The sequence below is a fragment of the Leguminivora glycinivorella genome, unplaced genomic scaffold (genome assembly GCF_023078275.1).
Source record: "Leguminivora glycinivorella isolate SPB_JAAS2020 unplaced genomic scaffold, LegGlyc_1.1 Scaffold6, whole genome shotgun sequence".
In the NCBI taxonomy this organism is placed as follows: domain Eukaryota; kingdom Metazoa; phylum Arthropoda; class Insecta; order Lepidoptera; family Tortricidae; genus Leguminivora; species Leguminivora glycinivorella.
The window spans coordinates 1,605,774-1,749,952 of NW_025952831.1; the positions used below are offsets into that span (position 1 = coordinate 1,605,774).

The 144,179-nt window shown below is 37.2% G+C and overlaps 1 protein-coding gene and 1 long non-coding RNA gene across 2 annotated transcripts; both read right to left on the minus strand.

The window, feature by feature from the left end:
• Nucleotides 1-8,964: 8,964 nt before the first annotated feature.
• On the minus strand, nucleotides 8,965-77,817 carry LOC125242075 (orexin/Hypocretin receptor type 1-like). The gene is made up of 7 exons (XM_048150778.1): nucleotides 77,091-77,817; nucleotides 55,706-55,853; nucleotides 47,271-47,421; nucleotides 45,013-45,137; nucleotides 43,974-44,130; nucleotides 41,170-41,282; nucleotides 8,965-9,544 (listed from the first exon to the last, which is right to left on the minus strand). The coding sequence occupies exons 1-7, from the start codon at nucleotides 77,769-77,771 to the stop codon at nucleotides 9,216-9,218; spliced, it is 1,704 nt and encodes a 567-aa protein (XP_048006735.1). The 5' UTR covers nucleotides 77,772-77,817; the 3' UTR covers nucleotides 8,965-9,215.
• On the minus strand, nucleotides 28,363-28,831 carry LOC125242076. Its single transcript, XR_007178819.1, has 3 exons — nucleotides 28,761-28,831; nucleotides 28,543-28,623; nucleotides 28,363-28,413 (listed from the first exon to the last, which is right to left on the minus strand). It is a non-coding gene; the product is annotated as an uncharacterized LOC125242076 (long non-coding RNA).
• Nucleotides 77,818-144,179: the final 66,362 nt, after the last annotated feature.

Genomic DNA, 144,179 nt, shown 5'->3' on the forward strand with positions numbered 1-144,179 from the left:
GTGTAGTACGAAATATTTTCCTTCATTTTTCTCGGAATGTGTCAGGTTATTTCTGCAGTCAGTCTCAGACCAATAAGTACTAACGTTGACTTTCCGTTACTGTGAGTTTTCGTGAAATCACGAAGGAAAACCATTTAGCACTGCACTGCTTCTGTACCACGGTACTGATTAAAGATCAAGTTAAATAGCTATATCAGTCTCCTTCAGTATATAGTATGCTTCATGAGAGTGTACCGGATGACATAAGGTTATTTAATTTTAATTACATAAGGTTAATTAAAATATAGTTGTAAAACTACTCTTAGGATATAGTAACTAACAACCTAGATATTAAGTCTATATTAACAATAACTATGGATTTTTAATTGGTCCGAAATAAACAATTTTTATTTTATTTTTATTTTATTTAAATCCTATTAAACCTTCCGTCTATATTTTTTCTATGTCAATGTTTTGCACCCAAGCTCTGAAAACGCTTCGCATTGAAACTTTGGCGATAGATAACGCCGCGTCAAACTTGCGATATCGCACCGCCTGTTCGCAGTTATAACAGTCTACGGTGTATTGATAAAACGCGGCAGTTTTAATTTAGTAATTATATTAAATATTAGTGTGATGAGAACACACACTCACACACACTCACACACACACACACACCCACCCACACACACAGACACACATATACACACACACCACATACACACGCTCGCGCGCGCAAGCACACACACACACGAAATTAGTCGATAAGTATTTCTGTAAAACAAATTGCAAAACCTGTAAATCGCACTCGCAGACTACCAAGACACAGGCGCAGCCTAGTTTGGAGTCTGATAGACATGTATCGCAAATCTAGTAATAAGTGTTTGTTAAATAAACTATTTTGTTTTTTTTTTTTATTGGCTTGCACTGAGACAAGAATCTTGAATGATTCACGGTATGTTTCATTATCCTTATTGTTAGTACCTGGGCGTTCGAGCTTCGATCGGATTTCTATTTTATTTTAAAAAACGCATGAAAACTTGAGAATTTGTGTTTCTCGGGGCCTAAGCTAGATCCATTTTTTACCCCCGAAAGGTCCCACAAAACAAATTTCAGCGAAATCATTAGAGCTGTTACCGAGATCGCCGGTATATAAATAAATAAATATAATTGAATTGCTCGTTTAAGGGTATTAGATATAATTCCCTGAATTACATACATAATTATGTTCACTGTATTAACTTTTTAAAGTTTATTTTCTGAAAATCATTGTATCGATAAAATATTTTTAAAATAATTGCCCAGTAACAAAGAAGAGATGAAAGTTACTACTAAATTATTATCGGTATGTATTAAAATAGATTTTTCAGTACAGATGGTGCTTTTTTTACGCACTAGTGCGAGAAGTGGTTCGTTATATGCCAGGTCAAAACTTCGGAGGGCTATCTGTACTGAAAAACGTCGTACGATACACGTGCGAAAAGGGACACCCACTCCACTCCCTTCGGTCTTGTTTTAATTTATCGCCACTCGTTTCGAACTTCCTTTTTTACGCACTTGTATCGTAATGTAGGTACTCCTACTACTATTACAGTAAAAGGGAGTGTACCAGTTTCTAATGGGTTGGCAACGCGCATGTGACACTCCTTGAATTGCAGGCGTCCATAGGTTACGGTGACCGCTTTCCATCAGGCGGACCGTATGCTTGTTTGCCACCGACGTAGTATAAAACTATTAAAGGTTATATAAAAGTGAATAGTCTGTTCGTTCCTGCAAATGTTGTCAATTATTTTTTTGTTGAAAAAGTTACCCCTTTCTAAATTTCTCTTGTAATTTGGACGCTATTAATTTAAGATAATGTTGTTGTTGTTGTTGTATGTCCTAAGGCACCCCATAGGTGCATAGGGCCTCCACAAGATCCTTCCACGCCTTTCTATCTTGAGCCACCGCCTTGGCCTCGTTCCAGCTCAGTCCATATTCCCTCAGCTCGTTCTCAACGCTCCGCCTCCAGGTGTGTACGGGTGTGTAATTTAAGATAATAACTTGTCTTTATTGTATAAAATATTACTTTATTATTCATTTATGCAATATTAGCAATAACCTAACCACAAAATTAAAATTAAAAAAAAAAACCCCGACTGCGACATAGTGGACCGAATTTCATGAAACATGGCTAAGAACACTCCCCACTAACTCAGCTTTCAAACAAAAAAAAACTAAATCTAAATCGGTTCATCCCTTCGGGAGCTACGATGCCATAGACAGACAGATAGACAAACAGACAGACAGACTCGTCAAACTTATAACACCCCATCGTTTTTGCGTCGGGGGTTAAAAAGGAATGGTAATAAAAATAGCGTAATTTCAATTCTTTAATTTATTCAATAATTAATATTATTCTGTACATAGCTGTAACACAAATTTTAAATTAAATTTCTTAATATTATTTCCACACATACTATGTAAATATATAAAATGATGTAATAAGTGTACAAGGTACCTACTTAAAAAACTTAAATAGGTATAAAAGCACAATTAGTGTAATACGAAATAAAGCTCTTGAAACTTATGAATTCTTAGCATTACTTAAGTAGAAAATATTTGTAGTTTTACACAGAAAGAATGGAAAAAATCTTATTTTTTAAATTTATAAACTCATATAAAAGTTTTCAACTAAGCAATGAGTACCCAGTAGTTATACGATACCGACAGAGATTGTACCTAATGATGTGTACTATTCATCACAGGTCTTTGCGTCTATTGCAGACGATTTACACATTGCTGCTTCGACAACGGGTTTGGTGGACCTTCCTCATTTTCTCAAGGATGAAACTTTGGGACAATTGTAGAGTTCGTATCGACGTTTAATGTCTGCATATTATCTAGTTCAGCCAGTTGGCCATTTAGAAGTTAATCGTCGATACCAACTCTACATTATCCCAAAAGTTTCATCCTTGAAAAAATGAGGAAGGTCTGGCGGCTCCAGACTCTTACGGCTCAGCCACGATGTGCAAGTTACCAAACCAAGTTAAACTTAAAAAAAAAAATCTTAAATTTCTTGACAAATTCACGAAACTTTCACGAAAAATAAAGAGAATTTAAAATGAAATGGAAAGTTTCCATCCATACAATTGTCCATAGAAAGTTTCCGAATTTATCCTATGTGAAAATTTCAGAATTTTGGAAACTTTCCGTCGGCACATCAGTAGCCACGACATTGGTCTAAGCGCGACAGCGGTGACCGGCGGCCATACATTGGAGCGAGACACAGCGATGGGACTTTTCATTCGCACGTAGGGCTGCCGCTCACCGCTGTCGCGCTTAGACCAATGTGGTGGCTGGGCCGTTAGTCCAGTGACTGGCCAGTGACCGGCACGACCTACCACATTTTTGGCAGAGAAAACTCATACCACCTCAGCAGTCTCGGTTTGCTTTTTGTTTGTGTATTAATTCTGATATGAATAATAATTATGTTTTACGAAAGTTTAATGTTTATTTAAGACTTACATAAAAATAGTGAATCTCTTAACTTTTATGACTAGGTTATAATTTTTAAAATATTCAACACTTATTTGTGGTCATATTTACAATGTTTTGTATTATATTAACAGGAATCGTTTCAATTTATACTACTTTAATATTAAAAAAATATATACAGAGAGAAACATATTATAATACAAGTTGTGATTCGTATAACCGGCAATATTTAAGGTGATAATATAGTTAGAATCCAAAATAATAAACACTACTGTTGTAGACTGTTGACATGCTGATACAAAAACTATACAACTTTAACATCCACCCGCCTTCGTCAGTTTTCCGTGATCATGATGCATGCAACTGCGTCGAAATATCGGGAGCTCGACAAAAATCAAAAAGGTAATCACGGTCTATATCCCGGTCAATATAAGTCTGATTAAAATAACCGTGAATCATTCAAAACTCTTATGCTGATACAAGTTGTTCTTGATTGCACAGAAACATGTAAGAAAAATTTGCACATTGTATGAGACTCGTATTTCGGTTCAACCACAGCAATGTAGATAATTTATTTCTTCCATTTTCTGTAAGATATCATCATTGGTACTTTGTCATACAACTTTGTTACGTTGCTAGTTGAATTTTATCGCTGTTTTCTATGTACGGTTACATTTATATTATTTATATTTTGTAATTAATACAAAACATAATACCTTCATTTCACTAAATATTTTCCTAACTTTCTATAAAACAATTTTTAACCCAAAAACAACGTAAAACACAATAAAACACGCTTTATTTTGTAGGACATATTGAAAAAGGTGCCAACGCTGAAGATGGCAATTAAACTTGTATTATTTTCTCGTCCCCTCTGTCTAAATTTGAGTGAGAAACTGTTCAATTTGCCCGAGAAATTTACAAGGAAGTGTCAATGTCAGGCTTGTCAACCCTTATTACTCTTGTAAGAATTGTCTTGGAATATTTAAGGTAAATACAATTTATTTAACCGTTTCTTTTATGAGGACCGCTTTCATGACAATTTTCGTTGAAAATGAACGGAATGTTGTTCGAACATTTATTTATACTTCAATAACGGGATGATTATTAATTACTACATATTTTTTGGGGTTTTATTTATTTATCGTATGGCAATTAAGACTACAATACACTGTATATATACACTATAACTAGTTCATAATCTAAATTTACATTCCTCCAAGTAGGTAATGCGCTCGCTGCGTTTTTAAAACCTTCTACTGGGCCATGGCACTTTGTCAGTGGGCGCTCAAGGACAATATGCCGAGCAGTTTGCTTTGGGCATCCGCATTCGCAGCACTCCCGATCGCTCCATCCCCATTGATCCATTACCCATGTTAAGTGAAGTTGAACGTTTTGATTGAAATAGACTGTGAAAAACAAAAAAAGTAATGTGACAGACGGATAGGCGGACAGAGCGTCACCAGAGGGTTCCTCTGTACTTTTGAGGGGTTTGTACCTTTTTGGTAGCTGTCCGCATTATATCTTCCGTTCCACCTCGTACTCCGGCTCAAAACCTATTCAAAAAGAACAATATTCTCACACTGCCTTCTCAGTATATTTACGACGTGGCAAAGCACGTCAATGAAAATTTGGACTCTTACCCGTTCAAAAAAATCACTCGCACCAGACAGGGCTCGAAAAATCAACTCCAAACTCATACTACCAAACTGACTAAGTCGTCTAAAATCATGTCTCACATAGGACCTAGAGTCTTCAACAAACTACCAGCAGAAATAAAAAATGCAGGCAGTACCCACCAATTTCTAAAAAAGTTAAGAAGGTGGCTCTTAGAATACTCCTTCTATGACATAAAAGATTTCTTTGACCTACCAAATAACTTATATTAGAATAAAATAATAATTATGTATAAAATCAAATTAACAAATCTAAATGACATATCATATGTAATATAATCAATGAATGCATCTTTCAATTAAATATTCAAAATTATAACTAGACTGAAATTGTAATAATCTTAATTTAATTGCTGTTAAATAATTTTATTGATGAACGTGTAATATTTATAATATTATTAATAAAATGTCTATGTCTATGTCTGGTACGGAACCCTAAAATATATTACTTCGTAAGAAACCCCCCGTTCGTGCCCCGTTCGTTGTCCGAGTGGTGACGGGTTAAAAATTTCACTACCCCCTTTCTTCCGTTCGATTGTAGTTTTGATTGACGCCAAGCCAGCTTAGTCCTGTCGCCACTTGCACAATAGAAAACCTTCAACAATATCTAATCTATAAAAATAAATATAGTTGCTCTGAAACGAATAGATTTAACATAACGAATGAATTTAACATATCCGAATACAAATAAATTGGTGTCATTTATACGGTATATCATTATAATACGAGTAGGTCCTTGAAGTCCAATTGGAAATACCTAATGGAATATATCGTTTATCAAAAGAAAGTATACGTAAAAATAAATTTAAAGGTTTAAGTAGAAGGTTCCCGGCTTCGCCACCAGTGGGATTGATCGTTTTTTTCTTTAGTATATGATATCTATTTCAGTTTAAGAACTTCTAGTGTAAAGTCAAGCAACACAGAAATATTATGCTCGAAACGATCTAAAAACTGAAAATGTCTTATCACAATCTAAGTTCCTGAAATTATGACAACGTTGACACTTTTCAAATCATATAGTTTTGTATACTTTGCGCTAATATATTTTATTAAATTTAAATAAATAATAGTCTAGGTAGGTATTTAAATCATAATGGATTTTTTAAATATTTATTCCTTAACAGGTATATGGATTAAACATCATAAAATGTATTATTACACATATGAAATTCGAAAACTTAACTAACAAAGAATACTTTGTTCTGACACAGTAATAAATTGTAGGTACTTATCAAAATATACATCCATGATGCTTATAATTATCTCACTCACACATAACTTACAAAATAGTACACTTTAAAATCTTAGCATCAGGTTCAAAATGTTTTACAGCATTTAAATTGTATGCTATTTACACGATATTAAAAAAAAAATATTAATAATTATGTTTTCTTCCACAGTATAGATGTGTGTTTTTGAAATTTGTGAAAATAATAAATTTAAATTCCTACAGCTTTTATAGTACAAAAACATATACAGGGTGGAATTTTTATAACCGTTAAACTATGGACACACAAAGCGCGGCATTACAGTATAAATTCGCCCGAATTGTTTGTGCAACTCGCCCTGTACTTGACGTCAACGATGTGCGGCGGAGTGTGTGCGCACGTTGGAGAGAATGGAGATTTTATGGTACAAAACGAAAGGGGTAAAAAAAATATACATAAAACTAAATTGTTTATATAGCCAACCCATCATAATTATCCAGAAACGATTTTCGGTTATAATCATTACATTCTGCATATTTAATATTCCAATTTAAGTTTCAAATTGAAATTTACTTTTGGGTACGTAATTGGTCTCCCAATAATGCAGCAAGGAACACGATTAATCACTTTCTTTTTTTTTTGTGAAATTCTTGTATATTGGTACGGTTTGGATTAAAATATAAATTGTTCACACCCTTTTTTGTTATAATACGAGCCCCAATGCAAATGATATCGTCTAGTATGAAAAAAATATTATGTCCTAACTTCGACCTCAAAATTCAGGATGAATTAGATGATTAGTAGAACATGTAACATAAAAACAAGAGAGCTTATAATGCATATTTTATTTATTCAAAACATAAATTAACAATTTTCCTCACTAGTAAACAGAAAAACATAATTTCACCAAATGTAACACTCGCAAAAATGTTCGTCTTCAGCGTAGCCGATGCAGAAAAGAACAACTACCACTTGGTGGCGTCACCTTTTGCATCTAAAACGGCCTTAATTCTGAGCGGCATTGTATCTACCAACTGTCTATACTCCTCAGGGATTATTCCATTCCAGACACCCACAAGTTTCTCCTTAAAATCAGCTTTGGATTTAGAAGGATCTTTTCGCAACTTTTTCTTCATTTACCACTACAAAGTTTTTATGGGAGACAAGTCTGGACTGCTGGATGGCCATGATATGGTAGGAATTTGTTTTTGTTTCAGCCACTCCATCGTTGTCTTGCCAGTATGACATAAGGCACCATCTTGTTGAAAAGTAAATCCATTTATATACTTAAACTTTCTTATAGACGGTAGTGAACTCTATTCCAAGATGCTTTTGTATTTCTCTGCATTGACGGTTCTATCTATAAATTGCAGACATCCCACACCCTGTGCCGACATACAGCCCCAAATCATTTAAAGATGCTGGAAACTACACCTTGCGTTCAAGACAGTCTTTGTGAAATGCATCTCCTTTTTCTTGAATGACTTTACTTCGTTCATCGCCAACTATGACCTCAAATTTGGATTTGTCGCTCCATATTATTTTTCGCCACTGATCGGCAGTCCAGTTTCTGTACTTTTGTGCAAATTTCAACCTGTTAGTTTTCTGCTTTTGAGTAAGTAATGGTTTCTGTTTAGCGGTGTGAAAACCGAAGCCCATTATTTTCATTATTGTCTTTCAGGTATCGACTGAAATGTTTATTTTGATCGCGTCATGCCATAGTTAGATAAGTTCTCCTGCTCTTGCATGACGATTTTTCCTGATGATGCTCCTCAAAATCCTGTTTTCTCTTTGGCAGTTATTCTTCGACGGCCAGATTTATTTAAACAGGAGACGGTTCCGTGTTTTAGTTGATGCTGGATGATTGTATGCGCCGTAGATCTTGGCAAAAAAAGGTCTTTGGGTATTTTGGAACGTAGATTTGCCGCTATTGTTACTGGAAATTATAATTTTCCTCACTGATTCAGGCACCGACTTACCTCTTGCTATTTTGGTATAAAAATGTTGTAGAATAATTATATTTTTTACAGAATTTACCTTTTTATGTAGCCGTATATCATATCAGACGACTTATAATATTATTACTTCAATTTAAAATATTATTGTATAATATAAATCTTACTAAACTATTTTTATTTAAAATAGACGACCTATTATGCCTCAAATATGAACTAGGCGTATTTTTTTGCTTTAGATATGTTATTTTTATGATATGATTATATTAAAACATATAACATTAGGGCATTTTGTACGGCGCAAGATTAAACTAGTTTTAATGGCTTAGTGTGTCGTGTATTCCATTTATCATCAAAGTCAATCTGGGTTTAAACACCAGTTTCGGAAATAAATATCGCACGTTGAAGTGTGACTAGACGATATCATTTGTATTGGGGCTCGTAAAATGAGGTGAAGCAAATTATAATTGTAATATTTGTAATAAAAATAAGTAAAACTGTTAATTTAATCAAGAATGGAATCACCTGTTATGTTATTTTGTGACTGGATTACTTATTTACGTTGTGAATATATAATATGTACAGAACGCTACAGAGATCTCGATAAACACTAGTATTTAAAAGCTAGAAAACTGACTTTAACATACCGTGTTGATTTTCCTCTTATTCTTAATCTGACAGCTATTAAGACTACGGTTAAATTTAAAGGTAAACCCGTTTTTGGTATCTTTAACAGTGAAAAGTTCCTTCCACTCATTATCATCTTCGCGATAATCAGTATATGTATCGCTATGCCTCTCCTCACTGAGGTAACATTTCTTATCTTTGAAACAATCGTAGTACGGCTTGCAATCGATGCTGTTGGTGCTCCTAGCGATGTAGGTTTCTATTCCATCCTCCTTGCAGAATAGATTCGGTCGTCAATCTCTGCAAGCGTCTGTGGTTAGTGTAAATCTGGTGGCTTCGCTGATGGAGTCATCTCTTAGCTTCGGTCTTCTGCCGTTGATTTGTTCTATGAAGGAGGTGGTGTTTCTTAAGTCCCTGTTGATGCTGTTGTGGTTGGAAGGGGAGAGGTGTGTGAGGCGGTAGGACGCGCATGAGTCGTTTCGACGGACGACAGTGCGGGTTGTGCCAGCACGGGAGCTACCGATGGGGGCGAAGGATGTTCCGTTTCGGTCTGGGGAGAGCGGGGCGTGACAGCAGCAGAAGCATTTGAAGTACGACCGGTGGAACTCGCGACGGAACTTGCCTGCAACAAGGGAGATACATATCAATGTCTGGGAGACCACGATTTGAATGAGGCAGTTGAATATTATGCGTTTTCCTGAAGATAAGACGTCTTTGACCTTGGAATTTATATCGGATTAATTAGAACGATTTCCGAGATCCGAAAAAATTCCACCGAAATTCAACGGGGGAATTTTGCGTGTTAGGTAATAACTCATGGGACCTTATTTGATAACTAGGGTTGATATTATATGGTTTAATGATATTACTGTTTGATATAAATATGGTTTAATTTACTCTTTATATTTATTAATTGTTACTGGATTATTATATGCAATGGTGTATTTTTTTACGTAATCCCATCATGTCCATAAAATATGGCCCGTTATAAAAATTACAGTCTGTATTGTTACAGTAGCTAGTTTTTTTTTGACATCCTAATTATTCATTGAGCCAAGAGTGTTAGTTATTGATACGTGAAATGTATATTCCTCAATGATAATTAAATAAATAAATCGTAAGTTTAGTGTGTGTTAGAATAGGTACCTTTTTAGATAACCTGGCTCGTTTGTATTCTGAGCTTTTACACCCGTTAATATCTTTAGAAAAGTTATGAGATATATTTTTGTTATTACGTAATTTGTTTTGCACCATCTGTTATAACTAATAACAGATAACAGGGGATAACAGGGTGGTTATGTAATATAACTTGGCACATGAAACGTACAAAGCATAAAGTAATAAAAAAGCAAGTTGTAAACAGTTAAGAAAACTAGTAGCTTTTATTTTAGAATAATAAAATAACATATATATTATGCTTATATAAATATTATGGATGTAACAAAAAAATGTTGATTTGTGAAATCCTCGTACAAAGTTCACGACATATGAGATATTATTAATTTAAAAGTTTTTTTTAATAAAAAACACTATTATTACAATTTCACTTAGATATTATAATTTCAAATGACATAAATATTTCATAAAATACAGGATGCAATAAAAAGGACCGTCCAAACCTTGCATGGTGACTTTTGATTTCATAATCATCATAATCATCATCATATCAGGCGAAAGACGTCCACTGCTGGACATAGGCCTCCCCCAAAGATTGCCACAATGACCTGTCCTGCGCCACCCGCATCCAGCGGACTCCTGCGACCTTCACCAGGTCATCAGTCCACCTTGTTGGGGGCCTACCCACGCTAATGAATAACGGATTTCATAATGAACAACTTTTTATATAGGACTAATGCTGAAATAGCGAAAAAAATTTGGCTGTTCTATAAAAATGAGCGGCATTACGATAGTCGAAGTGTATGAAACAGCCATTTTTTGTGATTTCAGCATTGGTCCCATAATAAAAGTTGTTCATTATGACCTCTGCACTCACAAAAGTCAAAGTCACTATGCAAAGTTTAAACGGCCCTTTTTTCATTGTGTTATATTGCTTACAGTGACTAAACACTGATTTTTCGCCGTAAATTTGTAATAAAATCGTGTCTTCAAATAATTAAGAGAAAAAAATATTTTTTTATTCGTCTTCCTCATTAAAAGATTAGGTGAAAGACATGATTACGTACTTAAAAGTTTGTTTTATAACTTTTCTGTAACAATTTGGATCATCCAATTCAGAGTTTGGATCCCTTAAAGCCGGTCATCCACTTCATAATGCAATACTGCTAAAAATCAAAATTTTGAAAAAAAAAAACCGACATAGTAGACAGATTTTCATGAAACTTGGCTAAGAACACTCCGGAATAATTTTGCTTTCAAACAAAAAAAAAAACTAAATCTAAATCGGTTCATCCGTTCGGTAGCTACGATGCCACAGACAGGCACACACGCAAACAGACAGACACGTCAAACATATAACACCCCGTCGTTTTTGCGTCGGGGGTGATCCACGACGCTGTCTGAACATAACTCGTCTTGCTTTAACACGTTCGACACCAAGAACCCGCCTAGTGGGCACTCGTGAAAGTTCAGTCAGATGCCGGTGAACCCGCCGGGCGGGTTCTCGTCATACAAGCGGGCGGTTATAAATAACGACCGATTTACGACGTAGTGCGCCATTTTTTGTCTGTTAGTTGGGACTGTAGTTAGTCTAGTAATGTGAACGAATTAAAAACACTAACTTTAGGTGACCGAAGACACTAAATAGGCTACCTAGACTCTTATCGAATTTGGCACAAGAAATGATTGTTTCCTGTAGTATTTGACATAAGAAACCAACTTTTATAGATTTTGGGTATTAAAAGTGTATGGTGGCTACGTATTTTCGATAAAAAATGTGTGTTATATTTATTTCAACTTTGGCAACCGAAACCGCTGTCAGACGTGTAGTGACGTCATAGAACCTAACTTAACTTCATGCCGAGTCAATCACTGACATGATGAACTTTATGCCTCATAACTTAAATGTCAGAAAATTTTATGCTCAATTCGATTTGCGTCATGCGCAGACAATCTATAGATTAACATGACTAATGATGTTTTTTGCCTAATTAAGTTAAAGTAAACTTAATAAATGTTTTTTGTGGTTTTCAAGTCGTAATAAAATATGGTAGTATTTTTTTTGGTTCATTGGATAGTAATAAATAATTTATAATAGACTTCAAAAAAAGGGTCAAGTAGCCTATTATGAACCATTTAATAATAAAAATTAGTGATTTGACATATCGCTTTATAAAAAGAAATATAGCTCTTTAGCGATAAGACCGCCTGTTGTCTGCCTCTATTTATAATCATTTGTTTTGTCTCCGCTGTATCTTTTTTCTGTATCTCTTGCTGAGGTGTGCCAATAAAGAGTATTCTATCTATCTATCTATAGCATAAGAATAAATTTACAATAGTTAAGAGATTAATTCAACTGAAAATAATTTTTAATCGCATTTTCCCTACGCACGCTTTACAGTTCTAATTTGTAACAATAAAAATTAGGACAAAAGGACCCAAAGCGCTTAGAACATTTCTCACTAAGCTCTTTACAGATTAGCTCTGGACACTTCCATTCTTTAAATCTTTTTGCAGTTTTTATGACGCCTTTAATCTGTAATTTTATTCGGCACGCGACGAAAAGATATTGCGTATTGTAATAAAATAAGCTTAAAATGAAATATTATTATTGCATTTACAAAATCATTGTAAAAATAATTCTATTTCGGAATAGCATTTCTTCCGCAACTTCAATTCTATACCTGTATAAAAAATCTACTTGTTTTACTAGCTTTTGACGCGCGCCTTCGTCTTATTATGTTACTAATTATAGAGTAACATAATAAGCGCCTGATGAAAAATAAAAGGCAATAATAATTAGGTTTGACAGAATGCTTTCATCAATTACCAGGCGTTGCCTCAATTATCTCTTTTTCGAGGAGGAAGTGAGTTTTGACGCGCGCCTTCGTCTTATTATGTTACTAATTCTAGAGTAACATAATAAGCGCCTGATGAAAAATAAAAGGCAATAATAATTAGGTTTGACAGAATGCTTTCATCAATTACCAGGCGTTGCCTCAATTATCTCTTTTTCGAGGAGGAAGTGAGATAATTATTATTACCGTCTTAAGGGATGATATCTTGAATAAAAATATCCTACACCTCATTTTGAAATTTTTGTAATATCTGGTTAGCGGTTTAAGCAAATCTATAGACAGACAGACTTATGCTTTTATAAGTAGTGCTGTATGTAAAAATATTGAAAACCAATGAGTTTTTCGGAATTTATGTGCGAAATGTCATTTGATATTTGCCAGTCGCTTTTCGGTGAAGGAAAACATCGTGAGGAAACCGGACTAATTCCAATAAGGTCTAGTTTACCCTTCGGGTTGGAAGGTCAGATGGCAGTCGCTTTCGTAAAAACTAGTGCCTATGCCAAATCTTGGGATTAGTTGTCAAAGCGGACCCCAGGCTCCCATGAGCCGTGGCAAAATGCCGGGAGAACGCAAGGAGGATGATGATGTATGTAAAAATATTATGTGTTTAACTTGTGCGTATGTTTAATGGAAAGTATGTACATTAAAATACGAACTTTTCAAGATTACAAACATAAAAGAAATAAACGTTTTCAAATAAAAAGTGTCTCACGAAATCAGAAAAAGAATCTTCGTGCGTTCAAAGCACAATGAAATTGAAACAAGGTTGTTGTTTATACACAAACAAAGCTGCTCTAGGGAGAACATGGTCCATAGACTACACAGACACCGTATTTACATAGAGCCCGTGGTTACCAGATAGATATTAGTAAGGGCATTTAGTTGTGTGATGAGCACAGATACAATTTTTTTTATGTACAATTTTACTGGAAAAATACTAGAATTTTACACCATTACATAGTACCTAAGTATATTGACATCCCAGCACGGCTAAGATGGACGGTTGTCTATCATTTGTCATCATATCTGTCACGTTCTAATAATTATGTAAGTGCGAAAGTGACGCATGCTGTAATAAGTGATAAAAACACGATCATGATAGGCACTGTACTGGTTCAACCCTAAAACTTACTTCTTATACCTACCTAAATATTCCTTATATATAAATATTAATATTATACCAAAATTACAGGAGTGCGAAGTATAATTAAATACACGGTGTAAATAAAAAGACCGTTCAAACCTTGCATAGTAGCTTTTGAGGTCATAATGGACAACTTTCATTATGGGACCATTGCCGAAATCGGAAAAAAAATTTGGCCGTTCCATACATGCCAAATTTTTTTTGCGATCTCAGCATTGGTCCCATAATGAAAGTTGTCCATTATGACCTTAAGGGCCCAGTTAGATGGTACGAGAACTCACATACGAGTTTTATTACATTGCGGTATTTGATGGCTGTGCAAAATTGTATGTCAACCTCAACAGCCCGCAATGTAACTGAAATCGCATGCGAGTTCGCACGCCGTCTAAATCAGGCGGATCAGGCCTAAAAGTCACTATGCAAAGTTTGAATTGGTCCTTTTTATTTCACCCTGTATATGCATGTTGGCCTGAATGCTCCGTCTAGTAGTTGAGGTGGTCTGTGGCATGCTCTCGAACCAGGAATGTTAAATTACAAAGCGTGCAGAGCCTTTGAGCTAATATAATGGAATATTTATACTTGTCTTCGTTTTATTTTTATATTTAGTTGCAACCTCAGCCATGCCTTCAAAATAATATAGATTTTTGGGCAGATTTTACTCGGAATCGTTTGTTTTTTTTTTATCTTGATGACAGGTTGCACTTCAGGGAGTGTGCTCAAGAGCTCCACGAGCTTATTCCACCACCCCATTCTACCATCAGCCTCTTAGACGCACGGCCGGTTTCCATCCTTACTTGGTAGATATTCCGCGAATTCGCACGAAGCGCTTTGCTTCTTCTTTTCTTATGCGCACTGCCAAGAAGTGGAATTCCTTGCCGGCGGCTATATTTCCGAGCTGATATAACCCGGCAACCTTCAAATCAAGAGTGAACAGGTATCTTCTGGGCGAGTTCACTCCATCGTAAGCCACGTCTTTTTGCTTTCGGCTAGTCAAGAGTAAGCCCATTTATAATATTAATAAAAAAAAGCATAATAATTATGTATCCTGTCCAGTGCCACGTTCATGTAAGTAAAATACTGCCATACAAAAAAAGATGATTTGGAAAAAAAATTGGGACCTACTTTAACATGTTTAATGGTTTGACGTAAAAATATATTGTATTATAAATGCTGTATACTGTCAGGGGCGGCTCACTCCGCGATTTTATCGCCGCGCTACAAGTACATGCTGGCGGCCGCGAGTTCGCGGCCTAATCAGGGATGGCGCGCGTTCTCATAGAACGCACGTTCGCACTTTCTATTGTTACTTTACGTCGCGAGTTTTTTTAAAGTTTTATATGCGATGTCCACGTGTGAATGGCTAATAATACTTAGTTAAATAGACATCATGAATAAAATAGGACAATCTTAAACAGATTTACTATTGATTTAGTCCCACGGAAAAGTTCAATAAGGCTTGTGATGTTGGGACTTACACAAAAATATATAAATACTGTATATATACTCAGAAAGTACCCAAGACTGGAATATAATAGTATAACAGTAGTATATATTTGGGAAGTTTAAACCACTTTCATTTCGTTCGAGCGATTCTCGCTCAAACTCATTCCAGTGGTCTAAACTCCCAAATACATCCTAACCCTCAAATATCTGGGCAAGAATTGTATCATCATCGTTAGGAAGTTTAAACCACATCGATATCCTTTCGCGATAATAGTTGTGTTTAAAATCACTTCATACCGTTCGAGCGTTTCGCGGCCAAAGCAGGCATATTAATCGAGTTGACAATGTAAGTCATCATTATGGATTAACATTTCATTATAACAAGACGTTGCTAACTAACGAGTATTTACTATGAAGTTTGTTAAGCAACCTCAAACCCTTCGGTTTGACATACTAGCTTCAAACTGTTCAAAACAGAATTCTTATCATGGAAAACTTTTACCGAATTCAATCCGTTGCGTCATTTGTGGACCATCTAATTGTGGAAAGACCAATCTAATGATAGGTCTTCTTTTACATGAACAAGGAATTCGTTTTCAAAATGTGTATGTGTATTCAAAAACTCTTTATCAACCTTTATACAACTATCTAGAAAAAGTGTTGTCATTGGTTCCCTCAGTAAATTATTTCAAATATCGCGAAAATGATGAAGTCGTGAGTCCTCAGGATGCAGCTAATGACTCTGTATTCATATTTGATGACGTTGCATGTGAAAATCAAAATAATATAAGGGATTACTTTGCGATGGGACGACACAAAAACATTAATAGTTTTTACTTGAATCAAACCTACAGCAAAATACCTAAACAGTTAATAAGAGATAATGCAAATCTGATTATTTTGTTTAAACAAGACGAAATTAATTTACGACATATTTATGATGAACACGTTGGAACTGATATGCGATGGAACCAGTTTAGAGATATGTGTGCCACTGTATGGAACCAACCGCACAACTACTTAGTAATAAATAAGGATTGTGCGAAGAATTCAGGATGCTATAGATCGGGTTTTGATACATTTATTATTTTAGATGAATGTCGCAATTACATTACACCGCCATTTCTTCATATAATTCCAACGAGGTTGCATCGTAATGAACGAAGAGAAGAATTTAAAAGAGAAGCTGCTTCAGTCAGCTGAGGCTGTAAAGAGAAAAGTTAAGGTAATTCGTAACATCAAAACGGCCAATGAAATGACATTAGAGTCAGTTTTAAAACCAATAACAGAACCTCTCAATGAGATGGTTAAAAGTAATAAAAAAAGTAACTTTAATAATGAAAATAATTACCTTAGCGACGAATTTAAGACTGATGATACAGACTGGAAAAACTCAATTAAGCGATTGAAATTCAGCCCTGAGGCCAGTGATAAGGAAAGTACTACTCACACCGTTGGTGTGAATTCTACGATCTCTAAAAGTAGAGACGTTTATGATGGAAGCAACGCCTCTTTAGATGACAGTATTAATAGCGAGGAATCAGCTGATGAGTTCTCTTTTAAGACTTCTGATTCGATAGATTCTCCCGGAGATGATAATAGTGATGGTAACATTTCGTATAATTTGGAGAATATCCCTTTTGGCGTACACAAAGAACGTGGTAAAATTATGCTCGGATCGCATGTGGTAGCGCTTGATAATAACAGTATAGTAATTAGCGGAAAAACTTACAATTTAACCCCGGGTTTGAAGGAATTATTATTTACAAAAGTGCCTGAACTTGAAGTTATAACTGAAGAAGATAAACTTAATTATAAGTTACTGCTATTAGAAACGAATGCACACAGGCGTGACTTTAATCCAAATAAACCTATAAAAAGCAACAAAGGTAGAAAATATTTACAAATCATAAGGCCTATGTTTAAATATACTAAAGAACGTTTAAAAAGTAATGGGAGTAATGTCCAGGGACAAGGGCTCCCAACTATGAAAAAGGTAACCAATAATATTTCATACGTTTATTGGGATGATCCAAATGAGTTAGTTGAAAGATTAAAGCTACTTATTGCATCCCGGGATGCTGGTAATACAGGGTTAGATAACGAAATAATATCTATAATTGAAGAATTGAAAGAATCAGATATATTGAAAGATATATAATGACCTAACGATACTTTAGATCCGCAGTCAATCTTAATCTTTTAATAAAGCATGATACATAGCAAAATGAACATTGATAAATTTGGACACCATGTACATAAACGCTTACGAGTATTCGAATTTTCGGAATTTGGCGAAAGGGCACTAATTCGCGCTGATAATGGCGATTTTGATTTACAATCGTCTCGACTGAAAGGTGTTAATACACCTGTGCTGTCTACTGATGGTGTAAACAAACAATATGTTGATCAACTCTTTAGTGGCACTTACAAAAAAAGTGAATTGGATTCTTTGCTTGAAACTATAAATTCACAAATTCATAGCTTGCAGCGCCAGTTGAACTTGAACTTTTATACAAAAAAGGAAACTGAGGGTATTTTGAGCAGACTCAGTAATGGAAAAGAACCAAATAGTAAATGAAATTCATAGGTCTGCTCGCAAAAATTTTGCGCGGCGTTCAGTTGTACTAAAAGGCATAGATGATTTGTGGCAAGCAGATTTACTGGATTTACAAAAATTTCATAATATTAATAAGGGTTATAAGTACGTTTTGGTTGTCATTGATACATTTTCAAAATACATATGGGGAATTCCGATGAAATCTAAGACCAAATTTGAGACCAAAGACGCTTTTAGGCAACTAATTGACACTGCAAAACGCAAACCTAAACATCTACAGACAGATTTGGGGAAAGAATTTTACAATACTGAATTTAAAAATTATTTGGAATCCTTGCAGATAAACCATTATTCAACCTATTCAGTTAAAAAAGCATCAATTGTAGAAAGGGTTATAAAAACTTTAAAAGGCAAACTGTATAAATATTTTAGTTTTGTTGGCAATTACAAATGGTTTGGAAAACCTTTACATGATATTGTGAATTCATATAATCATACATTTCATCGCACAATAAGGTGTAGACCGATAGATGTTGATTTCCATAAAGAGTCTGAAATAAAATCTATACTAAACAAACCTCGCTCATACCTACAAACACGGGCCAACAAATTCAGTGTAGGGGATTGCGTACGTATAAGCAAGTACAAAGGCGCTTTTCATAAAGGTTATACGCCTAATTGGTCTACAGAATTATTTACAATAAAACAAGTTAAGAATACTATACCCGTTACATATTACTTAGAGGATCAACGAAAAAATTCAATATTAGGCACCTTTTATGAACAAGAGCTGCAAAAAACAAAGTATCCTAATGTTTATCTTATAGAGAAAATAATGAAAAGAAAAGGCAACAAGCTATACGTTAAGTGGTTGGGTCTTAGTACAAGCGAAAATAGTTGGATTGAGCGCAGTGCTGTTGTATAGAGGTAAATCTATTTATAATACTGATGCGAATGTTACTTTATCACTAGTTAACTGACTATGAAAGGAAGAGGACTTTTAAATAGTGCCATTAATAATCTTCCATTTGAACTACACATACCTGGGTACAATTATTGCGGCCCTGGAACTAAATTACAAGAACGCTTAAGACGGGGTGATAAAGGTATCAACGGGTTAGATTCAGCTTGTATGCAGCACGATATTGCTTACGACAAATATTCACGTATAGAGGATCGACATAAGGCTGATTTAGAACTTTATAAAATGGCTAAGCGACGTATGAATGCAAAAAACGCTGGGAAAGGAGAAAAACTGGCGTCATGGCTGGTTAGTAAAGTTATGAAATCAAAAATTAAGACAGGGGCAGGTGTTAAGTCATTTAAGCACTTAGTTACAAAAATACGTAGCGAATTAAAGAAAAAAAGAATGGAAATATCATAAGCAGTGCTTATACAGCTGCGAAGAAAATATTTCCTAACACAAGTCGTATGCGGATACCTCGTATAATACCTATTCCAAAAACTGGAGGCATATTACCGTTGATTCCTATATTCGCGGGATTATCGGCTCTGGGTTCTCTGGCAGGCGGCGCGGCAGGAATAGCTAAAGCTGTAGGAGACTATAAAGCGGCAAGAAATAAACTAGCGGAATCTGAACGTCACAACAAAATGATGGAATCCATAGCGTTGGGCAAAGGATTACATATAAAACCGTACAGAAATGGCAAAGGACTATGCTTAAAAACCTCAAAAAACTAAATGGTAGGTTACCCAGTCGAGCTCTCACAAATGTCGATATTATCAACAATTCAACGGGTATACCTTATTTTAGAGGAGTATTTATGAGAGACCGCTTACCCAAACTTCCTAAGCGTAGAGAATGCGCGATAATTAACTTAGACGAATCAAAAAACCAAGGAACTCACTGGGTAGCCTATGCAAAGGATAAAAAATATTGTGAATATTATAATAGCTTCGGCGATATTAAACCGCCATTAGAGTTGATAATATATTTGAAAAGATTTGATATTTCATATAATTATAGGCAGTTCCAACAATTTAATACTGTAAATTGTGGTCATTTATGCTTAAAATATTTAAAACAATTTTGGCAGAGGCGTTTAAATGGTTAATACTAATAAAAAAAATGTCATTTACACGATGTCTTTCACTTTATCCATAACGGGAACCTCCTCTAGTCTTACAACAAATTATTCGCCTGAACTTCAATTGGACGGTGAATACGAATGTGGTCTACTGTATTTATCTACGTTTAATTCAATACCTAACATAGATAGTCGAAATTGCAAATTTTACTACGGTGAGGGTGAAGTATTGGAGATACCAGAAGGCTCTTATGAACTCCAGGATTTAAACGATTATTTAAAAACACATGTTCAAGGCTGTTCTTTTAAACTTTTGTGTAATAATAATACTCTAAAAACATCTATTTTTTGCTCTAAGAGCATACATTTTGGTGGCGATAACTCCATAGGTAAACTACTAGGTTTCGGTAATGAAACTGTTCCTGCGAATATATTAATGGAATCTCCATTTCCAGTGTCCATTCTATCGACGACTATAGTTCGAATCGAATGTGATATCATTAGTGGATCATTTATCAACGGAAAACCGAGCCATATAGTTCATGAATTTGTACCTAATGTGCCTCCAGGGTATAGAATAATAGAGACGCCTAAAAACGTTATTTATTTTCCCGTCACTCAAAATACTTTAAGTTCTCTTAAAATAAGACTACTAGATACCAACAACCAATTGATAAATTTACGCGGAGAAGAGATTCAAATATATTTACACCTGAGAAAAAAATGATTGATTTCAATAAAACAGCAGTGAACCGTGATAAATCAGGCAGTACCCTTGGTGCTATCAAGAAAAGAAGACCGAAAAGCAGGCTCACTAGTGAAAATATTTTGTTTCTCAGATCAATCGGTTTACTAAAATGAGCATTCTGGACTTAGCAAACTCCTTTAGCTATGATAACTCAATCGAAAGTTATGAATACCACTCGTACAAACCTTACGTTACAAGTTTTAATTTGAACGATGAAATTCGCATACCCATCAATCAGCAAGATATGTACGTGTTGCCTTCAGCTAGCACATTATACATAGAAGGTACTATTACAGTGATGAACAGAGAAACAAAACAACCCGTGTCGAGCGTCCTGTTTACCAATAACCCCGTCCTCCATTTCTTTCAAGACATTCGATACGAACTGAATGGAATTGAAATAGACAAAAAAAAATGCAGGAATCACAACAACAATGAAATCTCTTTTATCCATGAGTGAACATGAAGCGAGAATGGCAAAGTCGTGGGGTGGGACATAAAAGGTACTAAAGTTACCCAAGGTTTATTTTCTGCTTCTATACCATTAAACAAAATTTTGGGCTTTGCTGAAGACTACAACAAAATTATTATTAATTGCAAACATGAACTTATACTTTTACGCTCTAACACTAACTTGAATAGCGTTAAATTGAACCCAAATGAATATATAGACAATGTTACTTTATCAAAAGTGGTATGGCGTATGCCTCATATTAAGGTTTCCGATCGGGAAAGACTGAATCTTCTTAAATATGTGGAAAAAGATCGTGCAATACAAATTGCGTTCAGAAACTGGGACCTCTTCGAATATCCACTGCTGCCAAAAACTTCCAAGCACTCTTGGGCTATTAAAACTTCATCTCAAATCGAAAAACCTCGGTATGTTATAGTTGGTTTGAAAACTGGTAGGAAAAATGCGTCCGACAAAGATATAACACATTTCGATCATTGTAACTTGAGAGAGGTTAAAGTTTTCTTGAATTCTATATATTATCCTTATGAAAATTTGAATGTTAGTTTTTCCGATGAGAAGTATGCTATATTATACGAGCAATATTCTAACTTCCAACAGTCCTACTATAATCGTAGTCAGGCACCCTTGTTAAATCCTTACGATTTCAAAGAAATAGCACCATTGTTTTTCGTGGATTGTTCAAGACAAAGTGACACTTTAAAATCGGGTGTTGTTGACATCAGAGTTGAAATAGAGTGCAGTGAGGATATACCCGATCAAACATCTGCGTATTGTCTTATTTTGAATGATAGCATTATAGAGTATAGACCTCTTAGCAATATAACAAGGAAAATATCATGAGCACTAAAAGCTTATTCGTGGATGTTCAAGGATTTAAATCATTAAATAACGATTTTATAATAAAGGAATTCGCACTTAGTACTAAAGAATACACGCAAGTCTTTTTAATAAAACCACCCTACACGTTTTCTCATTTATCTCAGCAAGAAAGAAAAAGAGTAATATGGTTAGAAAAAAACCACGGGATTTTATGGAGGGAAGGATTTGTCGATCACAGAGAATTTAAAAGAATGATTGTGAACCATTTAAATAACAAGAACATTTATGTAAAAGGAGCGGAAAAAATTAAGTGGGTTAAAGATTTGTGTGCTAATTGTGCTGTAATAGATTTAGGTGAACAAGATTGTCCTAATTTTCTACATTTGCATGAAAAATATTGTAATAAGTCTAGTGCATATAACTGCCTGCATCATGAAAAAAAATGTGCTTTAAAAAATGTTATATGTATTAAAAAGTGGTATTTTGATACTATTGTGTCTGCACAAGATTTATAACGATGTTTACTATTTTAGAAATAAGCACTGTATTATGTTTTAATGATAATAAATAAAAGTCGGTAATGAAAGACCCATTTTTTATTTTTTTATTTTACGCACACATACATTTTTAACCTTAACAATAAACTCAGAAATTTTCTTGTAACATTGATTTAGAGATTTGATTTATTAAACTGTATGCCGAATCCACAACATTGTCCACTGGTTCGCTGGCTATATATTGAGCACTAAAGATCATATTTTCTTCATCATCACTCTCTGCCTGGCTTTCCTGCCCGTTACGTAAGCCGATGATTTTTATTTGTATCAGACGGGGTCCCTCAGCAACGGATTTTCTACATTTCACAAAAGTAGTGGATGATTTTAATTTACGTTTTGGAGCACGCTGTTTAGTTTTTATTTTCTTTTTGTTGGGTGTTTCTATTGATGGTGCTGTAATGGTCACGTCATGCTTGTTGGCAAGTTCTGGATATGCGTCTTCAAATGTCTGGGTGTTCCACTCTTGAGCATGGGTAAAAGGATCCTCGGGGTCACAATGTTCGCACATGTTGAAACTGTAACACAATAAGTATTACCTTTAATAAAGCCTTACTATTAAGCATTAAATCTACCTCTTGTAATTTTAAGTTTTTCTTTTGTAAAATAAAGTTTAAATAAATAAATAATAATAATGTATTTAAATTATCACATAATATTTACTAAAAGTATATAATAAAAATAAAATAATTACTTACTTGAACTTATTACTTGAACGACCACTTCTTATTGTATCAAATTCATAAATGCGAACATGCGAACATTATAACAATATAGAGAATGTCAGTATTGCAGTTTTCCAATAATGTTGTTGACCTGCTTTTGCCAGCGTAGGCATGCACGCGCCAAGAAATTAGACTCTATTCAGCTATGCAATATATACAGGTTAGGTAGATAAGCTTCTTGTTACTTGTCGGCGTTAATTGATTTATCAAACAGCTCAAAAGAAGAGAGTCACATGTGATGAGCAAAATTAACACCTTTGTATACTTACTCATTATCATTAGTAAGAAATTGATGTATTTAATTATAATTTATAACACTGAGTGAAAGTTACTCACAGAGCGCACTTGCAACTATTATTTACTATAAGATAGGTATAGCTCTGTACTTCCTTAAAGAAAAATGAATCTACAGCACTCAGGCTTTTGAGTAGGAAACTTATAACAAAAATAATTGTCATCCTTTTAAGAATGTATTCATCTTTTTACATTATTTTCATTGGGAAACATTGTTAAAGCTACTTAAAAATAACATAATTATTTGTACAATAGGTACTATATTGAATACATTCTTAAACGGTTGATCAGTATTTTGGTTACACCCTGTAAAAATGGAAAGTATGGGAGTGTATAAGAAGAAATAAACTGAACACATATTTTTTATACGTTTATTAGATAAGTATACAAAATAAAAGCATAAAATACAGACGTGCGTTATTATATATATATATATTTATTTTCCAATGCAGTGAGTTAGCAGAGTATAAGTGGATATCCCTCATCCTGCTAAAATAAAGTGTAATTTTTTTTCATGATTAACTGTGTTAACTAAGTTTAATAACAGTTTGAAACACTTTCACAGTAAATACAATTGAAATAGTACATTGAAATTCGCTACAACATATAATATTCAGCACTTACTTTTAGTTACAACTTTTCCATTATTTGTTTCGGATCTACAAAAAAGAACTATTACCCCATGCCATAGTTGAAACTTTGTCTGATAAAATAATTCGTTTATCATCTTTATTACATAAAGCAACTTTGTTGACCGTTTGAGTGAAGATGTCATGTTTGATAGTTTTAAACAAAATATTCTTTTTTCGAATGATTTTATCGTTTAAAAGTACGTCTTTGTAATTTTCCAGTGTCAAATCTTTGATGGCACCAGCCTTAGTACCTTTTGCTTTTTTTACAAAGCCCTTTTTCGGGTGTGTACTAGTTATACAATACAGCTTAGACCGCAATCCTACAAACTCTGTTATAAGTGATCCTTCTAGCTCATCTTTGAATAGTCCCGGAATCTTTTTATTACGCAAAGGAATCTGGAAATCATTTAAAGGACTGTAATTACTCGTATCAAAGAAATCTAAGAAATGTGTTCTTAAGTCTTGGTAAAAGTCTCTAGTTTTAATTTCATAAATGAAACTGTCAGTATCAGAATAACAGAGGCGAACGCGATCACTATAGTGGGGTTTTATTACCGAGTAGTGAAATTTGTACATATGGTTTTTGGATAGTTCTAATACCGAGAATCCTATGTAAATGGGTTTATCCAATACAACTCTTTCTGGCTTCATTTGAATGGCTACCAAGTTGTCAGTGAGCACTGTGGCGCTATGAAAATTGGGTCTTGCTATTAAAGTACCGCCACAAGTAACCTTTTTAGTGCTGTTTCGTTCGTCGTACCACTGGTTGACCAGTTTTACGTCAACGCGTCGTTCACAATCCTCAAGAGTTTTTCCGAATATCGAATTGTTCATTAGTTTAAATAGGTCCTGTTGAAATTGGGTTTTCGCATTTTTCCGCAACTCTGTATTTAAGTCTATGTATTTCTTTAAAAAAGAATTTTGTTTAAAAGTGAGTACACGATGTATTTTCTTAATAACCAAACCGTTTTTGAGGCATGTTTTTAGATGCTCGTAATGAATTACGTACTCATATTTATCGAACAAATTTGGAATTAATTTTGTATTTTTTCCTCCCGGAGGAACAAACTTTTCTGCGCAAAAAGGATAGTCGTTGTGATCATGATGTAAATATTGCGGATATAGCAAGTCAACCTCAAGTATATACCCAAATTCCGCGTCGTCTGAAACCGATGTAATATCTAGGTGTGAAATTTCAAAGTCATCCAAAAAACGAAAATCTGACACAGGCAGCGGTTGTGACATTGCATACCCGTACAAATTATTACAATCTATGTATATGAGAAACGAATCAGGTGATTTGTTATCGTAGGTTTTCATATACTGATTATTTGCAATGGAATGTCTAGTTGAACACATACAAATCCCTCCTCGAATCCCTTTTTGAATAAAGCGAATGATTTCTAGGTCTGATATTAGCTCTAATTTAATACCAGTCATTAGTAACATTGCATCGAATGAAAGACTAGGGGAGGTTAAATAGAACGCAGGATCTAGTCGATAACTAACCATACAATTTCGCCGAAAATTTTCAAAGATGTCTGATAAAAGTAAAACGTCGGTCTGAAGGTAAAGATCCGTATATTGACCAAGATTTTTTATATTAAATGTATTCCATACAGTTTGCGCATGCACATAATCCTCATCACTTATGTTCTCCGAAGTTAACGAGTTATAAAATAAATCCTGCGAAGGTAATTCAGTCTCGGCAAACGTGTCCCAACATGTTATATAGTCATAAGGATAAACACCTTTTCTAGTCAATAGGTCAAATTTGATTTCATCAGGAAAAAACAATCGTAAGTGAGAAAAGTCTGCCTTAGCAAGTCCCTTCGCTAACTTTTCTAAACTTGTATCTAGGAATTTAAACGAATCTACAAATCGTATCCGCACATACTGATCATCAGGCATCTTTAAAAACTTACTGAAGGATATATAGTTTTCCTTGTTCTTCGCAATTATTTGCACCTTTGAACCTACATCCTCGCATAACTCCTTTATAAACAAGTGCGCATCATATCCTGCTAAGTTATGAAAGAAAACAGGAATAAATTTGGGAACACTATAACGTAAGTTACAGTATTGATGAGCGGCCCCACGATAAACACCAGTTAAGTGGCAGTGATCTCTTACTTTGTCGCCAAATAAAGCAGTCAGGCAAATGTGGCATGTCTGAGCATTTTTGTGGGCTAAAGCATTTGTTTCTGTGAAAATCATAGGCACTTCTTCACGCAATATTTTATAAATATCTTCAACATGTCTGTATAAATATTTTAAAAATTTAGAAACACAGTCGGGTCCTCTGTATTGAATAAATCTATTTAAGCGTTGATCATAAGAGCAGACTATGTTATAGGCAAAAGCTGCGGGTATATGTATTTGTTTATTTACAGTGAAACTTCCCTGAGGTTCCTTTTCAGGCTCACATGATTGAAATGGCCTAAGAATTGTTTCAAAGTCACAATAAACTACAAAAGGAACATTATAGTGACGTTCATAATGTTTAAATTGTAGATATGTACCTCTTTCCGGGAGTACAGTGGCGATTCCACTACAGGAGTGACTTTCAAACTTGTCTAGGGAAGGAAAAAATAAGAGGCAATCTTCACAAAAGTAAAGTTTACCATGATGTTTAGTTATTTGGGAACGAACCAATCGAGACAAATTATTTATTAAAACGTAGTGCGATTTATTTCCTTTCTCTATTAAAAGTAAATTAATTTTCTTACTCCTTTTATATTGAGATCTATAAATAGGTCCTGCCACTGTACGATTATCCATTAAAGAATACACATTAATACTTAAACCCACATTTTTATGCTCAAACATACCAATATCAGAGAAAGTTATGGGAAAACTGAGACCATCAATATTCAACACGTCTTTAAAGTAGGGGTATGAGGCCGTACGCTCTTTGTGATTTTTTGAGGGATAAAGCGCAGCAACAATACTCCACAGAAAACAATATTCATCTTTATTCTGTATGTTAATACAAGCTTTCTTGTTTTTAATAGACTTAGGTAAATCTATGTAAGAAGATCCTTTCAGAGGCTGGTATTTGTTAACATTAACCTCTAAATATAAATTAGATAAGAACGTCCATCCACTATCGCGCTGCTCAAAATTTTCAATGTTATTTTTTATGTCGTTTATAACTTTTTGGTATAACTCAGAAAATGTATAGTTTTGATGTACTGTGAAGTTTTTTGTCGTAAACGACTTTGTTTCCTGCCGGTTGTTCTTAAATAAAAGAAAGTTTCCAAAATACTCGAAATTGATTTTTAAACACACGTGCTTTATCAAACACTGTTTTATAATATTTTCTAGTTTCGACGTTAAATTATCTAAAAACTGTTCAGGTATAGCAAATTCTAGCTCTTCAGATCCGAAAACTCTATAAGATGATATACGACCCTGAAAGGCAGACGAAATCTCAATTACGCCATCAGTTACTGCCACTAAAGAATTATTTTTGTGTTTAGTACTTCTCAAATGACCAACCCATTTATTTTTCAGAACTTGGATTGAACAGGCAGAGCAAAAAGGCATTTTAGTTCCACCTAACTAAATTCGCGTATAAAACAGTAAAATAAGTATTTATCTAACTAAAGTAAGTATCTATATGTATATGTGTGGTATCCGAATACAGTTCAAAATATACACTTAAAAATTATTTTTGACAATGCTGAATTTTTAACCTTTTTTGTTGTGAAAAAATGTAACTTCAGCATCGTCAAAAAGAGTTCTTAAATGCTTTGTGAGTTTTTGTAGATATTCCCACTGAGGAGTATCGTTATTTATTTGCGCTTTAACTGCCAGAAGGGCCTTTTTCCACTTATGCTCCGCTAACTCACTGCGTATATCGGCGGTGTTGTATACTCGCAGCTCCAAGAAAAACTCCCCCTCAAGATCAGCAGCACGCCGAGTCAATCCATCAGCCACGCGTTGAGTTATAGACGACCGTAGCTGGTCTGGTGTAGGGCAATTTTTCGCAAATGCCTCGTCATCAGGAAATAGCTCGAAGACGTCGAAGGGGTTGCTGGCAGTCTTTTTCTTAGACGCTCCACTAGTAGTCCTGTAAATAATACAATAAAATATAAGTAATGCAAAACAAGGCAACAAAAAATATTTTTCAGATTACAACATAGGTGGGTGTCACAATTATAATAATCGAATAGATGCATATTTTAAATGTGTAACATACCTAGGAGATTTCGCCTGGCGAGGCTTCTTCACCTTCTTGGTCCCCGCGTCAATTTCTTCCCACTCTCGTTCTGAATCGGACCTGAAAATATTTTAACAATTTGTAAATTTAAATTCATAATGTAAGTAGGAAAAATAAAACGTAATAATCAAAAACAATTTACGTATGCAACGCATACAATATGTAAGTAGGTACGTGCAGGTGTCATATCTTTTTACCTATTAGCAGCATCGGACTTTCTTTTCTGCACCGGTTTTTTCGCTTTCGCACCTCCAGTCTTGTTATTTAGAGGTACAATAGTTTCAAACTCGGAGTCCGACCTAAAAGTAAATTAAAAAAATCATTTTAAACCTTGCACATGAGCAACTAGTATTATAATTTATAAAAAGACAAAATACAACACTTACTTACATGTTATATGTAGAAATGACGGTGGTTCGAACTTATTATTTATAAGACGTATGAGTACGTAATGTGCACTGTAAAGAGCAAAGTAGCAAAGGAATAAACAATTAGAATGATGGTTTATTAATAGCAATTTATTGATGATTTTACTAAACGAATCAGGGGTGCCACAGTCCTCATTTTACTAGTACTCGTAATAAATGCATGTAAGCCATTTGTATGACTAACTTAATATACTACGGTGTTTAAAATGCAAAATCGAGGCACACTTATTAAGTGATTAAGTGATAGTGGTATCTTAGGTGTAGGTAATCTTATTCAAGAAATCACTCCATAGCGGCAAGATAACATGTTGCTAAAGTAATTTATACTACTAAATTATTTTTGTAATTATTCTCAATTTGGTTTAAAAGCCAATATTCAAACATATTATTTTAGTGTACTTAGAATAAGTTAAACACCTAACAAGAAAACATTGGTTTTAAAACGTATGTTTTGCGCTGATGAAACATCCAAAACAGTGAATAAAGAGATTAAGGTGTTTATCCCGGTTATGATAATGTTACTTTATCATATCACCAATAATCATAAATCACCAAATACGTGCCGGCGGCAACCCTATATTTATGCCAGTACTATGCTAACGCAAGTATCCTATAACAATTTACATCCGTTTCGAAATTACGAAATGTTAGATGTTGTTTTTAACAATTAGTGCAATCAATGCAGAATACCTAATTAGAATAACATATGGATATGACGTTGCATTTTCGCAACACGAACCTTGATGATCGGCTAAGTAGCAGTACTTAACAGTACCTATAAAATGGATGGTCCTGGGTTCGAATCTCAAAAATGGCCAACATTTCTGTGAAGTGCTTATTATTATTTTTTCTCTTCGTCTTTAAATGAATGAATGAAAATGTTTATATCAGATAAAAATATCCATATTTTTTAAATAAGACTTTAGACTATTGCTATTAAAAGTAATAATTGAGCAAATATATAATGACGTTACAATATATTTATGTGCATCTATTAAGTATTTATCCTCCTAATACAAACAGTCTAAAACTCTTGTTCCAATAAACATACATAGTTCGAAGTCATTATGAAATAATTGTTTTGCTCAAATAGGCTCCTTTTGTTGAGTGCTTAACTAAATGAACCCATGAGATTTGTTTAGTTCGAACCATTGAAGGGAAGCTCCTTACTATGGAAACGATAGTGAACGACATCTATGGAAATGAGCGCAACCTAGCATAATAATATATTGGATAACACGATGCCTTAGAAGCATCTAATTAACGAAGTAGCTAGTTAGTACCATCCCTCACTAATAGAGGCCGCACTTGCAGTAAAACATCAATGATAATAAATATGATCTGATTACATTCCCCCTTGACATAGCTAAATAAGACTATAGTGTATTTTCTGCCGTTTCAGACTTTTACTGTTTAATTACAAAGTCCACAATTGTTAATCAAAAGGTGGTATTTACTTCGTTTATTATAAACGATAGGTCTACATCGCACTATCAAAGTTTTTGATGTTACTTCGTATAAATAAACGCCTTATAGACGACGTTGATGAGTCTCGACGACCGGGGACTCCAACGTTCACACTTTTCGGAATTGGCCAACCGACTTGTGTGCAATGTTGAATCAGATACTTAGGGAAACTCTGTATATACGCGGTCGATATATATGGATTTCCATGCCTGAAGAGGATTGTACTTAAATGATGCACGTAAAATGCGGCCTTACGCCGGGGTTGAGCACCTTGGAGGTCCATTCATGTTCTGTGACGCTGACGAGTTGATCAGACATGTTGTGTGAAAACGCCATAGTCAACCGAGCATTCGCTTGGAAGAGACTCGCACTCTGGGACTGGCCACCTCAGAGAGTGAGTTGCGTTAAGCTTTTGCATCTTTTTTCAAGAAACATACATTTTATAACGTGTTCTTATAACTGATATTCACTGAAGATTCAAATAAAGTGCTCTCAAAACACCTTTGTTTCAAGAGACGACAAGTAATTTGAATAGTATGTAACATAGAAAAAATTTTAGCCCGATGTTTGAGAGCCCGGATATATGAGTTTGTAAGCACTGGAACGATTTCGATCGCGAAACGCTCGAACGGTATGAAGTGATTTTAAACTTCCCAACGGTATGGCTAACATGATCATGCAAACGCGATTATTATAGCAAAACGATATCGATGTGGTTTAAACTTCCTAACGATGATGATACAATTCTTGCCCAGATATTTGAGGGTTAGGATGTATTTGGGAGTTTAGACCACTGGAATGAGTTTGAGCGAGAATCGCTCGAACGAAATGAAAGTGGTTTAAACTTCCCAAATATATACTACTTATAACATTTTATCTGAGTAATAATTGGTTTTAATAGGCAACCCTATCGTCCGACGCTGCGCACGTGCGGCTCGTTTCTTTGTTAGGATTTTGTAGGCATTTAAAAGGCGGCATTTCGTGAACATCAAAGCAGTGGGCCTTCTGTACTTGTACTATTATATATTCTGTGATACTGTACATATACTAGAGATGGGCCGAATACGGACTTTGCCGAATACGAATATTCGGCCGAACATTCGGTTCAGCTGTTACCGAACCGAACATTCGGCCGAATATTCGGTTCCACTGTATTTAATACCTGGCTTAGAGTTAAAAAAAATTTCAATGGTTGGTAATGGGTACTAACTAAGGCTCTTAATGTTCCTATAATTTAGTGCATAAGATCATTTTGATTTTTGTTTCTTAAGCTACGTTATTTTTACTTTTTTACATAATTATTGTAGGTACTTATATTTAACGCATTTTAACCCCCTTTGGTCCTTAGAATCCTGAAATAGGATGTTATTATCCCATGAATTACGAAACAAGTTGCGCTATTTATTTATTTTTTTATTCGGTAAATATTCGGCAATGTAACCGAACTATTCGGCTGAATACGAACATTGAAAAATTTGCCGAATATACCGATATTAGGGATAATACCAGGTTGATGATGAAAACTATTACTTGTGGCAACACTTCTACTTTATTCGTATATAACAAAGATAATAACAACCAATTTCCAATAGATAATTCAAGACTTCTTCACTACAACTCGTTTGTACACGAACTGGCCAGCCGACACTGCATTTCCCGTGTTTTATAACGATCCAAGATGGCGGGAACCAGTGACTACACTGAGAGAAATTTGCATTGTGAATTTAAAAAGTTCGACTTGTTACGGTTTATCCATTTGAATCAGCCAAACGTATGTTTAAAACAATATGTGTCAGGTTGTTTTTATAAAATCGACTTGTTGGTTCAAATATATTGCCGATTCAAATGACAAGTAGCTTGTTGTTTGAACCAAAGAGCACGTAGGCGCTATTTTAACCAAAAAACTTGTTGAACGAACATGAAAACTGGTTGTATTTTCTCTCAGTGTAGTATGAGTCAATTGATATTCTTTAATACTTCCTCATATATAACAGTAAGATAAATCAAAATATAAGGCACATTAATAAACAAATACTCTTACACCGAATACCGAATATTTACCGAATGTTCGGCCCATCTCTACTGTATACTGTATTCTCTGTATTGTCAATTATCATGCATATTATGCGGTCAATTAAATACAAGGCAAAAATTAAGTAGGTCTGTTTTGAAATCAATTTATTATAAAACAAAAAAAAGACTGTCCATAATTTTTTATAGTGTAAATTAAGGTGAACTGATTTATTTTAGAAGCTAGTGAAAACATAGAAAACTAAGGAACATTCACACGCACAAGATTATGAAATTTTGAAGGTTCTTTTCAACTGGGCCATCTTAGTCGCTAGTATAGTTATCATCAAAAGTACAGATTTAGTGCGAAATAGGTTTCCTTCGTGTTTTTCCGGAAATGTTTGTCATGCTAGTTCGGTCAATGTCAGTACATCTTGTACTGAGACTGACTGAAATAGCATGACACGTTCGTACTTCTCTGTGATAATAAGAAGGCAAATCTTTTCGCACATCTGTACACTGAGAGAAAATACAACCAGTTTTCATGTTCGTTCAACAAGTTTTTTGGTTAAAATAGCGCCTACGTGCTCTTTGGTTCAAACAACAAGTTACTTGTCATTTGAGTCGGAAATATATTTGAATCAACAAGTCGATTTTATAAAAACAACCTGACACATATTGTTTTAAACATACGTTTGGCTGATTCAAACGGATAAACCGCAACAAGTCGAACTTGTTAAATTCACAATGCAAATTTCTCTCAGTGTAGGGGATCACAAACGCTTCAGAATTCAGAAGTATCTACACATTCATAACCGCTAATGATAAAGAGATGTGTGCCTTTATATGGAAAGAACAATTAAAGTTTCACATCTCTGAGCGCTAACTCCGATTTATCTACAACGTTTTTTTATTGAATTCCGTTAACTTTAAGGGAAGGTTCTTTTGATCAAATAAAATTAATTTCTTTAAGAAACAAACGACTTAACTCGTAGGGATATCGAGTTATTAAAAAATAAAGATAATTACTGAACACTTGTGTGACAGCCTTTACCAATTCCTAATAATATATTATTTTGTGTGGACATGTGCCGTCAATCACTTGACACTAACTTGAATGTTATTCTTAAGGGTCTCTCACACTAATGAATTCGTTTATTATTTACGAAAATGATGATTTTTTCGGGAATTTAACTAAAAGTGATATACATGGGTGGTTCCTGATAATGAACCTATACGTGTCGAATTTAACGGAAAACAAAAAAAAAAACACGGTGTAGGTATATTTAATTAGAAAAAAAATCAGGATCACAAGTACTTTTGGTGCGTTGTTTCCAACTACTGATACTGACTGTACTTTAAATTGTGTAATAACTATAAATATTTTTGTTTCGAAACGCTTTTTATTTGTTTTAAAAATTGTTTCTCAAAAAGTGTAGGTATGGTATTACGAATTTAAGAAAAATCGTTCAGAAACCGTGTTTTGAAACAAAAATGTTTATATTATTATAGTGTCCATGCACCCACTTCTAAAGTTAAAGTGAAATAGGGCGCATTGAGGTAATTTGGAAGCACAAAAATGCTCGGGTAATTTCGAAAGGTGATTTTTATGTAACTTTCAAAATTACCCCAAACTGGGGTGGAAGTAGACCTCGCTGAGCTCAGCATCGGCGAAAGCTGTCGCGATACCGCTCAAGACCAAGCAAAGTGGCGTGCTCTTGTGGCGGAGGCCAAAACTCATTTTGGGTTATCGCGCCAGCCAAGTAAGTAAGGTGAAAACTGAAAAGTCTAATCTACAGGTGCAAAGCAAAATACTGACCTGAAAAGCCAGGGAAGCCTGTAAGCAAAATGGTTTATGATGCATTTGTATGAATGGCCCATTTAAACAACTTTTCTTTTTCCGAATGTTGACTAAGAAATGGGTCCAGTCTGACCAAAAGACTAGAAAGTAAAAAGTGGCAACATTGCAGTGTCATTCCTTTGAAATCAGTATGTGTGAGAAAACGAGACGACACTATACGATGTTGCCACTTTTTTTACTACTATTTTTGGCCAGACTGTACTTCTATTAAAGTTACTGGGTGTTTTTTCAATTTGATTGATTGATTAAGCAACTATAAACTAGTTCAACACATTACGATAAAAGTGTGGAAAAGAGGAAATTCGAACCGAGTGGCGACACGTTAAAACACGACAGAAAGGATTTAAGTGTTTTATTTCAATCGACGCGAGTTAAGATTTGCTTCTTCGCACGTGACGTTTTTCAATATAAATATATAAATAAGGTAAAATAGGGATAAATGTGACATAAGGAGAAGTATGTCTGGCCTTCTTTTTTGGCCTGCTTAAACAAATGATACGTAAGTGTTTAGAGAGAGAAATTTGCATTGTGAATTTAATAAGTTCGACTTGTTGCGGTTTATTCGTTTGAATCAGCCAAACGTATGTTTAAAACAATATATGTCAGGTTGTTTTTATAAAATCGACTTGTTGATTCAAATATATTGCCGATTCAAATGACAAGTAGCTTGTTGTTTGAACCAAAGAGCACGTAGGCGCTATTTTAACCAAAAAACTTGTTGAACGAACATGAAAACTGGTTGTATTTTCTCTCAGTGTACGTTTACCACTAATCATGAGTAGCAAGTAACTAGCAAAAGCATGAATTCGCCAAAAAACACGTATGACAATGAGTACAATGGTCAAATGTCACATTTCTCCTCATGACACACTTTCCAATATTGACCATAGTTTTTTTAAGTTTCGATCTGACTGACTGTGAATGTTGGTAAAAACGTCGAAAAGTCGATACAAAAGTAAAATAATGTCAATCAATCGCGTTCGTACCACAAATGACTTCCAAGATTTATGTTTAGAAATTAAACTTCCTCCGACGGCATATTTAATTGACATAATATATGACATATTTAATTCTCGTATTAGGTAATAACACTATTTTTCATTAAGTATACTTCAGGTGCATTATTTTCAGAAATAGAAAAGTTGTTTCTATTTTCAATTCTATGTTCAACATCAACTCAAATAGCAACGCAACGCCATGAAATTCTATTCTGACACAGAAAAATAATAAGACTGTCATTGTCACAGAAAATGCTAAGTACAAAATATATTGTCCTTACGATAAGGAGCAGCAAATAATAGCGAAGTATTGCGAAAAAAGAAATAGGTTTTTGTAGACTTTTGGCTTAAGGCATTGGTATCTCACCACAAGCGACGAAGTGATGAGCTTTTGGCGATAGAAAGGGACAAATTATAATCCCTCCCGTGTAAATAAAGGAGACACGATGATAGCACGAGCGAGTTAAGACGATACGGTAGGGGTCAATTTTCCATACATACGGTCTCGACTATTTCCTCCCTGGTTTTTGAAGATAGAGCAATGTTTTTTTTAAACACAGATTGTTATTATTTTTATCTGTGTCAGACAGTTTTGATTGTTTTGATATTCTACTTTTGAAAGACTCTATAGCCAATCAAAAATTTCCGAAAACGGCCTTTTCCATTGTGGCGCAAAAAAAGGTGTGATTCTCAAGATTGGTAACAATTAACCAAAAAAGCTAAACGGTCCGACATAGATTATTTCATTGTTATTCAGATTCTCAAAATTCGTTCCGATTGATTAAGTTTTGAAGGAGGAAAGAGTCGAGTGCGGAACTTTGATTTTAAAGATTTTTTTTGCAATATCTTTTGACTGAGTTGTTCTTAATGGACAATTTTTTTTCGATAAATCTAGTTAATAACACTTGTATTTTTAACTAAAATTCCCAAGTTGAAAGGGGGCTCATTTCCATTTTAGCATTTTCACTACCGTATCCTCTTAATATCGCTTTCGTAAACCCAGTGGCTACGCCAAATCTTGGGATTAGTTGTCAAAGCGGACCCCAGGCTCCCATGAGCCGTGGCAAATGCCGGGATAACGTAAGGAGGATGATGATGATCCTTTTAATATCATGCGCGGATAATAAGGCGTCATGACACCCCCCCCCCTCCTGAAGTCTAAGTTGGCTGGTAACGAAGCTGGATCCGCGCTTGGTTAATATTTCGACGCCGACCTACTAATATAAACATATGCTTGGTTAATATTTCGTGGTAACTTATATGTTTAATTTATTTTATTTGCTGTTTCTGTTTTCTTACTTGTGTATTTTGTAGTTATCACGAATAAATAATTGATTGATTGATTGATTGATTGATTGATTGATAAATTGCTCGCTCTCACTTTATTTACACTTGTTCGTTTTACCGCTGATGATGATGGCTCATTGCTTACTCGTTTTTGCTGTGGCCGTCTTAATTTTCCTGTGTAATAGCACCTTTACGGCCCAGCCACGACATTGGTCTAAGCGCGACAGCGGCGAGCGGCGGCCATACATTAAAGCGAGACACAGCGATGGGACTTTTCATTCGCACGTATGGCTGCCGCTCGCCGCTGCCGCGCTTAGACCAATGTCGTGGCTGGGCCGTTAGAGCTACGTAGGCGGTTGTGACGTCGGCGAGGGAGGTATTCTGTACCCAATTAACTAAGCCCGAAAAGATTCAGATGGATAAACTTTTCGTATACTTAACAAGCCCCTTTTCTGTACGGATTGGCCACTCAAGTCATTTCCAATTAAGAAGATGATAATCTGAAGTTTTATACTTGACCTCTTATATTCAATACTAATTGTCAAGCAAATCATACTCTTGAATGGATTGATTGCCTAAGATTAGATATTGACAGCTTGTCACATTGCTAATCGAAAAGGCGACTGCCAATTAAAAAAATTGGTAGTTCCAAGAAAATCGGCTTCCAAGATTTTGAGCTCTAACTATGGCAAATTAAAACTTGTAAAAAGATAAATTATGTAGTAGATTTGTAGGAGATAGGGCATAGCGAATGATATTCCGCTTGGTGTGGTAGGGCGCAGCACAGCGGATAATAATATCATCTCGCTCGAATCTATTTGAGCAGGGCTCTGCTAGGCTGCAGGGCTGCAGTTAGGCTTAACTGGGGAAGTACTTCCGCCTTAGAGAAGACCGCAGCCAAATAGCGCTAGGCCCTACTAGTAGCGTTGTGTTCCAGTCCTGCCAGTGAGTATGACTGCAAGAGCTCATCAAGTAGGGTGCAGTCTGCTGACGACTGGAGGACCTTTTTTTTGTTAGCCTATTTGAGTGTCCCACTGCTGGGCAAAGGCCTCTCCCCAGGCTCTCCATGACTCCCTGTTCTCTGTTTCCTCCGGCCAGTTCTTCAGAAAGCCGTCAAGATCGTTTCGCCATCTTTGCCTGGGCCTGCCCGGCCCACGCTTCTTCGTCGGAATCCACTTGGTGGCTATGTTAGCCCACCTATCCGGATGCATGCGATAGACGTGGCCGGCCCAGTCCCATAGGACCTACGGAACTAATTTGTTTCGTCTATTATAATTGTCCTTTGAGTCGTCGGCAACCCGAACCCTTAGAGCTTGTACTTGTACACTTCTTTTTGCTGTGTAACTTGTACACTACTTAATATAGATTCGCTTAAATTGGAACGAATACAAAAGGACCAGTGTGTGTAGCCGAATGCACAAATGCTCACGACACGCTCACGATAATATCTCTTTCGTAGCTATCTATCTCTGTCGCTCTTGCGTATTGGTGTGACAGAACCAGACTACCTTTCGCGGTGTTTCGTTTTCGTTTCGCGTCGTAGAAATGCCATTCGGCTACAGGGCCTGTTGAGATACAGAAATATAAACTAGCGAACCACCTTGTGACCTTTCGCGTTGGCGCAGTTTTTCTAAGTGCGAGAAGGACGCACTGACGTTAAAGGCTACATCAGAGTCGTGTGCTAGGCCTAGTAGTGAACTAGTGAACTCAAAGAGTTAAAAATGTACGAAATATCTCTTTTCTTTTCGGTGACACATTTTGTGAAAGTCCATTGAAAACCTTCCACCTTCTTTTTTGTCCATTGGAAAGATAAGACTGAGGTTTATCAATAATTATTATAAATACATTTTTCCATAATGTTTTCTAATTACTGGTGGCCTAGCGGTAAGAGCGTGTAACTTTCGATCCGGAGGTCGTGGGTTTGAACCCCGGCTGGCTTACCAATAAGTTTTTCGGTACTTGTACGAAATGTCATCTGATATTTGCCAATCGCTTTTCGGTGAAGGAAAACATCGTGAGGAAACCGGACTAATTCTAATAAGGCCTAGTTACCCTTTGGGTTGGAAGGTCCGATGGCAGTCGCTTTTTTTAAAACTAGTGCCTAAACCAAATCTTGGGATTAGTTGTCAAAGCGGATCCCAGGCTCCCATGAGCCGTGGCAAATACTGGGATAACGCAAGGAGGATGATGATGTTTTCTAAAGATTACTATGTTATTGAATACAATTTTACGCTCAAATCCAGCATACTTATTATATTTAACGGCCTAACAATGAACCTTACTAGTTCAATCCCGACTATCCCGAGCCTATATTTTAATAAATTAAATTTTCGTTCCGGGTCAGAAATTCACAGATAAAGTCACCCCTTCAAATAGTTTGATTTACATTTGAAAAGAACGCATAAAAGAAACGTGGAAAAAGATTACTGAGCTTGGTCGGATCGCATGATTCATTTCTATAGTATCTGTATGAATAAATGCGCGACTTTCTATTTGTGTAATGTATGAAATGTATCAGTTATATAATTTAGTTATTTGTTTCACAAGGGGCTAAGTTTTTGTTTAACCGCACGTGCCAGTATTGATACCCAAGCTAGCGAAATAGTCTTGAGCGATGCGAGGGTTTCAAGGAACGAAGGTTAAACAAACTTTGCCGCCGAGTGAAACACAACATTTTTCACAACACCAAAACGAACAAAATAATGACAATAAGACATCGAATTAAATCAAATATATCAATTTATTCAATATCATTATTTATAGGTGAATTCTACCAGCCAGCTCAAGATATCAAGTTACAATTTGTATGAAATTACTTTGCACACAAGTCTTGTGGATAAAATGCAATTTTTCTACCTGTTTTCGAATAGTAAAGTAAGCCTTTAACAGTTGGTGTGGTGAAAAAGTATTTTGATTGACTCTAGCTACCTTCGGGATTTGACTATGCTAGCTTCTTTTCTAATTTTTGATTAGACGAAGGTTAAACAAACTTTGCCGCCGAGTGAAACACAAAATTTTTCACCACACCAAAACGAACAAAATAATGACTGGACGAAAATTGGATACCGTTTTATTAGGCAGGCGTCCGGTTTTTTATCCATAGCCCAGTATTTAGTCCATTACTTTCATCAAAATAGACCAGTTCATTTTAGATTCCATTAACTCTCAAATAGTCCTTACACCTTGGCGGGTGTTGCCTCTGCGTGTGTCCCATGATACGGGCAAGGGCAACATCCCCTCGGTGCACCCCTAACATTTCATTAAAGTGTCGAAAGGGCCTCTACGCGGTGGCTTCGGCCCCGCGCACGCCTCCCAAAGGTCCGGAACACCATTGTTCCGTGATGGGAAAGTAATACTGAATAATAATTAAGCGACTCTAGCTACCTTCGGGATTTGAGTATGCTAGTTTTACGAATATACACCGTGTTTCACTTAACACTAAAAACCTGAAAACACTTTGTTCAGAATCGAGAGTAGAATCGACTGAGCTATATCTTGATGGGGGTAATATTTTTATTTAAATTAGTATTATTAGTTATTTTTTACGTGCCTATTCTATTGTACTCGTAATACAACATTGTGTATATCGCATTGCTAGAGGTTGTTTACCTTTTTTCAGTATTTAGGGGTATTGATACTGGCCGGTTACTTGGACGATTATTTTTTCCGCTACTAGTTTGACGTTGTTTGTCAGTTTAATCTTAATGTTTATCATAAGTCATAACAAATTGAACTCGTACCTAATTACAACCTTGTCATTTTGAATATTGAGTTTATTTGCTTACTGCGATTACCTGTCCAATTTGAAGTTTACTGTGACAAAGCTTTAAAGTGTTTTACAGTGACATCTTAGCTGTCTATTGGTAAACCTTATGTCGTTGCAGTAACGTACACAAATAAATAGTCTTATGGTTTATGATGGTAGTTAGCAATTATTTTATTGAGTGTAGAGCTAAAAGTCAAGTAGAGCTGTACAGAAAATTAAAAATTCAATTAAAAAAAAAGTAACGATCAGATTAAAAGATGAATACTCTAGATGAGTTTAAAAAAATAAAAATCAGTTGGGGTGTCTGAGGTTTTGAGTGATACCGGAAACACCGTGTATCTACTACCTACATAATATCGGTATGTTTCTTTTCAAATTTTTAATTTAATTATATAAAAACTCTGATACAATTTTTATATACAAAATTATATATGGCATATGTGGTTTCAAACTGTTATAGTTATTGGCAAAAAAAAATTTAGAATGACTTGAATATTAGAATTTTTAATTCATGTTGTTTAAAAATTATGCTGCTCAGCTGGTGTTGAGACTCAAGGTCCATGATGGGGTCCCAGCCCGAACAAGTTTTTCACAGATATCGCGAAGCATTTGAAATAGGGAACTGGTGACCAAAGAGCTGGCGAATTCCTTACACAACGTATCAGCATTGCGATAAAGCGAGGAAACGTCGCCAGCGTTCTTGTAACAATTGTCTCAAGGGCCTATTTTAGTTAGAGCTAAATTTAAGTTTAGTCTTAGGTTCCTAAATATTATGTTGTCACTACTTACCACTCATGAAGTTGTATATGAGGGGGTTGACCGCCGAGTTGGCATAGCACATGACGTGTGAGATGAGCGCTATGCACGTGATGACGTCACTCTGTTGCACGTTGAACGCCACTCTGTGGACGAAAACAGCATTCTATACCACAGTATAATAAATAGTTATTTGTTATACAAGGGGGCAAAGTTGTATTTTAACACACGAGAAGACCCGAGTGTAACACAAAACTTTTCCCCTCACTATAGCGAGGAAACTACAACGCAAAAAATGCGTTTATCACTGCTTCCAGTAGTTCCACAGGTGGTAATTAAATCATCTTTATTACTAGATTCACCTACTTTTATCACTTTTAAAGCAGTTAATTTGACTTTATTCAAGGTCAAATTACTTTACCCACAAGTGGATAAAATGCGTTTTTACCCATTGTTATTAAAGGACAAAACACGTGTTTCCGAGCTAGTGAGGGGAAAAATACATAGTGTTATCGTACAGTATGGCCACTCCCGCTCCCCGCTGAAAGTGCCGCCCACCCGCTCTAGGTTACCTCACAGTTACTGTCAGTCGACTAGTCATATCCCACTCATAAAAGTATAGTACGCGTTCACCTACACGAGCTTAGACTGTGTGGAGGAACGCGCCTCTTTCTTATACATATTTGATCGTCATTGACCAATGTGTATGTACAAAAATATGTCCTATAAAGGCCCATGGAGTTATTCGGTTTTACTGCCAATCTTTGCAAACAAATGGTTGAATAAAAACGAAATTGTGACATTGCAGAGACAGGTCGCCAGCCTCTCGCCTACGCCACAATTACCCATATCCCACAGTCGACTTCTACGACACCCACGGGAAAAAAGGGGGTGGTGAAATTCTTAAAACGGCCCTTAAGAGGGAAAATGGTGCAAAACTAAATAAACAAAACGATTTAGGGTTGCCATTTGACAACTTCACGCCTGGTTTCCCAAAAGGAGTAGATAGAGCACTTGAAACTGCTTTTCGGTGGCGTGTTAGCGATTAAGGCGTTGAATGAAAACGGTATCGTGAAACGATATTATTGCTGTGACAAGCAAACTGTCACCCACACCGCAATTTGAACCTAATACCTAATTCTTCTTCAGCTTACCGTGGGACTCAGTCAATCTGTGTAAGATTGTCCCATAATATAATAAAATATAATTTTCTTAGTACCCAAGTACTTAAATTAAAAAGACAAGTGTATAGGCTAAAAATAATTTTGGCTCTTGATATTTTTTTAAATTCTCGTGCTTCTTCATTTTAGTTGATAATTTACAAAATTGGATTTTCTACCTCCTACGTCCCAGCGCTATCTCAGGATTATAGTTCATCAAAGCCTGGGGTCTACTTTGGTAATAAATCTCGAAATTTCGCGTGGCCATATTTTTTTACGAAAACGAAAATAAATTACACAATTTGTTACTTCGTGGAAACGATCCTTACTAATTAGATCCATACTTCCATACTAATATTATGAATGGGAAAGTGTGTGCGTCTGTTTGTTTGTCCGTCCGTGGAGATAATAAGAACACTCCCGACTAATTCAGCTTTCAAACTAAACAAGAAATCTAAATCGGTTCATCCGTTCGGGCGAGCTACGATGCCACAGACAGACACACACACAGACATAGAGACAAACAAACAGACAGACAGACAATTCAAACTTATACACCCCGTCGTTTTTATATCTATACACCCTGTTTTTATTGAATTCCGTTAACTTTAAGGTTCTTCATATCAAATACAATTAATTTCTCTAAGAAACTTAGCTCTTACGGTTATCGAGTTATTAAAAAAATAAAAATAATTACTGAACACGTGTGTGACAGCCTTTACCAATTCCTAATGTTATTTGTTTTGACATGTGCCGTCAATCACTTGACACTAACTTGAATGTTATTCTTAAGGGTCTCTCACACTCATAAAGTCATTTATTATGTATGGAAATGATGAAATTTTTTTGTTTGAAAGTTTAACTAAAAGTGATTTACATGGTGGTTCCTGATAATGAACCTAGCTATGTGTTGAATTTAACGGAAAACAAAAACAAACACGGTGAATAATTTTCTTTCAACAAGTTTTCCGGCAGTCCGCATAATTAAAACGTAAAGCTTCGTCAAGAAATTTAAAACGTTATGATTTTCAGATATGAAAATTAAATTTTTGTAAAGTAGTTTAGCTTTTACCAGACGCTTTGGATAGCAATTTACTTGGGTGAATAGAGAAAAGATACATCTCGTTTGTTGAAAAGATTTAAGCACTAACTCATTAACGGGTTTAAGTAATTTTGTTTAGATAAGTTTTAAAGAAAGTTCCTGCAAAGTAATGTTTAAATAATTTTTGTTTTTAAAAATATCCAATTAATCGTTCATGATAACTTACAACAAAACATACTTTATTTACTCGTAGGAGATAAGAAAAGAAAAACTTACACGATCAAGTCTGTTTGTCTGTCGGTCTATCGGTCTGTCTATCGGTCTGTTTGTCAGTCTGTCTGTCTACCTACCAGATCTATCCGTCCGCTCGTCCGTCCATCTGTGTGTCTGTCCGACTGCCCGTCTATCTGTCGATCGATATCTCCTTCTGTCTGTCCGTCCGTCTGTCTGCCTGTCAGCAGCTTTAATCTCTTAAGGTAGGTACAGTTAACCTAGGCCACTCTACAACCATGTCAAAATGACAAGGAGTAAGAAATTTCTTGCAAACTGTTTTATAACGTCACTATGACATAGTTCTACAGTGGACTAGGATTCCAATTGGTTGACTGTACTTGAAATCAAAATCAAATACATACCTAAGGACTGAAATCAGATGCACGGGGAAGTAGCAAACAGCAAACATGACAACAACGGCCACGAGCATCTTCGCGGCCTTGCGGCGCGAGCGCAGCTGCCCTTCTGTTGACGCGTTAGCGTGGATAGATGGCGTTGTGCGCCGCTTCGCTGCTAGCCCTGGGGGACAGAAAACCGTATATGTACTAGGGGACAGAAATTCATATAACCCGTATTAAGAAACCGTAAAATGACGATTTGTCTAGCCTTGTGGCACCCTGCCCGCTAAGGGTTTCCTCAAACCTATCGACGACGCGAAATCGGCCGTAACTGACCAAAATCGCTCGTTATACGTTTCGGTGAAAGCTGATTCTATAGGTTTGGGGAGATCATAAGCCGAGGGCAGTGTGTTCGAATCCAGTATACAATAATCCAAGGTATTTCATTGAGCGACGAACACATTATTATATTTGTTCCTAAGTCGTGGACGTTTACAATTATATTGATTTAGACTAACACGATTTGCACTCATAATTTTAGAACAAAACGGGACTTAATCGCGTAAACACTTACATTTATATTAGGCCCAACGTTTCGAACATCACATTATGTTCGTGGTCACGGGTAGACTCACTAATATAAATGTAAGTGTTTACGCGATTAAGTCCCGTTTTGTTCTAAAATTAAAATTATGTTTACAATTATATTTATATCATCATCCTCCTTCCGTTATCTTGACATCGGCGTCGCCACGGCTCATGGGAACCTGGGGTCCGCTTTTTGACAACATTACTAAGTATGTTTATATATTATTTCGTTAAAAATCCTTGCCTCCAACAACTCATATCTACCTCAAGTCACACCCAACACAAGTATGTAATAAAGTCCTACGTTTTGACTCTAACGCCGTGTCTTGCGTGGGCGACGGTAACGCGACCGTCGCCGTCGCATTTCATACTTCCATATCGATAAGGTTTGATTTCGTATGCGTCGCATCGCCGTCGCGCGATCATCGCGCGACCGTCACCCACGCAAGCCACGGCGTAAGAAAAAGTGACTTACAGTTATTCTGTCCAGTAGGCGTTGTGCATAGCTGGTGGGACTCCGAATGGCCAGGGATGTTGTCTGAACGCCACAGCACCCTCACGATTTGGCAGTAGGCGATCATCATCAGGAATAATGGAAGCCTGAAACAATATGTAAGTTAGTACCAAAATAACATTTTTTCTTCCTCCTACCCTTATCCCACGTTTTTTGGGGTCGGTTCAACATATATTCCTCTTCCATTCTCCTCTATATTTCGTCATCTCAACACTCACATCTTTCTTTCTCATATTCTCTTTCACACAATCCATCCATCGTTGTTTGGGTTTACTCCATCCATCAACATTCATCTCCAATATTCTTTTGCATATAGTATTAAAATAACATAGAATAGAATAAAATAAAATGCGTTTATTCGTTTACACACACAAAATAAACATTACAAATAAGAAGACATAAACAAGAAGGCGGTGCTACGAAATGGTCTAATCTCAGCATATTGCTGGCGACTTCTAGCGCTGACCTTCCGATCAGACCTGGTGAAACAATCACGACAGGTAACAAAAATTATAAAAAAATACAGTAGCATATGGAAGCAAGTTATATTATATAACAAAACAAAAACACAAATTATACTACAAGGCTTTTAAAACTAAAACTGCTATTAAAAAATATTACCACTTCTATCGTACCATCTTATTGGGTCAGACACAGGAATATAAAAGAATAATAAAATAGAAATATGATGGGAAGGGTCGGTTGCACCAAACCGTCTGTCACTGAATTTGCGTTCGCCATTTTGTTTTGTATGAGAATTTCCATATACTTCTGGCCCCGTAGCCGAATGGCATTTCTCCGACGCCAAACGAAAGCGATACGCCGCTGGCTCTGTCGCGCCAATACGCAAGCGCGATAGAGATAGATATCTACTAGCGCTTCGTTTCGTGAGCGTTTCGTGAGCGATTGTGCCATTCGGCTAGCCACCCTGTTGTGTGACGTTGATGTGTCTGTTAGCTGTGGTTGATGCAAATGGTCATAAGAGTACTGTGTGCGTAGCCGAATGCAAAAACGCTCACGAAACGCTCATGAAATGAAACACTTGTAGATATATCTATCGCTCTTACGTATTCGCGCGACAGAGCCAGACTACCTTTCGAGGCGTTTCGTTTTCGTTTTGTTTCGTAGAAATGCCATTCGACTACGGAACCTGATCTACTGATAGACCGCGAGCCATGCAAAAAAAACATCAGTCATCGCCTTCCGTGCTATAATTCGTACAGTTAGCTAACATGAATAATGAACCTTTGTGAATCAGTTTTATACTATAATGGTTCTTTTAAAAGTCAACAGGTACTGTAAATATCAATACTACAAATTTAACTACGGAGACGAGTTTCTTTTTTGCTACCTGTCAAAGTATAAATGGTCCATAAAAGGGATGAAATCATTGACCAGGGGTATCTGACGCACTGAGTAACTTTTCTTAATATAGAAATATGCAGTTTTTTTACGAGATAGGAGGCAAACGAGCAGCCAGGTCGTCCGATGGTAAGCAATCACCGCCGCCCCTAGACACCCGAAACAGCAGAAGTATTGGAGGTCCGCTGCCGGACCTTAATATTGGTATACGCTCATTTCGTGAAGGTTTGAAGGTCGTATCGGTCGGTTTGTGGTTGACAAAGTTTAATTATTTATGTACAGACTATTATATATTATGTACAGAATTATTTTTTAGCGGTTACGAAATTGTTTAAACCTCTTAAACATTTTTGATCCATTTCTTTTGATGCTAATTTCGATATTAATAACCATAAATCTACTAACGATCTATGAACCTTGAGTCTGAAATAAATGATTTTTTTTTATTTATTTATTATAAATGAAACTCTATTACACACATATAATATAGCGCGTAAACCTAATAAGGGCGATAAATGAAACCAGGCATATAATTCAATAGTGTTATCATTAATTAAGAGGTTTTTTTGAGTTACTCTTAATTTTCACCCCATAATGAATTTTTTTAAAATATCCCAGCAGCAATGTACTGTAAACGTGGTTGCGATGACAATCAATGACAACTGTCAACGAGCGTTAAACGCGAGTGTGTTTACATTACGTTGCGAGCCGAATTAATTTGTATGGATAAAAAAAAAATTTCAATTTTAAGTAAAAGTTATCTAATTCCATTGTTTATGTCCTATACTCACCACAGTTAAGAGGTTCGCCCGTATTAGGTTTACACCCTGTATATGTCACAGTAAAAATATACTCACGTGTAAAGGAATACCGCCTTTATTATGTTCCAGTTCAGTTCAGATTCGTCCGACCATTTTGCTGAGCACTGCATGAAGTATTGCTTATGCATGTCGAATCTCAGCGGCCTTGAGAGAGTCTTCACTTGTAATACTGCTAGTTCTGGCACATCTGCAAAAATAATAACTTTCAACACATGTGTGATAAGCCGTCTTATTGATCCTCGAGTGCCTTCTCCCGTATCTTTCACACACAAACAATTTGGACTAAAATTAATAAAAAAATACGGCGTTTCGAACAATTGCCATTTTACTAAAAATGGTCTCAGGTAAAAAAAATGTGTTTCAAAATTTTGTATGAAATAATATATTTTTAACACGCTTTTATTAGGTCGTCGTGTATGTAACTATGTATGTAATGGAATCTAAGGAAGCTAATTTAACCATCTTCCAGGAGTCGTAGCGTAATGAAAATTGGCAGCTATATGTAGTTCCGATGACAATACAATAATATGGTACTGTTGAGCTGATCTGATGATGGAGTCGGAAGATATGAACTGGAACTACATGATGGAACATCGTATCATAGCCGTTTTTGGGTTTCTTAGAAAAGTCTTGTAATGAACTTTGACTACAATTAGGTTTCAAGGTCTGATGATGAAGTCGAAAGATATGAACTGGAACTACATGATGGAACATCGTATCATAGCTGTTTTTGGGTTTCTTAGAAAAGTCTTGTAATGAACTTTGACTACGATTAGGTTTCAAGGTCTGATGATGGAGCCGAAAGATATGAACTGGATCTACATGATGGAACATCGTATCATAGCTGTTTTAGGGTTTCTTAGAAAAGTCTTGTAATGAACTTTGACTACGATTAGGTTTCAAGGTCTGATTATGGAGCCGGAAGATATGAACTGGAACTACATGATGGAACATCGTATCATAGCCGTTTTTGGGTTTCTTAGAAAAGTCTTGTAATGAACTTTGACTACAATTAGGTTTCAAGGTCTGATGATGAAGTCGAAAGATATGAACTGGAACTACATGATGGAACATCGTATCATAGCTGTTTTTGGGTTTCTTAGAAAAGTCTTGTAATGAACTTTGACTACGATTAGGTTTCAAGGTCTGATGATGGAGCCGAAAGATATGAACTGGATCTACATGATGGAACATCGTATCATAGCTGTTTTAGGGTTTCTTAGAAAAGTCTTGTAATGAACTATGACTACGATTAGGTTTCAAGGCCTGATGATGGTGCCGGAAGATAAAAACAGAAAAAAAGGGGGGGGGGCTCGAGGGGGAAGCATGAAAGAAAGATCAACGTAGTATTTAAAATAAGTTGGGTTAGCGTTTTCTTGTGACCTTTCAGAGCAAACAAAGGGGGCTTGGGGGCGAAGCCCCCGCATAAAAGAAAGATCAACGTTGTATTTAAAATAAGTTGGGTTAAGGTTTTCTTGTGATCCTTAAGAGTAAAGAAAAGGGGGGCTCGGGGGGCGAAGCCCCCCGCATGAAAGAAAGATCAACGTAGTATTTAGAATAAGTTGGGTTAGGGTTTTCTTGTGACCCTTAAGAGTAACGAAAAGGGGGGCTCGGGGGGCCAAGCCCCACCGCATAAAAGAAAGATCAACTTAGTATTTAAAATAAGTTGGGTAAGCGTTTTCTTGTGACCTTTAAGAGCAAACAAAGGGGGGCTCGGGGGGCGAAGCCCCCGCATGAAAGAAAGATCAACGTAGTATTTAAGATAAGTTGGGTTAGCGTTTTCTTGTGACTTTTAAGAGCAAACAAAGGGGGGCTCGGGGGGCGAAGCCCCCCGCATAAAAGAAAGATCAACGTTGTATTTAAAATAAGTTGGGTTAAGGTTTTCTTGTGATCCTTAAGAGTAAAGAAAAGGGGGGCTCGGGGGGCGAAGCCCCCCGCATGAAAGAAAGATCAACGTAGTATTTAAGACAGGTTGGGTAAGCGTTTTCTTGTGACCTTTAAGAGCAAACAAAGGGGGGCTCGGGGGGCGAAGCCCTCCGCATAAAAAAAGATAAACGTTGTATTTAAAATAAGTTGGGTTAGGGTTTTCTTGTTACCCTTAAGAATAACGAAAAGAGGGGCTCGGGGGGCGAAGCCCCTCGCATAAAAGAAAGATTAACGTAGTATTTAAAATAAGTTGGGTTAGCGTTTTCTTGTGACCTTTAAGAGCAAAAAAAGGGGGGCTCGGGGGACGAAGCCCCCCCTCATGAAAGAAAGATCAACGTAGTATTTAAGATAAGTTGGGTTAGCGTTTTTTTGTGACCTTTAAGAGCAAACAAAGGGGGGCTCGGGGGGCGAAGCCCCCGCATAAAAGAAAGATAAACGTTGTATTTAAAATAAGTTGGGTTAGGGTTTTCTTGTTACCCTTAAGAGTAACGAAAAGGGGGGCTCGGGGGGCGAAGCCCCCCGCATAAAAGAAAGATTAACGTTGTATTTAAAATAAGTTGGGTTAGAGTTTTCTTGTGACCTTTAAGAGCAAACAAAGGGGGGCTCGGGGGGCGAAGCCCCCCGCATAAAAGAAAGATCAACGTTGTATTTAAAATAAGTTTGGTTAGCGTTTTCTTGTGACCTTTAAGAGCAAACAAAGGGGGGCTCGGGGCGCGAAGGCCCCTGCATAAAAGAAAGATAAACGTTGTATTTAAAATAAGTTGGGTTAGGATTTTCTTGTTACCCTTAAGAGTAACGAAAAGGGGGGCTAGATAAGGCGCATAAAAGAAAGATTAACGTAGTATTTAAAATAAGTTTGGTTAGCGTTTTCTTGTGACCTTTAAGAGCAAACAAAGGGGGCTCGGGGGCGAAGCCCCGCATGGAAGAAAGATCAACGTTGTATTTAAAATAAGTTGGTTCAGGGTTTTCTTGTGACATTTAAGAGTAACGAAAAGGGGGGCTCGGGGGGCGAAGCCCCCCGCATAAAAGAAAGATCAACGTAGTATTTAAAATAAGTTGGGTAAGGGTTTTCTTGTGACCCTTAAGAGTAACGAAATGGGGGGCTCGGGGGGCGAAGCCCCCCACATAAAAGAAAGATCAACGTAGTATTTAAAATAAGTTGGGTTAGCGTTTTCTTGTGACCTTTAAGAGCAAACAATGGGGGGCTCGGGGGGTGAAGCCGGGCATGAAAGAAAGATCAACGTAGTATTTAAGATAAGTTGGGTAAGCGTTTTCTTGTGACCTTTAAGAGCAAACAAAGGGGGGCTCGGGGGGCGAAGCCCCCACATAAAAGAAAGATTAACGTAGTATTTAAAATAAGTTGGGTTAGCGTTTTCTTGTGACCTTTAAGAGCAAACAAAGGGGGCTCGGGGGCGAAGCCCCCGCATGAAAGAAAGATCAACGTAGTATTTAAGATAAGTTGGGTTAGGGTTTTCTTGTTACCCTTAAGAGTAACCATAAGGGGGGGGGCTCGGGGGCGAAGCCCCGCATAAAAGAAAGATTAACGTAGTATTTAAAATAAGTTGGGTTAGCGTTTTCTTGTGACCTTTAAGAGCAAACAAAGGGGGGCTTGGGGGGCGAAGCCCCCCGCATAAAAGAAAGATCAACGTTGTATTTAAAATAAGTTTGGTTAGCGTTTTCTTGTGACCTTTAAGAGCAAACAAAGGGGGGCTCGGGGGGCGAAGGCCCCCGCATAAAAGAAAGATAAACGTTGTATTTAAAATAAGTTGGGTTAGGGTTTTCTTGTTACCCTTAAGAGTAACGAAAAGGGGGGCTCGGGGGGCGAAGCTTCCCCGCATAAAAGAAAGATCAACGTTGTATTTAAAATAAGTTGGGTTAGCGTTTTCTTGTCACCTTTAAGAGGAAACAAAGGGGGGCTCGGGGGGCGAAGCCCCCCGCATGAAAGAAAGATCAACGTAGTATTTAAAACAAGTTGGTTTAGCGTTTTCTTGTGACCTTTAAGAGTAAACAAAGGGGGGCTCGGGGGGCGAAGCCCCCCGCATGAAAGAAATATCAACGTAGTATTTAAGATAAGTTGGGTTATGATTCTCTTGTCTCTCTCGAAGCCATAAAAAAAATTATATCAAGGTAGTGTTTAAAATAAGTTGGTTTTGGGTTTTCTGGTGACCCTTAAGAGCAAGTAAAGGGGGGCTGGGGGGGCGAAGCCCCCACAAAATAAGAAAGATCAACGTAGTATATAAAAAAGGTGGGTGTGGGTTTTCTTGCGACCCTTAAGAGCGAAAATAAGGTGGGGGCCGGAGGGGTGGCTTTATCAACGAAAAATTTCACGCCACGCCACTGCTAAGCACGTCGCGAAGATCTAGCGATCCCAGAGCCACTATTAGTCTTTTAGTTGCTTAGCAAACTGTCGCGTCCACGTTCCATACCCAGGTTCAACCCCACGTAAATATACTAGAGAGCGACTGAGAAAATTCAACCTTTTGTCTCTTTCCTACTCTGTAAGATGAAATCCTTAAGTTCTGTATTGCATTAATCTTCAAATTAGCGCAGCACTACGAAAAAAAAATGTTGCGCTGGCTACGCTCGCGCTCGCGATTTTTTCCCTACATGCTAAGTTTTCTTCCCAAATCTGCAGAAACTCAAATTCGCTCAATCAACCCACACAACTCTAATCGATTGCACAGGCTGGCACTGGCCGGCACTAGTTGGCTCCTAGTGATTTCAAGTTGGGCATCTACCGTGCACTAGATGCAAGGCACTACGCAGTGGTGTATTTAGGGTCCCGTACTTTTGCGGTTGGACAGGTGCATTACATGTGGCCCTGAGTAGAGTAAAATCACTCAGTGTTCTCCACATAGGAGAGCTAGATTGTTCTAAGCTGACAGGTAAAACACTATGCAATACAGACACACTGGCGGAGGCGGCTTTTTAGTCTTCTCTGTTTGGCCTAAAGGTTGACTGGTAAAGAATGCCATGTAGCATTAAGTCCGCCTTTTGTAACTGTATATTTTTACTGTGCAGTAAAGTTTAAATAAATAAATTGAAATAAAAATTAAATTCAATGAATCAATGAATGACTTTATTGCGATAAACTTGGTACCTATACATCAGGTGGTATTTAATTATTATTAAGTAACAATACGTGTTAAGCCACAAATGGCTTGCGAAATTCGCCTACTTGAAAAAATATTTTTGTTTGAATTTTAAATATATTTTATTATTAACGACTAAAAAGTATAAAATAAATTTATAGTTTAAAAAACTCTAGAAAAACACGCTTTTATAAATGCACGTAAAAGCCAAAAATAAATTATGGATCGTTCAAGTTGTCTCTATTGCTGGGATAAAGAGTAAACTATGTGCTTTTAATTATAATATTTGATTGTAAAAGCGTGGGGCGCTGTAACGGGAAAAACTTTTTGTATAACTTGCTGAGAAATCAAGTTAAGCTATATTACGAGAAGCAGTTTACACAGATTGGCGCGCTAACTGGACTTGCAACACGACTGCCAGCGCCCCACGCTTTTACAATCAAATATTATAATTAAAAGCACATAGTTTACTCTTCATCCCAGCAATAGAGACAACTTGAACGATCCATAATTTATTTTTGGCTTTTACGTGCATTTATAAAAGCGTGTTTTTCTAGAGTTTTTTAAACTATAAATTTATTTTCAGTGCGTTAACGTTAACTTTAACTTCTATGTTGTCATGATTATCATGAAAATTAACATAAAAGAACTAACTATAAAAATCAGTCCAAAAATAAACATTTCAAAAAATTTACGTCCGGTCTGGCTCAGTCGGTAGTGACCCTGCCTGCTAAGCCGCGGTCCTGGGTTCGAATCCCGGTAAGGGCATTTATTTGTGTGATGAGCACTGATATTTGTTCCTGAGTCATGGATGTTTTCTATGTATATAAGTACATATATGTATTTATCTATTAAGTATATATATCGTCGCTTAGCACCCATAGTACCAAGCTTTGCTTAGTTTGGGGCTGTTGATCTGTGTAAGGTGTCCCCAATATTTATTTTTTATTTTATTTTTATTGTATAATAAAATTAATAAACCAATACATTTTTTTGTCATTAGTCAACAATATATATTTATAAGTACTATTTTTAGGGTTCCGTAGTCAACTAGGAACCCTTATAGTTTCGCCATGTCTGTCTGTCCGTCCGTCCGTCCGTCCGTCCGTCCGTCCGTCCGTCCGCGGATAATCTCAGTAACCGTTAGCACTAGAAAGCTGAAATTTGGTACCAATATGTATATCAATCACGCCAACAAAGTGCAAAAATAAAAAATGGAAAAAAATGTTTTATTAGGGTACCCCCCCTACATGTAAAGTGGGGGCTGATTTTTTTTTTCATTCCAACCCCAACGTGTGATATATTGTTGGATAGGTATTTAAAAATGAATAAGGGTTTACTAAGATCGTTTTTTGATAATATTAATATTTTCGGAAATAATCGCTCCTAAAGGAAAAAAAAGTGCGTCCCCCCCCTCTAACTTTTGAACCATATGTTTAAAAAATATGAAAAAAATCACAAAAGTAGAACTTTATAAGGACTTTCTAGAAAAATTGTTTTGAACTTGATAGGTTCAGTAGTTTTTGATAAAAATACGGAAAACTACGGAACCCTACACTGAGCGTGGCCCGACACGCTCTTGGCCGGTTTTTTTAAGAAAACCTTGCGTTCAAAGAAAGTTGTGCTGTGAACTATTTCTAATGAAAGAACAATTGCTTCCCAGCCATCAAAAACAGACGCTTGGTAGAAAGTTGGTGTAGCTAACAAAATATAGGTTCCTTTCCTAGGGGATATCAAAACTTTCATGACGAAAAATGAATTTCTAGTGAATTTGAATATTTGGTTTATTCTGATTCGTGTTATTGAATCTTTATCTTGTTTTCAGTGTGTAAGGCACACTTCAAGAAATCCTTCAACAACGTCATAGCTTTTGCCATGAAATAATGTAGAATAATTATGTTATCTCAAATTAACACAAGTCAAATTATATTCTATTGAAAATATTTCAGCTTGTGCTATCTTAAAGTAGTCTCAATACTATATAAATTAAAACCAAAATAAATTACACGTATGAAAGAATAAGTGACCAAGGCCTACAGTGCCTGATGCTGGAATCGAACCAGCGTACTCTGCAATCGCGGCAGACCTTGGAGGCCTTGGTCACTTTTTCTTATATAATTATGTGTAATTTATTTCGGTTTTCATTTAATAGTTATTTGTTTTACAAGGGGGCAAAGTAGTTGTTTAACCGCACGTGCCAATATTAATACCAGAGAAAGCGAAAGATTCCAATATTGAACCGCGAGCGTAGCGAGTGGTTCAAAAAGTGGAATCTTGAGCGTTGCGAGGGTATCAAGGCGCGAAGGTTAAACAAACTTTGCCACCAAGTGCAACACAAAATTTTTCACCACACCAACACGAACAAAATACTGACTATAAAACATCAAAATAAATGAAATCGATAAATTTATTCAATATTTATGATTCAAAATCATCATTTATAGGTAAAATCTAGCAGCCAGATTAAGACATCGAGTTAAAATTTGTATGAAATTACTTTGCCCCCTTGTGGATAAAATGCAATTTTGCTATCTGTTTTCGAATAGCAAAGAAAGCCTTTACCAGTTGGTGTGGTGAAAATGTTATTATTTGTTTATTTTTCATTCTTTCAAAGAAATGTTTAAATTTGAACATAGTGGCGATGTAATGGTGTTTTTTTTCGCACTAGTGCGCAGATCAGTATTTAATTATGTGCCTATGATGAAACTCCAATAGGGCATAGGTAAGAACAGTCAATCAATTTGAATCCTAGGCCACTCTAGAACCCTGTCTCATTGACACCGTGCTGTATTTGTCATAGAAGTCACTTAAACGTTTACTGTGAAAAGGTTCTACACTGGCCTAGGATTCGAATTGGTTGACTGTACCTACTGAAAAACGTCGTTAATATACGTGCGACGAGGAAATTGAAATTGATACTTTCTTCAATCTTCTATTTTGCACGCGCACTTGTAGCATAATGTACTTAAATACTATCATTCGTATATATTTCGTTTTTGAATTTAAAATGATTCATAAGTTTGACGTGTGTGTATGTCTGTCCGTCTGTCTGTCTATCTGTGTGTTTGTCTGCCTGTGTGTGTGTGTGTCTGTCTGTGGCATCGTAGCTCCCGAACAGATGAACCGATTTAGATTTCGTTTTTTTTTTTAAAGCTGAGTTAGTCGGGAGTGTTCTTAGCCATGTTTCATGAAAATCGGTGCACTATACGGGGGTTTTTTCAAAATTTTAAATTTGTAGCTATACAATTATTTGGCGTAGGCAAGAGGCTGGCAGCCTATCACTGCAATGTCACAGTTTCGTTTTCTTTCAACCCCTTTTTTGCCTAGAGTGGCACTGAAGCTTTAGTAGTTTCATGTGATCTGCCTACCCCTTCATGAGACACAGGCGTGATTATATGTATGTATGTACAATTATTTGGGTTACAATACGAGTAAAACTAAACAAATACTTACTGAACAACAGAGAGATGAGCCAGATGATCAGGATAGCGGTCTTCGCGCGGCCCGTGGTAGACTTGAACTTCAGCGGGAAGCAGATGGCGTACCAACGGTCGACGGAGATGAACGTCAGTGTAAGGACTGATACCGTCACGGAGACTGACTGTGGAAGAAAAGATATATTAGACCTAAATAAAATACATGGAAGGTACCTTCTCGCTTACAGTTCTTACAAAAGCGACTGCCATCTGACCTTCCAACCCAGTGGGTAAACTAGGTTTAATTTTTTCCGCTTACAAAAGCGACTGCCATCTGACCATCCAACCCAGTGGGTAAACTAGGCTTAATTTTTTCCGTTTTTGAAGATAAGTTGTACTGAATCATATTTTGCGCGAGTCCGATTCGCAACAGCTTTACTTACTTGAAAATAATACCGGCCAACCAGCCGGCCTATCCGAAGTGACAATCGTTGACGCTACGTGGCGATCGAATCGCACTCTGTCTCTGTCACGCCACTACAGAAGACCAATAGTGAGAGCTAGCAACGATACGCGTAAGCAACTGTGACGTTGGCTCAAGTAATTACGTAGAAAGGCCTATAAGCACTTAACCTCAGTTCAATTATCGCCAGGACATTAAAGTCTGAAACAAATTTACTCGTCTACGAAGCGTCGGGTCAACACGACAAGCGTTGTTCGCCAACTAATTACTGTCGTTATTCTGTCTAGAAACATTAATTTATGTTGATTATTAGCGACGTTGGCTAGTAGCAGGGGCGGCTCACTCCGCGTTTCTATCGCCGCGCTGCAAGTACATGCTTGGCCTAATCAGGGGTGGCGCGCGTTCTCACGAAACGCACGTTCGCACGTTCTTTACGTCGCGAGTTTTTTTAAGGTTCTTATGCGATGTCCGCTTGTGGAATGGCTAATAATGCTTAGTTAAATATATATCATGAATAAAATAAATACCATAGGACATTTTTACACAGATCTACTATTAATATGTACCCTGGAAAGGTTCAGTAAGGCTTGCGATGTTGGAACTTAAACAAAAATATATAAATACTATAGATATACCTAGAAAGTACCCAAGACTTGAATATAATAGTATAATATTTTATCTGAATATTAATTCGTTTTAATCCCCAGGCATCCCTATCGCCGGACACCGCGCACGTGCGGCTCGTTTCTTTGTAAGAATTTTGTAGGCATTTAAAAAGGCGGCATGTCGTGAACATTAAAGCGGTGGGCCTTCTGTACTTGTACTATTATATATTCTGTGCTAGTAGTAAATCCACACCCGCTCAAAGTCGATAGTCAATGAACTTATTCTTTAGTTAGTTAGTTTTATTGGGCATTTTCCGCAAGTCGACAACTATTGTGCTTATTTTCCGTGAATTTGACGACGTAGCACTACTCTAGCCACCCCAGCTCCTCTACAAATCCTAGTAGTGTTTTCAGGTTGCTAAATACCTCTTTTAGTGTGTTCGGCGTACCTAGGTACTTGTTCCTATATACTTCTACCAGCTGTTTACACTCCAGAATAAAGTGTTTGGTGGTCTCTTCTGCTTCCATGCACGCGCTGCACATGGGGCTATCGGATATACCTATGTTATTGAGGTGTTTGTTCAGTGTATTGTGTCCTGTAATTAATCCTACTATTTTGCGCAGTTGCCGTCTGGGTGTTCTGAGTAGGAACTTATTCTTTATTCATAGGCTTATGATAAGCTCTTTCACGTGTACAATATACAATTATTATCGTAATCTAAATGTCAGAGCAATTATTTTGATGGTTCACAAACTTCTCAATAACATTCTTATCCGTTAGAAGCTGTATACAAGGGTGTATAGAGTGTTTTTTATTAGCGGGTCAGTGACGGCAGCTAACAAATCCCGTACCTACTGCTACGTGAAAACGGTCTTAGATTTAAAACTAATAAAGATTTTCGTTTACAGATTTAAAAAAAAAATTCAGGTTTCGCGAAACAGGTTATTTTTAGGGCTAGCAGCCCTCACTGGCCCATCAAAATACACCCCTTACTTATATTTATAAACATGCGCAAGAAAGAAATCGCAAATCATGCTGGGGGTGGCACACTTTTCCTTTTTCCTTTAATATAAAAATATTAGTAAGGCCTTCGGGCGAGCTTGGTATGTATATACCTATAATATAAAAGAGTAAAAAATTGTTTTTTTTTTGTTATAGCAACACATACTACGAGTATTCTAATACAAAAGTGTCACAATAGTTGCCAGATGCAAAACGGTTTACATAGATGGTGGCACTTTATTATTTTGTACACTTTTTTGCCAGACTGTTGCAGTCTACAACCAAACCTATAAATAGGGTCACAAACATTCTATCCGAAAACCGAAGGTGGCCTAAAGTAAAATCCATAAACCTACGGACCAAATTGACAAGTAAGTGTGAACGAATGTTTTTTTTTTTTTTTTTTTATGGGATAGGAGGCAAACGAGCAGACAGGTCGCCTGTCTGTTGTTGTTGTTGTTGCCACAGTTTGGCCAGTGTCGTTCTTACCGATATTAAAATTATGATTACATCGTAGATTTATAATAATAATAATAATAATAAGGCGTAGGGATGTGACGACCCCATCGCCCATTGGTTTTACCAGTGCAATCAGTCAACGCAGGGCAGCTTGTGGCGAGCTGTTGGGGAACAGCGACCCCACGTACCCGAGTGCTCCTGGGGAGTTCTGTTACCCGTAAGGCGGGTGGGTGGGACAGGACTCTCTACCTCTGGCTTGCCTTGGCTGGCCGTCCAGAGTGGGGTCGTTAGGGCTACATGCCCCAGGGGTGGAAGTGAAAATTTGCATAAGACGCGAGTTGGTACAGTGGCTTAACAGCCACTGGGCAGAAAGCGGTGTACACCTCTCGACACCCTTGAGTTCTCACACCGGTGTTGCCCTTGAGCCATCTTGGATGTCGCTTTTTGTGGGGGCCCATCTTGTGGGGACGAGTCACCGTCTGCCGGAAATAAAATTGGATACCGTTTTATTAGGCAGGCGTCCGGTTTTTTATCCATAGCCCAGTATTTAGTCCATCACTTTCATCAAAATAGACCAGTTCATTTTAGATTCCATTAACTCTCAAATAGTTCTTACACCCTGGCGGGTGTTGCCGCTGCGTGTGTCCCATGATACGGGCAAGGGCAACATCCGCTCGGTGTACCCCTTACATTTCATTAAAGTGTCGAAAGGGCCTCTACGCGTTGGCTTCGGCCCCGCGCACGCCTCCCAAAGGTCCGGAACACCATTGTTCCGTGATGGGAAAGACATACAAATAATAATAATAAAATTCTTTATTTCGAATATTACATTCATAGTTGTTGTAAAACAATAAAAAAATACAATAGAATATAAAATACTGTACAATTAAATTAAAAATATACATATACTACTTACATGTTATTTGCCGTTTGCGTTCAGGTGCATGGTAGTCCACTGCCTTAGAATGTGATTGCTCGGGTTGACAGTAAACAGCGCCAGAACATCATTTTGCTGCGGGTTTTGCCAAACGTTTGCCCAGACCGAAGCTATGCGGGACCGCATGATTGCATAAAAATCAGGTACTCCCGCATCAGCAAACATGGTCTTTGCACTGCAGCAACGAGGTAATTTCATGAGTATTCTGAACGCATTGTTATACTGAACCCGAAGCGAGTTATAAGTACGTTTAGTGTAGTTGCACCACAGAGAGCATGTATAAAAACACTGGCAGAATGCCCTAAACAAGGTAATTTTTACGTCATTGGTACACTTGGAGAACCTTCGCGCCAGCATGTTACATCGGACCGCGAGGGCTCGCCTCTCCCGCTCCATGTCCATGTCGTCGCGACGGCTCTCCGTTAGATAGCACCCAGACGGGACACTGGCAATTTAATCGGCTAATCAATATACCAACTTTTTCTGCGATTTCGACAGATCAAAAGGTCTGTAGACCGCTAATTAGATATATTTTTTTTCGAAAATTATATAGATATTTATGACATACTTGCCATAGCGTGACAGATAATTGATTATCGTCGGACATGGTATTTTATTTTTTACCTACAGGCTCGGAAACCTTTTTATGTTTTAAAACTAGTAGGTAAAAATGCGTGGCATCCATCCACTACCTCGAAGATACATAGAACAAACCAAAATGTGTACCTCTTATTTGAAACTAATATACTTATTCTTGATTTAAACTTGTCTGTTGTATGTACTTTACAACTTGTCGATATATTGTTATCGACATATACCCTTCCCTATTTTAATTTTGCTGTTCCTGGTATCATTTTATCTGTCAGTCATTTGTCAATTTAGTCCGTAGGATTATGAATTTTACTTTAGAGGTAAGAGCGTACGACTTACTTTCCGGAGGTTACGGGTTCGAACCCCGGCTCGTCGAGTTTATTCCTAAGCGAAATGTCATTTGATATTTGCCAGTCGCTTTTCGGTGAAGAAACCGGACTAATTCCAATAAGGCCTAGTTTGGAATAGTCTCCCTGTCAAAATTAGGCATTGTCCGAGCAGGTTTACTTTTAAAAGCCCTAAATGAGTATTTTGCTGGCAGGTGGTGAAAGTTGTTGTTGCTATTGATTCGTGAGTTTCATCTGATTTCATATTATGTATATGTATTTTACATGTATTTGTATTAATATTATGTATGTATTTTGTGTATGTTTATATATTATTTATGGTTGTATGTATTGTGTCCTAATTTAAGTACCTAATTGTTTTGTTTTAATCACGTTTTGCACCGCCTACAACTTTTTCTGCTTTGCCTAATGCTTGACTGGTAGAGAATGCCTTACGGCATTAAGTTCGCCTTTTGTACGCTGTTTTATTTTGTGCAATAAAGATTAAATAAAATAAATAGTTACACTTCGGGTTGGAAGGTCAGATGGCAGTCGCTTTCGTAAAACTAGTGGCTACGCCAAATCTTGGGATTAGTTGTCAAAGCGGACCCCAGGCTCCCATGAGCCGTGGCAAATACCGGGATAACGCAAGGAGGATGATGTTGGTATATGACGGCGGCTGTACGTAGCTATTTCTAAAACAGTAAGCTTACCTTCTGTTTACCTTGGTGTGTTTGCTTTATCGCAAGAATATTAAAAAAAAAATAGCTTCTCCTCCGTTTAAAGAAGCGGAGGAAAGTTCCAAGAACAACATAGAATAAATCTCGTACATGCAAAGCTTCTAATGATGAATATTTAGTATGTAGATTTAACGCCATGTGAAAACGAAGTGTTAATGTATCCTTCAAATATGATAATTAATCCTTTGATGAGATTTCTGACTTATGCTGTATTCATTATAGGCTTATTCATATTTAGTAATATTGCAGAGTTGTGTAGAGAGAATTTTATTAAATAGAAGTAGGAAAATTTAGTGACATTATTAATACGGATGTTGGAATAAAGGCTATGTTTGTAGAAATATTAAACATGTAAAAGCGGGTAACTCACGTAAAAAAATTGAGCACCCGCGATGCCCGATCGCGCGTGCGCAATGAAAATGCTCCTCGTTACGGAGCGAAACATGTCGATCGACCTTCGACAATTTTACGTGTTACCCGGTTTTACATGTCAGTGTCTTACGGTAGTTTCATGATTAAAACTGTACAAATAAACCAATAATATCTGGGCGACCGAGCTTCGCTCGGTTCTATTTTAATATATCACGTCTTTAGATAAAAAAAACTCTTATAAATACAAAAACAAAAAAAAAGACAAAAAACAAAAACTTAAGTTTTAGCCGGGATTCGAAACCCTGACACCTACGATCTATCTGCGTACATTAGACCGACCTCGTACGACTGAGCTAAGCGGAATCGATGCGCGCGCGGCGAAATTAAGGACCATATTCTACGTTTACAAACGCGAAAGAAAAACTCATGAAAACTCGAAAATTCGCGTTTTCCGGGATCTAAGGCTACGCTAGATCGATTTTTCACCCCCGAAAACCCCCACATAAGAAATTTCAGCGAAATCGTTAGAGCGGTTTCCGAGATCGTCGGTATATATAAATAAATAAATAAATAAATAAATAAATAAATATACAAGAATTGCTCGTTTAATAGTATAAGAATATCTGGGCGACCGAGCTTCGCTCGGTTCTATTTTAATATATCACGTCTTTAGATAAAAAAAAACTCTTATAAATACAAAAACAAAAAAAAAGACAAAAAACAAAAACTTAAGTTTTAGCCGGGATTCGAAACCCTGACACCTACGATCTATCTGCGTACATTAGACCGACCTCGTACGACTGAGCTAAGCGGAATCGATGCGCGCGCGGCGAAATTAAGGACCATATTCTACGTTTACAAACGCGAAAGAAAAACTCATGAAAACTCGAAAATTCGCGTTTTCCGGGATCTAAGGCTACGCTAGATCGATTTTTCACCCCCGAAAACCCCCACATAAGAAATTTCAGCGAAATCGTTAGAGCGGTTTCCGAGATCGTCGGTATATATAAATAAATAAATAAATAAATAAATAAATAAATAAATAAATAAATAAATAAATAAATAAATAAATATACAAGAATTGCTCGTTTAATAGTATAAGATTGTAGGCCATTATTATACATATTGACTGAGTCCCATAGTAAGCTCAAGATGGCTTGTGTTGTGGGTACTCAGACAACGATATATTTATATAATATATAATATTCAAATACTTAATTAAAAAAAAAAAAAAAAAATAGTATGGGTTAGCACATTGTTACTGGTGAATTCTCAATATAACTTGAGACTCCAGTGCCGTTACAAGATGTAATAGTCTGTCGGTAGATGGCGCTAGACGTCACCCCAAGACGTTTGTACATAAGGAAAGGCATGGAAAGATTTGCGATGTCCGGCGTGGCTTCCGTAGCTCAATTGGTTAAGAGCCTTGCACGGATTGCAAATGATGCGGGTTCAAGTCCCGCCGGAAGCGTAAATTTTTCCATTTTTTCCTTTAATATAAAAATATTCAAATACTTATTTCGAACTCAGGACCCCAGGCAGGGCAACTACGCGCTAGGCCAGACCGGTCTTCAAAATGAAATTAGAAGAAATGGACTTAATCAAAATATTAAACGATATTCCATTTCAAATTATTTTACTCATGTATACAAAATTAGTTTTGGCCGAAAACTTTTGGACTGTATTTCTAATAACAATAGCTAGTTTAAGTTTACTTATGTAGATACTTTAAGTTTATGTACCTCTATTTAACATTTTGAAGACTAAAATGATATATAGACAAGTTCTAGTCCCTGAGTTTAAGTATCGTTGTCTAAGTACCCACAACACAAGCCCTCTTGAGCTTACCGATGGGACTCTGTCAATCCTTGTACAATGTGTCTACACCCTGTTTTTATTGAATTCCTTTAACTTTAAGGGAAGGTTCTTTAGATCAAATACAATTAATTGTTCTAAGAAACTAGCGTCTTAACTCTTACGGTTATCGAGTTATTAAAAAAATAAAGATAATTCCTGAACACATGTGTGACAGCCTATACCAATTCCTAATGTTATTTGTTTTGACATGTACCGTCAATCTTATCACTTGATACTAACTTGAATGTTATTCTTAAGGGCCTCTCACACTAATAAATTCATTTATTTAACCTAAAAATTAAAATTTTGAAAAAAACCCCGACCGCGACATAGACCGATTTTTATGAAACATGGCTAAGAACACTCCCGACTCGGTTTTCAGACAAAAAAAAACTAAATCTAAATCGGTTCATTCGTTCGGGAGCTACGATGCCATAGAAAGACACACACACACAGACAGACAGACAAACAGACAGACACGTCAAACTTATAACACCCCGTCGTTTTTGCGTCGGGGGTTAAAAATGATGATTTTTTTTTTGCGAATTTAAATAAAAGTGATATACAGGGTGGTTCCTGATAATGAACCTATAGCGAATTTAACGGAAAGCAAAAAAAAAGCACGGTGTATAATATTTATATTCAAGGCAAGATTTATTAATATTTCCGGAAAATTTGCGTCTCTTGTCCCACTTGATCGTGTCTCCGATTAAGGATAAGGATCAAAGCGTGTCTTCAATTAACGCCACCAATTTGGACGACAGCTCTTAGCTTAGTCGTTAGAGCCTTGCCTACGCCATCTTCAGAATCTAGGTACATTTATGCGAGGTAACTGCCTAAGCTGCTACTACGAGTTTTAAAGTTTTACATTAGAGATGGGCCGAATATTCGGTAAATATTCGGTTTTCGGCATATTCAGCAAGTTTTTCAATGTTCGTATTCGGCCGAATAATTTGGTGGCATTGCCGAATATTTACCGAATTAACAAAGTAAATAACTAATAAAGATGTTACGTATTCTATTGGATAATAAGCTACTATTTTAGTAGCTTTCTAAGGAACTACTTAAAAGAGATAATTACCTATGCGTCAAGATATAAATACAATTTTTTGTAAAAAAGTTACAAAACCGTAGTTGAAGAGTTGAGAAGAGTTCAGACTTCAGAGTTGTTTTAACTAAGTTTTAGTTATCCACTAAAATCAATCAATATCAATCCCACGCGTAACATACACTTTGAGAACGGCGCCGACTTGGATGCATATGCAGGTTGTGATGAGATTCGATGAGGTGCTCCAAAGCGGTCTGGAGTCCATCCTGAATGTCCGGTTTGAGGAATCCCAGTGGTTGCAAGCTACTCTTCCCATTCGGCATGGCGGGTTGGGGGTGCGTCGCATGCAGGATGTGGGACTTGTAGCTTTTCTTGCATCTTCACACGCGTCTCAGGGTCTGGTTGCGCGTATTTTGTCAGTTCGTGAGATCGATATGCACATGCCTTTTGTGGGTGGCGCATTAGATGAGTGGGCTGTTCGCTATTCCAGCGGGGCCAGACCGGACAACCTCGGAGCTCAGAGATCGTGGGATGACCTTCTGTGCCGTCAGGCATACGAACAGTTGCTGGAGAGCGCATCGGGGTTGAGTTGGCTCGGTTAAAGGCGGCAGTAGCGCCCGAGTCTGGGGCCTGGCTACACGCCTTGCCATCATCGCACTTGGGTACGTTGTTGGATAACGACTCCTTGAGGATTGGTGCTGCGTTAAGGCTCGGGTGTACTGTGTGTGAGCCTCATCCATGTGTCTGTGGTGTAACGGTGGAGGCAAATGGGCACCATGGGCTGAGTTGTGCGCGGTTTGCTGGTAGGTTTCCTCGACATCATGCGATTAATGATATCGTTCGCAGGGCGATGGTGTCGGCGAACCTGCCGTGCGTGTTGGAGCCCCAGGGCCTTAGTCGTACGGATGGAAAGAGGCCTGACGGTCTCACTCTCGTTCCGTGGGCTAAAGGTCGTAGTCTGTTGTGGGATGCTACGTGTGTGAGCACGTTTGCTCCATCACATCTGGCACAGACTACGCGTGCGGCGGGCGGGGCGGCGGAGTACGCGGCAAGGCAAAAGCATGCCAAGTACTCGAACTTGAAGCCGGTGTACGATTCTGTCCCTGTTGCGGTTGAGTCGGCTGGTCCCTGGTGCGCCGAAGCCAAGGATTTTGTGGAGGCCCTGGGTAGACGCTTGCGGGATAGGGGTTGCGATCCTATTAGATCGGGTTCGTACCTGGTACAACGTATATCGTTGGCTATACAGTGCGGCAACGCGGCTGGTATTTTGGGGACGTTTGTTCCGGGTACTGACCGGGTTGGGATATAAGGTTTTTATTAAGGGTATTGTGTTTGCCATTTTTTTTTGTATGTGCTTGAGTTTTGACGATGCGTGTTGCGGATAGTGTATGTTATGGTAATGTTTTATTTTGACGAAACCTTAGGTGGATGGACACTCTGTTATATGACGAAGCCTGCGCTGTGGATCTAAAGGTATGTATTTTCTAATTTAAATAAAAATATTATCCACTAAATCATAAGAACATAGTTGTAGTAACATATGTAACCATTATCAATCATTTAATAGTTTTAATCTTAACATCCGCTTTAAAAATATGGCGTAACCGAATATTCGGCCGAATGTTCGGTTCGGTGAGAGCTGAACCGAATGTTCGGCCAATATTCGTATTCGGTAAAGTCCATATTCGGCCCATCTCTATTTTACACCCTTATTCATAAACGTTCAAAAAAAAAATCAAAACGGTCCGACACAGATAAAAATAATATTAATCTGATTTGAAAAAATCTTTGCTCTATCTTCAAAAACCAGGGTGGAAATAGGCAACCTTGACCCTTTTTTAATGTTTATTTTATATTATTTATTACTGTCCAATTAACCGAAAAAAAAAATACTACCTTATTTTATTACGACTTGAAAACCACAAAAAAAAATTATAAAGTTTTCTTTAACTTAATTAGGCAAAAACATCATTAGCAATGTTAATCTATAGATTGTCTGCGCATGACGTAAATCGAATTGAGCACAAAATTTTCTGACATTTAAGTTATGACTGTTATGAGGCATAAAGTTCATCATGTCAGTGATTGACTCGGCATTAAGTTAAGTTAGGTTCTATGACGTCACTACGTCAGCGTTTTCGGTTGCCAAAGTTAAAATAAATATTACACACATTTTTAATCGAAAATACGTAGCCACCATACACTTTTAATACCCAAAGTCTATAAAAATTGGTTTCTTATGTCAAATACTACAGGAAACAATCATTTCTTGTGCCAAATTAGATAAGAGTCTAGTAGCCTATAAAGTCGAGAGCGTTTGTTTGAGCGTCTCTTTCCGACGTATAGGTGTGATAGAAAGGCAATAATAAATGACACGGAAAATGACAATGCCTATTTAGGAAGTGAACAGCGCTCCCAAACTGTTACTCCTTGTCCTGAACCTACTAGATAGAACCAAAAATTACTTAAATTTTTCGTGTTCTAAAAAGTGAAACTTTTAATCTTAGTAGGGGCTGTAAGGTCAAGGTGGAAATAACAAGATAACATTATGAAATAATTAGAATTAGAGTATTAATTAGCCGTTTGGGGACACTGTTCACTTTAAAACTTCATTATTTTGACAAATTAATTATTGAATGTACATTACTAGCTTTACTTCTGCACTTTATAGATAAGATAAATAGATAGATAGAACACTCTTCATTGGCACACCTCAGCAAAAGATACAGTGGAGACAAAACAAATGATTATAAATAGAGGCAGACAAGAGTAGGTGCTTCGAAATAAAAAATCATATATATTATTATTTTATATTTATATTATATTATATGCATTATACCTATTTTTTTTCATGTTTCTCCAAAATATATTATGTTTTGTTTTTGTGTGCCTAGATTTAAGATTCAAAGACAATGTTATATTGTTATTGAATAAATAAATATGAATATGAACATGAAACCAATATTAATTAGGTACACATCATGAAAGAAAAAATGACCAAGGCATCCAGTGCTTGAGTGCAAGTTGAAACATTTTCAATAGAATATAATTTGACTTGTGTTAATTAGAGCTAATGCCGTAGCCGTATTTCTGCGACGCGAAACGAAAACAAAACGCCGCGAAAGGTAGGCTGGCTCTGTCGCGCCAATACGCACGAGCGATAGAGATAGATAACTATCTACGAGCGTTTCGTTTCGTGAGCGTTTCATGAGCGTTTGTGCCTTTCGGATACGTATCCAGCACAGTGTCACACTTATTAGCTCATTGAGCTTACAGTTGTCGTTGTGTGCGTGCGTGATGACACCACTGCTGGTTGTTCGCATGTTCACAGATATTGAAATGGTGAGAGATTAGAACCCAATAGGAGTGTCCATCTCGAAGAGCGTGTGGATTCAAGAACTTTATTAATTTATTGTCAAACCATGAAATATTAAGCACAAAATGTTTTGATATGCATGTATCTGACCATAAATGTACAATAGTAACTTTTAAAATTGACGTCACTCAACAATGTAACAAAATTTTATGGAAACGACTATTCTCTAAATTCAATATAGACCAATTTATTTTAAGTTTAAACAACTACGACTGGACATCTGTTTTGAATAAACCTGTTTGTGTGAACCTTACCGTGAATTCAATACTAGACATAATTACCCATTATTATAACTTACATTTTCCTCTAAAAAAATATCCTCATAGAAGTGTAACTAGGTACTGGGTAGATGAATCAGTTAGGGTATTACGCTCACGTTTACGAAGTACAAAAAAACAAATAACAGGTTTGTGTAGATGACAGTTGTCAGGGTGACCCTGACAACTGTCATCTACACAAATACTTGACTGCACTAGAAAAGGATTACTTTAAAGAGTTATGTACAACCCGGAGGGATTTTATCAATAAATCTATTGCAAACAGCGAGAACATTAGCCGTACGTCGTGGCGGGTGATCGCCGCCGAAACTGGCAAACAGGTAAATAAATGTGACACGCTCGATATACTGATAAGCAGATCAGCTGGTGAGAGCGAAGCGCAGCGATGCGCCGCGGTCGCTGCAGATCTAAACCGGTTTTATGTTAGTGCAAACATTACCTCTCAAGCACACACTGACATTCCGTTAGCACTCCAATATCTGAGTAAGCATATCGAGCGGCATCCACGTCTATTAGTCTTCAATGGTTTTACCTGTCAACAAGTGATCAAAGTTGTGCATAAAATAAAACGCAAGACATCGACTGGTATTAATGACATGTCAACACGTTTGTTTGACCTACTTCCGCCCTATATTATAGATATTTTTACTAAATTATTTAGTGAATGCGTAATAAATGGAATTTATCCCACTAATTTAAAAAAAGTCAAGGTTCAACCTGTGTACAAAAAGGAAAGGGCGAGAAAGATGCGTTAAAAAATTATAGACCTACGAGGGGTGATCCAAAAGTAATGATAACTGAATACTTTTTGCATCGGATTAAAATAAATAGGTATGCCGTTACTGTCCACAAAGACTCCTTAGTAAATAAAAAAAAATAAAAATAAAAAATATGTATCTGTCAGAGAGTTGCATTTGTTTTTTCACGAGCAGTCGGAACAATATCGCAAAAATGGAGAAAACTGAGGTGAGAGCGGTTATTAAATACTTCTGTTTGAAAAAAATGTGTACTAAAGATATATACGCTGAATTAGTGGGAACACTGGGGGAGTCCGCTCCGCCGTATTCTACAGTGGCACGCTGGTCAAAGGAGTTTAACTTGGGAAGAACATCCACTCAAGATGAACACCGCGAAGGCCGTCCATCTGTCGCCCTTACTGGAGAAAACGTAAAAAAATTAATGATCTCGTTTTAACAGATAGAAGGATGACTATCAGGCATCTAGTTGAGCTCACAGGCATCTCGTATGGCAGCATTCAAAGAATCTTAACTGATGAATTACATATGAAAAAAGTCTCCGCTCGTTGGGTGCCTAGAATGTTAACGGCTGAACAAAAGAAAATACGTTGTGAGATTTCGAAGTCTAATCTTGAAAAATTTCAAACTGATCCCGAAACATTTTTGCGTCGGTTTGTAACCATGGACGAGTCTTGGATCCATCATTTCGATCCTGAGACCAAACAGCAATCCATGACCTGGAAGCGAGCGTCGTCCCCTACACCGAAGAAATTCAAGGTAGCAAGCTCCGCTGGTAAGGTCATGGCTTCAGTGTTTTGGGATGCTGAGGGAGTCATAATGATCGAATACCTGGAAAAGGGAACCACTATTACGGGCTCCTACTACGCTGACCAAATACGCAGATTGAGAGAGGCAATCAAAGAAAAGCGGCGGGGTAAACTTCGAGCTGGCATCCTGTTTCACCAGGACAACGCACCGCCCCACAAGGCCGGTGTTGCGATGGCTGCCATCCGTGATTCAGGGTTCGAATTGCTGGAACACCCCCATATTCGCCAGACCTAGCCCCCAGCGACTTTTATCTCTTTCCACGGCTGAAGGAAGATCTTAGAGGCAACAAATTTTTGAATGATGGCGAGGTAATGGCCGCTGTGGAGGCATTTTTGGAGGGTCAAGAAAAAGATTTTTTTTTTAAAGGAATTCGTAGTCTGGAGAAACGATGGTCCAAGTGTGTAGACTTGGAAGGAGATTACGTAGAAAAATAAATTATTTTATTAAACATTTTATGTGTCTTTCATACTGATTATCATTACTTTTGGATCACCCCTCGTATTTCATTAATTCCGATATTCTCAAAAGTCTTCGAAAGGTTATTAAGTGACGAACTAATGTCTTTCTTTAATAGAAATGAAATGCTGAATGGACAGCAGTACGCGTATCAGCCGGTCCGCCTGATGGTAAGCAGTCACCGTAACCAATGGACGCCTGCAACTCAAGGAGTGTCACATGCGAGTTGCCAACCCATTAAAAACTTGTACACTTCCTTTTGCTGTGTTAAAACGCACAGCAAAAAGGATTGTACAAGTTCTAAGGAGGGCTCGGGTTGCCGACGACTCAAAAGACAGTAGCCGGAACAAAGTAGTTTCGTAGGTCCTTCCGTCATCAGCACACCGCACCCTCGTTGAGCTCTGGCAGCCTTACTCACCGGTAGGAACACAACACTATGAGTAGGGTCTAGTGCTATTTGGCTGCGGTCTTCTGTAAGGCGGAGGTACTTCCCCAGTTGGGCTCTGCTCTAGATTCGAGCGTGATGATATCCGCTGTGCTGTGCACACACCCAAATATCTGTTCGAGTACCTAACTTTAAAACTTCTATAACTCATGGTAAACGCTTAATGAATTCGTACCAAAATAAAGGCCGAGCTACACTCGCTCACAAGGGACAGGGGATTATGTATTCATGTCTTTTTCAGTCGCGTGACTGTTAAATTTACTGGAAGGTCATTTACGTATAATTAATCGTTGCTAGAATTCAGTTATTACGATTTTAGGCAAATCTAAGAGGATTTTCAGCAATTTAGTTACTACATTTTGTGTAAGGTATATTTATTTATGTATGTGTGTTTGTGTTGGTTTTCTCTATATTTTTTATTGTTCTTGCACTGCCTGTTAACTTTTGTTTCTGTTCCGTTTTTCCAGCTACCCTAAGGTTGTCTGGAAGAGATCGCTTTTTAGCGATAAGACCGCCTGTTGTTACCTAGTTATACTCTCACTCAACATTCTGTATATTTATAATTATAACATGTAAAATGGTGCAATGAAGAATATTTACTTACTTACATGAATAGGTATGGTATTTATTTATTTAAAATTTATTGCACAACAAAGAAACTTGTACAAATGGCGGACTTAATGCCAAAATGCATTCTCTATTAGTCAACCATTGGGTTAAACAGAGACATAATATGTTGGTGCAGGAGAAATTAATAGCTAACAGAGACAAATATAATCGTGACATCAAAGATAAAACAAAACTAAGGTTATCATTATTTTTAAAATCGGGACTTAATCGCGTATAACTACATATTAAACTGACCTCCAACGTTTCAAGGACGGCGTTGTCCCCGTGGTCTCGGAGAAGACTGGCTTGAAATGACATCAACACCTTCTGACAGCCGCGCGAGTTTTTCGAACTACCCGCACTAATAATTGTTTTTTATTAGCAGTTTCAAGAGGCGGATGCTGGCAGCCCTCAGGATATTTGCCGAAAACGGTATATCCCTACGCGGTTTTATCCTAACACACGTAGGTAGCAAGTCCGAATCGCGACACTTAATTAAAAATGCCAACGACGTCACTATTCGCACACGTTTCTTACGCAAATACCCTAGACGTTTTATTTTGTTTGCTAATTCCGGCCCGTACCGGTTTGCAAAACACTGATTTAAACTTTCACGATTATTACACATCATTATTTTTAAAATCGGGACTTAATCGCGTATAACTACATATTAAACTGACCTCCAACGTTTCAAGGACGGCGTTGTCCCCGTGGTCTCGGAGAAGACTGGCTTGAAATGACATCAACACCTTCTGACAGCCGCGCGAGTTTTTCGAACTACCCGCACTAATAATTGTTTTTTATTAGCAGTTTCAAGAGGCGGATGCTGGCAGCCCTCAGGATATTTGCCGAAAACGGTATATCCCTACGCGGTTTTATCCTAACACACGTAGGTAGCAAGTCCGAATCGCGACACTTAATTAAAAATGCCAACGACGTCACTATTCGCACACGTTTCTTACGCAAATACCCTAGACGTTTTATTTTGTTTGCTAATTCCGGCCCGTACCGGTTTGCAAAACACTGATTTAAACTTTCACGATTATTACACATCATTATTTTTAAAATCGGGACTTAATCGCGTATAACTACATATTAAACTGACCTCCAACGTTTCAAGGACGGCGTTGTCCCCGTGGTCTCGGAGAAGACTGGCTTGAAATGACATCAACACCTTCTGACAGCCGCGCGAGTTTTTCGAACTACCCGCACTAATAATTGTTTTTTATTAGCAGTTTCAAGAGGCGGATGCTGGCAGCCCTCAGGATATTTGCCGAAAACGGTATATCCCTACGCGGTTTTATCCTAACACACGTAGGTAGCAAGTCCGAATCGCGACACTTAATTAAAAATGCCAACGACGTCACTATTCGCACACGTTTCTTACGCAAATACCCTAGACGTTTTATTTTGTTTGCTAATTCCGGCCCGTACCGGTTTGCAAAACACTGATTTAAACTTTCACGATTATTACACATCATTATTTTTAAAATCGGGACTTAATCGCGTATAACTACATATTAAACTGACCTCCAACGTTTCAAGGACGGCGTTGTCCCCGTGGTCTCGGAGAAGACTGGCTTGAAATGACATCAACACCTTCTGACAGCCGCGCGAGTTTTTCGAACTACCCGCACTAATAATTGTTTTTTATTAGCAGTTTCAAGAGGCGGATGCTGGCAGCCCTCAGGATATTTGCCGAAAACGGTATATCCCTACGCGGTTTTATCCTAACACACGTAGGTAGCAAGTCCGAATCGCGACACTTAATTAAAAATGCCAACGACGTCACTATTCGCACACGTTTCTTACGCAAATACCCTAGACGTTTTATTTTGTTTGCTAATTCCGGCCCGTACCGGTTTGCAAAACACTGATTTAAACTTTCACGATTATTACACATCATTATTTTTAAAATCGGGACTTAATCGCGTATAACTACATATTAAACTGACCTCCAACGTTTCAAGGACGGCGTTGTCCCCGTGGTCTCGGAGAAGACTGGCTTGAAATGACATCAACACCTTCTGACAGCCGCGCGAGTTTTTCGAACTACCCGCACTAATAATTGTTTTTTATTAGCAGTTTCAAGAGGCGGATGCTGGCAGCCCTCAGGATATTTGCCGAAAACGGTATATCCCTACGCGGTTTTATCCTAACACACGTAGGTAGCAAGTCCGAATCGCGACACTTAATTAAAAATGCCAACGACGTCACTATTCGCACACGTTTCTTACGCAAATACCCTAGACGTTTTATTTTGTTTGCTAATTCCGGCCCGTACCGGTTTGCAAAACACTGATTTAAACTTTCACGATTATTACACATCATTATTTTTAAAATCGGGACTTAATCGCGTATAACTACATATTAAACTGACCTCCAACGTTTCAAGGACGGCGTTGTCCCCGTGGTCTCGGAGAAGACTGGCTTGAAATGACATCAACACCTTCTGACAGCCGCGCGAGTTTTTCGAACTACCCGCACTAATAATTGTTTTTTATTAGCAGTTTCAAGAGGCGGATGCTGGCAGTTCTACTAACCCACTTATTCATAAACGTACTCAGTTATCAAGCCGATAAAGTTCGTTTGTCCCTTTCCGACGTATTGGTGTGGTAGAAAGGGACAAACGAACTTTATCGGCTTGATAACTTTAGTGTACGTTAATGAATAAGGGGGTAATACTTCTGTAATATTTATATAAAAATAGACTAATATATATAATCCATACTTCCATACTAATATTATAAACGGGAAAGTGTGTCTGTTTTTTCTTTCACGGCTAAACGGAGCGACTAATTGACGTGGTTTTTTTAAGTAGAGATAGTTGAAAGACTTTTTTTATCTCTTTCTAATCCCCCACTTCCCTAAAATGGGGGGTGGAAGTTTGTATGGAGCATTTTGAAATTTTCGAATTTAACAAAATCTAGTTATGTATATATGTTGGTGAATATTATCCGAATCAGAAGATGCTTGCGGAGCTTAGTAGGTATGCATCCAAAAGTCTTCGAGAAACAGCGGTATCCGACAAGTCTGTCAGAATTATTGACAGAGCTCTGTCAGAATTATGAGCTGAGGCATACTTATACCTATGTCATAGATATAAATTTTGCACACGGACAAGTCAATATACGCGCACTTGTACATCAGTACTTTGAAAATAAATATTGTTTACATCCAATAAGAGTTTTGAATGATTCACGGTTACTTTTTCATTAGACTTATATTGACCGGGATATAGATCATGATTACCTTCTTGATTTTTGTCGAGCTCCCGATATTTCGACGCAGTTGCATGCATCATGATCATTGAAGTGAACTCATCAGCCGACGCGCGCGAAAAAGGGTATAGATCGCGCGCTGTCTACGCAACTTTGACATCCACCCGCCTTCGTCAGTTTTCCGTGATCATGATGCATGCAACTGCGTCGAAATATCGGGAGCTCGACAAAAATCAAAAAGGTAATCACGGTCTATATCCCCGTCAATATAAGTCTATTGTTTACATCCAATTTTAGTTTTATTCGAGTCATAAACATCCTGACTCTACACGGCCGCTTAAAGTCAGTATGTTGTCATTAATGACCCCGAATATAAGAATGGTCTTAATAATTTCACAATGCGCCATGGTATTCTCAGATAAGGGGCACCTTTGTCCTCGTCAGTACCTTCCATGATTACTCAAATTGTATTCAACTTTTGTTTAAAATAAGAATATTTATAATAGAACCCCAAAGTCCAAGGAAGTAACGATCAAAGATAAGGAAAGACGGCCATCCTTCCTTTATTTATAAAAATGCGTACTTTAATTGTGTTTCCAGTCGCGTAGGTTTGTAAACAGAAGAGTGGGTAAGAAGAAAAACCGAAAAGATTTGTCAGACTTGTGCCTATAGAGGGTTCCGTAAAAAAATATCTGGTGACCGAGGAGCACTTCCTGGTACAACGTATCAGGATTGCCAGACAGCGAGGAAATGTCGCCAGCATCCTTGGTACAATGCCTATTTAAGACGCAGCAGAAACGAAAACTAAATGGAGAGAAGGCACCTTCAATCTGGGAATTTCCATGGAATTTCAATGAAATAATACTTGTGAAAGATTATAAATTGAAAAAGATATCATACGCGATACGCGCGCCGCGGGCAGGCGGGTGGTCTAGTGGTAAAGACGTTAGCCGCGTAAGCTGAAGACCCGGGTTCGATTCTCGGCTCGGCCACCAGTGGGCCTTGTCGTTTTTTCTTTCGTGTATGATATCTATTTCAATTTATAATTTATATATAGTAGTGTGACTACTTGAAAAAAGAACAAATCAAAAAATATTCAATAAAATAATTTGATTTGTTCCCTGGTTGTACTTGTGAAAGATGTTGCGAAAAATCCTTAAAATCGAGGTGACGCCCTCGAATGTTTTCTCCTCCAAAACTTGACCAATCTGAATTAAACATGATTAAACCTGAGAATCTGAATAACAATGAAATATTGTCTATATCGCATATGGTCTACTCGTAGAACGCAAAATGTCTACAACATTTTTCCATTTTATCTAACTCCTGCGGAAGCGGGGTCCTTATTCTGTGAAGAGCACAGATATTTGTTCCTTAGTCAAGGATGTTTTCTATGTATAAATTATTTGTATATTATACACGGTGAAATTTAATCAGGAACCAAATTTTCTTATTCAGTAATCGATGTCGATTACATTTATGTGGCAGTACACGGAATGTGGCACTTACAAGCCTTCTTGGGCTTACCGTGGGACTCAATCAATCTGTGTAAGTATGCCCTATAATATTTATTTATTTTGCTTCTTAGGTTAAGCTTTTTATAATATGAATATAAAAGTAAAATACAAAAACACATACAAAACAATATAAAAAACATATAAACACATTATAAAAAACCTAACCTAGGGTGCCGCCAGCAGCGGGGCAGGGCCCAAGCTGCAGGTGGTTAGGGCTGCAGAGAGAGGAACCGTCGGACTATCCGCGCCGTGTCCAAGATCACCGCCTTCTGCATCTGGCCCTTGATCCAGCCACCTAGCGAGAGTCTCTTAAGATGTTGATCGAGACTCTTCGCTATGAGACCGTTCGCTGAAACGACTATCGGAACAATGATCGTTGAATCAACATCCCACATGGCGGTTATCTCGTGAGCCAAGTCTAGGTACTTACTGGATTTGTCCTTCTCGGCTTTCACGAGATTCTCATCATGGGGGATGGTGATGTCAACGAGCACGGCCCGGCGTTGCGGTCGATCTATTATCACAATGTCAGGCTTATTGGCTACAATAGTCCTGTCAGTGATAATAGATCGATCCCAATAGAGCGTGGCACGACCATTTTCAAGAACTGGCGCAGGCAAGTACTTGTAGTACGGTACTTCGTGGTCCACAAGGCCGTATTGAAGAGCAAGTTGCTGGTGAATAATCCTGGCTACGAGATTATGTCTGTGCAGGTACTCGCCGTTAGCAAGATGAGAACAACCGGAAATGATATGCCTGAGTGACTCTCCGGGACGGCGGCATGCCCGACAAATGTCGACAATATTTATTTATTATTAAATATTATATTATTCTGTGCAAATTGGTCTTGGGCCAGCGGTGATGTATATAAATGTGGTAATACAAAAAGTGGTCATTTTGCGTTCTAGACCGTTTACGACCTAGACTAATAGCGATATAGACAATAATTACACTAGTCATTTTGCGTTCTATACTGTCCGAAATCGACCGCCTAGTTTGCCTTCTGGATGGTTTGAAGGTCAGATGGCAGTTGCTTTAGTCTGTCTGCATAATCCTGGTACTTATTAGCAAAGCGAATCTAAAAATTTCATGCGCGTTGACAAATGTAACCAATTTAATATTTGTAGTGTTAGCTGGAGCATCAATTTGCTAATGAGAAAATCTTTTTTATTGAAGCCCGAATTCCTTGTACCATGCTAATTTACACTGAATGTGCTATTTGTTTTGTCAGGGTTTTAAGATTATTATTTTCACAGAATCCCGTATAATTGTTTTTCAAGAGTCTATGAATATTAAATTTGAAGGGTACACGGAAAAATACGTATAATCCATTGTTTAGAAAAATAATATTTTAATCTCAAAATTCTTCTTAACCAATTATTTTCTCACTTTAAAATCACGTCTACCTACAAAAAATTAATATGGGTAATTGTTAAAAGTGTTCTTTTCAAACCGCGATGACTCAAAATATCGAAGTGACTAGATATTTTCTCTCCGTGTACCCTTCGTTTTAAAATAAATTTAACAAATCTACTTGAAATAACAAATTATTACCTGAGAGTACAGCACTATTCGACACATGGCAGTGCCGAAGAACCATGTTTCTGTCACGTCCCACAACACTGTCGGAGGCAGACATATCAAGATCACCATGAAGTCAGCCACCGCAAGATTCACAATAAAGTAGTTCGTCACAGTTCTCATAGAATGGTTCCTGTACACCGCGATACACACAAGAGCGTTCCCGATCAACCCAATCACAAACACTATCGCATGCGTCGTTATAAGAACCCATTCGAAAGGTCTAGGAAATATGTAATCCTGCAGCATTTCCTCATACTCCTCTCTCGTCATATTACAATAGTCCTCTTCTCCAGGACATTCTGTTGTTGAATAGTTGTCAACTTCTGTCGTTGCATCTTCAGCCATGATTCTTGCAAATTCTATATCACTTCGATTTGAAACTATTTTATCTTTATCATTAATTTCGTTTCTTATACTATCTGAATTTACTTCCTTATATTCAGTATTATTAATTATTTCTTTTTCTTCATTCCGCGTTTTATAAAGAGTATCTCTTTCGAGATAATCATTTAGGTCTATTGATTTACTATCTAAGAATTCATTTAACATAGTTAAATTGCTTTTGCCGTTAAGACTTTCTGAACTAACGCACAGGTTCCATAAAAGAATCATTATGACTTTACTAAGCCGAGAATCAGCCCGAGACATCATCTTGAAGTTGTTATCTTGTCATTTTTCTTCCATAATCCGAGTTCAAAGTTTATCTGCTAACTTCTGCGGTCCGCCCATCTGTGAAAGGAAATTCTAATTAAAACAATGGTTCAAGTGTTCAAGTTTGTGCGAACTTTAAATATTAATGATATTAGGAGACAACAGTATATATATTAAAAACGGTTCCCCTTGTTTTGGCATAATTTTACAATCGAGAATTCTTTTTGGCATAATCTATAGTGGCATAATTCACCTTTCGCATAATCTGTTATGGCATAGTATAGTTACGCATAATTTGTCTAGGCATATTTTTGTTTGTCCGAATATATTTCATGCATAAAGGTTATTCGCCGAATGGTTTTTATGCATAAATTATTTCTGCATAACATGGTTTAGTGGAAATTTACTACGCAGAATTTTTATTATAGGTAATACTACTATATTAATGTTGCAGTTCTAACCTAACCTAACCGAAATTCTTGACAAAATGTTTTATTTGTTGAGGTCGCAGTTCTAACCTAACCAAACCGACTCTCTTAACAGCATTTAGTATGGGTGGATATTCTGATTTTAAGAAATATGCCAAATACAATTATGCGAATTAATTTTATTTATTTATTTATTTATTTATTTAATCTTTATTGTACACAAAGAAAGAAAAACTTATAGTACAAAAGGCGAACTTAATGCCAGACAGCATTCTCTACCAGTCAACCTTTAGGCAAAGCAGAGATATTGTGGGCGGTGATATTACTAAAACTTTACATAAGAAGTTACATAATAAATATACATAAACCTAAATATATATTTCCAAAAATACATACATACATACATATATAAAAACAACTAGGAATCCTTCATTCTACCAGCAAAGAAAGAACGTACAGATTTCTTAAAAGCGAACTTATTTGGAGCATTTTTAATATGTAGTGGAAGGCAGTTCCAAAGGCGCGCTACATGCACGCGAAAAGAGTAAGACATAAAGCCAGTGTGATGCGGTGGGATGGATAAGGTCATATTGCCAGAAGAGCGGAGCCGGCGCTCGCGAGAGACACCATAGTACTGAAAGAGGGACTTGAGGTACACAGGAGCGTGTGGATCATTAAGCACAGAGTATAAAGAGCAAAGCATGCGGACACTGCGTCGTTGACGGATGGGAAGCCAGCCAAGCTGGGAACGATAAGAAGAGATGTGATCATATTTGCGTAGGCAAAAAATGAAGCGTATGCAGTTATTGAGAAGGCGATCCAACTTATTTAGAAGTTCTTCAGAGATGTCCGGATAGCATACATCACCATAGTCAATTAAAGGTAGAATAAGAGTATTTACTAAAAGAATTTTGGTCTTAATCGGCAAAAAGTGCTTGAGTTTATTGAGAAAGTGGAGAGAGCTCATAACTTTTCGGCTGATCTCGTTAACTTGCGCCCTCCAGCTCATCGTACTATCCAATAAAATACCAAGGTCTTTGACGCTATGACCAAAATGAATAGCTGTACCATTAAAGTTTACTGGAGCAATATCATTGAAATCTAGTCTAGCAAGTTGCCGAGAACTGCCAATGACAATGGCTTGGCACTTGGAAGGGTTTACAAAAAGGCCATACTTCTCAGACCACTTCTGAATGTGTAAGAGGTCCAGGTTAAGTCTGTTGATAGTGCTCGGAAGTTCAGTAACAGCACAATGATCGTAAAGTTGCAGGTCATCGGCATACAAGTGGTGAGAACAGCGGAGGCCAGGTGTGATAAAATTAATAAAGGTGGAGAACAATAGTGGAGATAAAATACCACCTTGGGGCACGCCAGTCGCAAGATTACACCAGTCAGACAGAGACCGATCAACCCTGACTGCTTGTTGGCGGCCACAAAGATAAGAAGCGAACCAGTTTAGGGTAGTAGGAGACACATTCAAATGTTTCAGCAGAGCAAGAAGTATGTCATGATCAACAGTATTGAAAGCGTTGGAAAAGTCTATTAAAACAAGTACTGTGACCATTTGATTCTCCATGCCCTGTCGAATGTCCTCTGTGACTTTAATAAGTGCAGTGCAGGTGCTGTGACTGGGACGGAAACCTGACTGTACCGGGCTCAACAAGTTGTGCGAAAAAATGAACTGAGATAGTTGCTTGTGCACCGCCGCTTCAGCTACTTTAGAGAGAAAAGGGAGTATGGAAATTGGTCGAAAATTACTGAGGGCGGTGGGATTGCTAGTTTTCGGTAGCGGAATAACGAAAGCCTTACGCCAAAGGGAAGGGAACTCACCAGTAGCCAGAGAGCAATTGATGATGTCAGCTATTACGGGAAGCATACAGTCAAGGACTGATACAATCATGTAACGGCTGACATCATCACAGCCCACGGCTTTTGACTTGATGGCTGCAATTATGGATTTAATATCGGATACGGAAACAGGTGAAAAAGAGAAAATATCAGTGACAGGAGATGGCAAAGATGAAATGTTAGAGAGGGTGACGGCCTTAGTTATATTGTCAACAGAAAGGGCAGAAGAAAAATGACAGTTAAGGTCATTAAGAGAAAACGTGCTATCAGATAAACCGTTGGCAGGTTTTCCCATGCCAAGCGATTTGAGAAACTTCCAGACATCGGCCATAGAAGAAGATGAGACATTGTGATGTATAAACCGTCGCTTCGCTGTGCGCACCACCTGATTGCAACGATTACGAGCAGTCTTAAAAAGTCTAAAGTTCTCGTCGGTACGGTTACGCTTAAAAATGGTAAAAGCTCGGTTCCTTTTCCTCATAGCATCGCGGACAGTCTCGGTGATCCAAGGAGCCGGTGGACGTTTGACACGCACGGTGTGTATGGGTGCATGTTTGTTAAAAAGTGTCAGAGTAGCAGCGTTAAACAATGAGACTTTGGTTTCGGCTGATGTAGCCGTGAGAACAGGAGACCAGTCGATTGACTTGGCATCTTTTAAAAGAGCATCAGAGTTAATCTTAGCAAAACTTCGTATGCTAATAAGAGCGGGCTTATATTTAGGTGATTTAATTTTATACGATGCAAATATAAGATCATGGTGAGAGAAACCAGGTGCCGAGAACTGACCATGTTTAGCAACAAGACTAGGTGATGAGGTCAGAATGACATCTAACCACGTATCTGAAGAAGAAGTGTGTTTATTCATAAAAACAATCGGCGTAAACAGAATTATGCGAACTTATTTTCGGACAATGTGTTATTCGTATTATTTTCGATTATGACAAATAAGTTTTCTGCCAAATTAACATTCGGCGAAAATCGATTATGCGAAGTCTGTTATGCGAAAATCGTTTCGGACAATTAAAGTTATGCCAAATAGAGGGAACCCATTAAAAACAGAATCTAGGTCATTTTATTAATATTTTAAAGAATTCATAATTTGGGTAGATATTGCATATATGAAGCAATGACGCTGCTTTAAAAGATCCAAGCTACAAGGACTTATTTGTGATCGTGTAAAAGGGCATTTTCAGATATTGGGACCCAAAATTAGTGACAGTTTTTAACAAAAATTAACTTGATGTCAGTTTTGTGACTACAATTAAGAATAAAATTTGTCTAAAAACCAACTTTTTTCATTTAAATGTAAATTATTGCTTATACTTTGTGTAATTAATACAAAAGCAATATTTTTATTGAAATTTCATGCTTAATTACTGTCACAAAACTGACATCGAGTTAATTTTTGTTAACAACTTTTACTAATTTTGGGTCCCTATTTTTGAAAATGCCCAGATATCTGTTAAAGGCCATAAAAAGTTAGACATCAAACAATTTATATAGTCACATAATTTTGCTATTCTGCCGTGTCACGCCTATCTCATGTAACTCGAAAAACATAGTTTTGAGTAAAATCAGTTTAAAGTTTTTTTTGGTAATTCGATCTGCATTCAATACTGGTGTGGAAATATAAAGAAAAAACTACACAGTTACATTGTAGTAAGTGTAATGCTGATGTAGATGCACAAAAAAAAACATATTTTTGGATATATTTAAAATTATAGGCTATATAGTAGTTAGGCACGACAGGCTCCCCATACAAAGTCTGTTTTGCGACGTCTTGTAACTCAAGTTACAGTAGTTGGGCACGACACGTTAACTAAAATATTTTTCTCAGTTGGCTTAGATACAAGTTTATTGTTGTAGTAATGTTGTAATTCAATCAATTAATAATTATACATCGTGTTTTTTTCGTTTCCCGTTAAATTCAACACATAGTTAGGCCCATTAACAGAAAACACGCAGTATATAAAAAATAAATTATTTTTCACTTCTGATTAGCAGAAACGTCTGCAATCGATGCCGTTAGGCTTAGAATAAATTTAAAAGTGGAAAATGTCTGCCTTGGGTGAGACTTGAACTCACGGCCTCTGGATCGATACTCCAGCGCTCTGCCAACTGAGCCACCAAGATTTCAACCAAGCCAGCGAAATTTTCCACTACTAAGGAGGAGGAAGGAAGGAGAAGGCTGGAGTATCGATCCAGAGGCCGTGAGTTCAAGTCTCACCCAAGGCAGACATTTCCCACTTTTAAATTTATTCTAAATTATTTTTCGTTTTCATACATAATAAATTAATTAATTCGTGTTAATTGTCTGACGGCACATGTCAAAACAAATAACATTAGAAAGTGGTAAATGTTGAACCACCCGTGTTCAGTAATTTAATTATTTTTTGTGAATAAAAGTTAACACAGCAGTTTCTTAAAAAAATGTATTTGACCTAATAAACAAACCTTCCCTTAAAGTTAATTCAATAAAAGCACGTTGTATATAGTATTTGAATGTTTGATCAGATAACTATATAGGTATGTAATCTAGATCACATCTAGATCTAGCCTTAATATGATGTTAAATTTATACTTATTACGTTCTTATAAATTACGGCATAAACTTAACAAAGGATTGTACTACTGACCTAAATTGTAGATAAACAATGCACCTTTTTTGTTAGCAGGTTGACCCAAATCTTTTGTTATCTATCCGTACTATTGTTTAGCGAAATATGGGTCAGTGACCTCCTTATTACTACTGGCCTAGTAACCCACATTCAACAATACAATGGGATGGATAGATAATAAAGAAAGGAGCAATGACTCGTAAGCTGTTGCATTTTTTGTCCTGTTCCAGTTTTTGTTTGCATGTTCTCTTGCTTAGCTAACAATACACAATGTAGGTTAGTTCTTTACAATTTAGGTCAAGTAATCCTTTGTTTAGTGCATGCCGTAAAATTTAGGTGCAGGTAAGGAACGTAATTGCGCTTGTATGCCGGCCGTGAAAAGGTACCATTCTGTCGGTTCTCGGTACAACGAGCCGTTTATTATAAAATAAAGATTAGTATAGAAATAACTCTTAACACCCGACACACCATTCTGTTGGCTTCTATATACAAGGACAATATATGTTAAATATGGCTATGACTTGAGTTATTGCCTGAGCTATAGATGCAGTGTTCTCAGTACAGTTTTCTATGTCTGTCTATAAAGGCAAAGTCTTCTATGACTGCCTTGCCTATAATATAAGACTAAGTCTGTCGTGCCTAAGTACTGTAACTGAGTTCCAAATTGCTCGATGCGTAAAAGGCGTGTCGTGGCTATCTACTGTAACTGTTAGTTACGGGAGATAGCCACAGCTCACTAGGGCAAAAACGGAGTTACACGAGTTTAGTGACAAGCTCGTATGAGGAATTGGTAAGAGATTTATGATTTTTTTTTCACTTGGTAGGTAAAGACTTTCATAAAAACACGAATTAAACTTGTTACGCGTATATCATGTAACTCAAGATACATGACATAGGTATGACACGGCAGTATTAAACCACCTGTCCTCATGGGTATCGTAAAATCCAAAGAAACAAAAAACGACCAAGTGGGAAACCCCACTTACTCGTACCTCCTTATTTCAAAAACCCCTTACAGTAGTAAAAAAAACACGGCCCTAGAAATGTCATAACTCCTCAAGGAGAAAGACTTTTATAACTCCCTCGCAGCCATTGCACATTTACCTTGGCAGTGTCATGAAAAAGCATTAGTCTGGCCATTTTTTTTTTTCAAAGTTATCCACCCTACTTTTTTGTAACATGAGTATTTTTTACGCGATTCATACGCAAAATCGCAAGGTCTTTTGATCCTGATAGGAGAAAAAAAATGTCCCAAGATTTCTATACATTTTTCAAACCTTCCATTCCGTTACCGCCATACAAAATGTGTGCAAAAATGGTAACGGAAGCGGAAAATTTTGAAATATTTTGACCAAATTTGAAATTCTTTATTTATTTCGAGTAATGACTCATACAATTTGTTAGTAGACTTACGTTTAAAGTGTTAGTACTTAAACCTATTTATGATTACTTATAATTACAATATATATTCACTGCTGCGCAACCAGCATGGTCGCGCGATAGACGATAAAATATCAGGCCGTCCCTATCGCACTTACAAATAGTGCGATTGGGACGGCCTGCTATTTTATCACTTATCGAGCGACCATAATTGCTTGCCTGGAAACATGCATTTCACAGCAGTGTCGCATATAAAATCAGGACAGACAGTCAGATAACTTAACTGTCTCCGATTTTAATGACTTTAAGGAGGAGATGAGACAATTAATTAGGTATTACACAGGCTGTCATCAAAAAGATGTAACTGACCTGAAAGACACGGTGCAAGAAATAAGACAGTCAACCAATAATATAGAAGTTTGTTTGGAAGACATACGGCTGGAAAATCGGGAGCTAAGAAAACAAATTAGTGAACTTGAAAATGTTATTAGGGAAGATAGAGAGCATATCGCATTTTTGGAAGACAAATTGGACGAAACGCAATGTATGAGCAGGAAAAGCAATTTTGAAATAAAAAATGTCCCAAGAAAAGAAAATGAGAGCAAGCAGGATTTAGTTGAAATGGTCACCACTCTGTCAGAAACCATCGATTGCAAGATTAACAAAAGTGACATAGACGATATTTACAGAATCCGTTATAAAAACTCGACTCAGAAAAATGCACCGATTGTAGTGGAAACCAAATCGACCCTCTTAAAAAATGACTTCTTAAAAATGGCAAAGTCATACAATGTAAGAAACAAATCCAAACTATGTGCTAAACATTTGGGGCTTACAACACAGGAAGACTCGCCAATATTCCTCTCTGAAAACCTTACGCCGAAAGGGGCGCGTCTACATTTCCTGGCTCGAGACTTGTCCAGATCCAGGGGCTATAAATATTGCTGGACGTCGTACGGTAAGGTGTATGTCCGAAAAAGCGATCAATCGCCAATAATCCTGGTAAAAAATGAGGATCAAGTACATCGCTTAATGCAAGGAGACTGACAATTATTGTACATAATAAGCATGTTATTTTTTGTATATTTGAATTTGAGCATGTTTGTAAGGCTGTTTTTACCACATGTTATTGTTTACTGCTGGCACACACACATTTCTACACATAAAAACAAATATATCATTAATATTTACACTGCTGGACTCCTATTATTACATCTAATCTCCCACTCTACATTCTACACAATTAATCTACTTAACACCGAGTTAAAAATGAAGTGCTTGTTTCATACCTCTTACTTTAATGGGTGACACACTGCAAACAATTAATGAAATTGACAGACTAGAAATAGCTCATTCCTTTGAATGTGATACTTTAAACTTACACAACTATTTAAATATAAAAAAAAATGATTTTACATTAATTACACAAAATATAAGAAGTATCTATTGTAACTTCGACAGCTTTATATTATCTTTATCAGGTCTTAAGTTCGAGTCTGACGTTATAGCTTTAACTGAGTGTAGGCTCGATGCCAACAAGCATATTCCTCAGCTGCCAAACTACAACACATACTCTACTACGCATCAACTAAACCAGAATGACGGGGTAGTATTATACGTAAAGAATTCTCTTCAGCATAAAGTAAAAGAGGTAAAATTATTACACGCATCTTGCCTGCAGCTACAGATATTAAACAATACAATCTTATGTATATACAGATCCCCATCTAACACAAATATTGAACCCTTTATATCCTCATTGAATACCCATATAAATTCTATTAGATCCACCAACAAAAATATTATAGTTACTGGGGACATTAATATAAACATAAAACTTAAGAGCGATGAACGCACACAAGAGCGCAATAACAGACTTCAGTACTTAGATACACTCTCCTTACATGGAATTCTAGCTGCACATACCCTGCCCACGAGGGAACAAAACTGCCTCGACCACATAATGCTGAAGATAAATAGATCGAAATGTCAGGCCTCAGTATGTGTATTGCATACTACAACTACTGATCATTTCACTGTGTTGTTATGTATTTCTAAAATGAAAACTAATGTCTGTGTAAATAAGACTAAAACTCAAATAGACTTTGGTGCAGCTTTAGAGGACTTGAAACATAAAAACCTTGATTATATTCTACACATGACGAACCCTAACACAGTTTTAGATAGCTTGACTTGCGAGTTAACAACGGTGTTAAACAAAAATAAAACAATAAAAAATATACCTAAACAATACAGAAGTATAAAACCCTGGATTACAACAGGAATCTTACGCTGCATAAGAAATAGAGATAACCTACAAAAACAGTTAAAAAACGATCCTCTCAACGAAATAGTCAAAATCACATACAAAAGATACAGAAACAACTGCAACAAATTAATAAAAAAATTAAAACGAAATTATGAACGAGAGCTTTTAAGTAAATCATCTAAAAATAATAAATTACTATGGAAAAATATAAAAAGTATTACATATACTAATAAGAATAACAGTACTAATTCCGAACTCCTTCATATTAAACCAACCCCTACTGATTCTGCAAATTACGTTAACAGCTACTTCGCGAACATTGGTAAACAACTGGCAACTAACATCAAACCAGATAAAAGTTTACAAAAAACATACTTATTAAACTTTCCGTATCAAACAAACTCGTTTGTACTATCCCATACTGATCATGCCGAAATTAACACCATAATATCCAATCTTAAGAGTAATAGTGCACCAGGCTGGGACAATATCCCCAATATTTTCTTAAAACTTGCAAAACCAGTGGTGATTCCAATAATTACGCATTTAGTCAATCTTTGTTTCGACAAAGGAATCTTTCCGGCTCCACTCAAACAATCAATCATTACACCGATTTATAAAAATGGAGACAGAGACGATGTCAATAACTACAGACCTATATCGGTACTACCAGCAATATCAAAAATATTAGAGAAGTTACTAAATCGCAGAATGCTCAATTATTTAAATAAATTCAACCTACTATCACAATCTCAATACGGATTCAGACCTGGTAGATCTACTGAAGATGCTGTATCTGCTCTAACCTCAATAATAGTCGAACATCTTGATAAAGGGTCTAAATGTATGTCTGTGTATTTAGATTTAAAAAAAGCTTTTGACACCGTCTCTGTCCCCATACTCTTACACAAATTGGAAAGGATAGGGTTCAGAGGTATTCCCCTACGTCTACTCCAGGACTATTTAACAAATAGGAAACAGAGGGTGAAGTTGGGAGACCTCAGTTGTACCAGTGAAGATGAAGAAGTGACGTACGGAGTGCCCCAAGGCTCGGTGCTTGGTCCAACGCTATTCCTAGTTTATATCAACGACTTGTGCGATATGAAGATCCCTCATGCAAAAATATTCTCATATGCCGACGACACCGCCGTCGTCTTCACTGGTACTTCTTGGGAGGACACTCAAAAATTTGCAGAGTCTGGTTTAGAAATGATTAATGAATGGCTAAGAAACAATATCCTCACGTTGAACACTGATAAAACAAATTATATATGCCACAGTATATACAACAACACACAACCCCATAAAAACTTTGACATTAAAATACACAGCTGCTGTAAAAAGGTACAAAATTGCTGCCAGCAAACATGTCCTACTATATCAAAAGTTGACAGCACTAAATATCTGGGTGTCTTCGTGGATCGAGGACTTTCTTGGTACCAACACCTCGAATATGTTATTTTACGACTACGAAAGCTTAATTGGATCTTTAAGAACTTGAGACATGTGGTGCCAAGAACTACCCCGAGTCCGCAAGGCTATAGTAGAGACCTTTTAAAAGAAATATACATATCGTTGGTTCAGTCCGTAATAACTTATTGTTTACCCGTTTGGGGAGGCGCCGCTAAGACACGCTTCATTGATGTAGAGAGAGCGCAGCGAAGTCTCCTCAAAATTATGTACTTCAAGAAGATGTCGTTCTCGACTGACAAGCTTTACCAACTATGTAACTTGCTTAGTGTTAGGAAATTATATGTACTAACCTGTGTTCTGAGAAAACATAAAACTACAACTTTCGACAGTAACCTTATGATAAAGCGGAGGAGAGACATTGTAATGCAAGTTCCAAAAACCCACACCACTTTTGCCAGTAGACAATACAATAAACAATCAGCACATTTATACAATACTTTAAACAAAGAATTAGATATATACCCTAAGCCTCAATATCATGTAAAAAAGAAGATAACTACTTGGATAGAATGTAAAAATTATGAACAGGTGGAAGACCTACTAGGATACGTAGTGTAGCCTCACACACACACACACACACACGCACGCACACACACACACACACACACACACACACACACGCACACACACACACACACACACACACACACACACACACACACACACACACACACACACACACACACACACACACACACACACGTACTACGTAAATGCGGTGCTCAGGTTTATATTATAGAAACTTAGTAATACTTAGTAATACTACGTAAATGGAAGAGCGGTGCCATAAAAATTTCCTAGCACAAGTTATTTTGTAAATAACAAAGTTTTAAAAGGAGACACCAGCCACTGTATTAATTGTACTTTTTGAACAAATAAATAAGTTTTTTGATATCGTTTTTTGATCAATTTTTGATTTTTTTTTATTAACGTTTTTATTTTTTTTTTTTTTTTCAGTAGCCTACCTAGTGTCCCACTGCTGGGCAAAGGCCTCCCCCCTAGATTTCCAATCCTCCCGATTAAGTGCAGCATCCGTCCAGTTGTTAAGAAAGGAGTCCAGGTCATCCCGCCATCTCTTTCCGGGCCGACCCCTCGGGCGTTTTCGTTTTGGCACCCACTCCGTAGCTAGCTTAGCCCACCGCTGTGGATGCATACGCCGTACATGGCCTGCCCAGTCCCACTTCAACCTGGCGGTTTTGACCCCAACGTCGACAATGCCTGTCTTTTATCTATGTTTAAGTATTAGATATTATATTATAATATAGTACGTTGCTCCTGGAAAGTTATGTATGAAAATCTTAGCATAATTAATGGAAGATTTTTTTAAATTAGGATATGTACATTATAGACCGAAGTTATTTTTCATCAACCCTCCCCACCCCTCCCCTCTCTGCGTCACCTGTGTACCCCCCCTTAAAGAGCCGAAAATGCAATTTTTCTCGATTTCTGACAAAACCGTTGAAGATACAGAAAAAGCGTGTAGGAACAAAGTAATCCTTAATAAATTTACTAAAAATCTCTCATTTACACTCTAGTGCTAGCACTTATAGTTTTCGCACGATCCGTCACGAAAGTTGCTCCTTTCTGCAATTTTCTTTAATGAATGAAAAGTTTTCTCCCAAAATGCTAAGGAAATTGTCGAAATTTGTTTGATATTACTAAAATATTGATGAAAAATAACTTCGGTCTGTAACGTACATAATTATCCCAATTTAAAAAAAATCTTCAACTAATTATGCCGTAATTTTAGCTAATTTCCCCGTATTAGTAACTAAATATACTAATTTATAAGGAGAGTACTAAATAAATTGTACATAGACTATACTGCAACAAACCAACATATTATTTCCGCGACTTAAAAATAACTTGTCATCAATTTAGGAATATTATAAAATAATCCATATGCTTTTTAGGGTTCCGTAGTAAACTAGGAACCCTTATAGTTTCGCCATGTCTGTCCGTCCGTCCGTCCGCGGATAATCTCAGTGACCGTTAGCACTAGAAAGCTGACATTGTGTACCAATATGTATATCAATCACGCCGACAAATTGGTAAAATAAAAGTAAAAAAAAATGTTTTATTAGGGTACCCCTCCTACACGTAAAGTGGGGAGTGATTTTTTTTTTCATTTCAACCCTAACGTGTGATATATTGCTGGATAGGTATTTAAAAATGAATACGGGTGTACAAAAGTCATTTTTTGATATTGTTAATATTTTTGGAAATAATCGCTCCAAAAGCAATGTAAAATGTGTCCCCCCCCTCTAACTTTTGAACCATAAGTTTGAAAAATATGAAAAAATCACAAAAGTAGAACTTTATAAAGACTTTCTAGGAAAGTTATTTTTAACTTGATAGGTTGAACAAACAGTTTTTGAAAAAAAAAATACGAAAAACTACGGAACCCTGCACTGAGCGTGGCCCGACACGCTCTTGGCCGGTTTTTTTATTTACTCGTGTTACAGGAAACACACGGTACATATTACTGTTGGGGTAATTTTTATATGACGGTTATTATATTTTCAGGCCACTGCGCTAACCGAATTTACCGCTTCACGGCTCCGTCGATCAGAATAGTACATTACGATACAAGTGCATAAAAAAGGAAGTTCGAAACGAGTGGCGATAAATAAAACACGACCGAAGGGAGTGTTTTAAATCGACACGAGTTACGAATTTCCTTTTCTCACGTGTATCGTACGATGTTTTTCAGTACATATAGCACTCCGAAGTTTCGACCTGGCATATAAGATTAGATTAGATTAGATTTCTTTATTTCATGATAAAAATTACACTATAAATTTGCTACATGTCAAGATTATGTTTATTTTCTCATCATGATCGTCAAAAATTACATAATAGATTCCAAATAAAAATAATTGTGTCTCCCAATAAGAATCGTTATTTACAAAGAAAGAAAATAAACAGCTTGGCACTAAATAAAATTAATAAATTAAGTTACAATATCATGAAATTATCACGAAGCAAGAAAATATTATATAACAGAGAAATATAGGTATAATAATATCATCGGTCATTCAAAATTCAAATCCATGTACTCATTTACAGAGTACAGGGGGTTATCTAACAAAAGGTTAATAAACCACTTCTCGCACTAGTGCGTAAAAAAAACATCTGGACTGAAAAATAGTATATACACCTTGACCAGTAAAATAAGAAAGCTTCATCACATGTTTATTGACCTCGGCTTCGCCTCAACCGACAATTAAATGTGAGCTGAGACATTTTTTACTTCTCTGACGTAATTTACTCAGGAAATAATTTGTTGCTATGGGTACAAGCTATAAGCAGGGTATTTAAAAATAATCTGATACTTAATTAGATTTCTAGAGAGACCCTTGGAAATTACTTGCTTTAATTACATTTTGGTCAATGTTTTTTTTTTAGTATTTATTTAATCTTTATTGTACACAAAGAAAGAAAAACTTATAGTACAAAAGGCGGACTTAATGCCAGACTGCATTCTCTACCAGTCAACCTTTAGGTAAAGCAGAGATATTGTGGGCGGTGATATTACTAAAACTTAATAGTATGAATAAGTAGACGTTTGACCACGATCACATCTGATGGTAAGTGATGATGCGGTCTACCGTGGAACACGCTTACCTATCTTGTTCTTCTTCCTCCTACCCTTATCCCACGTTATGTGGGGTCGGTACAACATGTCTTCCTCTTCCATTCTCCCCTATCTCTCGTCATCTCAACACTCACGGAGCACGCTTACCTATGAGATACCTATTTTCTCTTGCTTTAAAGAGACCTGGATTGTACTCATGTGGAGACACAGACTCAGGCAGAGCATTCCACTCCTTGGTGGTTCGCAAAATAAATGTAAAAATTAATAATTAAAGAAATGACAAATATTGTGTCATAAATTATAAAGTAAAACCGTTACACCACCTCGACGCAAAAACGACGGGGTGTTATAAGTTTGACGTGTCTGTATGTCTGTTTATGTGTCTGTCTGGTGGCATCGTAACTCCCGAACGAATGAACCGATTTAGATTTCGTTTTTTTTTTAAAGCTGAATTAGTCGGGTCGGGAGTGTTCTTAGCCACGTTTCATGAAAATCTGTCTGTGGCATCGTAGCTCCCGAACGGATGGACCGATTTAGATTTTGTTTTTTTTTTTATAAGCTGAATTATTCGGGAGTGTCCTTAGCCATGTTTCATGAAAATCGGTCCACTATGTAATGTAAACGGTCGGAGTTTTTATTTTTTATTTTGTGATTCTTGAAGTTTATACTGTAAGTTTATAAGAGTACTGTAAATTGTCGAAAACTCGTGGTATGGGGCTCACAGTATCGCGTGACAACTAAATAAATTCAAGTTACAAATTGAAACGAGTCGCCCTAGTTCTTTTACCGACTCACGTACGAAATATATACAAAACGATTTTAATTATGTATGAGACAGGGAACGTTAATGCAGAAAAAAGAAGTTTCTAAGTTTCTTTGCTATGCTATGCTGGATACAAACTATCTAGTAGTGGTTGCGATACAGAACTAGTATTTTAGTCCATTCTAGTCCTATTGTTTAGGTCTTGGATTTGGAAAACAATAGTATATTATATAATGGTAACTTTATGAAGGATATAAAAGTTGAGTGCCGCGTTTAGGCCACGACGCCTGCCGAGTGGCCTTAGTAAGGTACGGGGAATATTCTAGAAGGGATATTAATTCATTTAACACATTCACAATGTCTGAAATCGGTTTGTAATCAATTTTAACCGCCCGTTTGTATGGCGACAACCCGCCTAGTGGGTTGTCCGCGGGTTGTCCTAACTCCTACCAGGCGGGTTCTTGATTTAATATCAAAGTGTTTACCTGTGTATTCAAAATTGGGCGTCATATGGCACCGCTAGGATATAATGGGGTTGTAAACAATAAAATAAAAAGACAGTATGTAAATTTTAAACCTGTACTTATGTGAGGACCCCAATCCGAATTAAGCTAGATTGAGCCTTCTCACGCGTGACAGGAGGCCTGCGCCCAGCAGTAGGACATATGGCTTAAAGGCATATTAAATGTGTTTGTTTGTATTGTAATTAATACCTGTTTGCAATGTTTACCACGAATAAACGATTTCTATTCTCTTATACAGGGTGGAAAAATCGAATGCCACATGGATGGCAACTACCTTAAATATTGTAAATAGCACATTTTGTGTAAGGGAGACTTTCCTTTGTTTTTAAAAACAATAAATTCTGCATTTAAGGATTTATGAAAAATCGTTTGCCCCAGTCGGGACTCGAACCGGTCAAATGTAACAAAAAATAACGTATGTATGTATATATATTCCTAAAACGTATATTTCTAAAAAAGACGTGGGGTGCATAAACACATTTATTTAAATCAAGGAATATTTAAAGTAGGTAGTCGCATCTCGCTTCTCTGCAACTCTAAGTATGCACTAGCCAATCTTGCGAGCGTGCCTCCGAATATAATAAACTGCAAATTTTCTGCTCGTCGGGTAATCTAAGCCAGGGTTTGCAAAAAAATGGGGCAGCACTTCTTCTCAGTGACAACTTGTAATTTGTGTGGCCGAGATTGTTACTAACACTTAAGACCGGAGTATAGACCGTGACTTCTATTGACCGGGATATATAAATATAAATAAATAAAAAAATATTGGGGACACCTTACACAGATCAACTTAGCCCCAAACTAAACAAAGCTTGTACTATGGGCTATTAAGTATATACATAGAAAACATCCATGACTCAGGAACAAATATCTGTGCTCATCATACATATAAATGCCCTTACCGGGATTCGAACCCAGGACCGCGGCTTAGCAGGCAGGGTCACTACCGACTGAGCCAGACCGATCGTCATCGGGATCGAAAGTCGCACGCTCTTGCCGAGTTCCAGATATTTCTAGAAAAATGTTTTCCGTGATCATGATGTCTGATCATTCGTCGGTACTCTGTATCTCGGTCAACATAAGTAAATTATGAAAATAAACGTTCAAAATTGTTAGTACTAGAGATGCCTCGAACATTTGACTTTGGCTGAATGTAGGCGAATATTTGCTCCCCCTTGCATCCCCCGCAAGCTTTCGCGCGGCCACTGGAACTAATTTGACACAATACAATTTAATTTAAATAGCCGACAAATGAGCCACCAGTGCACGAAATGAATATGGTTTAAATGTTTACATCGTAAACAAAAAGTTTGTGTCCACTACAAAGTTACGGGTTTGATCGTCGCCCACTGGTCATTACGTCCCTAAAGGGCCGTCAAAGTTCAAACCTTTGCTTGTACTCATTCCAGTTAAAGCGAGAATTTGCTTCAGTGTAACCAGTATTAAGTACCTGTAACATGGATAACCACCGTGAGATTGGTATTTATTAACATGATAACTAATTATGTATAGACTCTACTGAATAACACAACCACAAAATAAAAATTTTGAAAAACCCCGGACATACTGGACCGACATAAGAACACTCCCGACTAACTCAGCTTTCAAACAAAAAAAAAATCTAAATCGGTTCATCCGTTCGGGAGCTACGATGCCACAGACAGACACACACACACATACAGACAGACAGACAGACAAACAAACATACAGACTGACACGTCAAACTTATAACACCCCGTCGTTGTTGCGTCGGGGGTTAAAAACAGACGGTTGGAAGACCCAGGTACAGATGGATCGATGACGTCTGCCCTCTTTTCCTCCACTCAACCCTACCGTTTATTTTTATTTTTAATAACCTAACCACAAAATTAATATTTTGAAAAAACCCCCGACTGCGACATAGTAGACCAATTTTCATGAAACAGGTGAAACAGGTGAAACAAATGGCTAAGAACACTCCCGACTAACTCAGCTTTCAGACAAAAAAAACTAAATGTAAATCGGTTTATCCGTTCGGGAGCTACGATGCCACAGACACACAGACAGATAAACAGACAGATAGACAGACAGACAGACGGACAGACAGACAGACAGACACGTCAAACTTATAACACCCATCGTTTTTGCGTCGGGGGTTAAAAATGAAATTTGTCAAAAATCAAATGTGTCACGTAGACGAAAACATCAACAAACAAAAAAAAATCACTAAATAGAAACAGATGTCCGCCAAATCTCGGTCAAACACCCTTCTTTGTCAGAACAATCTAACAATAAAATTTTACTTCAATTCTATGTTTATTGCGCTATTAATTAAAATATTGCGTGTACAGTAAATACCAAGAAATTACATAGCAAGCGCCTGTCTTAGAAATATGGCGTTATGATCCATCGCCGGCATTTACATAGTCTGGGTACTTCGTAAACTCTTTCTACTCAGGCCGCTAGTTATTAGACTATCATATATTTCTCAAAGAAATATGATCTTAATTGTATGCATTGTAGTTGAGGATCATAATATTATGTGAGATGAATTGATTAAATAATACATGGATTTAGCCAGTATCTGATGAGTTGGAATGGAAATTATAGAGATTTTGACTACAAGGTTTGTTTATATTGTTCTCAAATTCTATTGACGGCGACTTTACGTCCGGGGGCATAGACGGTCATAGATTGATGCTGAAGCAGTAATTTTTCAATCGAGATAAATGCAAATTCACATTTCTATTTAATCAGTAAGCCAGACTAGAAACACTATTATACAATTCATATTTCCAGCATTATTGCCTATAAAAGTTGTACTAGTCTTCCAGTGCCAAGAAATTGATACCCTAATAAAAATCCACTCAGTATTCTATGCATAGGAGTAGGTATTGAGCTAGCCTATCTGGGTATGTAGCCGAATGGCACAAACGCTCACGAAAAGAAACGCTCTTAGATATCTATCTCTATCGCTCGTGCGTATTGGCGCGACAGAGCCAGACTACCTTTCGCGGCGTTTCGTTTTCGTTTCGCGTCGCAGAAATGCCATTCGGCTACGGTACCTGAAGTGACAATCGTTGACGCTACGTGGCGATCGTAACGCAGTCTGGCTCTGTCGCGCTACAGAAGAGCGACAGGGATAGCTAGCTACTAAGCGTAAGCGTTTGTGACGTGTATTTTAATTATATTCTTGTAACTTCTATTCAGAACTAGCTTTAGTCCGCTACTTCGTCTAGTTAGATTCAGTGATCGGACACTTTATAGTGCAATTCTGGCTCTGTTTGGCTTGAAATGCTACGTAGCATTTGCGTGCACTACCACAGATGCCTAAATGGCCGAAAGGGATAGTGCCAAGTTTACACCACGATTTGATTTCTACTGTCAAACTGAGTTGACTGGGCTGACTGTGTTGTCTGAGTACCCACAACACAAGCCTTCTTGAGCTTACCGTGGGCCTCAGTCAATCTGTGTAAGAATGTCCTATAATATTTATTTATTTATTTTATTTTATTTAAACTTCAGTTTTGTAGTTGTCCTGTCTGTACGTAGGTAGATCATCATCCTCCTTACGTTATCCCGTCATTCGCCTCGCATTGACAAGTAATCCCAAGATTTGGCGTAGGCACTAGTTTGACGAAAGCGACTGCCACCTGACCTTCCAACCCGAAAGGTAACTAATGCCTTATTTGGATTATTCCGGTTTCCTCGCGATGTTTTCCTTCACCGAAAAGCGACTGGCAAATATCAAATGCAACGAAAAAATTATTTTAACTCACCAATTCAATTGTTTCAATCAAGTGTCGAGAGATGGCAGTATATGCACTATTACACTACTCACAATACTTTGACAGTCATTTTTCTCGACCATCTTTGGTAAAAACAATAAAGATTGAGTATTATAGAGGGTTACTGTCGAAGTAAAATGTGTAATCACAGTGCATAGACTGCCATCTCTTGACACAGGCTTAAAACTTTTGATCCTCAGTTTTGACAACTAGGCCCATATTTTTAGCTTGATATGACGTGTTAAAATGTCAAATATTAATATTAGCGCCATCTATCTGAGCGTAGGGGAAAGCGGGGCAGATACGTACACCTTTTTTCAAAATTGATTTTAGAGCCCAAAATGATTTTCAAATACATTTTTTTTGTACCTAGTTGACAGCATATTTATTAAGGTATACAAAATTTACGTTTTCTTGTTAAATTTATACCCAGAGTCAGAGATATATATTGATTTAAACAAAAAATGGTATTTGTGTAATTCTGCCCCACCTGCAGGGCACTTTGATATCTAGTATGGGACACTTTGATACATCAATTTGTGGTGGTGTAAAAAGGTGTAAGTAAAGCCATCTATCTAGATCTCTGGGCCTCCGTACCTTTTTCTGTATGGTACTGAGGCTATGGGTTCGACCTCATTTTGAAAGTAAGTACTGGACATTCAATTTAATAAAATCTCGAGAAGCACAAGAAAAGTTCCCTCGATATATTTAATTAGGGAACTCCGTTAACTTTCCAATTTCATAAATTTATTAACTGGAAATCGAAGAAAGTTTTTGCAGAAAAAGTAAATTGACTTAATTTTCTCTTCATTGATATTTGATAGGTTTATTTTTATGCGTTTAATTTCGTTCGTATAAATTTAAGTGTAAAAGTTTTATCATAATCATATCATAATCATAATCATTTATTTCTGAGAATATGGTACAGTTTTGGTTAGTAAAATAGGTGTTAGAACAGCATATTCTGCCGGCATGCAACGGCGTAGAAATATTTACATGAAGTTGAAGGGGAAAATAATGTAACATAAAATTAACATAATCAATTAAGTACCTAACATAACATAATAATCATTCTGAAATTATTGAATAAAGTACAGCAATAAGATAATATGGCATAAAATTAACATTAATCATAATCAACACAATATAAACATTCCAAAATTATTGTATATAGTGCAGCGGTAATATAATATAGTTAACATAATCAGCAAAGTCATTCAAAAAGTTCTTGTACCGAGTAAAAACATTTTTGCAGTAGCCACTTATACATTTTTTTTTCAAATTGGCATGTTGGCAGGGTTTTGAACTCATCAGGTACATGATTAAATATTTTTATAGCCATATGGTATGCATTTGACTTTGACACTTTCAGCTTTTGCATAGGTTGAAATAGCTGGAGGGGCCTTCTGCTGGGCCTTTGCTTATTTATTACTTCATCGTGAAGTGGAAATAGGAGAGACTGCTTTTTTACAAATTTTGTTATTTCAAAAATGTATTGACAGGGCAATGGGAGGATTTTGAGATTTTGGAATATTGGCTTACAATGGGCAAGATATTCACTACCACTTATAGCTCTAACACAAGCTTTTTGGGTAACAAATGCTCTTTGGATATCGGTGCTATTACCCCAAATGACTAGTCCGTACCGCAGAATTGAGGCCACATAACCATGATAGGCAGATAGTGCAGCCTCTTTTGATGCTATAGATCTAAGTCGGCGCAATGCAAAAACAAATCGGTCTAATCTGGAACATACATTTTCAACATGTGCAGACCAATTTAAATGTTCATCCAAAGTGATACCAAGAAAAGTGGTTGAATTAACAAGTTCTATATTCGAATTATCAATATGTACATTTATATCAGTAATAGTAGAATGTCGAGTTTTGAATCTAATAATTTTAGTCTTAGTTAAATTTAATTTTAAAGAGTTATTTTCCAACCAGGCAGTCGTGTTACGCAGTTCATTAATTGCATCATTCTCTAGGTCTCTATCATTACTAGACTTTATAATTAGAGTAGCATCATCAGCAAACAAAATGCATGTATGTTTTAATATGCTTGGCAAATCATTGATATAAGCTAAAAATAGCAGTGGACCGAGTACACTTCCCTGAGGGACACCGCAATTACTAGTCTTTGGTAGAGACTTGTAAGTCGTTTTCTTTTTCTGGACTATTTTAGTAATTTCCACGTATTGCTTTCGCTCAGATAAGTAGCTTTTGAGCCAATCATTAGCCTTTCCTCTAATGCCATAATTTTCTAGTTTAGTTAGCAGAGTTTTGTGGCAGACGCTGTCGAAGGCTTTGCTCATGTCCAGAAAAACTGCTAAGATAGGTTGGTTGTCATTAAGTGATTGAGTAATGTGTCTAACCAAAGTAAAGCAAGCATGAGATGTAGAAGTATCCTTCCTGAAGCCAAATTGATTTGGATGGATGACATGACCTTTGTCGAAGAAATTGTTTATTTTACTATACATAGCTTTTTCGAAGACCTTTGATAATATGGGTATTAGTGCAATTGGGCGATAATTATTTATAGAAGTCGGGTCACCCTTTTTGAAAAGAGGTTTTATAATGGTTACTTTTAGGCGGTCAGGGAAACAACCCTGCTCGAAAGATAAGTTTATCAAGTAGCTAAGGGGCGATGCTATTTGTACTGCACATAATTTTAAAAGTTTTGTTGGAATCTCATCATATCCGGTTGAGTTTGTATCATTTAATGATTTTATAATTTTGATCACATCGTACTCATCTAAGGGAGAGAGAAAAACACTATTATGAATTGTATTTACTTTTGGACTTCCATTGTAAGAGTTTATCCTATCATTTGAATTATTGGTGTAATAGTCATTAAATATCTCGCACATTTTCAAAGGCTCGTCTAATATTGTGTCATTCATTGTAATGTATTCAATTTCTGATTTATTTATATTCAAGTTAAGATTATCTTTTATTAAGTTCCATGCTGCTCTACCCTTGTTTTTAGAATTATTGATATAAGACATATTATTAAGTTGCTGGGCCTTATGAATACATTTTTTTAGCAACTTTGAGTATGCTACATATTTTCGTTTATTGTACTTTTTGTTTGTGTGCTCTTTATGATATTTAAAGTATAACTTTCTTTTATTAAGGCATGATTTCTTTAGCCCTTTCGTAAGCCATTTATTTTTTATAGGTTTATTTTTTACCAGTATGGTTATAATTGGAAAACATAAGTTGAAAAACAAGATAATTAAGTCATGAAACTCTTCAAATGCTCTATTGAGATCTGATGTCTCGAAAACTTGGCTGAAAGAAAGGCATGAAATATAGTTATAAAATTTATCATAATTTTCTTGACTATAGTCTCTTTTTTGTTCAGTGTATTCTATGGTCTGTCTCGGTTTCGAGTTTTCAGAAATCTGAAAGGATATAGACTGCCCAGTATCGTGGTCAGACAGGCCTAGGTTATGTAGATTACATGATACATTCGATAAATCCAAATTTGAAGCTATTAAATCAATACAAGATTTTTTTCGGGTTGGTGACTTTACATGAATATTTAATCCAAATTTCGTTAAGAGAGATATTAGTTCTTTTGTTTGACTATTATTTTTTAAAATATCTATGTTCCAATCTCCACAAAATATCATTTTTTTATTCTTTTTACGTACAAGACTGTTTAATAATTGTTTAAACTTATGAATAAATAACCCTATGTTATGATTAGGTATTCTATATATGCATACTATTATTAAATTATAGTTAGTCAATTCGACTCCACAACATTCAAAGTAGTGCGGTGCACATAATTTAGCTGCGATTTTTAGTGGTATATATTCTAGACCGTGCTTTAGTAATATACACGAACCACCTCGCCGCTGATGTTTCCTTGAAAAATATGATGCTAAATTATAGTTGGACATTTTCAAGTTAGATTCAGATCCATGTTTCATAAAAGTTTCAGTAATGCAAATGCAATCTATTTCACCTATCTGTTTTGAGAGTTCTGACATAGTTATTTCAAATAATTCGTTTTTATTAAGTATTCCTGCTACATTTTGATGAAATAGTCGCAGATTTTGGATATGTGTCACATCACTCTCGAAAAAACTCCTCCTCGGACGCTTCGACCTCCTCAGTCATTTCAACTGTCCCTGGTTCGGTTCTTGGTGAGGCTTGTTCAATGACACAGGAGCTTATTATATTTAAATTACTCGAGGTTTGTTTTTTCTGCATTATAAAATGTTTCAGACTCGAAAAGGCAGACCTTATACCGGATTTGGTTATCTTCCCAGAGCGATGCGAGAACATATCGAGAGTTAAGTCTTTATTAGTATCGAACAAGTATGCATAATCATTACTCTGCATGTCCATTGCTAATAGGTTTCCAAATAGCTCTACCTTGTAATTGTAAATAAGTGCTCCACATATGTATGTAGGAAGGCAAATTATTTTGTTAGTATGTGTTATCTTTTTAAGAGATTCGCGAAGACAATTAACTAATTGAATACTATTTACAGACCCATTTAGATCCTCCTCACCGATATAAATTACACAGTAGTCGTCCATAGTAAAGTTATCCAATTTTTTGTTCAAATCAACTAACAAGTTAGTTATACTACTATTTGGCACAACATAATGGCAATACCTAGTGTTACTTTGAAAGGCACATTCTACAGCTTTTAATATATTACAATTTTTCTGATTGCTTAGAATACATAACTGCATATTCATTTCTTCATCGGGCGTTAATTTTGGGATAGAGTAACGTTCGCTACGAGTAGAGTCGCTAATAATTTTATTCAGTTGCTTCCCTTGTTGCTGGTTCTCTTTACATTCGTCACAGTGACTGTTTTTGTTAGATGTAGAGACTGTAGAACTATCGGTCTGTAGAGGTACTTGGCACTCTTTCTGTAGGGCTTGATTTGAAGGAATGTGTGACAGATTCACATCCGACTTGTTAATGTCATCTAAGTCTGTTTTATTCAGATTAGATGTGACACTACTCCGATTTTTCTTCGGTGACTTATTTTTTTTATTTTTCTTTGACGTAGAAGTGCATATTCGTGTCAAATTATTTATAGTGTATTCATTATCCAGAATTTGTTTTTTTAAAGTGCCATTTTCTAAGATAAGATTTTCAATTTCATGCTCTGCTGCTTGTAATCTTAATTCTAGACTATGTATTTTATTTCTATACTCTATAAGTGTCTCCTCAGTTGTGGCTCTGACGTCAGGGCAACTTCTGTTACAGTTGTTCAATGTTGTTTCAGAGTCGAGGTCTTCATAGTCGCTATGAATAGAGCTGAGAGAATCGTCTGAACCAGATAGCATTTCTGGTGTTCGGGGCTGGCTGATTTGAAAAGGTCTTCTCAGCGTTATATTAGCCTGCGATGGTGTACTGACAGCACTTTGACAGGGGCCGGGTGAATTTGGCTTGCTTTCATTAGATATTGGATAGTGGTATAGTGAAGTGTTATCTGTTGACTTGCTTGTTGCTTCTTGTTCATTATTGACCCGCATTTTCGCCGCGAGAGAAAAACTCGACTCTGGCGGTGGCGACTTGGGTTCTTCTAGAGCAAGTGGGGAGCTTGACACCGATGATTCCGGTATAGAGGATGCTGTCGGGGACTTGATATTTTCCTTGTCTACCTTATCAGTTACATCTTGCTCTACAGGCAAGGAACTACACTCCGATATTGCCGCTGCTGCCGATGCTGTCTCTGTTGCTGAGGTTGGCGGTGACATGCCAGCGTCACCTTGTTTTTCCCCACGCGACTCTATCGTCGCAGGTGAATGACTCAGCTGGAGTGCTGCCGATGATTTTAATGCTTTTCTCCTTAATGTGATTCTTTGCTCGTCAGTGCTTTTTATAGGAAGGGTTTTTTTCGTTATTATTTGGACCGGTGAGTTAGACACACGAAGACACTCTTTACATATCCAATTTTTTCTACTGTCTACAGACATAAGTCTAACTAATTTCTCAGACCTTCCTGAGCATTTTGAATCTAGCACTCGTTTGCAGTTTAAACATTTTAATGTTTCTTGATTATTTACACTGTCGCCGCATTTAGAGCATTTAATAAACTTTGGCGCCATTTTAAGCAAATTAAAGTGTCAAAGAACAAAGAGAAAAAAAAAGAAGAAACACAAAAACAAGACCAAAAAAAAAAAAAAAACAAAAATTGTTAAGCGTCCATGCGCGGGATTTGAACTTGCATCGATACGGCGTTGCACCAGTGAGACATGCTGTACTTCCCGCTAGGCCAAACGAGCTTGTGACGTAGTCGACAAAATTAGCGTTCCATTAGTGCAAGTGTAAAATAGGAGTGGCTTAAACGACGTCTGTTGCGTTGATTGGAGAACACACTGTACACACACTGCAAGATGTTTACGTGTGTGAGTATTTTTTGAACGGCACAACGATATTTGTCACCTTGTTTTAACTGTTTTCTGTTAGTTTTTTCACTCTTTGAAAGATTTTTCACCACTAATTGAGTTCTCAAGTTACACTTCACTAAAAGACGTATAAATCCTGCGGATAAAAGTACTTTGAACACTGTTTCTTTATTAATTTTTACGGAGCAAACAACGACGTGACTGCTCTGAGATAACGATCCCCTCCCTAAGTGACCCCCCCCCTCCCCCATCCCCCCCCCCCTCCCCCGTCCCCATCACTAAGTGTCGGTTGTACCAAATCGTCTGTATTTAGCATCCTCAAATTTTTTGTATGGGAATTTCCATAGACTTCTATCAAGGCTTAATATATACGATTTACATACTTAAATAAAAAAAAAATCATACTAAGAATCGTACTTCGATTTTTAGCGCCACCTATTAAATACACTGATAACTACACTAATGATGCCTATACATTTGTCATTCTAGTATTCAATCGTTCTTGCTTCTGTGCTTCTACTGACGTTGATGTATCATTAGACTTATATTGACCGTGATGACTGTGATTACCTTTTTGTTGTTTTCCGTGATCATGATGCATGCAACTGCGTCGAAATATCGGGAGCTCAATAAAAACCAAAAAGGTAATCACGGTCTATATCCTGGTCAATACATCAGTCATGTCATGAATCATTTAAAACTCTTGACGTTGATGTGTCTGTTAACTTTGGTTGATGAAACTGGCCCTAAATCTTATGAAATATACTCTGTCAAACTAGTCTGTCAGTAAATAAGAACAAAGAAAACTATAGGTATCCTTTTCTCTAGCACCCTGAAGGAAAGGATGCATATAGTTTTCTTTGTTCTTATTTACTGACAGACTTGTTAGACAGAGTATAAATAGTTATTTGTTTTACAAGGGGGCAAAGTTGTTGTTTAACCGCACGTGCCAAAATTGATACACGAGCAAGCGAAAGATTCCAATATTGAACCGCGAGCGTAGCGAGTGGTTCAGAATTTGGAATCTTGAGCGTTGCGAGGGTTTCAAGGCACGTAAACAAAATTTGCCACCGAGTGAAACACAAAATTTTTCACCTCACCAACACTATGAAAATATTAACTGTAAAACATCAAACTAAATCAAATCCATCAATTTATTTAACATTTATGATTCAAAATCATCATTTATACGTGAATTTCTACAGCCAGCTTTGGACATCACATTAAAATATGTATGAAATTACTTTGCACTCTTGTGAATAAAATGCAATTTTGCTATCTGTTTTCGAATAGCAAAGTAAGCCTTTACCAGTTGGTGTGGTGAAAATGTATAAATCCTGCGGCGTTTATCTGTCCGTTCCGTTCGTTCGCGATAAATTCAACATCTACTGAATAGGCTACTTGACCCTATTTTAACCCCCGCCGACGGGGTGTTATAAGTTTGACGTGTCTTTCTGTGTGTATGTCTGTCTGTCTGTCTGTTTGTCTGTCCGTCTGTGTGTGTGTCTGTCTGTGGCATCGTAGCTCCCGAACGGATGAACCGATTTATCGGGAGTGTTTTTTCAAAATTTGAATTTTGTGGTTAGGTTATGTTCATTTCTATTGCCGATAGCTCAAAGCATAGCTTACTAGCTTTTGGTGGGATCAGTGCCTAAGGCCATTTTCACATTATCCGATCCGATATCGGATGTCGGACCGACATCCTACATCCGATAAACGCTTCCGAAAGTGTATAAAACGCATTGTTCCAAATCAATGAAGTATGATTTTGTATCAAAAAATATTTAAAAAATGTTTTATATTTAATAATTATAAGCACTATATCCTAAATATTATATTGTAAAATTAAAATAACGAGCATAAAAAATACTCAGAGTGTCAGGCAAAATAAATAATTTTACATTCAACTACATATTATCTACTAAAAGATGAAAAAATTAGTATCCGCAATTCGGACCGATGCATTACAACCTTCTTTTTTCCATGGAAATTGTCAACTAATTTGAATTTCGATCATTAGCAGCTGTTTAATAGACGCCATTTTTGTCACGCACACTACTACAAACGTATACATACATTATATACGCACACAAACAAATATTATCGGCCGACAACTGGCGGGGGGTCCGGCATGCCAAAAAATGTCGGAAGCGTCCTGCCGATATCGGCAGTTCGATGGTGCCTCGGACAAAAACTGTTGTAGGAAAGTGCCATCGGCATTGAATCCGCAATTTTTGCGTTTTATATCGTTTTTTAGTAATAGAGATCTATTAAATACATAAATGAAGTCCTGAAAGCGCATAAATCTTACATTTTACATCCTTCCTACATCCGATATCGGATCGGATAATGTGAAAACGGCCTAAGTCCCGCGTCAAAGTTATAATTCTTATTTGAATATGATGGTGACATCACTGGCGTGAAAACTGTGTTAAGATAGCCTTATCCAGTGGTCAGCAACCTACTGTGTTAAGATAGCCTTATCCAGTGGTCAGCAACTTACTGTGTTAAGATAGCCTTATCCAGTGGTCGGTAACCTAATATAGTAAGCTAACGCCAGCTCTCGTATATTGCTGATAAAATCTTTGACCTAATAGGAGCCGACACCGCTGCTACCTTATATTGCCTCTGAACTAAGCAAAATATGACGCGAGCTGTCTCTAAGGAACTATTAGGTAGCGAACAGAGTTGCTTCGAACTAAAACGGGGTTCTATAATAAGTATACTAACGTACAAAAAGGCAAATGGAGTTTGACAGTTTAGGGTCGAATCATGTGGTCTCTTTCTAATGCATGGCACTATCCCTTTCGACTATTCAGGGTTTTCAAATATCAACTCATTATTTTAGACTTGGACACTGACCCTTAAAGAAAAAAACAAGTTACTGGTGGCAGAAAAGAAAGTGCTCAGAAAGATCTTGGGTCCTGTGAGGAGAGCGGATGGTAGTTTAAGGCTCCTCAAAAATGCCGAAATTAAAGACCTTGTGGCTGCACCTAACATAATCAGCGAGACTAAGACCCATCGTCTCCGTTGGCTCGGCCACGTTTTAAGAATGGAGGATGATCTTGGCGCGAAAAGGGCATATTATCTAGGTCTCTCAGTAGGACGGAGGCCAAGCGAACGACCTAGATATCGTTGGGGTGATGCCGTTGAAGCGGATCTGCATGATCTTCAAGCATACAACTGGAGGGACGTCGCTAAGGATCGGGATGATTGGCGTGCACTCGTGTCGGAGGCCAAGAGTCATTTTGGTTCGCTGCGCCAATAAGTAAGTAAGTAAGTAACTCATTATTTTATCGGTTGTAGCACAGGCAAAGGGAAGCCAAATTAGTCAAATTACACCGACTCTTAAATTACTATGCCCGGCAACCTTCAAATCAAGGGTGAACAGGCATCTGGGCGAGCTCACTCCATCGTGCCACGTCTTTGCCTTTGGCTAGTCTGCGGCCAAGAGTACCTAAGCCCATTTATAATAAAAAAGGTTCTCAAATGTTATACCATAGATTGTCAGCGATAGACTATAAGGCTTACGATAACGGCATATTTTAAAGCTTTTAATAATCCGAATATCGACTACTTGGCGAATATTCGCAGCATCTCTAGAAGCGAATTTATTTCTCGTAAAAGTATATCGGGCCCTTTAGAGGTGCTCTCAAGTGATAAATCCAATATTGCGGTAACCTTGTGTTGAGTAGGTATTATGAGGCAGTCACAGACTACACAAGCGCCGTATTATGAAGCATTTACAAGAGCTCGTGGTCACCAGACTTTTTTATAAAAAACTTTGCCTTTGGCTAGTCTGTGGCCAAGAGTAAGGCCACAGACTAGCCAAAGGCAAAGACGTGGCCTACAGAGCTCGCCCAGAAGATGCCTGTTCACCCTTGAAGGTTATTGACCCCAGCGATAGCGTAGCACGTTTTAACTCGGTTTGCTTTTGTATGTCCGGATGTCTTCCTTCACAGGTCGCAATTCTCAACCGATTTTCATTTTTTATATTTTTGTCATTTTGTTACATTTTTTGTCGCTCCAGGGGATCGATTTTTGAATTTCGAATGCACGAATTCGCTGTCCGAAAGTCTGTGAAAAACGACGTTATGCTATTTTTGAAAAAGAACGGCTATTTAGCTTTTAAAACTAGTGGTAATGACCACTCGTTTTCGATTGTGTTAATATAATTTAAATCGCCAGTAGTGGAGATATTATTGAACGAATTTCACGAAATCGACTTGTGACTGTGGTGACTTTGTGTTAAATGCTCCGTCTAGTAGTTGATGTGGTCTATGGAATCAGTTCAAGTACGAACTGATATTCATTCAAGGTGAAAAATAGGCCAAGTTTATGACGCACGAAAGTGGTATAACAGAGCCAAGACACTAAACAAAAATATTTGTGGTTACTAATATTTGTGGATAAATGCATGTTAGCTTTTTTATTTTAGTATAACACATTTTTTTTTGCGAAAATGTACTGTATTATCAGCAAACAGGTCTCAAGATACTCGTAAAACTGATGTTACTGACGTAATATGCCATTATGCCTGTGTCTCGTCTTTGCATATTTGGATAACCTTCTCGCGTTTACATGTAGTTTTTGAATCGTTATCATCATCATACCAGCCCTTTATCGCCTACTGATCCTGAGCGTCTCTTTCAGCTGTGACCTGCAATTTTGTAGATGTCGTCGACCCAACGAGCCAACGGAAACCAGGCACTTCTTACAAGCAGTTTCTGAATGGTTCACGGTTATTTTAAGAAAAATAGAAATAGAAATATTTTTAATTCATGGCAAAAAAAAAAACATACATAAATATAGATCAACAACAGAAAATTATTTACACACATGGTGTTGGGCCATTTTTTTCAAAGTTGTCCACCCCACTTTTTTTTTAATTTGGAAATTTTTATGTGTTTTCCACTCAGAATCGCGAGCTCTTTCAATACTAATAGGAGAAAAAAAGTGTCCCAAGGTTTTTTCCCATTCCGTTACCATTTTTTCATACATTTTGTATGGCGGTAACGGAATGGAAGGTTCGAAAAAATGTATGGAAATCTTGGGACATTTTTTTTCTCCTATTAGGATCGAATCGATCGAAGAGCTCTCGATTCTGAGTATGAATCGCGTAAAAAATACCCATGTTACAAAAAAAGTGGGGTGGACAACTTTGAAAAAAATGGCCCTGTTAGACTAGATTGGTGGGATTGGTGGGTGGTGATTATTTTCATTGACTGGGATAGACCGTGAGCTAGACAGAAATCAAACAGGTAATCACGGTCTCTATCCAGTGTGCATAGCAGAATCCACAAACGCTCACGGTAATATCTCTTTCGTATCTATCTATCTCTATCGCTCTTGCGTATTGGCGCGACAGAGCCAGACTACATTTCTGCGGCGTTTCGGTGGCGTTTCGCATCGCAGAAATACCATTCGGCTACGGGGCCTGGTCAATCTAAGTCTCAATTACGTTCAGTTTACTTGACAAAAATTTGCTCTCGCTACGATATGGCTAGGATGTCAGGGCCAAAATTTTTTTTTGCTAAATATACTCATATAATTGATATTTTTTAGTGGAAACTTGTGTATAAATATGTGTATAGCTAGCAAAACCGAGTCGCTTCCGTGCTGAAGAGATGGGTAGTGAGTAAATACTCAAGAGTAAATATCGAGTAAATACTCAGTATTTACTCAAAATACCCGTATTTACTCGTTTTTACTCAAATTGATGGGTATAAACTATTTCGCGTGCTGAAATGGAAATACAAATTAGAAATATTGGTGTATTTTGTTATCGACTACTAAGTTAAGTAATCAAATTTATATTAATTCTATTTTAAAGACGTGCTCTCCATACATTTAACTATTTTTCACAAAAATAAAATTCAGAAATTACCAGTGTGTTAGGTATACATCATCTGATAGGTCTTTAAAAATTAATTGAATGTTTCTAAAAAAGTTTTTTAATAATATGAACAGTTTTGGAATAAAACGATAATTAAGGCCGAAATAATGTTTATACCTTTATAACTTTCGAATTCGTTGTTGGAAAAATATCCAGAAACCGTCAAATTATTGGCCATATAATACAAAACACAAAACTAGTACTTTAAACGTCACCAGCTGAGCCATTTTTGAGTTTTCTTTAGAAAACCCTTAATAAAAGGTCGTAAGTGCCACATTAACAATCACTTCCGAACGTCATGCCGTTATCTAGAACATCAATTTCATTGAAGTCTCATACTTTTACTGTAAATACCTGCTTTCTTAAAACAAAACTGCTAACTAAACATTATCACTATTTTTTTCTCACAAAGATTACCTTTTTTTCGACAAACTAAGACTCCCATAAGCTTCTAATAATATAAATCTCATTTAAACATGTCCACACAGTTAAAATAAACACGACTAAGTACTTAAATCTCATTTTTTAAATTATTTTTAGGTAACAGTTTATACTCATCCAAATGAGTAAATACGAGTATTTACTCGGTGCTTTGAGTAAATTACGGGTAAATACTCAGTATTTACTCACCCCTACCCATCTCTAATCGCGTCTCTTTTATTTACGGAGACTACCTTTTCTTTTTAACCCCCGACGCAAAAACGACGGGGTGTTATAAGTTTGACGTGTCTGTCTGTCTGTATGTGTGTGTGTCTGTCTGTGGCATCGTAGCTCCCGAACTGATGAACCGATTTAGATTTCGTTTTTTTTTTGTCTGAATGCTGTGTTAGTCGGAAGTGTTCTTAGCCATGTTTCATGAAAATCGGTCTACTATTGGTCGGGGTTTTTTCAAAATTTTAATTTTGTGGTCAGGTTATCTTCAATAGCCACGATAGCTCATAGCTTACCCGCTTTCGATAGGGCCACTGCCCTAACTTTAATAAAAGTGACAGCTTGTAGCTATATTTACCGGTGTACCCTTGTTTCGCCGACAAACTTTTCATCGAATATCATTTCATCGACAACAAATCATCGAAAGTTTAGTTCGAGTAAAATTGTTTCGAGTAATTTTGTTTCAACTACTATTTATTTGAATTTTTTTTAGTTATTATAAATACTATTCAACTAATATTTCTTCATCGCTGATTCGTTTCAAAGTACTTCAAATAGCAGAACTACAAAACATCGCAATTCATTTATTCGACGTATTATTACAAAACTTTCTCATTTGTCGTACTACACATTTATAGATGTTTCTATTCTAGGAAACTTCAAATTGTCTATTTTATCGGGGCAGATCACATACGTCCATAATTAAACTATGACCATTGGCTTAAATCCTATATTAGAGTAGGTTTAGGTTAGGTTAGAACTGCGATGCTTCAAAACGATGAACGGCTTTTAAAGTAGGTTTGGTTAGGTTAGAACTGTGACCACACACAAAAACGACCAGCTTACAGAGTAGGTTTAGGTTAGGTTAGTACTGTGATCACACAGAAACAAACGGCTTACCGACTAGGTTTAGGTTAGGTTAGAACTGCGTCCTACACTACAACTAATGGCTTTTAAATTAGGTTTAGGTTAGGTTAGAACTGTGACCACACACAAAAACAAACAGTTTACAGAGTAGGTTTAGGTTAGGTTAGAACTGTGATCACACAGAAATAAACTGCTTACACAATAGGTTTAGGTTAGTTTAGAACTGCGACCCTACACAACAACGAACCTTTTTTAGGGTTCCGTAGCCAAAATGGCAAAAACGGAACCCTTATAGTTTCGTCATGTCCGTCTGTCCGTCTGTCCGTCTGTCCGTCTGTCCGTCTGTCACAGCCGATTTACTCGGAAACTATAAGTACTACAGTGATGAAATTTGATGGGAATATGTGTTGTATGAACCGCTACAAAATTATGACACTAAATAGTAAAAAAAAAGAATTGGGGGTGGGGCCCCCCATACATGTAACTGAGGGATGAAAATTTTTTCGATGTACATACCCGTGTGGGGTATCAATGGAAAGGTCTTTTAAAATGATATAAAGTTTTCTAAAAAACATTTTTCTTAAAGTGAACGGTTTTTGAGATATCAGCTCTCAAAGTCGTAAAAAGTATGTCCCCCCCCCTCTATTTTTATAACTACGGGGTATAAAATTCTAAAAAAAATAGAGGTGATGCATGCTAATTAACTCTTTCAACGATTTTTGGTTTGATCAAAGTATCTCTTATAGTTTTTGAGATAGGTTGATTTAACTGTAATTTATATTTGCTGCTACGGAACCCTTTGTGCGCGAGCCCGACTCGCACTTGGCCGGTTTTTAAAGTAGGTTTAGGTTAGGTTATAACTGTGACCAAACAAACAGTTTACAAATTGTAAAATTTTAGAAAAAATCATAGTTGAAATAATATTATGCGTAATGAATTGTATTTAATGTAAAACAAAATGAAATGAAAAAACACGAAACGAAATACCACGATATAAAGTATACTCGGAATAACTTATCTACGAAATAAAAGTCTACGGTTTGATTTTACTTGTATCGATTATTCTACGATATGAACTGTCGATGAAATGAAATTATTTGAAACGTTGTCTTTGAAATAATATTCGAACAAGTGTCTGTCGGCGATTCAAGGGTAAACCATATTTACCAAAGTCGTATGTTCGTATACACTAATAACGTTTAATATACACCATTAATGCTCGAATTGGATCGTAAAAGTTTACATATGACAGTAAGATAAACATTATGCTAGTAAATATTGCTACGTATAGTGCCAACATTATTGATGTTACATCGCAAATCATAAATTGTAGAAACCCTAAGTCGTAAAAAAAAAACTATTTTACGAATCAAATAATTTTAAATGTCTGTAAAATTTTTACAAATGACGAGAATCTTTTAATTTCATTTCAATTTTAAACAACGACAGGTCTAGCCTAGTTGGTAGTCACCCTGCCTGCTATGCCGCGGTCCTGGGTTCGAATCCCAGTAAGGGCATTTATTTGTGTGATGAATACAGATAAGATATTTGTTTCTGAGTCAAGGATGTTTTCTATATATGCTTAGTAAGAATTTGTAAAGCATGACCAGAAATAATGTCGTCAAGAGGGCGCTGTTGTTCTGATGTATAGGGTGACAGTTTAGTAAAGTATGAATAAAATTCCGCAACATGGCGCGTCGTCATATATTGGGTTGGCACAAAAGTAATGAGACACTTGGTTTACGTTTTATATCTTTTATTATTATTACAATACAAAAAGCTTAGTCGATGATGTAATCACCATTAGCATCTATGACTTCTTGCCAACGACCCGGCAAAGTTTGGATGCCTTTCGCCCAGAACTCTGATGGCTGTGCCTCGAAAAAGTTGTTCAACTCCACCTGTACATCATGGAAAGCATTGAATTGTTTACCCCGCAAATGTCGTTTCAGGGCTCTAAACAAATGAAAGTCTGATGGTGCGAGGTCTGGAGAATAAGGTGGGTGGGGTATCGTCTCCCAGCCCAAGTTCTGCAGCAGCTGTTGGCGAACGGTAGATGTGACATGAGGTCGAGCGTTATCATGTAGTAAAATTACAGTGGCTCGTCTTCGTCGTTTTTTCTTGATAGCAGAAGATAGTTCGGTGAGCTGTGTTGAATATTTGTTAGCGTTTATAGTTTCATTGTGTAATAGTTCATGAAACAGCATGCCTTGCGAGTCCCAGAAACAACAAAGCAAAACTTTTAAGCGGTTCTTTTGACTCAGCTTCGGTTGAGTTGGTGGCGTTTCTTCTCGAGGCAGCCAAAAAGCACGACGTGTATCGTTCTCATAATAAATCCATGATTCATCTCCCGTAACCAGATCAGTAAAAACTCTTTACGTCGGGGTCGCAGCAAAAGTGATTGACAGATGGCGACACGGACTGCACAACTGTCGTCGGTAAGGATGTGCAGTACCCATCGAGCCAAAACTTTTCGATACTCAAGCTCATGCAGATGGTATTCCACAGCGTGGTGACTGCAGTTAAGTGCTTCCGCTAATTCACGAGTAGTAGCATCAGGATTCGACTGTAGTTCGCGGCGTAAATCGTCATCATTGAATGCAGGTGGTCGCCCTGAGCGTGACTGACCTTCAAGGCTCCTGTCTCCTGATTTAAAACGGTCAAACCATCTGGACACCGTGGCATGGCTTGTACTTCCAACGCCCAATGCAGTGTTGATATTGTCAGCCGCAGCCCGCGCACTGTGGCCTAACAAGTACTCGTATAAGTAAAGTGTTCGAACTTGTCGCTCGTCCATTTTATTTCAATCTAACTAAACCAATCACGAGGGCCGCTTTATATACCCTCACATTAGAAGTACCTAGAATGTTCTACAACATACTAGAATATTATCGAAAACAATTAACTTAAGAAAGGAAATGTATAGAGTTTTGTAGAGTGTGCCAACCCAATATTTCTGGCGAGGCTTTATATTATTTATATCATTGTCTGAGTACCCTCAACACAAGAGTTCTTTAGTTTACTGTGGAACTCAGTCAATCTGTGTAAGAATGTCCTATAATATGTATTTAAATATTTATAATGTTATTTTGCTCAAACTACAAAGTTTAGAATTTTATGGCTCATCTCTCAAGCTTGTGCATATACTTAGGAAACTTATCCATCTATATTTTCCATCAAATATCGAGAATGTGAAGTACCTACACTCGTAAAGTTCACTCTGGTGCATTGGAAAAGCCCAGTAGGGTTACCACTCGAGGGTTGCCACACATACTTTATTATAAACTTATAAAGTAATGTACTTTATTTTAGCTATATGTATCTATATTTTACAGTGCACATAATGTACGCCAATTATACCAGGATACGTGAAAAAAGAAGAGGAGGCCAGCAATGGGACTCTAGGCTCATATAAAAACCGGCCAAGAGCGTGTCGGGCCACGCTCAGTGTAGGGTTCCGTAGTTTTCCGTATTTTTCTCAAAAACTACGAAATCTATAAAGTTCAAAACAATTTTCCTAGAAAGTCTTTATAAAGTTCTACTTTTGTGATTTTTTCATATTTTTTAAACATATGGTTCAAAAGTTAAAGGGGGGGACGCACTTTTTTTTCCTTTAGGAGCGATTATTTCCGAAAATATTAATATTATCAAAAAACAATCTTAGTAAACCTTTATTCATTTTTGAATACCTATCCAACAATATATCACACGTTGGGGTTGGAATGAAAAAAAATATCAGCCCCCACTTTACATGTAGGGGGAGGGGTACCCTAATAAAACATTTTTATCCATTTTTTATTTTTGCACTTTGTTGGTGTGATTGATAGACATATTGGTACCAAATTTCAGCTTTCTAGTGCTAACGGTTACTGAGATTATCCGCGGACGGACGGACGGACGGACAGACAGACAGACATGGCGAAACTATAAGGGTTCCTAGTTGACTACGGAACCCTAAAAACATAATATTTGTTAACGTAAATAGTGGTAAATTATTATTTTACTGCTGCTGAAAAAAGGAAGTTCGAAACGACTGGCGATAAATTGAACCACTACCGAAGGGAGTGTTTTAAATCGACACGAGTTACGAATTTCCTTTTCGCACGTGTATCGTACGACGTTTTTCAGTACAGGTGGCAGTCCGAAGTTACAACCTGACAAGAAATAAACCACTTCTCGTACTAGTGCGTAAAAAAGCACTGAAAACATATTAGGCGATACGACTAAAAAAACCGGCCAAGAGCGTGTCGGGCCACGCTCAGTGTAGGGTTCCGCAGTTTTTCGTATTTTTCTCAAAAACAGTAGTTTGATAGGCTTGATAGGTTCAGTAGAACCTATCAAGTTCAAAACAATTTTCCAAGAAAGTCTTTATAAAGTTCTACTTTTGTGATTTTTTTCATATTTTTTAAACATATGGTTCAAAAGTTAGAGGGGGGGACGCACTTTTTTTTCCTTTAGGAGCGATTATTTCCGAAAATATAAATATTATCAAAAATCGATCTTAGTAAACCCTTATTCATTTTTAAATACCTATCCAACAATATATCACACGTTGGGGTTGGAATGAAAAAAAATATCAGCCCTCACTTTACATGTAGGGGGGGTACCCTAATAAAACATTTTTTTCCATTTTTTATTTTTGCACTTTGTTGGCGTGATTGATATACATATTGGTACCAAATTTCAGATTTCTAGTGCTTACGGTTACTGAGATTATCCGCGGACGGACGGACGGACGGACAGACAGACATGGCGAAACTATAAGGGTTCCTAGTTGACTACGGAACCCTAAAAAACTATTTAGTCCGTCAGTTAGATTATCAAAAAATGTTGGACACATATTTTTTTTTCTCGTAAATGAACCGTGCGTTGAAGTTTTGCGTGACGTCACGCCTAGGTACAATTTTTACTTAAAAGTGACGTTACAAGCCCCCGTATGGAACGTTGGTGTTCTGTATCTTTGTATTTTTAACCCCCGACGCAAAAACGAAGGGGTGTTATAAGTTTGACGTGTCTGTCTGTCTGTCCGTCCGTCTGTCTGTCTGTCTGTCTGTCTGTCTGTCTGTCTATTTGTCTGTCTGTGTGTGTGTCTGTCTGTGGCATCGTAGCTCCCGAACGGATGAACCGATTTTGATTTAGTTTTTTTTGTCTGAAAGCTGAGTTAGTCGGGAGTGTTCTTAGCCATGGTTCATGAAAATTGGTCAACTATGTCGCGGTCGGGGGTTTTTTCAAAATTTTAATTTTGTGGTTAGGTTATTTCATTAGAAAAAGCGAAAAACGTGTGTTCAGTATTTTTGGACGATCTAACTAACAGACTAAACAGAATGCCATATTTTTTATGTACCTAATCGTCATCCCTAACAATAACCTAACCACAAAATTAAAATTTTGAAATAACCCCCTACCGCGACATAGTAGACCGATTTTCATGAAACATGGCTAAGAACACTCCCGACTAACTCAGCTTTCAAACAAAAAAAACTAAATCGAAATCGGTTCATCCGTTCGGCAGCTACAATGCCTCAGACAGACACAAACCGGCACACAGACAAACAAACAGACAGACAGACAGACAGACAGACAGACAGACGGACAGACAGACAGACAGACACGTCAAACTTATAACACCCCTTCGTTTTTGCGTCGGGGGTTAAAAATAGTGTATGTATGTATGTATGTATGTATAAACTCTTTATTGTACAAAACACAAAACACAAATATGACACAGGATAGACAGTACAAAGGCGAACTTATCCCTTTAAGGGATTTCTTCCAGTGCTAAGCAAGGATGATATAATACCGTGCTAAGTTATAATTTTACAGCTTTCTCGCATTCGCGCGCAAAATATCAATTTTCGTGCCTATGTCGAATCTTCAAAGAGCCATATGTAATGAGAAACGACCTACGATATTAATATTAATAAATTTACAAATGTTACATGTCTTGGGCGTCATATTACGAGTATTAATAAGTAAATCTGTACACACCATTCATACATACACGTGCGGAATAATATTTTATGCAACAGGCGTTTAAAGGAGGTCAAAAAAGACGAGTGGCGTGGGTAACAATTTGAGGCGAAGCCGAAAATTGTTATTAAGACGCCATACGAGTATTTTTTGACTCAGTTAAACACTATTGCATACAATACTTTTCTACTCGTCGACTGTAATCTGTCAATTAGGACAGCACAGACTAAACTATAAGTGCTAACTTTTCAGTGTTGGGTACTCTATGGCAGTTCCGACTCAACTATAATTTATCTCATTATAGTTGACTTTAGTTAACTGTAATAATTTCAAAAATAGAACTTGATACAATTTCTATACTAATTTGCGATATCTGGCAAATTTTTCTGCATCTGAAACACATTTTTTTTAACCGACTTCAAAAAAGGAGGAGGTTCTCAATTCGACTGAATGTTTTTTTTTTTTTTTTTTTTTTTTTTATTTTTTTTTTGTATGTATGTTACTCGATATCTCCGAGAATCGTGGACCGATTTTCAAAATTTTTTTTTTGATCGAACCGGTATAACCCCGAGATGGTCCCATTGGCACCAAGTCAGGGTCTGATGATGGGATCCTGGAGAAATCGAGGGAACTCTTCAAATGTTATAGGCACATGTAATGTTTTTAGTCTATTTTTCAAAAGTACACCAGTATTTACGTCTGATGGTAATAATTTTATGTGGCTGAGCTGATGATGGAAGGTCAACTCCTCAATGGTTAGGAGTTTAAGGATAATTCTTTCACTACTGTACATGTATTCGGACTGATACATATAATATCACTAGGAACCACTAAAAATCAACTGAGCTGATGATGGAAGGTCAACTCCTCAATGGTTAGGAGTTAAAGGATAATTCTTTCACTACTGTACATGTATTCGGACTGATACATATAATATCACTAGGAACCACTAAAAATCAACTGAGCTGATGATGGAAGGTCAACTCCTCAATGGTTAGGAGTTAAAGGATAATTCTTTCACTACTGTACATGTATTCGGACTGATACATATAATATCACTAGGAACCACTAAAAATCAACAAATAAATAAACTTTTTAACAAAAAATAAAACCGCCTTCAAAAATAAGCGCGTTACAAAACACGGAGAAACTAAAAAGCCAAAAATAATAAACCTTTCAATTCAGATTTCTTATCGTATTGCAATAAGCTAAACATCCAAATTATAAACAAATCAATTATTTTTGGAGTCGGTACCAGCCTGTGTATGGTTGGGTGGGGCAAACAGGCAATAGCAAGGCGACGAACAGGTCGGGTACCGACTACAAAAATAATTGATTTGTTTATAATTTGGATGTTTAGCTTATTGCAATACGATAAGAAATCTGAATTGAAAGGTTTATTATTTTTGGCTTTTTAGTTTCTCCGTGTTTTGTAACGCGCTTATTTTTTTATCTGTCGCGTTATCGACCAATCAGAGACGTTTATTAGTTATTATTACAAACATTTGGTTGCTAAGTAATTCGATGTTGATACAACGGTGAACGACGCTATTAACATTAATTTTAACTTGAATGATGATATTTCCGTCCATTGATGATGAAGATGATGACTCGTAGAAAAAGTATTGTATACAATAGTGATATAATTAAGCTTTATCACGATTGTATAAAATACTATTTTCTACGACCATGCATTAAGTTTTCAATAGTTTTCTTGAATAACTTTCGTGAAATTCACACTATTTCCTGTATTTTGACGCAACGGTTTGCACAGTCAACTCAGCTGCCCAAAGCCTTCCCGCGCACGCGTGCAGTATCGTTATGACATTGCGTTGCCATGGTTACAAAGCCAAACAATGCGTTTTCAGTTTATTCGATACTGCGCGCATGCGCGGAAAGCCGGCGGACGCTAGCTTTGGGGAATAGACTTTTATGTAGGGTTTTAAAGATCTATGCACGACCCTGTAAATGACGAATAACAGTACGGGAGTAGAAAAAAGAAATGAATATGTGAGGGTTTAAAACACTACGTCGTCTGTAGGTATAGATTAAAACACAACCATAAAGAGCATTTTAATTTATTGCCGTTCGTTTGGCGTTTTTTATACTCTATACTTTTAGGTACTTAAAAAACGTAAACAAATAATTTGTACATTTCCGGTAATTATTGTAATTAACCCCCGACCCCGACGCAAAAACGAAGGGGTGTTATAAGTTTGACGTGTCTGTCTGTCTGTCTGCCTGTCTGTCTGTTTGTCTGTTTGTTTGTCTGTCTGTTTGTCTGTCTGTCTGTGTGTGTGTCTGTCTGTGGCATCGTAGCTCCCGAACGGATGAACCGATTTAGATTTAGTTTTTTTTTGTCTGAAAGCTGAGTTAGTCCGGAGTGTCCTTAGCCATGTTTCATGAAAATCGGTCTACTATTATCGCGGTCGGGGGTTTTTTCAAAATTTTAATTTTGTGATTAGGTTATTGTTTACATTTATCAAAGACCTATATAAATTCGTATAGACAGATAAAGTCTAAGAAAAAAACATACCCCAAAACCATACAGAAAAAGGTACGGTGAGCTAGATGGCGATACACCTTTGGGGTACGCTCGGCTAGATGACGCTAATATTAATATTTGACATTTTAAAACATATCAAGCTAAGAATATGGGCCCACATCTGCACTGTGATTACACATTTTACTTTGACAGTAACTCTCTTTAATACTCGATCCTCTTTGAATTTATTAAAATACCTAAAGATACCTACAGACTATAAGAAAAGGTGGATGAACTGTGTGAGAGATGATATGAAACGAATGCAAGTGAATGATAAGATGACGTCCGATAGAGAAGTATGGAAGATACCCACTAATAAAAAATAAAAACCCGACCGCTACTGACCCGACTTTCATGAAAAACTCCCGACTAATTCAATTTTCAATAAAAAAAACTAAATTTGAATCGGTTAATCCGTTCGGGAGCCACGATGCCACAGACAGACATACACACAAACAAACAAACAGACGGACAGACAAACCGACAGTCACCTCAAACTTATAACACCCCGTTTTTGCGTCGGGGGTTAAAATATCAACTTCATTTGAGTGATTTCAAAAACCACTAATCTTAAAAAAATCCACTAAGTACAAAAAAGCTAAGTACTAAATCTGTCGATTCATTTAGGAGATTGATTGCACAGTCCATAGTCCACCACTCCCCCAAATTACCACCCCCGTTCCACCAGGGGTGATAAAAAAGTAGATTAATATGCTTATTACTCTGTATATAAATGACCGCAATCACAGTGACATAAACAACTTTCCGGGCATTATTCAACTCATATTAACTGTCAGTGACGCATTTTAAAACGGTGATACATAGCATATTGATTCTACCAAGCCTTGATTCGATCAATAGTACCAGCGAAAGGTATTAAAAAAAAACAACTTTAACTTAACAAGAACAAATGGGCCTCTCGCTCATTTTTGGCCAGAACGTGCAAATTGTGGAATGAGCTACCTTTTGAGGCGTTTCCCTTGCGCTAAGACATGGGGTTCACCAAGAAGCGAGTTTTTAGACCTCAAAACCCGTGGCAACGCATAAGTCGGTTACGTGATGTTACTTATTTCCATGGGCGGCGATAACTGCTTCCTATCAGATGGCTCGCCTGATCATTTGCAGCGTAATATATCATTTAATAACCTAACCACAACATTGAAATTTTGAAAAAACACCCGACCGCGACATAGTGGATCGATTTTCATAAAACATGGCTAAGAACACTTCCGACTAACTCAGCTTTCAAATAAAAAAAAACTAAGTCGAAATCGGTTCATCCGTTCGGGAGCTACGATGCCACAGACAGGCACATACACAGACAGACAGACAGACACGTCAAACTTATAACAACCCATCGTTTTTGCTTCGGAGGTTAAAACATCCATGAGTTAAAATAGTTTGCTTTGGTTCATACTTGTCAGCTCACTGTGAACTGCAAGTGTACTTTCAACAGGTTTACCTCGACAATTTACAATTTTATCCACATCAATGGACGGGAGGATCAACACGAAAAGTTTTAGCAAGTCGAATGAAGCCGTCCTTTGATGTTTGTTGATCGTATCCCCGTACCCAAAACAACCAGAACAACATTCAACTCTCAACAACCGCTGCATAATTTGAGATTCTTTTTAAAACCCTTCAGTATCATCAATTTTACATGAAACCCTTTCACCGCATGAACTTTATAAATAATTCCTTTTTGCCAGATTGTATCGTGCCGCGTCATTAATCATATGTCCGTTATTTTCGACTCAACCAAGCTTCATTTTAATATCCAGTGTAACTGTGAACTCGTGCTACTTTTGTTTTTAATGGCAACGAAGTTCAAGTATAACTAGCAGTGAGCAAATTCAGTTTTGTCAATTGGCTAGACTCACAGACTACGAGTACATAGATACGGCATTATCACAGTATAATAAAGAGTACTTTCGTACAGTATGGCCACTCCCGCTCCCCGCTGAAAGCGCCGCCCACCCCCTCTCGGTTATCTCACAGTTACCGCCTGTCAAAAACGCTAACAGTCGGCCTGACATATTTCACTCATACAACCATAGTACGCGTTCACCTACACGAGCTTAGATTGTGTGCTAGGAACGCGCCTCTTTCGTATACAATTTTATCGCCGGTGTCCGAGGTTTGGCATTATGAAGCGTTTAAATATAGCACCTGACCCTTTAGCACAACTTGCCTTGTCGCGCGCGAGTCCATACATCAAGCGCGACTTCAAGTATGGACTCGCGCGCGACAAGGCAAGTTGTGCTAGAGGGGCTGGTCATCACCAGTGACCTATTTCAGAATAGTGACAATCGCCCGACAGTTACACTTGCCTATTCTACAAGGAAATATTTACATTGAGTATCAATGTTACTTTTCAACCAAGAACTAGGCACAGAATTATCAGTGTCAAAGTGTCAATGTCACTGTGAAATAGCCTATAGGTATATTACCAGTAAAACTGTACATCAGCCCCTCTAGCACAGCTTGCCTTGTCGCGCGCGAGTCCATACTTGAAGTCGCGCTTGATGTATGGACTCGCGCGCGACAAGGCAAGTTGTGCTAAAGGGTAAGATGATTATGTAATAAATATATCGCGATTTGAGTAACACAATTGAGTACCTATCATCTTACATCATTACTTATTCACGTCGATAATACATCTGTCACTCTCACACTGACACATTTGCCAAAGCGTGACGGATACTTTATCCAAATAGACAAGTGATAAAATTGGAAGCATATTAAACGCCGGCAGGTTTGTTATAGTTTCGGCGACTTCCACCTACAAATTAAATTGACGCGCGAAATGTGTGAGTAGGGACGGACTACCTAGACGTTTGGACTGAGTTCGGTCAGTAGATGCGTTTGCTTGATCTATGGTAGATATATGAAATATGGTATGGTATGTATATGAAATATATGCTCCGTCTAGTAGTTAAAGTCATCTGTGGGCTGGACTATACTTGTGTGGTTGTAAATGGGCTGGGTTGACACGCATTCTGTTTATTGTTGGATGGTTTTAAAGTAATGATTTGGGTCACAGTTTGTTATGTGATGTATTAGTAAGTCAGGGTGGGCGTTGTGTTCCTGCCGGTGAGTAAGGCTGCCAGAGTTCAACGAGATTGCGGTGTGCTGATGACGGAAGGACCTTATTTAGTTTTAATTGTTTAGTCGTATTTTTAGTATACCTATATTATTGATGTTCTTGCTATCCTAAATAAATAAATATTGGGGAAACCTTACACAGATTAACTTAGCCCCAAACTAAGCAAAGCTTGTACTATGGGTGCTAAGCGACGATATACCTACATACTTAAATAGATAAATACATACGTATATACATAGAAAACATCCATGTCTCAGGAACAAATATCTATACTCATCACACAAATAAATACCCTTACCGGGATTTGAACACAGGACCGCGGCTTAGCAGGCAAGGTCACTACCGACTGAGCCAGACCGGTCGTCACATAATAGATAATTATGTTGTCCTAAGGAATTAACACGTTCGCGGACGCTCAGTCACCCCTCTGGGACACCAATATTTTGTATGGGAATTTTTCGACTGCTATAGCATACCTGTCCTTAGACAGCTTATATTAGGGTTATTATGTGACGAGGAACGCTATAGCATTCGGATGCTATAGCATACCTGACAAAATACAGAGGTAAAATGTGATCTTGTGTGACACCGTATGCTATAGCATACGATGCTATAGCGTACCGTGACACAATACTGAGTCAAAATGCGATCTTATATGACACCGTATGCTATAGCATACGATCCATAGATGGTGATACAGCAGATTCATTCTGTAGAATCATATCAAATAAAACATTTAGTGTTTCTGGCTGCGGGGATGATGCCCACAAATAAAAGTATAAAGCTTGTTCACGAATACAGAGTTTTTTGGTACAAGAAGAATTGTCTAAATGTGTATCTCCTACAGACTCTTTTGGAGTACCTAACTTTCGTCAGAACTGTAGTCACCCGTTTCGTCATTGAGACTAGAATAATGTTTGTTCAAACCTGCTGTTGTATAGGTGCTAAAGGCCTTCGTTTGGTGCGATGATTTCTGGGTAGAACTTATCCACTACCTCTCACTACGCGATGATTCGCCCAGCTTTATATGCTATTTTACAAGCATCTAAACCAAGTTCAAGTGGTTAAACACCAACAAAATTCACTCAAAAAGATATAATTTAACGTAAACAGTCAGTATCAACCAGAAACAGGGTTTATTCACAATTATATGAGCAAAGCAATGACTAAGTACGAAGGAAATTACTCAAATAATAGGTGTAAACATGCCTCGCTTTTCTTAATTTATCGTAACCAAAATCACGGTGTATTATTATAAAACGACAGTGGACTTGTTTGTTAACCAAACCGCAACACAAAAATATATATAAACTGTAAAAATAATTACTTATGATTTTTTAAACAATCCGTAAAATTGCGTTTGCGCTCGAAATTTGGCCACATTTCACGGGCCAACTCCCGGTTACACTCGCGGGGCTACTGCGCAAATTTCCATACAAAGAGGTATTCTATAGCATACGCGTCACAAAAAGGTGAACTCGATCTGTGACGCCACAGCATATTTTTTAACTGCGATAAAACTATGTAATGTTGCAGTATGCATACTATGATTCTAGTGAATGGTAGAGGAAATGTTGGTCAATAATATTATACTGTGAACAAGCAGATTACTAAGCAAACAGACGCAGAAATTCAAACCAAATAACGTATTCTATAGCATACGCGTCACCAGAAGGAGTACAAAAACGTATGCTATAGAATACGCGTCCGCGAACGTGTTAATTTGTTCCGTCTATTGTCCTTTCAGTCGTCGGCAACCCAAACCCTCCTTGGAACTTGTACACGCTTTTTTGCTGTGTACATAACACAGCATAAAGGAGTGTACAAGTTTCTATTGGGTTGGCAACGCGCACGTGACACTCCTTGAGTTGCAGGCATCTATAGGTGACGGCGGACCGTATAGATAAAAGAAATATATATCAATATATATATATACACTCCCACGAAACCGAACATGCGACATAGCTGTTTCATAACTCATCATAACTTATTCAATACTTGAACCACAGAGTAGTAATAGAACAGAGGGAGTCTCACTGAAGACCGGCTGTGACCCAACAATGGCGGACGTTTTTTTTTTAATTTTATTTTATGGCTTGATGGCGACCTTTCAAGCCAGCAATGGCAGACGGTTTGCGATGTGCAAACACGATTTAAAATCAAAATAATTATAATTCAGGTCAAAAGAAAATCAGTTCTTCACTTAATTTATCAAAAAATAATTATTTTACTTGAAACTTAAAAAATATCTTGTTTTTAACAAATAATAATGACTCGGTGCGCCGTGTGCAAACACTATTTAAAAAAAATACTGGTCACACTCTTGTTTTGCAGTTTGTTAGTTTACGATTATGAACATTAATTCATATTGTGATTTTACGCATAATAACGTGATAAAGTATTAATTTACGCATGAAAAGTTGCTCCATATTTTTTTTCTTTCGATTGTTGTCATTTTTACACAATTTGACAACGCATGTAGGCATATTTTCTTATTTTTCTGGAGTCGTTTTCGCCACGGGCGCCTCGATCCGACTGACGGGAGATTAGTGGATGAGGTCATAGACAAAGCTATCAATGTGGATGATGGAATCACAGGTTTTTCTTCGGAGTTATCCGTCCATAGAATTCTAGGTTCATGACTTGAACAAACCGTCTCTAAACCTCACCTTTTGTTATGAGTTTGCATGGCCACATAACAATACACGACTCTGAACTCTAGTTGTATGAAATAAGACGTAAAACATTTGAAAAGACTTGTGTGACTTTTATATCTTTAATCTTATCACCGTGTCGCTCGAGCGAAGTTCACGGTATGTTAAGAACACGTGTGTGTGTTTATGTTTAGCGAATATGGAATGAAATTTAATGTGTTTTAAGTCATTGATGGCCTTAATAGGAAAGCCAGGAGAAAGGCCATTGAAATTAGTCGTCATCTGAATTTTAATCGTGATTGTGGTTGGTCAGTGCCCCTAGTTTTTGGAAGACGGTATTACGTACTACGCCGGTAGTCCGTGTTGAGCCCTTAGCGAATGACGTGTGTAGTGTGCAACCCAAAAAATTACAATTGTGCCGAAAGTGAGGGTAGTTTCGCACCGCCCCTGCCGACGCCGACCCCCGCGCCGAGCCAACGGTCGCAGCGAGCTGCGGCCCGCAGTCTGCATCGGGATACCATCGACATCCCGCGTGGTCAATGCTCCTAGTTACGGAGCGAAACATATTTGACAATTTTACATGAGTTACCCGATTTTACATGTTTAATAGAAAAGGTAGCAAAATGAGATACATTCGGCGAGGGCGGACCTTGAATCGTGAACGAAGCTATATTGTTCATAATTCGCCTGTCTTCATACTAGTCATTTGGGTTCGGTCGGCGCAGCGTGTCCTTCTCTTCCGTACCTCTCTTTCACCCGTCATCTCATTATTCACTTGTTTCCATTTTTAACCCCCGACGCAAAAACGACGGGGTGTTATAAGTGTGACGTGTCTGCCTGTCTGTTTGTTTGTCTGTCTGACTGTCTGTATATATTATGAGTCTGTCTGTGGCATCGTAGCTCCCGAACGGATGAACTGATTTAGATTTAGTTTTTTTCTTTTTTGAAAGCTGAGTTAGTCGCGAGTGTTCTTAGCCACATGTTTCATGAATATCGTTTTTTTTTTTTTAATATTGTGAATATTGTGATTAGGTTATTATTTTGTTAGTTTCAAGCTAATTCGTTCCATAAATATCTGTTTGTATTGTTAAAAAAGAATTTATTATTATTACAAGCCTAAATTGTGTCCCACTGCTGGGCAAAGGCTTCCCCCTTTGATTTCCACTCGTTCCGATTCTGGGCGATCTCCGGCCAGTCGAAGAAGAATAAAGTTCATTTATCCTGTTTTGGGCGACATGTGAACGTGGTAAAAGAATGCAACGCAAAAATGTTAAAGTAAAGAAAATAAAATCTGCTGGTGAAAATTTTTCGTTTTAAACTAAAAGCGTGGAAGAATTATGCGGTAGTTAATTACATACGGTTAACGTTTAAGAGCATTTTTTATTCTAAATCCGTTTAAAATGTAGCCGGCCTGTATGTAGGTAGCCAAGACTATTTATAAAAAAAAACTTGATTGACCTGCTGAGGAGAATTGCCGGGCACAAAATAAATCAAGACATTTAAATGTACGAATCAACTCTAATTAATATTATTTAGATGCCGCGATACCTGATGATGGGTACTATCCATATGACTCCAAAGCACGTCGCCTATGGCGATATATTAACGCGAGTACCTACATCCGTATATTTAAATATGTGTTTATATCTCACATAAGTTTACCATAGTTACTTGTCAGAAGCTGAAAAGCAGAATTTTGCTAACAGTTTGAATAAAATATGATAATAGTGAAATAGATGTTTTCGACAAAAATTAACACATCACATACAATCACGCCTGTATCCCATGAACGGGTAGGCAGAGCACATGAAACTACTTAAGTTTCAGTGCCACTTTTGGCAAATAAGGGGTTGGCAGAAAACGAAACTGTGACATTAACACAAAACGAAACAACAACACAAAAATTATATTAAAAAAAAGACAAAATATTCTATCGACAGAGAAATTGGCCTTTAGTTCGCTACTGCACTGTCATCTTGTCTAGGCTCAATTGCATGTTGTCATATCAATTAGTACCTAAGTGTAAAAGTAAGAAATATTAACAAAGACACAATTAGACCAAAGGAATAAGAATGAAAAGGTTGATTTATTTTTATTTCTTTTTAATTGGGCTTTAAACTGGGCCGGACACATGCCATGCCAAACGACCTCTGAGCCTAGAAAAATACCGAATGGACACTAAACAGTAAACATAGTGCGGCGTGACGACAAACCGCGAAGGAGATGGCGGCACGATCAAAACTTGACGTCTCTCGAAAAAACTGGCTAAATATTGCCTTAGATCGAGGCGCATGGAAGAATGAGAGGGAGGCCTTTGCCCACAACAAGCTAAAAAATAAATAAAATGTTTTTTTTTATTCCGGATGATGCCTGATTGAGTGTGCGTTGGGTTGGGAGGCTAGGCGCCTTCGGTAGCAGACGCTTTTTACTATGTGTTTATAAGCTAAGCTAAGCCTATAATTTTCTGTATCTGTATAATCTGATGAATGTGTGTTTTCTTCCTTTGACATTTTGTTTTAATTCCTTGTGTTTTTTTATATAATTATGGTTAGTATTTAAATTTATCATTATTTTTTGACTAAGTTGTTTAAGATTATTTAAATTCCTTATTTATTGTATTATTGTTTTTGTATTTTTGACATGTGTTGTTTATGACATTAAAGGTTTTGAATTGAATTGAATTGAATTGAATACCAGAAAACTTTAAAAACAAGGTCGTAATCAGCGAGGCAGGCTTCGTCATGTAGACAAAAAACAAACAAATCAGCAACGAGCAAAATATAAATTATTCCAGCCCCCCTTTCATTTTGGCCATTTTCTACAATTAAAATTAATATATTTAAAAAAATTATACTTTCTATTTGTAGAGGTTTACAATGTTCACAACTATTCCAAATTTCAAGTTGATAGCATTAGTAGTTCTCGAAATATTTAGGAATGTGACAGACGGACAGACAGACGGACAGAGTCGCACCATAAGGGTTCCTGTTGTACCTTTTTGGTACGGAACCCTAAAAACAGAAGGAAACGCCTGAAATAAATAATATACACCTAGATATTCCAATACTTCATAACGGTGCTCTTACACGATCAACATCATTCCAAGCAATTGACATACCATTGCCGCGTTTGCTCCATAGTTAGTTGGTGCGTATTGAACAAACGCGGCAATGGTATAGATGGCTGGCAATTATATTGCCCGTGTAACAGCACCGTAAGGCGCACCATTGGCATTTATTAATCACTTTAATTTCCCGTTTCCGATTATTTACTTTCTAACATTTCTTGAACAATCCCTTGTAATTATTTATGTTTCTTACAACAATTTATTAATTATTAATTTTCCCTCTTGCTTTATCATCTAAACTTAAACAGTCTTCAGATTGCTTTTGTCAAGATATTATTAATTATGTACTTTGGTAAATAATAAGAGGTAAGAACAAAATCTGTTTCACGATATCTAAAGTACTGAATAAGGTTGCAATTTATGTGACTGATAGAATTGTTTGCGTCTTATATTTTAAAATAAATTAGACTGGTAGATCTTTATCTAATCTGGTAAGTTTGGCGTGTAAATTTATCTAGCAGGTAATATACCTACCTATTTGTTACGTAAACATATCCAATACCTAGAGGTACCATTGACAGAGAAGCTGATCAGGATTTAAATAAATCCTCTTATATTAATATACTATCATAAATAAGACTGCAGGTCCTTGGGGTGCGGAGGCTAAGGAGTTTGTGTGGGAATTGGGTCGGCGGCTTAGAGGCAGGGGTTGCGATCCTCGTTCCGGATCCAGCAAATTTCCCTGGCTGTTCAACGGGGCAACGCGGCCAGTGTTATGGCAACTTTTGGGCCAGCTGCAGTCCGGGGTGGCACCATACCCTAGGTTATTTAGTGTTTAAGGTGGCTCGCTTAGGTTATCCGAAGCTCAGGCTGCGTTAGATGGCGTTAATCTGCAAATTACCAGTCTTATTTTTTTTGTGGAGTCGTACAGGCATTTATATACTTTCAATTATGCTTCGCGAACATTTAATATTAAAATTAACGTATTACAACATACATTCAACTTCTCATTGTAACGTTAATCCCCTTAATGTAGATAAATTTACTATTTGACACTATTTTTAAGTACCACTCACACATACAAACAGTGTTTTTGTATTCCTTCTAGTCGATAATTTCACGCGGCGACAGCTTGTTTAAATAGCCTTGCGGTAAATACGTGCCATCGCATGATTTGCATGGAAGTACTGGGTTCGAATCCAGGACTTTTTCTCTTTTTTTTAATACTACGTCGGTGGCAAACAAGCATACGGTCCGCCTGATGGAAAGCGGTCACCGTAACCTATGGACGCCTGCAACTCAAAGAGTGTCGCATGCGCGTTGCCGCCCCATTAGAAACTTGTACACTCTCCTTTGCTGCGTGTGCACAGCAAAAAGGAGTGTACAAGTTCAAAGGAGGGTTTGGGTTGCCGACGACTCAAAGGACAATAGACGGAACAAATTAGTTCCGTAAGTCCTCCCGTCGTCAGCACCCCACACCCTCGTTGAGCTCTGGCAGCCTTACTCACCGGCAGGAACACAACACTATGAGACACTATTTTTTGTTTTATTATTATACATGAATGTATACATGTATGTACTCGTACAGTACCTAGTTACTGAGCGTTTTCCACAAAAAAGATTAAAAACCTATTCTCTTACATGGTGATAATTTTTGGGTTCGTCGAACTCAGAATTTCTAACATAATTATCCTAATCTGATATTTTAAAAAATTCCAAAAAAGTATAGATAAATTTTAGTTTCTAAACTACGATTCGAATGTTTTTTTTTTATAATTGTTTATTTTCGATGGAGCAAGGGTATTCAAATCGCTTTTGAAATCTTAAATTAGTAAATGAAAATGCAATAGTTAACTGAGTAACGTAATGCTTTAAAAACTCAAGTGGACTTTTTTTATCTAAGGAGTAATTTCGATAAATTTAATATTATATTTAGCGAGGGTATTAAAAGTTGTGTTTTATATCTCAACTTAATAAATAGAAAATCAAAATGACAATAAAAAAATCAATATGTTCTCTAAGATAAAATTGATACCTTCGGCTCTCCATTCTTGCTCGGTCAATAAAAAATACGAAATTTATATCCAAAAAAATACAAAAAGTTTATAGAATCCTGGGAATCGAACGCACCTTCACGGCGTGACAGACGACTCCACCTCACCAACGACGCCATTACATAACACGCTGTTACTGACGAAATTGGGCTATACATATATAATTATTTAAATATAAATAATAATGACAAATCCATACTAATATTACAAATGGGAAAGGGTGTGTGTCTGTTTGTTTGTCCGTCTTTCACGGCAAAACCGGAGCGACGAATTGACGTGATTATTTAAGGGGATTTAGTTGAAGGGATGGAGAGTGACATAGGCTACTTTTTGTCTCTTTCTTGAATTCGTTGTTTCATCAAAGATAATGTGTGTTTGTTTGTTTGTCCGATAATGTGTGTTTGTTTGTTTGGCCAAACGTAGCGACGGATTGACATGTTTTTTAAGTGGAGATAGTTGAAGGGATGGAGAGTGACATATGCTACTTTTGTCTCTTTCTAACGCAAGCGAAGCCGCGGGCAAAAGCTAGTACAGCACGGGTAGCATGGTCGCGCGATAGACGATAAAATATCAGGCCGTCCCTGTCGCACTATTAGTAAGTGCGATTATAGGGACGGCCAGATGTTTTATCATTTATCGCGCGACCATAATTGCCTGCCTGGACCAGATTATATTGATGATAATTATTATTTGTAACCATTTAGTTAATGTTGTCTTCAGTTACCGCGATAGTTACTCATGAAATAAAAACTATGAAAACGGATTAAATCGCGTATAATGAGTTTAAAATTCATCCCGATGTTTCAAACACTTTACAGCGTTCGTGGTCAACGGGTGACTGAGGAAAAATTACAATGTGCAAAAGCTACCCATATTCTTGTATATAACCATTTAGTTGTTGAAGAAAAACATTCACACAACAATAACATAGGTCAACCAGCTCAGTAAATGCAATACTTTACTAAGCCCACACTATGACCTATGTATAATGTATTATACCAGACGTGTAATATTTTATTTTATCAACAAAGGTATAATAAAGGATTGTATTGTATTTTTGTATGAAAATAAAAAATAGGAAAGCAATATAGTAATAGTCAAATATTCCATTAAAAAAATAAAAAATACTTAATAAATCCATAAAAGTTCAAATGATTAAAAAAAACTTCGGACTCGAACCCACGATCTTCTGCATCATAGTCGGTCGTTTGACCGAGACGCCATTTCGATTTACATTAGCAGTGTCGAAATACACGATATGTATCTTTGTTGACAAAATGCGTCATTATTTCTGAGTCTGCTTGAGTTAACTAAACCAATATCTTTAAATAATTACTTGTCAAGAGCCAAATGTCACTGATGACAATGTCAACTAAAAATGCGCGAAATATGACGGCTCTGTGTCTGTACACAAAATTTGGCACGCACATTTTCGTAAAATTAATAAAAAAATCACATGGATTTGTCCATGATTTCTGTATGAAACAATGTATTTCATTCACTACCGCGACGACGGATAATGTATAGTAGATGTATGCGCACATTTTTATTTAGTTGTAGTGTGCGGTGACTAAATAAATGGTAGATGTTTTTTGTATGGAAAGCGAGCCACCTTAAGTTTGACAAAGCCTGTTGTGGATTATTTTGTTTGTATATAGTTGACAAAGCCTGTAGCTGATTTGTTTTATGTCCACTTGACGAAGCCTGCGCTGCTGATCACGATCTATTTTTTTTTTTTTTTTTTGTATGGGTTTTGGGTTTAGTTTTAATTTAGGTTTTTTTTTTGTGTGTTTATATCATAAATTAAATATGTAAACAGCTGCTAAAAATATTTTAAGCGGGTTACTCACGTATAACGTTCGACACGTTTCGATCCATTTTCGAGGATCTTTCTCAAGAGTAGCTACCCACTATTTGTAATGTTGTGTTATGTTTGAGTCTCACGGGAGTTTCTGCTGTTTATACCTACATAAACTCAAGTCTGTATTCCTAAACGGGGTAGCTAGTAGAGTACATGAAACGGGTCAAGTTTCAGTCTTGGCATTGCTTCATTGGCGTCACAAAACTGACAGTGAGTTAATTTTTGTTAACAATTGTAGTGTCTCAAAGTCTGAAAATGCCCTTCTGCGACGCGAAACGAAAACGAAACGCCGCAAAGGGTAGTCTGGCTCTGTCGCGCTAATACGCAAGAGCGATAGAGATAGATATCTACGAGTGTTTCGTTTCGTGAGCGTTACGTGAGCGAATTTGGCTACGCACAGATACTTTTATTGTGTTGTGTCTGTATGTATTTCCGATATTATCATATTTCATGTCTCCGCAAATGCAATTGATGTTTCGACATGAGAAGATGAAAGCGAACAAGTGTCAGTGCCACTCTTAGCAATCAAGGGGTTGAAAGAAAACGAAATATTGCAGTGACAGGTTGCTAGCTGAACACACACTTGTGAATACGTATTCCCATAGATTAAATAAATAAATAAATAAATAAATAAATAAATAAATAAATAAACAAATAAATATTATAGGACATTCTTACACAGATTGACTGAGGCCCACGGTAAGCTCAAGAAGGCTTGTGTTGTGGGTACTCAGACAACGATATATATAATATATAAATACTTATATACATAGAAAACATCCATGACTCGGGAACAAATATCTGTGCTCATCACACAAATAAATGCCCTTACCGGGATTCGAACCCAGGACCGCGGCGTAGCAGGCAGGGTCACTACCGACTGCGCCAGACCGGTCGTCAAAATAATTAAATATAAGAAGATCGATACCATCCCATACATTATAACCTAACCTAACCTAACCACAAAATTAAAATTTTGAAAAAACCCCCGACCGCGACCTAGTGGACCGATTTTCATGAAACTCAGGCTAAGAACACTCCCGACTAACACAGATTTCAAATAAAAAAACTAAATCGAAATCGGTTCATCCGTTCGGGAGCTACGATGCCACAGACAGACACACACACAGACAGACAAACAGACAGGCAGACAGACAGACGGACAGACAGACAGACAGACGGACAGACAGACAGATAGACACGTCAAACTTATAACACCCCGTCGTTTTTGCGTCGGGGGTTAAAAATGCGACCGCCTAAGAACGCGCATACACTTCACCACACATAGATGGCGCTTCGAAAAATGTCTTGTGGTTTCGATTATACTTGTAGATGGCGTTAAACGCCCTTTTGACATATTCTCTCGAAAGTGACAATTAAGGCTAATCTGCAAATTATCTCTTTTATATGTGCCAGCAACTGCCGTTCCAAGCCAGATAGAAAATGTAAAACCACACCATAATCTCTGTGGTATATTTTGAGTTTATCGTTAGCAAATATCATTAAAGCGCATGTATTTTATACGCTAATAAACTAAACCACGTTTTGAAGTCCGTATAAATCTAGTTTTTGGTAATTTAAGAACTAAATGAGTAAGGTACAGTGGGACAATTTCGACTGGGGGACAATTGCAACTGGCACGTGTTTAGTGGATATGTGGAACTCAACTTTTTCTTCCTTCTACCCTTATCCCACGTTATTTGGTCAGTACAACATGTCTTCCTCTTCCATTCTCTTCTCTCTTTCGTCATCTCAACACTCACATCACAGAACTTAATTTAGATAGAAGAAACAAATTCATATATTTGTATAGGGGCCGAGCGTGTCAAATTTTGTACTGAAGTTGATTCTTGCCTGTTTTTTTTTTTTTTTTTACAAGCCTATATTGTGTCCCACTGCTGGGCAAAGGCCTCCCCCTTAGATTTCCACTCGTCCCGGTTCTGGGCGATCTCCGGCCAGTTGTTGAGATACACGTCCAGGTCATCCCGCCATCTCCGCCTGGGCCTGCCAGATCCTCGTCCGAAAGGACGAGTGGGGGTGGAAAGGGGGCCCAAACAACATCTTTCGGGACCCAAGTCAACCTCACCTGCTCGTGGTACACCCTGCCGAACAACGAACGAGGCTCTGGCGACCCACCAACCCGCACTGGACCAGCGTGGTGGGCTTACGGTCCAAACCCCCCCCTATGAAATGTCGAATTCCCCGTCATGGCCCCGAAGGCCCGGTGGAACCCAGAGACTTGGTGACGACGGTAACCAAGCAACTCTGGGGGCCAGGGGTGCTAAGAATCCCCGGGCGTTACGATCTCCTCACCGTCAAACTAACATGGCACGAAATATGGACTTTGATTCTTGCCTGTAATTTTAAATATGTCTCTGGCTCTTGATTGTTCATAACTTTGTGTTGTTGCATTTGAATATCACGTAACGAGGCATTTTTTATGTTTTGGTTGACTTCAACTTACAAAAATTGACGCCCGAAAGCTGCAAGCTGCGAGTAAAGACGGACAACTCAGTGGATTTCACTGAGTTCATTTGACACGCTAAGTAAATACGTTTGCTTGATCTATGGTATATATGACATCTGTGACTCACATCTTTCTTTCACACAATCCATCCATCGTTGTTTGGGTTTACCCCTCCCTCTCCATCCATCAACCTTCAACTCAGTAGTGTAATAATGGACGAAATGGATCAGTTACAATTGTCCGCTAGTCGAGATTTGCCCCGCTGTACCTTAATCTAAATATTAGGTCAATGTAATTTTCAATTCTCACTGAGAATTGTACCTGAAAATATAAGACTATTAATTTTTAGGGCTCCATAAAACCCCTTTTCAAAAATGTAATAAGAGGCAGTTGTTTAAGTGTAGTATATAATACCTACTTGTCATAATAATAAATATGTTTATTAATCAGTATTTTAATTCACGTATTTGTCTGAACACACAATAAAGGTTGAACGATATCAGCTACCTACTTAAACGTGCGTACGCGCATCGCATTCCAACACGCATCACTTCCTGAGCGTCTACTAAAGAATAAATAATAGTAGATATCTACTTATTAACGTACAGAAACGGCACTTCAAACAACACCGAAGTTTGACAGTTCAGGGTCAAATCGTGATGTTACGTTCCCTTTCAACTATTTAGGGTTGTCAAAAATCTGTTAATTATCTTATCTATGATAGCGCATGCAAAGGGATGTCAAGTTGCACCAATCCTAATAATTGCTATTTGTAGAAATTCGAGTCGAATGGAGGAATCGGAACCTAGGGGGTCCGGCCAGAGTAGCTCGATAGCGTAAATGTATGAAATATTTACTCCTAGTACCTAAGTTAGATATTGTTCTGGTTTAAATTTCAGCACCATCCTTGTGTTATCCTGGCAATAGCCACGTCTTATGCAAGCCTGGTGTCGGTTTTGACAACTAACCTCAAGATTTGGCATAGGCACTAGTTTTACAAGAGCGATAGTTTTATTATGAATATGTATTTAAAATAATTAATATACCGGATGAAATAAAAAAGACCGTTCAAAGTTTGCATATTGACTTTTGAGGTCATAATGAACAACTTTCACCGCGTTCACTTTCAGCGTTACCACTGGTCGCTCTCACTCTATATCCCGGTCAATATATTTAAGTCTAATGAAAATAACCGTGAATCATTCAAAACTCTTACGCCGTGGCTTGCGTGGGCAACGGTCGCGCGATGGTCGCGCGACGGCGATGCGACGCATACGAAATCAAACCTTATCGATATGGAAGTATGAGACGCGACGACGACGGTCGCGCGACCGTCGCCCACGCAAGACACGGCGTTATGTACCTAAAGTTACCCAGTGCTGTTTAATTTCGCAAGTCTTTCATCCATGATAAAGCCCATCTAAAGATAACACCGTGCTAACTACTTCCCTCAAGTCTGAACGGCTGTCAGTATAACTATAACTACTTACAAGTTTCTTTACAAGTTTCATCTTGAATCAGGAAAAGTAATCTATCTCAAACCGCGAACATTTCTCAGCTGCTAAACGTTCTTTTGACTTTGAAAGGCTGGAGTAACTAGCCATATGTACAGCGGGGCAATTTGCAACTAATTTTTTTTTTCATGATTTACACTATTAACTTGAGCTCCATATGTATCCACTGAAAACGCGTGCCATATATGATCAGTGGACATTCTATTTAATAATGCAAAAAATATAAAAGATGGAAAAAATACAGTAGGTACCTAGTTGAAAATTGCCCTCCAAGTCGTAATTGTCCCCGTGTACCTTAGCGGCTAAATTGCTACTTTTTCATATTATTAATTATGTAAATAAACCGTTGTAATTTATAACTAATTTTAATACAAACATGGTACGTACCTAAGTGTCGTGGACGTCGTGGTGTCCTGCTGTTTCGCCAAAAAACGTTTCGTCAAATTTCATTTCCCAATAAATGATTATATCGCATTAGTTTCATTTCCCAAATTATTGTTTGGCAAAGTTAGTTTCGCAATGAATTTATTTGGTCAAATTAGCATTTGGCACAATTTTACTTAGTCAAATTTTAGTTACACAAAATGTTACATCGCAAACGTTTTTAATAGCAAATTCTATATCCCAAAAACACGTTTGGTCAAAATTTCACATCGCAAATTTCGAAAATATTTAAGCATTTGCATTTTCATTTCTGCGGAATCCATTTAATTTATCGAAGATTTTTTGCCAAATTTCATTTCACAAACAAATTTTGCCAACTACACGTTTGTCAAATCAATCTTTCCCATATTAACATTTGACAGACTTAAAATCAGCCAGCTTTATTTATGTCAAATTAATTAGTGGAAAAAAATATTATGTCAACTATTTTTTGACAAAAAAATGTTTCTACAAATTACACTATGCAAAACCACCTTTGATTGACAATTAATATTACAAGGCATAAATGTAATGAAATAATTTTATTAGTAGGTATTGTAACAGAAAACTCGTGTGTGACAGAGTCAGTTTAGGTGCGACAACGAGCGAAGTGAGGAGGAGCGTGTTAGGTTGACAGGGAGCAAACTGGAAATTACTTTTTAATGTAATGTAAAATTAATAGAACATAATGGTCTTGAAAACATCAGGTTTCTTTTTAATAAAAATGTATCCGGACATGTAAGTGAAAATTATTTCACAAAAATCTTGGACACAAAGTATAAAATCAACAAACAAATTTCTAGTGCGCCATATTTAATTACAAATTATTGGGAAATATAAATTTTGCCTAACAATACCTTTGATTAAATTATATTTGGTAAAATGAAAGACCAAGTAATTATTTGGAAAACAAATACTTGTCAAAAAAAGTTTTGCTGAATGTCAATTTGCGATAAGTTGTTTTGTCAAACGTTTATTTGGGAAATGATAATTTGGGAATAATAGTTTGGGATTTGAAACTTTGGGAAACGTTTTTTGGCGAATCGTCAGTAAACCAAGTGTAGTATATTTTTAATCTAAAAATTTTCAAATGACAAAGATTTGTGGAATACATTGTTCAGAAAATCCATTTGAACTCGAAGTTTTGCTAAACTGTCATCACACAAATAAATGCCCTTCCCGGGATTCGAACCCAGGACCATCGGCTTAGCAGGCAGGGTCACCGGCTACGCCAGACCGTCATTTGAATATGGAATAGTCCGGACAAGCTAACACCATGTTAAGTAATTACTGCGAGACACAGGAGAGGCGGGCAGCTGTTCCAATAATAATGTCTCTGTGGCATCAGTAATAGCCTCGGAGGAAATATAGACTGGAGTAGCCTTTCAGTTACTTACCCCTCTGCCAAAAAACTTGAACAAATGTTCATAAAGTCACGTAAATACAATTTCACAATCGATTCATGCTCATTCACAGAATCGCCACGACACATATCACTGGTAATTAAAAATGCTCGCTTGTGCTGTGAACACTTGTAATAAGCGCTCAAATACCTCAAGTTTGCAAAAAGATGGCATAATATTCCATTTGTAAGTAATTTTAATATTACTACTGTTTTTATTATCTAAATGATAATATTTTTGTCATACGTCATCGAATATCGATTTATGTGATCGAATGCAATCGATTTGAAATTTGTTGGTGGGTAGAAATTACGTCACGAACACTCCCCACGAGACTTCGATTTTTTGCTGTTTAAGAAGTTACCTAATGTGGTTTACAATAGGGTCGATATTTATATATCAATATATTCATAAAAAGACGCACTCCCCACGAGACTTCATTTATATATTTTGTAAGAATTAACCTAATTTCAATTAGAATAGAGCATATATTATAATAATATTGACAAGGATAATAAAATTGAAAATTAGAAAAATCATTTGACCGAGACTTCGTCGTAGAGATGTGGGCATGGTCGATGAAATACCAACTATCGATAAAAAAGTATGATTTGCAAACCTTGATCACACAATTCATTTGAAATATATTTGCAATTTTCCGAAAGAGAATGATTTGAGTTTTATTACATGTACTTAATAAACTTTACACTTTGAACCAGTATTGAAAACAGTTAATGAAGACTAAACCATTTCTTAGTTTATTTATTTAACCAAGTTTGTCTATAATGATTTAGTACCACCAACCGCAGTAAACGTTGTTGATTAGTTAGTCTGGAAAAATAAATTAATGTTTTATCAAAATGTCAAATATTTCTTTACCTACTAATCCTATTATCCATCGCTAGTCCACCCGCGTGATACCTACTACCCAGGATTGTCATTAGTGAATCTTAATATGATTATAATAGTGCCAAACATTAAACAGATCTAGAAAAAACAACGACATCATTAAAATTATAATTTGCTTCATTAATTATTATCGACTTCAGTTATCGATGCCTGCCTCATCCCTATAGTTTGAGACACACACGTGCGCATTTAGTGTCCGTATACACTGTGTTTCTACGAAGTATTTCCATGTGTGATATGTCTGTGTGCATCATAATGAGCATGTGTTATTTTTTTATCATAATGTGCGTGTGTATTGACAATAACATTTTTTGCATTTGTGAGTACTCCTTTACATGTGTTATTTCCTCACCTCCCGCGAATCTTGGCAGAATTATTTGTACGTAGACGCAACATGAAGGCTACTCCAGTCTATATTTCCTCCGAGGTAATAGCGGATCTGTGTATCTATCGCGAGTAGGTTCTACTTCCTCAGTCTCTCATGACTGAGGGTCGCGACCACATAAAGCCCGAAAGTATAAATTTAAACTCTTCTAATCCTTGCTCATGAGCACGACCAACAACGCGCGCAAATTGACGCGTGATTGTGGCTAAATGTCACTTAACTATGCCTATACAAATAACCCACATTTACTGATGTATGGAGCTAGGAGATTTCCTCTTTGAAGATATAGAAATAGAATAAATAGTAGTTATAAATTTAAGGTTTTGCATGCTAGTACAACCTGTATAGTACAAATTTTATAGCATAATAAGCATCCAAATGTCACCTACCACCTAAGACGTTAATGTTGCTACCTACTTATTCTTTGCAAATAAATTTACTCCGCGTCGACAGGTTTGGGAAACCCCTAATCTGATTGCTAGCAGTGGCACAGCAACTCAACTTTGCTTTGTCAGTCTGCTGCGGGCATAATACTAACTGCCCGACATGTTGAAACCCGGATTGGACACCGTATTCTATGTTACTGACAATATTACAGAACATTATTACACGAGCCATTTTTTCAAAGTTGTCCACCCCACTTTTATTTTGGATTTGGAATTTTTTATGTGAATTCCACTCAGAATCGCGAAGTTCTTTCAATCCTAATAGGAGAAAAAAGTGTCCCAAGGTTTTTTTCCCATTCCGTTACCATTTTTTCATATATTTTGTATGGCGGTAACGGAATGGAAGGTTTGAAAAATGTATGGATATCTTAGGAGAAAGACCTCGCAATTTTGAGTATGAATCGCGTAAAAAATACTCATGTTACAATAAAAGTGGGGTGGACAACTTTGAAAAAAAATGGCCCTGTACACATTTTGATTGAGTGCCATAGTAAGCACAAGTTGGCTTGTGTTGTGGGTATTCAGACATAGATACCTTTTTTTTTTAAGAGGGGAAATGCATTACGCGTACCACCCAGGCGCGGGGACAGGCCTGGGATGGTTATGTGGGACTCCCTAGGCTGATGAGACCTGGTTTACCCACTAAAACCCCTCTGTTGTCTAATACAAGATGTTTCAATGAACGTAATACAAAATCAGTGATTCCGGCCTTAAAATTATACGTAATTAAATTTTGCTGATTTTCTAACAAAGTAAATAAATCCAATTCTTAAAGTGTGGTCACTCATTGTGACGTCATGGCATGACGTCAGTTGTAGGTGTCTTATCAGTTATCAAGGTGTTGATTATTGTGACAGGTAACATATCAGAATGCATTTTATTCATTAAATGTCAGTGTAGATAAACAAAAAGGTGTTTATACTACAAAACTAGGTTCGAACTATTTACTTTAGGTAGGGTAACCGTGTTGTGACCAAAATAACAGGATTTAGGAAAACAATGATGTTAATGATTATTAACTAGCTTAACAAACACGCAACCTAACATAGTGTTTTAGCAATAGGAAGACGAGTTTGAAAAACATGTTTTGTATACGTTAATTACTGATACAAAATTAATTTTAAATAAAATATGGTTAGAATAAAATTATCGTTAAATTCATACTAATATTATAAATGGGAAAGTGTGTGTGTCTGTTTGTTTGTCCGTCTTTCACGGCAAAGCGGTGCGACAAATTGACGTGATTTTTTAAAAGGAGATTGTTAACGGGATGGAGAGTGACATAGGCTACTTTTTGTCTCTTTCTAATGTGAGCGAAGCCACGGGAAAAAGCTAGTTACCTATAAAAGTAAGTTTTCAGTTTCATAGTAGTCTAGGGACAGTACAGTAACCATTAAGCATAGAATAGGTACCTGAAGGGTGCCTTTCCACCAGATGCGCTACCTGGATGTGTTTGATATCCACACATCCACGTAATACATAACTGGTAGAAAGGCGCCGTTAGCCTCCGTTACCGTGCAACGTGTCGAATTTATAGTCAGCACAGAACATCAATTCACTTTACAGCACAGTAGCAGTAATTGTAGCCGTAATATGTTAGGAATTTTAAATCGACGAGCCGTCCAAATGATTGATGGCCCATTTTGATGAATAACATTTTTGTAGTGCCCCAGATGAGTTATATGAGTTCATTATTGTATTAACATAATGTATGTTGTCGAGTTATGGCGTAGTAATAGGCGTCGAAACAGCGTAGAAAGTAATGACATCTTAGTGTATGGTCTAAGTGACGTGGGGGTAACGAAATGTCTGTCACAATGTGCAATAAAGGCTTGGAATTCCTTTTTGTTTTTAATAACGTCTTCTGGCATTTAAATTAACAGGGACAAAAAATCAATAGAGAGAGGTAAAGAAACTGTTCTTTTAAGATATCAGTTTTTGGTAAACTATAGGTATAAGTAGTGGTAGGGACGTGGATGACGTCATTTCCAAACTCATATGGAATTGGGCGGGGCATGTTGCCAGGTAGGGTGATGGCAGGTGGACCAAAATGTTGACCGAATGGTGGTAACTATCGGATGTAAGAAGCGCCTGGCATCCGTTGGCTCGTTGGGTGGATGATATTCGAAAAACTGCTGAGATTAGCCTAGGACTGGGATAAGTGGCGTACACGAAGGGAGGCCTATGCTCAGCAGTGGGCGAGTAATGGCTGAAATGATGATGATAGGTAGTGCGGGTAAATTAAAGTATTACACGACCAAATAAGAAGGTTAAAGACAGGTCGGCCAGTGACAGATCCACTTTTTTTTTATTAAATGACTTCAGTCCATCATTGGGACTATTTCTCCGGTGTCAAGGTGATATGATCTATTTTGGTACGGTAAGTACGACAGGTTACGGTAAGTTAGCACTATTTTACAAGAGCACCTGGACTACCGGCCATTGACGACAAAAAAGAGGCTAAACGCCTTAAGAGATTAATTCTTCATCAGCTTCTCACTAAAACATTAGTTTACTGCATAACAAGCTATCGATATTACACTTTAAACAACATTAATGAGCAAAAGAAAAAGAAATTATTTACGACACGAGACCGCTAAGATGGCGCTCGAACCGGAAGTCCACAGATCCACTTTGTTTTGTATTTATTTGTGTGGTGACAAATGTTGTAACTACCAAAAAATGTTCAAATTATTTGTTTACGTTTTTTTAAGTTCATCTCCGAAAAATCTACTTTTCTCTGAGTGTAATGGTCACATTACTGTTAATTACTGTTGACGAAACTTTCGTCATGTTTTGACGACTTTTGCAATTTCGAGAGTGGGGAAAAATGTTTTAATCATGTGTCAAATAATGTTGGTACTTAATTTTAATGATTTGAGTTCGTTTCGTCAACTTACTGTCGTGGTTCAGGGATTTTATCAAATCCCTAAACAAATCTAGTGAAATGACAAAACGTGGCGTGTCTATTGGCCGATTTTGTGATTTCACTAAGAAATGATGAAATGGATTCGCCATTTTGGCATCTTGCAGAGTAAAGTACGAAATATACAAGGGGCGTCAAGTGTCAGGGCAGTTCATCTCCGAAAAATCTACTTTTCTCTGAGTGTAATGGTCACATTACTGTTAATTACTGTTGACGAAACTTTCGTCATGTTTTGACGACTTTTGCAATTTCGAGAGTGGGGCAAAATGTTTTATCATGTGTCAAATAATGTTGGTACTTAATTTTAATGATTTGAGTTCGTTTCGTCAACTTACTGTCGTGGTTCAGGGATTTTATCAAATCCCTAAACAAATCTAGTGAAATGACGAAACGTGGCGTGTCTATTGGCCGATTTTGTGATTTCACTAAACAGAGTCAGGGATTTAGTCAAATGACTGAAATTTCCTAGAGAAATGATGAAATGGATTCGCCATTTTGGCATCTTGCGTGATTTGATCATATCCCTTAAAGATTTGATCAAATCTCTGTTTTCGCCATTTCCCTGCGACATATATATTTGGATATTATTAATTCTTATATCAGCAATTCCCGTTAAGTTTGTACATTTGGATCACGTCTCCGATTTGGATAAAACTTGGTAGGCTGATAGTTCATGATGCTGAGCAAGATCCAGTAGACTAGGTTTCCCAAAATGTCCTAGGTTGATTGTATGAAACTTTTTTGTTACCGAAAATGTAATAAATATAGAAATCTGGTAACAAAAAAGGAAGGTTTCATACAAACTACATAGGACATTTTGGGAAACCTAGTGGATTTTGCTCAGCATCATGGACTCTTATCAGCCTACCAATTTTTATCAAAATCGGAGACGTGATCCAAATGTACAAACTTAACGGGAATTGTTCATATTAAACAGAACATTTATTATAAATAATAAGCATAAATAGCCTACTCTCATAACATTTAAATATGAATTAAATTCCAAATGTTTGCCAACACTTCAAGTTCAAGTAATCGTCCCAGTATTTGACCATCAATCTTGCCAGTGCAAATATAGCTGTCCATTAGGTCTGCGTAATATTTGTGATATTTCATGTGGTTCTTACGACCCTCGTAATAAAGTCGTATCCCCATATTTATTTTTAATATGCAAGGGAGTCCTTCATTAAATCCGGTCGAAGGTCCAAACTCGACGTCTGTATACTGTCTGTTGACTATTCAAGTACACAAAGGTATACGATAATATTGTTGTTGTTGTTGTTGTATTGTTTGTTGTGGGGTTCGAATCCCGGTAAGGGCATTTATTTGTGTGATGAACACAGATATTTGTTCCTGAGTCATGGATGTTTTCTACGTATATAAGTATTTATATATTATATATATCGTTGTCTGAGTACCCACAACACAAGCCTTCTTGAGCTTACCGTGGGCCTCAGTCAATCTGTCTAAGAATGTCCTATAATAAAGTAAATAAAATATTTAAATATTTAAACTATTTATATACGATAACTATTTCTATCGCTCTTATCGCCAATGCACAACAGAGCCAGATTACATTTCGGTCGGAGTCTAAACTGTCAATTATCGATACTATTGTCATTTTGGCTAGGCCGGCTGTTCTCTTCTGTCTGAATTTGAAGCTTTTACATACATAAAGTTTTAGCCGCAAAGGGGGTCGACAGAGTACCTTTCAAGATTCAGTGCCGTACAATTACGGTTTGAAAGGAAACGAAATTGTGATATTGAGGTTGCTTCTCCATCACCTAAGGCCCACTTGGACAAACCACTTAACTCAGGGTTAGTGGGCTGTCATCTGTCAAATTCCATTCCATATAAAAGGTGGGTTAACCCTCGGGTTAACACTCCATTTTCGTTGGTGCAAGTGGCCCTAATTGGACCTATATTAGGTAGTCAACCAATTGGAACCCTAGGCCATTTTACTACCATGTCAAAATTACAAGCAGTAAGAGATTTCCTACAATCTAATTTATAACTTCACTATGACATAGTTCTACAGTAGCCTAGGGTTCCAATTGGTTGACTGTACTTCTACGATAACCACGGGAGGGACTTCCCCCGTAGTACAGTATAACGATGAGTACTATCGTACAGTATAGTCCACTCCCGCTCCCCGCTGAAAGTGCCGCCTACCCCCTCTCGGTTACCTCACAATTACCGCCTGTCAAAAA

What these genes read in the sequence shown, in the direction of transcription:
- LOC125242075 (XM_048150778.1), bottom strand. Translation starts at nt 77,771, where the DNA reads ATGATGTCTCGGGCTGATTCTCGGCTTAGTAAAGTCATAATGATTCTT. An exon ending in GAATAGTGCTGTACTCTCAG is followed by an intron (nt 55,854 to 77,090) that starts GTAATAATTTGT and finishes TTTCTTCCACAG; the next exon opens with TCAGTCTCCGTGACGGTATC. An exon ending in GCCTACTGGACAGAATAACT is followed by an intron (nt 44,131 to 45,012) that starts GTAAGTCACTTT and finishes TCTGTCCCCCAG; the next exon opens with GGCTAGCAGCGAAGCGGCGC.